Below are 118,437 nucleotides of genomic sequence, written 5' to 3' on the forward strand. Positions count from 1 at the left end.
GGGTGCCACGTAGCGATGAGCGCTATGCTCATCAGTTAAAATACGGAGGGCTCTATAAGAGAGTTTGTACGTTCTTCCCGTGAGAGCGTGCATTTCCTCCGGATGGTCCAGTTTCCAAGTACGTACAGTACCAGTTGGTAGGTTAATTGGTCATTGTGAATTGTCCTGTGACTGGGCGGTGTGGCTCGTTGGGCCAGAAGGGCCTGTTCTGCACTGTATCTCTGAAATACATGAAATAGACAACGGCAGGGGGAAGGAGCACAAGCTGGCAGGTCATTCAAAGGAGGCTGACAAGGATGCTACCAAGATTCGAGGGACTGAGTCATGGAGAGAGGTTGGGACTTTATTCACTGGAACGTAGGAGACTGAGGAGTGATCTTACAGAGGTGTATAAAATCACGAGGGGCACAGATAGGGTGAATACATTCAGTCTGTTCCCCAGGGTTGGGGACTTAGTGACAAGAGGGCACAGGCTTAATGTGAAAGGGGGGAGAGATTTAATCGGAACCTGAGGGACATCTTCTTCACCCAGAGGCTGGTGCATATGTGGAACGAGCTGCCAGAGGAAGTGGCTGAGGCAGGTACATTAACAACATTTTTAAAACACTTAATCAGGTATGTGGATAGGTAAAGTTTAGAAGGACGTGGGGCAAATGGGGGCAAATGAAAAGCTTGGATGGATGTGTCGCTGGGCATGGAGAGTTGTGCTGAAGAGTGTGGTGTGACTTGTCTGTGGAGTTAAAGTCCATTTAGGGTCCAGCCATTATAGCCCTCCAGGTCATTGAGGCACACAAGCCTTCAAACCCAACAACAAGCTCTTGGGAGGATCAACTTAAGACCATAAGACAGGAGCTGAACAAGATTTGGCCATTGAATCTGCTCCACCATTTAATCATGGCTGAATCCTTTTGTTCCCTCCTTAGCCCCACTCCCTGGTCTTCTCTCCATACCCTTTGATGCCATGTCCAATCAAGAACCTATCACTCTCTGCCTTAAATACGCCCAATGGCCTGGCTTCCACAACTGCCTGTAGTAAGAAATTCCACAAATTCACCACCCTCTGGCTAAACGAATTTCTCTGCATCTCTGCTTGAAATGGCTTTGTCAAGGGCAGGTCATACCTTACGAGCCTGTTTGAATTTTTTGAGGATGTGACTAAACACACCGATGAAGGAAGAGCAGTAGATGTAGTGTGTATGGATTTCAGCAAGGCATTTGATAAGGTACCCCATGCAAGGCTTATTGAGAAAGTAAGGAGGCATGGGATCCAAGGGGATATTGCTTTGTGGATCCAGAACTGGCTTGCCTACAGAAGGCAAAGAGTGGTTGTAGATGGGTCATATTCTGCATGGAGGTCGTTCACCAGTGGGGTGCCTCAGAGATCTGGTCTGGGACCCTTGCTCTTCGTGATTTTTATAAATGACCCGGATGAGGAAGTGGAGCGATGGGTAGGTAAATTTGCTGATGACACAAAGGTTGGAGGTGTTGTGGATAGTGTGGAGGGCTGTCAGAGGTTAAAGTGGGACATTGATTGGATGGAAAACTGGGCTGAAAAGTGGCAGATGGTGTTCAACCCACTTAAGTGTGAGGTGGTTCATTTTGGTAGGTCAAGTATGATGGCAGTATTAATGGTAAGACTCTTGGCAGTGTGGAGGATCAGAGGGATCTTGGGGTGTGAGTCCATAGGACATTCAAAGCTGCTGTGCAGGTTGTCTCTGTGGTTAAGAAGGCATAAGGTGCATTGGCCATCATCAATCATGGGATTGAGTTTAAGAGCCAAGAGATAATGTTGCAGCTATATAAGATCCTGGTCAGACCCCACTTGGAGAACTGCGCTCAGTTCTGGTCGCCTCACTACAGGAAGGCTGTGGAAACCATAGAAAGGGTGCAGAGGAGATTTACAAAGATGTTTCCTGGATCGGGGAGCATGTCTTATGAGAATAGGTTGAGTGAACTCAGCCTTTTCTCCTTGGAGTGACGAAGGATGAGCGGTGACCTGATGGAGATGTATAAGATGATGAGAGGCATTGATCATGTGGACAGTCAGAGGCTTTGCCCTGGGGCTGAAGTGGCTAGCATGAGAGGGCACAAGTTTAAGGTGCTGGGGAGTAGGTACAGAGGAGAGGTCAGGGCTAAGCCTTTTATTCAGAAAGTGGTGAATGCGTGGAATGGACTGCCAGCCATGGTGGTGGAGGCAGATTCGATAGAGACTCCTGGATCGGTACATGGAGCTTAGAAAAATGGAGGGCTATGGGTAACCCTAGGTAATTTCTAAGGAAAGGACATTTTCAGCACAGCTTTGTGGGCTGAAAGGTCTGTAATGTGCTGTAGGTTTTCTCTGTTTCTGTGTGTCTAAATAAGCAGTAAGACAGCGTCGACTGTTCTTCTCCCTTCAGGGGCGTCAAACTCATTTTAGGTCACGGGCCGGATTGAGCAAAATGCAGCTTCATGCGGGCCGGATCAGTCGGACGCGTGCGAACGCAGCTTTCGTTGCCTCCGTTTTTTCAGCCTGCTCTCATGTGTCTCAGTCTCTGCTATAACTACAAAGTGTTTCACTTTACAAATTCCGTTTCTTATGAAGAAGACTGCCGAATAAACACTAAAAACCCTGAAAACCTGGTACCTGAATAAACTCAGCATTAGCCATATCATACGCCATAGGCGCTTCGATTACTGGGGCCAGCTTTAGTAGTAATTAGATATTATCTCGCGGGCCAAAGATAATTCCACCACGGGCCGGATTTGGCCTGCGGGCCTTGAGTTTGACTTATATGCTGATGCTGCCTGGCCTGCTGCATTCCACCAGCATTTTGTGTGTGTTGCTTGAATTTCCAGCATTTGCAGATTTCCTCGAGTTTGCATTTTTAAAAAGACAACTTGGAACCGTTTTGCTCACTGCAGTTTCAAGCATTCAGACTTGGAGATGTCAGAAACGGCCAGAAGTGGAAATGAAAGGGTTTCACTACTTCTACAAATTAGGAACTACAATGAATTTGAAGGTATTGATGATCATCTTGAATATTCTAATGAGAATAAAGATATGGAGGATGCAGTTATTGAGCATGTTGTATAAAGTCGGTCCGTTATCTGTGCTTGGAGTCTGAGCTGATTTTGTTATTTACAGTCAATCAAAAGAACACGGCAGTGTACGCTGGACAAATTCCTCCATCAATAACTATTAGGAAATAATGGGTAGTTTTATAGTTCTGTATTGGTAGTGCTCTAATTTGTTCTGTGTTTCATTTAAATACATAATTGGTCACTCAGTTAAATAGTTTGTCTTATTTATACATATTAAACTATTTCCATGAAGCTTTGGCTAATTGGGGCAGTGGCTTATTGAGACTTGAATATCACCTCAATTCAGCACAGTACAGGCCTTTCAGCCCACGATATCGTGGCAACCTGTTAACCTACTCTAAGATCAACCTAAGCCTTCCCTCTCCTAGCCCTCCATTTTTTTTATCGTCCACATGCCTGTCTAAGAGTCTCTTAAATGTCCCTGGTGTATCCGTTGATACCCCTGCCCCCCCCCCCTTACCCCATCCCTATCTATAATTTTAGTCTGGTTCTCTTTCTCTCTCTTTTTCCCCCCTCACTATAATCTCCCCCCAGCCCTACCTTTCTTTCTCTTTTATTTCCCATAATTCTCCACCTTCCCCCTAGCCCATTTCCATTCAGCCTATCACTTCCCAGCTCTCTACTTCATCCCTCCCCCCACTTCTTATCCCTCCTCGACCATCCCATGTTATTTCACTCCTGATGAAGGGTTTCGGCCTGAAACGTCATCACTACCTCCTCTCATAGATACTGTCTGGCCTCCTGAGTTCTGCCAGCATTTTGTGTTTTTATTTCTGTCTAAATGTCTGACTCTTTTAACTTTTACAACTGCAGTACTATTTGTCAGCAAAATATATATATATATATTTACAAACAGGTTGAGCCGAAATTCCAAAATCCGAAATCTGAAATATTTTAGCACCGGCGTGATGTCATAAATGGAAAATTCCAGAAGACACTGGGAATGTTACCGAACGATGCACAGGTCTCTGTGCACCACAGACAGTGTAGTGACCTGATATGTAATGAATAGAAGTGAATGAAAAACACTGATAAATGTGAAAAATGAAGTTCCCGATTGTGGATTGAAAGAGTGGATGTGTTGGCCAGAACATTTGCTGCCTAGTGGTAGACTGATCATGAAGCAAGCAAAGATCTGTCATGGCGAACTGAAAATCGAAGGTAATTGTTTCAAGTATTCATCATGCAACAGTTTGAGGGACCGTGACTATGTCGGCAACGAACTCTACGTGGTAAAACAGCCTTTGTATTCAACAACCTGTCCAACTTTTCAACTTCTTGTCTTCCCTTCAGAAGTAAAACTCTTCAGCTGTTCAAGTTCTGTGAACAGAACTATGGAAATTGAAAATACTTTTTCTTAAACGTCATAAGCTCTTGGAAAGATTTCAGGTGAAAAATGCATGTGATATGACTATTCTTTCATATTATAGTTCTTTTAAAAGGCCTTCCCCCTGAAATTGAAGCAACACACACTAAATGCTAGAGGAACTCAGCAGGCCAGGCAGCATTGATGGAAACGAGTATAGTCAACTTTGAGGCGTGTCCCTGTTGACCCAATTTTTATCTGTCAGTTATTTTTTTAGAGGCACAATATGGAACTGGCCTTTCCTTCCCAACAACCCGCACTGCTCAGCAACACACCTATTTAACAAGACGATTTACAATGACCAGTTAACCTGCTGACTGGTACGTCTTTGCACTGTGGGAGGGAACCCACGCGGTCATGGGGAGCACATGCAAACTCCTTACAGACAGTGCTGGAATTGAACTCGGAACCCTGGAATGCCCCGAGCTGTAATAGCATTGTGGCTACCGTGACACCTCATCCATTCATACAGCTGGGTGCAACAACTGCTCTGCCCATGACTGTGAGAAACTGCATAGAGTCATGGGCGCAGCTCAGCATATCACGGAAACCAGCCTGCCCTGCATGGACTCTGTCTATGCTTCTCACTCTCTCAGTAAAGCAGCCGGAAACTACCTGCCCTGGATATTCTCTCTTCTCCCCTCTCCCGTCGGGCAGAAGATACAAAAGCCTGAAAGCTCGTCCTGCCAGGCTCAAGGACAGCTTCTACCCCACTGTTATAAGAATATTGAACCTTGACATGATAAGATCAACTCTTGACCTCACAATCTACTTTGTTAGATATACAAAACTCTGAGGGGTATAGACGGTGAATGCAAGCAGACTTTTTCCACTGAGGTTGGGTGGGAGGACAACTAGAGGTCACGGGTTAAGGGTGAAAGGTGAAAAGTTTAAGGGGAAATGAGAGGGGAAGCTTTTGATGGCCGTGCAAGTATGGAATGAGCTTGGGTCTCAAAATTTAACAGAAGTTTTGATAGGTATATGGATGGTAGGGGTATGGAGGGCTGTGGTCCCGGCACAAGTCAATGGGAGTAGGCAGTTTGAATGGCTCATCAGGGACTAGATGGGCCTAAGGGTTTGTTTTTGTGCTGTACTTTTCCGTGACTCCATGACCTTGCACCTTATTAGTCTGCCTGCTGTGCATTTTCTCTGTAACGCTCTATTCTACATTCTGTTATTGTTTTACCTGCTCCATACAGTCTGAGAACCCCTTGTCCAAAGGCCTCTGCAATCGGAGCTTTCTTTTTAGCACAAACGTAGTGTCACAAATGGAAAATACCACGCGGCACTGGGAAGGCTCCCAGGCAATGCGCAGATCTCTGCACACCGCAGACGGCGTAGTGACCTCACGTATGTAATAAACACAAGTTAATGAGAAACAGCAGGGCAGAGCATGGGCTAGTGTTCTGCCAGCGTTTGACCGATCTTCCACTACCTCTCGCTAGCTGCTGAGGGTTCCACATTGCAAGGATTGATTGGCGAGACTCGAGGTTTTGGGGGCTTTGAGGTGAATGGTGCATGTGTTACTGGATTCTGTTTGCCTTTTTTTTTGCTATTTTTGAGCAGTTTGACCAGGGTGATTGGTGAGGACTGGGGTGCTTCGGTGAAGACTGGCTCAGTAGCCTGCAGCCAGCTAGCGGCACAGCACTGAACTGAACGAAACGGAGTCCTCCTGGACCCCAGGTTTGACATTCCGTGTCTTGTTTGCTTGCTTTTTGCTGTTTGCGCCTTCTGTTCTTTTTCTCGCGTGCTGAGTGTTTCATGGTGTTCCTTTGTTTTGTGGCTGCCCGCAGGAGGACGAATCTCAGAGTTGATATATGTATCTGTACTTTGAACTTTTCTACCTCAATGCACTGTGTAATGATTTTATCTGTCTGAACAGCATGCAAGACAACCTTTTCACTGTATCTCTGTACATGTGACAATAATCAACCAATTCCAGTTCCAATTCCAAAGGTGTATTCAGCCTGAGGTGAGTTTAACACCCTGTTTCTGCAGTGATATTTATGCCTCTCGGAGCTGAATTTCTTCTTTATTGGACCTTTTGATTTTATTTGCTCTTTTCTTTACCCTGGAGAAAAACAAAACACTTGTTATTCAGTGATTAGAAACTGCTTGTTTGTCGCGTCTTCACCTTCTCTAACACAGTGACCGTCCTTCAGGTGAGAGCCCTGAGAAAGGATCTACCAAAGCAAAGTCCCTTTCTCTCCAGACACCCAAAGAGCCATTTCCCTTCTACCTCCGAGCCAATTTTGAATCCACGTTACCAGCTCTCTTTGGACTCCATGGGACCTCACCTTCCAGGCCAGCCTACCGTGCTGGACTGTTGACCACTGGTTTAGAATATGTGGAAGTCTGTTCCCTTGTTTCAACATGAATCCCAACCCAATGCCTCAAGAAGGGTGGTGTCCATCATGAAGAAACACGCCCTCTTCTCATTACCACCATCAGGGAGGAGGTACAGGAGCCTGAAGACACACACTCAATGATTTGGGAATAGCTTCCTCCCCACCGCTATCAGTTTTCTGAAGAGTCTATGAACATTACCTCACTACTTTCTTGAAGGGTTTATGAACATTATCTCACTACTTTCTGAAAGGCCCATGAACTCTATCTCACTATTTTGGTATCGTTTTTCCCTATTTATTTTTCACTATTTCTGATTGCAGCTTCTAATCTTTAAAAGCACATAATTTATAGAATGTCTTACTGCACTGCTGCAGCAAAACAACAGATTTCACCACATGCAGTATTGTGTGCAAGTCTTAGTCACATACAGTATAGACATAGCCAGGGTGCCTAAGATTTCTGCACAGCACTGTACAGGTCAACATGGAGCGGGCAGCGGGTTTGTAAATTTGGCGGGAGCAAAGGATGTTGGGAATAGTGAGGGTGGTGTGCTACAGGAGGTGTGAGGGATCGGGCAGGGAAGGGGAGGAATGCCAGGAGTAAGGACTGGCGCTGGTGCAGTCTTGCCCAGTCCTGAGACACCAAGGTCATTCGATTCCAAACAATTGATCATTGCAGACTGTCTCTCTGGTGCTTCCCGCTCCCTCCCCTCTCCCTTCCCCTTTTCCCAACCATGATTCCCCTCTCTCTGCCCCCTTCCCACTCTCAATCCACAGCTGCTCTCATGGCGATACGTTCCCAATACCAACCTGCGTTCCACTTCCTCAATGGTGTCCGGTAAAGGAACGTTCCGTGTCTCCAGCAGGGTAAAGGCCACGATCCCAGACATTATTGCCATTCCACCATACAGGGTCATTGTAAAGAATGGTATGTAGTCATCGATCAGCCTTACAATGGGTGAAATGATAGCTCCTACCCGTGCCATTGTGAGCGCTAATCCCATTCCTGTCTGCCTGCAAGGGTGAGACAAAGTAAATTTACCAGCAGATATTTAAAGAATTCATTGAACTGTACGGCAAGGAAACAGGCCATTCAGCCCTACTCATTCATGCTAACCCTTCCACGTTAATCCAGTGATCAACTTTATTTACCATATACAGTGGCTACTTTATTCTGTATATCTACACACCTGATGTTGGAAAGCAGCAACCATCATCAAAAATCCTCACTACCCAGGATATGCTCTTCATCAGGTAGAAGGTACGAGTACCTCAGGACTTGCACCACCAGGTTCAAGAACAGTTACTACCCTTCAACCATCAGGCTCTTGAACAAAAGGGATAACTACACTCACTTGCCCATCCATTGAGATGTTCCCACAACCAGTGGCCTCACTTTATCTCATTATCTCATGTTCTTGTTACTTATTGCTATTTATTGATATTTGGATTTGCAGTTTGTTGTCTTCTGCACTCTGGTTGATCCTGCATCAATTCTGTTATAGTTACTATTCTATTACGTATTCATTGAGTACGCCCGCAGGAAAATTTATCTCGGAGTTACATTTGGGTGACGTATATGTACTCTGATAATAAAATTTACTTTGAGCTTTGATCTTTGATGAAACATCAACTACCTGACCAGCAGAGTTCTTCTCGCATTTTGTGTGAGTAGCATCGGATTTCCAGCATCTGCAGAAACTGTTGCGTTTAGTATTATTACCTCTCAGCCTTCAGGCTCTTGAACTGATGGGGATAGCTTCACTCACACCAACAACTGATTTGATTCCACAACCTGTGGACTCACTTTAAAGGTTTCTACAACTCGTGTTCTCGATACTTGTTGCTTATTTGTTTACTCTGAAAGACGCCCCTTCCCTCTGCTGGCCTGCAGGTCATTCTTGGGTACGGTTAGCCCCCTGATCAGGGTCATGTGAAACCATGGAAACAGGTAGTGGATGGTCGTATGTCACATGGTGCGAGCAGAATCATCTGCAGCTTACTGTGAAAAAGACTAAGGAGCTGGTGGTGGACCTGAGGAGGGCTAAGGCACCGGTGACCCCTGTTTCCATCCAAGGGGTCAGTGTGGACATGGTGGAGGATTACAAATACCTGGGGATACGAATGGACAATAAACTGGACTGGTCAAAGAAAACTGAGGCTGTCTACAAGAAGGGTCAGAGCCGTCTCTATTTCCTGAGGAGATTGAGGTCCTTTAACATCTGCCGGATGATGCTGAGGATGTTCTACGAGGCTGTGGTGGCCAGTGCTATCATGTTTGCTGTTATGTGCTGGGGTAGCAGGCTGAGGGTAGCAGACACCAACAGAATCAACAAACTTATTCGTAAGGCCAGTGATGTTGTGGGGGTGGAATTGGACTCTCTGACGGTGGTGTCTGAAAAGAGGATGCTGTCCAAGTTGCATGCCATCTTGGACAATGACTCCCATCCACTCCATAATGTACTGGTTAGGCACAGGAGTACGTTCAGCCAGAGACTCATTCCACTGAGATGTAACACTGAGCATCATAGGAAGTTATGCCATAGGCCATCAAACTTTACAACTCCTCCCTTGGAGTGTCAGACACCCTGTGCCAATAGGCTGGTCCTGGACTTATTTCCACTTGGCATGATTAACATTATTTATGGTTTTATATTGCTTTATTTCTTCACTATTCTTGGTTGGTGCGGCTGTAAGAAAATCTGATTTCCCTCAGGATCAATAAAGTACCGTATGTCTGTCTGTCTGTATGAGCAGCCGGTGCAGATCGCAAGTCCTGGTTATGTGACCAGTGACACCAGGCAGACAGTCTCGGAAGAGTGTTGATAATGGCTGGGGTAAAGACATTGCCCAGAAGAAGGCAATGGCAAACCAGTTCTGTAGAATTTGCCAAGAACTTAATTGGTCATATAAAGACTGTGATCGCCCACGTCGTACAAAACGGCAAAGTTTGTTGTCTTTTGTACCTTGGCTGTTTGCCAATCTCTGCTGTGCAGTTTTTCATTGAGTCCATTGTGCTTCTTTGGACTTATTTACTGTGAATGCCAGCAAGAAAATGAATCTCAGGGTTACTGTATATATGGCGACATAAGTGTACTTTGAGAATAAATTCTTTGAACCTTATCTGCCACTCTTCCTATTGCATTAAGCATGCTGAGGAAGGGGACATTCCGAGTTATGTCACCGGGACTCGTTTATAGAATGTAACGGGTACCTACCTGATGACCGTTGGAAAGAGTTCAGGCGTGTGGAGGAACAAACAGCAGAACGCTGCCGAGATGCTGCCCGTACCAACTGCAGTGAGTAGAGAGCGTAAGGTCTGCATCTCTGTAACAGAGGCCGCGCTGTAGACATTACTCTTATTAGAACAGGAAGCTTCAAGAGCCTTAGTCCATTGTATGTTGTATGTTGTATGTTGTATGTTGTATCAGCGGCATCAAGCGTGTCTCACCAACAAGAATCCCTCGCAGGTCGGTGGCGGTTATTTAAAAAGGAAGCTTTGAGAGTGTTAGTCCATTGTACGTGGCCTAACAGTGGCCATAACCAGAGCACCAGTTGTGACTTAAATAGCAGGGAAGATTCAGGCATAAAAGGGAGACACTGCCGAGTGGTGTGGTCATCAAAGGAGCGATCTGAGGCAGAGTGTAGGGCTTAGGCTCATTCGGGCTTCAACGAAAACGGGTCGAGGCGAGGTAAGTTACTTGTGAGGAATAGAAACAGGAAGTATGTGTATGAGGCCAGTGTTCTGTACTGGCTGTCAGATGTGGGAAGTCCAGGGGACTCCCAGCCTCCTGGACAGCAACATCTGCGCCAGGTGCGTCGAGCTGCAGCTTCTTAGGGACCGTGTAAGGGAACGCAGCTTGATAACCTTCATCTGGTCAGGGAGAGTGAGGAGGTGATAGAGAGGAGCTAGAAGCTAGTAGTTACACTGGGGCCTCGGCAGACAGGTAAGTAGGTAGGAGTCAGGTGGGAAGGGCAGGAGTCAGATACTGCAGAGTACCCTGTAGCTGTCCCCCTTAACAATAAGTACTCCTGTTTGAGTACTGTTGGGGGTGACGGCCTACCTGGGGGAAGCAACAGTGGCTGCACCTGTGACACAGAGTCTGGCCCTGTGGCTCAGAAGGGTAGGGAAAGGAAGAAGGCAGCAGTAATAGGGGACTATAGTTAGAGGGTCAGACAGGCAATTCTGTGAACACAAGAAAGACATATGGATGGCAGTTTGCCTCCCGGGTACCAGGGTCTGGGATGTTTCTGATTGCGTCCACGATATCCTAAAGTGGGAAGGTTAACAGCCAGAGGTCTTGGTACATATTGGTACCAATGACTTAGGTTGGAAAAGGAGGAGGTCCCAAAAACAGAGTAGAGGAAGTTAGAGGAAAGTTTTTTACTCAGAGAGTGGTTGGTGTGTGGAATGCACTGCCTGAGTCAGTGGTGGAGGCAGATACACTAGAGAAATTTAATAGACTACTATATAGGTATATGGAGGAATTTAGGGTGAGGGGTTATATGGGAGACAGGGTTTAAGGGTCGACACAACATTGTGGGCCAAAGGGCCTGTACTGTGCTGAACTATTCTATGTTCTGTGTTAAGGCATACTGTCCTTTGGCCTTCATCAACCGTGGGTTTGAGTTCAAGAGCTGAGAGGTAATGCTACAGTTACATAGGACCCTGGTCAGACCCCACTTGGAGTACTGTGCTCAGTTCTGGTTACCTCACTATAGGAAGGATGTGGAAACCATAGAAAGGGTGCAGAGGAGATTTACAAGGATGTTGCCTGGATTGGGGAGCATGCCTTATGAGAATTGGTTGAGTGAACTCGGCCTTTTCTCCTTGGAGCAACAGAGGATGAAAGGTGACCTGATAGAGGTGCATAAGATGATGAGAGGCGTTGATCATGTGGTTAGTCAGAGGCTTTTTCCCAGGGTTGAAATGGCTAAAAGAAGAGGGCACAGTTGTAAGGTGCTTGGAAGTAGGTATAGAGGAGATGACAGGTGTAAGTTTTTACAGACTTTCTTACAGAATTGAATTCTGACACTCTGAGCTGCAATAGCATCATGCTAACCGCAACACTATCGTATTGGACAAGTTAAAAACAAGTGTAAGTTTTATTCCTTACCTGTGGGGATGAAGATATTTATGAATATAATGCTCCCGGCCAGGATGAGGGAGACGCATTCTGTGAAGCATCGGCCAACATATCTCATGAGGATGTAAGTGATGGAGATTGCGGGGATGTCAATGGCTGAAAAGATGACCTGGATGAGGTAGATGTTCATCCCATACCGTTGCAGGTCAACTGCCAAGCCGTAGTACGAGAAGCTAATTGAAAACCTGCCGAGAAAAGAAGTTCAATTCCGAGTTTAGTTGTTGTTTCCTCAGAATTTTTTTTTTGTTTATGATAGACTGCTTGAAACTGAATGCAAAAATACTTTCAGACTATTTGTATCACATAGGAATTTGGAGAAACAAGAAATTAACTTATTGACTATAATGCTTTGAAATAGATCATGGTGCTGACACTTTACAATAGTTAACTAGACTAAAAATGTTTTGTTGATGATTTTCATTTGTACTCAGTGTCTGTGGCTTCTCGCTTATGTGACCAGCAATATTCAGCCATCGTTGATGGATTCCAGTTGCCCTGATAATGTCCCGGTGAAACCTTTCACCATGCTCGTCACTGACAGTGCCAAGATTTGCAGGGAAGGAGTCTAAATGGGAATGCAGAAAATGAATCTTTAGTGACATGTTGGGCTTCATGGTTTTGTATGCTTGAAGCATGTTGTCAACAGCTGCATGTAGTTTGGTGCTCTGTAGTTGCCAAGAAAAATTTCAACAACATCCTTGAATGCCTCCCATGTGATTTTCTCCGGTCCCACCAGACGTTCTTCAAATTGCCCGTCATTGATGACCTGTTTGATTTGTGGACCATCAAAAATGCCTTCCTTAATCTTGGCATGGTTATTCTGACTTGAATTGTGAATTCAAATAACCAATGTAGGCAATTTTTAAAAAATGGTGTGTGATAGGGAACTTCCATGGCGATTTTCAGTATCGACAGCCCAAAATCCATAAGATACACCGATTCAGGAACAGCTCATTCACCTCTGCCATCCGATTTCTGAATGGACATTGAACCCACGAACACCTCCTTACTACTTTTTCTATTTCTGCATTACTTATTTAACTATTTAATATACTTGACAGTAATTCACTTTTTTTTCTCTATTATTATGTACTGCATTGTGTTGCTGCCTCAAAGACGACGAATGTCATCACGAAATATGCCGGCGATGTTAAACCTGGTTCTGATTCACATGCATATGGAAACATTAAAGTATACCATAGAGTTAAGTGCAATGACTGACACAGTGTGCTGAGGGCAGCCCGCAACTCACCAGCCCTAACCTGTACGTCTTCGGAACGCGGCAGAAAACTGGGCACTTAATAAAGTTTCAATAACTAGCAGCTTACCAGACAAACATGATACAGCAGGATATCTTACACAGTCCAGGAGTCCGGAATAGATCAAGCACGCTGTAGGAATCTTTGCTGTTTGTCAGGTCTTCTTCCATAGTTGATATGAGAAGCTGCAAATTACAGTGAGTTCATACATCTGAGCTTCACGGGCCTTTTACTGACGTGCCCTCAATAACATCCAGGAGCAAAAATCAAAGTGCAGCAGGATCTCCAGAAGGTGCTTGGAAGTAGGTACAAGGGGGATGTCAGGGGATGTCAGTGGTGGGTGCCAGCAGTGGTAGAGTTGGATACAGTAGACTCTTAGATAGGTACATGGAGCTTAGAAAAATAGAGAGCTATGCGGTCGGGAGGTTCTAGAGTAAGTTACATGGTCAGCACAATATTGTGGGCTGAGGGGCTGTAGATTTCTTTGTTTTTATGTTTCTAAGTAATGCAGCGGTTCAGGGCAGCCTCTGTGGGCAGGGAGCTTATGGTGGAGGGCCGTGCGTGTTGGTTGGGGAATAAACTGTCAACACCTGGAGATTTTAAGAATTAAGATTAGCTTTAAATATCACTTGTACATTACTGAGGTACGGAAGTGCTGGACTATGAACCATAGTTCATGATGGGCTCTTGACTGAGATCTCCTCGGGGGAGGCTTTTGCTATTGCTTGCAATGTGGGGGGTGATGCTTTTGTCATTGCAGGTGGTGTGGGGAAGGGGGAAGGGAGGGTTAATGTTTCTGCCACTGCTTGTGCACAGGAGGGGGACGGTGGGGGCAGTTGGGTTCTGGTGTTTCTATCATTCTTTCTTTGAAGTTTCTTGTTTTGTGGATGTCTGTGAAGAATAAGAATTTCAGGTGCTGTACTGTATACATTCTCAATATTAGACCAAACCATTTAACCATCGGACCATCAAAACATACAGTGAAATGCATCGTTTACATCCGTAGCCAACACAGTCCAGAGACGTGCAAGGGGCAGCCCACAAGGGTCACCGTGCATTGGAGCTAGCTGGTATGCAATGATGCCACCCCAAAGAAGTAGGAGAGGCAACGTCTTCATCCTCTGTATATGGAGCAGGCGCCAGAGGGAGTGGTTAAGGCAGGCCCATTAGCAACATTTAACAGCTACACAGATAGAAAATGTTTATGGGGATACCAGACGAACATGGGCAAATGGGGCTGACTGAGATGGGAATTGATGAGCACGAGCCTGTTGGGCCGAAGAGTCTTTTTCTGCTCTGTATGCCTGTATGACTCTGTAGCGTATGAAAAATTAATTTTGAAACTGTGGGTGCCAGAGGTGTGGAAGGATAACAGAAAATGCTGAGATACTCCTCATCAGGACCAGGCCCATCAAGCCTCAGGATTGCCTGTTGCGGCTTCTGGCGAAGGAGACACCGGAGCTGTCTGTGTCGCTGAATTCTGTACTGGAGGATTGGGATGGTTGGGGGGGGGGGGGGGGGGGGGGGAGGGGTGGTGTGGTCTCCTGTCAGTGCTGCCCTCCAGTGTCCAGTCCGAGGAAGACAAGCTGGATTGTGTACACCTGTGGCTGACCCAGCGGGAGATGAGGTACTGCCACAGCTTTGCTCTTGCAGAAATGTGGCTCCAGGACATCATCCCACAAGGCATCAATCTACAGGCCAGGATGCTCAAGGTACTGGGCTATATATTTTTTGTGACTATGTTTATCTGCTCTTGTAACAGTGTGTGACTCTTGGTTCTGTGTTTTGCACTTTGCCCCCGGAGGGATGCTTTATGTTTGGCTGTTGGAGGACAATTGAACTTGAACTCTCTCTAAATAAACTTTTCTTATCCATACAAGTATCCTTCCAAAGATTTTGTCTGTATGTGGCCCATGTATTGGGGTTCATAACCTGCTCAGAGTTATGAACCCTAAATTAGGGTCCACAGCTCCTCGGTTAATTGTGAGGCTCCATGGCATAAAAAAAATTGGGAACCCCTGTCCAAGTGTCTTTCGAAAGGTTGTAAATGTACACACTTCCTCTGGCAGCTCGTTCCATAAGCTCACCACCCTCTGTGTGGAAAGCCAGCTCCTTGGGTCCCCTTTCAGTCGTTCCCCTCTCACCTTAAGCCTGCGCCCTTTAGTTTTGGACTCCCCTAACGTGCGGAAAAGACTGCGACCGTTCACCCTATCTTCACTCGTAATGAAGAAGGATTAACGTTTTGCACTCCCGGGAAAGAGACATCGTGCGAAATGGACCTGTCACTTAGCTGGATGTCAATAAACCTTAAGCTTGTCATAGCCGAGTGGGGGTAGTGGGGACAAGCTCCCACAACCTATTAAATGTTCCCAATGGAGTGCATCTCAAATAACCTCTGACAACAGCATCCACCATCCACAATCCACACCACCCAGCCAAGCACTTTTGCCATCATGTAGAAGGTGCGAGTCCCAATGGCAGCAGTGAGAAAGGAGCGTGGCTGGGTGTGTGGATCGTGGATGCTGTTGTCATCTATTGAGATGTTCCCACAACCAATGATCTCACTTTAAGGGCTGTTTATCTTGTTCTCTTTATTTAGTGCTATTTATTCATATTTGCATTTGCACAGTTTATTGTTTTCTGTGCTCGACTTGTTCTATCATTGATCCTGTTTATAGTTATTATTCTGGAAACTGGGAGATTGGGAAAACAAAGAGCCACTAAGCAAGCAATTAAAAAGGGAAGATAGATTATGAAAATAAACGGGCGCAAAATGTAAAAACGGATAGCAAAGTTTTTATAATTATATAAAGTGGAAAAGGGTGGATAAAGTGAATGTAGGACAAGAAGGGGGACATTGATATTGGGTAATGAGGCTTTGAATAACCATGTTGTTATGGTCTTTGTAGTGGAGGACACATCTAACATGCCAAAAAGAGATGTTATGGATACGATGGGAGGTGAGGACCTTGATACAATAGCCATCACTAATGAGGTGGTGCTGAGCAAACTTGTGGGCCTACAGATAGACAAGTCTCCCTAGTCCTGATGGAATGCATCCCAGGGAACTGAAATAAATGTCAAAAGTTATAGTAGAGGCTTTAGTAAACATTTACCAAAATTCTCTGGATTCTGCACAGGTCCCGGCAGATTGGAAGAAGGCCAATGTCATGCCACTTTTCAAAAAAGGATGTAGGCAAAAGGCAGGTAGCTATAGGCCAGTTAATTTAGCATCTGTATTTGGGAAAATGCTTGAAGCTATCATCAAAGAAGAAATGGCAAGGCATCTGGAAAGAAATGGATCCATCAGGCAGATGCAGCAAAGGCAGGTCCTGTTTGACAAACTTACTGGAGTTCTTTGAGGATATAATGAGTGCAGTGGATAGAGGGGAACAGATGGACATTATATACTTGGATTTCTGGTAGGCATTTGATAAGGTGCCACATAAAAGACTTATCCATAAGATAAGGATGTATAGAGTCGGGGGTGATGTATCAGCATAGATAGAGGATTGGTTAACCAATAGAAAGCAGAGATTTGGGATACATGGGTAGTTCTCTGATTGGCAATCAGTGGTGAGCGGTGTGCCATAGGGGTCGGTGTTGGGCCCGCAACTATTGACGATATACACTAACGATCTGGAAGACGGGGCCTAGTGTAGTGTACCTCAGTTTGCTGATGTCACAAAATTGAGTGGAAAACCAAATTGTGCAGAGGCTGCAAGATATAGATAGGTTAAGTGAGTGGGCAAGGGTCTGGCAGATGAAGTACGATGTTAGTAAATGCGAGGTCATCCACTTTGGAAGGAAAATGGAAGATCAGATTATTATTTAAATAGTAAAAAATTGCAGCATGCTGCTGTGCAGAGGGACTTGGGAGTGCTTGTGCATGAATCGCAAAACGTTGGTTTGCAGGTGCAGCAGGCTATCAAGAAGGCAAATGGAATGTTGGCCTTCATTGCTAGAGGGATTGAATTTAACAGTAGGGAGGTATGCTGTAAATGTACAGAGTACTGGCCACATCTAGAGTACCGTGTGCAGTTCTGGTCTCCTTATTTGAGGAATAATATACTGGCTTTGGAGGCAGTGTAGAAGAGGTTCACCAGGTTGATTCCAGAGATGAGGGGGTTAGACAATGAGAAGAGATTGAGTCACCTAGGACTGTACTCACTGGAATTCAGACGAATAAGAGGAGATTTTATAGAAATGTAAAATTAGAGGCAGGAAAGTTGTTTCCACTGGTTGGTGAGAGTAGAACTAGGGGACGTAGCTTCAAGATTCAGGGTAATAAATTTAGGATGGAGATGAAGAGGAACTACTTTTCCTAAAGAGTAGTGAATCTGTTGAATTCTCTGCCCAATGAAGCATTGGAGGCTACCTCAATAAATATATTTAAGACAAGGTTGGATAGATTTTTGCATAGTAGGGGAATTAAGGTTTACAGGGAAAAGACAGGTGGATGGAGATGAGTCCATGATCTTATTGAATGGCGGAGCAGGCTTGATGGGCCATATGGTCTATTCCTGCTCCTATTTCTTATGTGTAGATTTGCTGAGAATTCCTGAAGGGAAAAGAATCTCAGTGTTATAAGTGGTGACATTTGTGTACTTTGAACCACCAAGTCCTGGTCCTGGCTTTTAAGTGAAGTCTTACAGATCACCTGGCCTTTCTTCAGAATGAGATCAAGGTACTCATCATATTCCCAAGTTGGGGAAACGTAGAGGGAACAAAGAATATCGTTGATGGGGTGGAGGCTTTGATATCCGGGTAGGATGACTGTGTTTGCTGTTGTCTATGAAGAGGGAAATGAATGGTTCTTAGAGACAACTGAACTGAATATTCAGTTATAGTGTCAAAAGATTAGTTTTATCCATCACGGGTAAAGCCCCACCACCAATCACATCTACACAGAGCACTGTCTCAGGAAAGCAGCATCCATCATCAGGGACTCCCACCAACCAGGCCATGCTCTGTTCATGGTGTTGCGATCAGGAGCCTCGGGACCCACACCAGCAGGTTCAGGAACAGTTATTACCCCTCAACCAGCATGGATAACTTCATTCACCCCATTACTGAACTGTTCCTACAACCTGTGGACTCACTTTCAAGGACTCTTCATTATCATGTTCTTGGTATTTATTGCTTGTTACAAAAGATAACTGGTTATTGCATTCTGAGCAAATTGAACAGTATTTTGAAGAAAATGAAATAGCCAATGAATCAGTGTTGCTGAGTAAGTGAGTGGAAGAGCATACAGTTTGTTTAGAAGTTTAAACTGCTGCAACCAAATCATACAAAATATGTTTTGATGATATCGTGAAAGAAATGCAGGAACATTTAGAACCAAAACCATCGCTGATTTCAGAATGCTTTCGGTTTCATAAGAAGAATCTAAAGGAAGGGGAGTCCATTTCAGTGTATGTGACTGAATTGATTGAGCATTGTCAGTTCGGTGATGGCCGTCATAATATACTAAGAGATTGTTTATTCTGTGGAATCTTACAAGAAAGCGTTCAAAAATGGCTCTTAACTGAAGCACAACTCACATTTTAAAGAGCAGTTGAAATTGCTGTGTCAATGGAAACAGTCGACAGAAACAAAATTGAGCTGGAACAGAAACCTGCCTGGTTGAACAGATTGTGTTACCATTGTGGCAGGGGCTCACATACACCGGACCAATGCAGGTTTAAAGGCGAAGCTTGCAGAAAATGCAACAAAATAGGACATATGCAAAGAGCATGTTGGTCAGACAAAAATAAATGGACTGCACAGAGAAGAGAAACAGATAGAAAGTCAAGTCATGCTGATGATGAAAAATCTGATAATGATGAGATTATGTATTGCATTGAACTGATAGATAGATAGATAGATAGATAGATAGATAGATAATTTATTCATCCCCATGGGGAAATTCAACTTTTTTCCAATGTCCCATACACTTGTTGTAGCAAAACTAATTACATACAATACTTAACTCAGTAAAGAATATGATATGCATCTAAATCACTATCTCAAAAAGCATTAATAATAGCTTTTAAAAAGTTCTTAAGTCCTGGCGGTAGAATTGTAAAGCCTAATGGCATTGGGGAGTATTGACCTCTTCATCCTGTCTGAGGAGCATTGCATCGATAGTAACCTGTCACTGAAACTGCTTCTCTGTCTCTGGATGGTGCTATGTAGAAGATGTTCAGAGTTATCCATAATTGACCGTAGCCTACTCAGCGCCCTTCGCTCAGCTACCGATGTTAAACTCTCCAGTACTTTGCCCACAACAGAGCCCGCCTTCCTTACCAGCTTATTAAGATGTGAGGCGTCACGACGTGTGCCGGTGATAATAAACCTGATTCTGAGTGACACAAGACTGGATAGCCTTGGGATTTACATGTGAAAACTAACAATGGACAAACTATATGGCTTACACCAGAAATAAACGTCAAATTAATTCAAATGGAATTGGACACTGGCTTAGCTGTTTCAGTCATTCCACAAAATGAGGTTGAATGGCTTTTCAAAGATACTGTCTGAAGCCTGCAGATATCCAACTGACAACTTATACTGGGGAAAAGGTAACTCCTGTAGGAGTGACAGTATTAACAGTGAAATACAACAACCAACAGGCCATATTGGGCTTGTAGGTGGTATAAAAACGGGAGGGTTGGCATGTGGGGAAATGATTGACTGGGACAACTACAACTTGCTTGGTGATCCATCCACCATTTGCACACCACATCCCCTGAAATAGAATCAACTGAAAGTGAATTAAGGAAGGTACTGGATGATGCCACAGCTGTGTTCAAGGATGGCATTGGAAAACTCAAACATATCAAGGGTAAACTAGTGTTAAATGAAAATGCCAGGCCCAAGTTTTACCAAGCTAGCCCTTTGTTCATTATGTGCAATCATACTCTTTCCGTGGCCATGTCTGTTCTTGGAAGTTATTCTCTGCAGAAATGGCTTGCCATTGCCTTCTTCAGCCATTGCTTGACATCAGTGGTCGCATAACCAGGACTTCAGATATGCACCAGCTGCTCATACGTCCATCTGCCACCTGCTCCCATGGCTTCTTATGACCCTGATCGAGGGCTAAGCAGATGCCACACCTTGCCCAAGGGTGACTTGCAGGCTAGCAGAGGGAAGGAGCACTTTACACCTCCTTTGGTAGAGAGGTATCTTCACCCTGCCACCCAAGTTCCATATATCATCTGTGATAAAGTAGCCAGTGAGCTAAATCACATGGAGGTTAGAGGAACTTACATTTGAGTGTTTGTCTTCGAGCTCCTGTACCTCCTCCTTGAGAAGAAGAAATTTGGCCTGTCCCCTAAAACCCTCACTAATTTTTATAGGTGCACCATAGAAAGCATTCTTCTAGGGTGCATCACAACCTGGTATGGAAGTTGTCCTGTCCAAGACCGGAAGAAGCTGCAGAAGATTGTGAACATAGCCCAGCACATCACACAAAACCAATCTTCCATCCTTGGACTCACTTTACACCGCACGCTGTCGGAGCAGTGCTGCCAGGATAATCAAGGACACGACCCACCCAACCAACACACTTTTTGTCCCTCTTCCCTCCAGGAGAAGGTTCAGGAGCTTGAAGACTCGTACAGCCAGATTTGGGAACAGCTTCTTTCCAACTGTAATACGACTGCTGAACAGATCCTAACCCGGATCTTCCAAATAGCTTCCGAATATCCGGACCTGACTCTCGGTTTTGTTTTTGCACTACCTTACTTTCCCTTTTCTATTTTCTAATTATGATTTATAATTTAAATTTTTATTATATTTACTTCGAATTGTACTCCAGGGAGCGCGAAGCGCAGAATCAAATATCACTGTGATGATTGTACGCTCTAGTATCAATTGTTTGGTGACAATAAAGTGAAGTAATTATTGGTTGATGGGGGTCCTTAATGATGAATGCCGCCCTTTTTGAGACATTGCTGTTTGGAGATGTCTTCGATGGTGGAGATGTCCATGATGGAGTTGGTTGCGTTTACAATTCTCTGCAGTTTATTCTGATCCTGTGCAGTGGCCCGTCCAGACCAGACGATGATGTAGCCAGTAGGGAAGCTCTCCATGGTACATCTGTATAAATTTGCTGACATACCAAGTGACAGATAACTCCGTGCTGCACAGGAGGGCAGAGTTTGTGTCGACCACTCGCCATCGCATGTCAATGGCTCTGCCGTGGAGAGAGTGAAGAGCACGAAGTTGCTTGGTGTGCACATGAAGGACAATCAAACCTGGACCCACAACACTGCCTGCTTAGTCAAGAAGGCACAGCAGTGTCTACACTTTGAGGAGATTGATCTGTGCATGGCTTCCTATACCCATTCTGTCTACAGAAGCACTGTTGAGTGTCCTGGCTGGCTGCATCACTGTGTGGTGCAGAAAAGCTGCAAGGCATCGGACGCAAGACCCTACAGTGAATAAGTAGCAACTGGGGTCTCCCACCTGTCTGTTTGTGACATTCACCGGGAGTGTTGTACACGAAGGGCCCAAAGCATTGTTCAGGATCCCTACCACCCATCCCACAATCTCTCTGACCCACTACCATCAGGGAGGAGGTACAGGAGCATCAGGACTGGCACTGTCAGATTGGGTAACAGCTTCTTTGCCCAGACTGTGAGACTATTCAAGTTCAGGTTCAAGTTACTTTTTATTGTCATTTGGACCATAACTGCTGGTACAGTACACAGTAGAAATGAGACGTTTTTCAGGACCATGGTGCTACATGAAACAATACAAAAACTACACTGAACTACGTAAACCAACACAAAAAACTACACTAGACTACAGACCTGCCCAGGACTGCAGAAAGTGCACAAAACAGTGCAGGCATTACAATAAATAATAAACAAGACAATAAGCACAGTAGAAGGCAGTAAGTTGGTGTCAGTCCAGACTCTGGGTGTTGAGGAATCTGATATCTTGGGGGAAGAAACTGTTATATAGTCTGGTCGTGAGAGCCCGAATGCTTCGGTGCCTTTTCCCAGATGGCAGGAGGGAGAAGAGTTTGTATGAGGGGTGCGCGGGGTCCTTTATAATACTGTTTGCTTTGTGGATGCAGCGTGTGGTGTAAATGTCCGTAATGGCGGGAAGAGAGACCCTGATGATCTTCTCAGCTGACCTCACTATCCGCTGCAGGGTTGAGTACCCTGCTACCACCGAGATCTCGTCACTAGGACAGCGAGCTGTTTACTGTTTACCTGTGCTGTGCACTGCAAGCACTTTGAATTATACTTCTTAACTTTTTTGTCTGATGTGCTGTGTGTGAAGTACTGTATATATTGTGAGTGCACCGTGGTCCGGAGGTTGTAGGCATACAGCCAGCTGGCGATAAACTTGAGCTTGAAATTGCGAAGGGAGGAGTTGCACCCATTATGTGCCAAGCGGGGCGGGCAGGTGGCGGGACACGTCCGTGGGTGCACTTACCTCAGTGGTGATCTTTTCCCCGTCTGCCTCCTTGCCGTTTAGTTTTGCCACCTTGCGCAGCTGTTTTGCGGCAGCGTTGGTCTTGTTGTTCATGAGGAGCCATCGAGCAGACTCGGGGAGCCACCTGCGTGGAGAAGTGTGATAATTCATCGATTCGGATTCACTTGGATGAGATTAGCTTCATCAGTCACAGTCTACGGTTCTGGTCGCCCCATTACAGGAAGGGTTGAAGGGTTGTTGGAATTAATGCAAGGCTAAAATTGTAGTTTTAATTGTACTTTATTTCTTGCTGACATGATTTGTATTTTTACCGATTTGTATCTTTAACAAACTCATGTATTTTTCATGGTATGTGGTGATTTGTCCCTATTTGCTGGTGAGAATGCAATATAGCAGTTACAGAATGGTATGTCACCTTTTCATTTTTAGTCAGCTAAGTGTTAGCACATTATGCATGTGTTATAATTGTGTAGCCTTTTGATTGGATTTTCTTACCAAAGGAATTTCTGTTACCTGAACTATAAAGGTCATAGATTTTTCAAAAGCGCAATCCTTATTAACACTTCTTTCGTGTGTTTCATCTGCGTTATATCGCGGTTCTTTTGTTTACTTAGTATCTGTTCCTTTGTGTAAACTTTAAAATAAACAATGGTGTAGAATCAAAGTTTCTCTCTCATTGAACTCCTGCAGGAACCTGAGGATTGAAAATTACTGAGAACCAACAGGGAGCAGTTGACGTAACAAAAAGATTTTTACTCCTCATTTCTATGAAGGATGTAATTAATAAAGTCAATTCAATTCAATTAAGTGAGGTTCATCAGGATGCTGTCTGGATTAGAGAGCATGTGCTGTAACAAGAGGCTGCGGGAAAATCTGACAGAGGTTTATAAGATCATGAGAGGCACATATAGAGGAGACAGGCAGTATATTTTTCCCAGGGCTGAAATGTCTCGTACCAGAGAGCATGCAGTTAAGGTGAGGGGGTGGTAGAAGCAGAAATCTCAGAGACTTTTAAGAGACGTTTAAATTGACACGTGAATGTGAGGAAAATGGAAGGATATAGACGTGTAGGCAGAAGGAATTAGTTTAGTTGGCCATTTGATTATTAATTTAATTGACAGTCAATTATTAATTTAATTGACTGTATATTGTAGGCCAAAGGGCTTGTTTGAGTACTGTACTCTTCCATGTTTATAAAAAATGAAAAATCACAATATACAGTTAAATGCATCGTTTGCATCAACGACCAACACCATCGAGGATGTGCTGGGGGCAGCCTGCAAGTGATCCCATGCTTCTGGCACCAGCATAGCACCTCCGCAACTTACTGACCCCGACCCGAATGACTTTTGACTGTGGGAGGAAACCGGAGCACCTGGAGGAAATGTACAAACTCCTTACAGACAGCAGGGTATCAACCCCTGATTTCTGGAGCTGGAAGGCACTGCACTATCCGCTACGCTATCGGGGCTTCCCAAGGTATTACACAGCACGGAAACAGGCCCTCGACCCAGCCAGACCTTGCCGACCCAAGATTTTCATCCAGACTAGTCTGACTTCTCGCACATCCCACTAATCTAAACCTTTACTGTCCACGTGAAAGTTTAAAATCGTTCAAGTATTATCAACCTACATAGACGCCACCATATACAACCCAGAAATTCATTTTCTTGCAGGCATTTGCATTAAGAAACGCAATGGAAGACCGCGCCTAACAGGATGTTCAAACAACCAGTGTGCAAAAGACAAGAAACTCTTCAAATACAAACCTGAGATAAAAGAAATGATATATAACCAATAAATCTCAAGAACATGAGTTGTAGAGTCTTTAAAAGCAAGTCCATGGGTTGTCTGTGGTTTGTGGGAACAGTTTGGTGATGGGGCAAGTGAAGTTGAGTTATGTTATCCCTTATGGTTCCAGGGCCTGATAGTTGAGGGGTAGTAACTGTTCCTGAACCTGGTGGAGTGGGACCTGAGGCTCCTGTACCTCCTTCCCGATGGAATCAGTTCAGAGTTGAGGTTATCCTCACTGGTTCAGGAGCCTGATGGTTGAGGGGTAATAACTGTTCCTGAACCTGGTGGAGTGGGACCTGAGGCTCCTGTACCTCCTTCCCGATGGAATCAGCTCAGAGTTGAGGTTATCCTCACTGGTTCAGGGGCCTGATGGTTGAGGGGTAATAACTGTTCCTGAACCTGGTGGTGTGGGACCTGAGGCTTCTGTACCTCCTTCCCGATGGAATCAGCTCAGAGTTGAGGTTATCCTCACTGGTTCAGGGGCCTGATGGTTGAGGGGTAGTAACTGTTCCTGAACCTGGTGGTGTGGGACCTGAGGCTCCTGTACCTCCTTCCCGATGGAATCAGTTCAGAGTTGAGGTTATCTTCACTGGTTCAGGGGCCTGATGGTTGAGGGGTAGTAACTGTTTCTGAACCTGGTGGTGTGGGACCTGAGGCTCTTGTACCTCCTTCCTGATGGAATCAGTTCAGAGTTGAGGTTATCCTCACTGGTTCAGGGGCCTGATGGTTGAGGGGTAGTAACTGTTTCTGAACCTGGTGGTGTGGGACCTGAGGCTCCTGTACCTCCTTCCTGATGGAATCAGTTCAGAGTTGAAGTTATCCTCACTGGTTCAGGGGCCTGATGGTTGAGGGGTAATAACTGTTCCTGAACCTGGTGGTGTGGGACCTGAGGCTCCTGTACCTCCTTCCCGATGGAATCAGTTCAGAGTTGAGGTTATCCTCACTGGTTCAGGAGCCTGATGGTTGAGGGGTAGTAACTATTTCTGAACCTGGTGGTGTGGGACCTGAGGCTCCTGTACCTCCTTCCCGATGGAATCAGTTCAGAGTTGAGGTTATCCTCACTGGTTCAGGAGCCTGATGGTTGAGGGGTAATAACTGTTCCTGAACCTGGTGGTGTGGGACCTGAGGCTCCTGTACCTCCTTCCCGATGGAATCAGTTCAGAGTTGAGGTTATGCTCACTGGTTCAGGAGCCTGATGGTTGAGGGGTAGTAACTGTTTCTGAACCTGGTGGTGTGCTACTGAAGGCCCCTGTACCTCCTTCCTGGTGGTAGCAGTGAGAAGAGGGCATGGATGTGCCTGTCCAAATGTCTTTTAAATGTTGTTAATGTACCTGCCCCAACCACTTCCTCTGCAACATCGTTCCACCTTCTGGGTGAAGTAAGTTGCCCTATAGTTTTCCTATGAAATACCACCTAGGGGTAATTCCTTCACCCTGAGGGTTATCTTCTTTATCTGAGGGTGGTTCCTCAGTTGAGTAAAGGGGTCAGTGTGCATGGATTCTTGATATCCGACATGGAGATGTTGAGCTGTGGGGATACAAGAACATGGTTTCCTTAAAGTGGACTCATTAGTGTAGAACTGAGGGACGTAAGGATACAGGTACATGGTTCCCTGAGCGTGGTAGACAGGGTGGTGAAGAGGATTTTTGGCACTTGCCTCCATCAGTCAGGGCAATCAGTGCAGGAGTTGTGACATTATGTTGCAGTTCTTGGCTCGAGCTTACCTGCAATTCAGGTTAGTGTGAGGTGTTGCAGTTTGGGAAGTCAAATCAGGGTCAGACCTTCACAGTGAACGGCAGAGTCCTGGGGACTGGTGACGTGGAGTAGAGGTAAATGGTCCTCTGAAAGCGGTGTCACACATAGACAGGGTGGTGAAGAAGCCGTTTGGCACGCTGGCTGGCCTACATCAGCAATCCTGCTGTTGGGGTATTACATTGCAGTTGTACAAGACGTTGGTGTCACAACCAGGAGTCATTTATAAAAAGAAAGATACGTTTTTCTGTTAGTGTGTGGACTGTATTTTCTCAGCGTCCCTTGGATGTGTAGTGTTTTTTGGACTGTTTAGCTTTATTTATCTTTGGGCTAGCTCTGGGTTTTCACTTAGTTTTGCATTTGTCTAATTTGTTAAACTTCTTTGTATTTGTCACTTTAATTCAATTTGGGATCATTTAATTAGCGCAGTATTTTCAGGATTTTGTATTGTAGCTGTCGTCTTTGGGGATTATTGCTTCATCTGGACAGCTACTGTATGGTCCTGAGCTCCTACGTGCTCCAGGGTGGATTTCCAGAGGTTATTCCAACCCTTCTTTGCTGGGTCACTGTGTTTCCTTGTCGAGTGAAATGTGTAATGTGAGTGATTTCACTTTGTCAGGATTCTGTATGGTTTGCCTGAGATCTTGTTAGTTTCTCTGGTTAATTTCTGTAATAAATCTTTAGTTCTGTTTGAATTGCTGAAGTCCCCGTGATTCCGGCACCTGAGTTTGCTTGTGACCCTTACAGTTGGCAAGGCCACTTTCTGAGTATGGTGTTCAGTTCTGGTCACCCTGCTATGTGGAAAGGTGGTATTGAGCTGGAAAGAGTTTCGATGTACATGTAACAAATCGATCTCATCTGTGGAATTCATTGCCGTAGATGGCCGTGGAGGCCAACTCATTGGGTGTATTTAAAGCAGAGGTTGATAGGTCGATGGTTAGCAGGGACGTCAGATTGGGGTTGAAAGGGATAATAAATCTGTCATGTTGGAATGACAGAGCAAGCTCGATGGACTGAATGGCCTGATTCTGCTCCAGTGTTCTATACCCTTCTGTATTTCTGATGTCTGAGTGGGTGGTGGGGTGGAGATGCATCTCTATCAAAGGATGGATGAGGCTCTTCTTCCCTCCGCTAGCCTGCAGGTCACCCTTGGGCAAGATGTAGCACCCACTTAGCCCCCGCCACCGATCAAGGTCACGTGAAGCCATGGGGGCAGGTGGTGGATGGTCACGGGAGCAGCCGGTACATATCACATGTCCTGGTCATGCGACCACTGACACCAAGCAGACAATCTCTGAAGAGTATCGATAATGGCTGGGTGTCAGCCATCTTGTAAATACACTGCCCAGAAGAAGGCAAGGGCAAAGTATTTCTGTAGAAAAAAAATTGCAAAGAACCGTGATTGCCCACGTCATACGACATGGAACATAGCGAACGAGCGAGTGGCGGAAGCCAGGATTGAACTGCGCGATGTCTGGGAAAGGAGGTCTGTTACCATGAGTAGAGGAAGATGACAATGAACGGGATGGAAACAACCAACTGAAGCCGGCGCCAGTCTTGGATCCAGAAGGCTGTGCCGGCCAGTAACATCATGCCCAGCGAATACACGTAATTCAAGGTTGTGACGACCACTGTGTTGATCCGCTTCGGGATCCATTCAATGGCTGCAGGAGAAAAGAAACAGCAATCAGAACTTCCAAAGAACTCCAGCATTGAACTTTCAAACGGATGTTGCTGGGCTTAGAGCCATAGTGTCATGAAACACAACAGTAAAGAAACAGGCCCTTCAGCCCTTCTAGTCTGTGCCAAGCTAGTATTCTGCATAGTCCCATCAACCTGATCCAACTTTCCTCTCAGCTCCGATCTCCTATCTCCTTGCATCTCTTCATGCCCTGACCAATCAAGAATCTATCAACCTTTGCCTTAAATATACATAAAGACTTGGCCTCCACAGCTGTCTGTAGCAATAAGTTCCACAGATTCACCACTCTCCGGTTAAAGAAATTCCTTCTCTTTGCTGTTCTAAAAGGACGCCTCTCTATTCTAATGCTGTGTCTTCTGGTCTTGGACTCTCCCACCATAGGAAATGTCCTCTCTATATCTACTCTTTTGGGACCTTTCACCATTCGAGAGGTTTCAATGAGGTCACCCTTTATCCTTCTGAATTCCAGCGAATACAGATCCAGAGCCATCAAATGCTCTTCGTACTACACACCATTCAATCTTGAAACCATTTTCATGAACCTCCTTTGAACCCTCTCCAGTTTCAGCACATCCTTTCTAAGATAAAGGGCGAAAACTGCACATAACACTCCAAGTGAAGCCTCACCAGTGATTTATATAGTCTCAACATTGCATCATTGATGTAATGTTTTGTAATTTGTAATGACTTGCGTCAGTAGACTGCACTATCTGGGGCTGCGTCGGGGTCAGCCTGTAAGTGTGGCCATGCTTCCGGTGCCCACGACTTACTGACCTTAGCCTGTACGAGGAATGATAAATCAGCTGCAGTAGAATGGCGGGCAGACTTGATGACCGAATGACTTGGGCCTTATGCGACATCTTTGGAATGTGAGAGGAAATCAGAGTGCCCAAAGAAATCCTGCATGATCCCGGAGAGAACGCACGACAGCAGCGGGAATTGAACCTGGGTCACTGCTGCTGTAAGGCGTAGTGCTTGTTCAGTTCATTGTTCATTGCAGCGGTTGGTTGGGCTGGAGGGGGATTGTGCGTGAGAAAATGGCAGCCCTTGTGTACTGAACGTGAACGCAGAAAGTAAGGTTATTTAAACAAATAAAACCCTTGTCTTTGTTGTTGATGTGTTATCAGTGGTAGCAGAGGATGGCTCCAATTATAGGATCCTGCCGGCTTTCGATGAGCGCAAGCCAAATGAAAGCTGGAAAAGTGAAACTGAAATATGGACTCGTGATACAGAGCTTGAGAAGGAGAAGTAGTAGAGGTGTTTCTTTCGGGAACAGTGAGAGAGACCGGCATGGGAATTTCGGTGGAAGACTTGACGGCATGACTATGCAAATAAATGCATTTGATTCCTTTTTTCTGAAGGAAGAAAAGGCTCAGATTTATAAAGCATATTCAGACTTTGACAACATTTCCAGAAACAGTTCTACAAATTTGGCTGATTATATTACTGATTTTGAACAAAAGTACAGTTGTATGCGTAAATACAAAATGGAGATTCCTGACCCATTAAAAGAGTTGGATACTGCGTATCAAACATAAGGGACAGACAGCTAGAGTTAACTGCATGTGCAGAATTTACATTTGTATATATGAGCAACAAGCATAAAATGCTGGAGGAACTCAGCAGGCCAGGCAGTTTCAGGCTGGAACGTCGATTGTATTTTTTTTGCCATAGACTCTGCCTGGCCTGCTGAGTTCTTCCAGCATTCTGTGTGTGTGGCTCAGATTTCCAGCGTCTGCAGATTTTCACTTGTTTGTGATTTGTATATATAAAATTGGCACCGAAGAGGATTTTTTGGGAAAAAAGGCCACCAAGATAACATTTGGAATTAGTTTGAGTCAGGAAACTGCATACTTCACTGAGCCAAAACATGAGTATAGCAAGCGTAGATCCCAGAGGGACCAGACAAGGGCACCATTACCTGGTACAAATCCAATAAGCAAGTACAGTAGGAGATCAAAATGTGCGATATGTCAAAGCATTTACCACTGAATAAGAAACTGTCCTTACAGAACCGAACAAATTAGGCGAACTGAAGAAAGTAACAAGTCTGAAGTGCAGAAACTGGTGAACGCAGATACACTCAGTTACAAAGCATTCAAATTTGGAGATGGAAAGATTGTACATTCTACCAAAAGAGCAAAAATTCCTGTAAAAATAGGGCAGACAACATGTTACATTGAAGCAGAGGTGGTAACAATGAACATTCCATTACTCCAGTAAAACTTCCCTAACGAAAGCAGGAGCAGTACTGGATATAGAGAACGATCAAGCAACGCTGTTTCAACAGCCAGTGTCTCTTAGGCTACGTCCACAGTAGACCAGATAATTTTGAAAATACTGGTTTCGTGTAAAAACGATAGGCGTCCACACTAGGTGTTTAAAAAAATATCTCTGTCCACATTAAAACGGATAATTCGGCAAATCTCCTCCTACTGCGCAAGCGCAGGACACATCTACTGAAAACAAGCGACATGTTTGGTGTCGAATCTCGCCATGAAAGACATGGTTCAGTTACAGACTAGAAGAACTTAAACAACGGGCAGCTGTTGGCTCTCACGCAGGAAGACTTAAAAGTAAAAAAAAACAAATGCTGGAGCGTACGGAGGCAACCGACAGGGAGTTCATGGACAGTCTGACCCGGCAGACGACGAACATTGAAAAATTGATGAACTCTTTTGCATTAATAAAGCCCCTTGTTAAATGTATAAGACATGTCTGCATCAGCATTATCTTGTATTTCCATACATTAGGCTGTTACACATCTATTGTCAGAGAAGTACTTGCATAAATAGGTAAACCACCTTCATATGAGCAAGGACAGAAAACAGGGCAAAGTGAGTATACTTATTTATTCAGTAGTTATAGGTCAAAGTATTTGGTGAGTACATTTCTAACTCTTCTGGCTTCAGTCTCGTTGCTGTCTGTTCTGAAATTGTTAGGTTGCATTCAAGAAAACAATGAAATGGTGCGCTGCTGTCACCATCTGTTCTGGTACGTCATGACAGTGTTTTTAGATTTCTCCGGTTACCCGGTCCACATTGCTCTGGCCAATCCGGCGTTTTCAAAATTGCACACTCTGGAGAGCGTTTCTGAAAGTCTCCGTTTTCGGGGAATGAAAATGCTGTTTTGGTGTGGACTAAGGGGGATTAGAAATGGGGATTGTGCCGGAGGATTGGCGTATTGCTCATGTGGTTCCATTGTTTAAAAAGGGTTCCAGAAGTAAGCCTAGCAATTATAGACCTGTCAGTTTGACATCAGTGGTGGGTAAATTAATGGAAAGTATTCTTAGAGATAGTATTTATAATTATCTGGATAGACAGGATCTGATTAGGAGTAGCCAGCATGGATTTGTGCGTGGAAGGTCATGTTTGACAAACCTTATTGAATTTTTTGAAGAAGTTACGAGGAATGTTGACGAGGGTAAGGCAGTGGATGTAGTCTATATGGACTTCAGCAAGGCCTTTGACAAAGTTCCACATGGAAGGTTAGTTAAGAAGGTTCAGTCGTTAGGTATTAATGCTGGAGTAATAAAATGGATTCAACAGTGGCTAGATGGGAGATGCCAGAGAGTAGTGGTGGATAATTGTTTATCGGGATGGAGGCCGGTGACTAGCGGGGTGCCTCAGGGATCTGTTTTGGGCCCAATGTTGTTTGTAATATACATAAATGATCTGGATGATGGGGTGGTAAATTGGATTAGTAAGTATGCCGATGATACTAAGGTAGGAGGTGTTGTGGATAATGAGGTGGGTTTTCAAAGCTTGCAGGGAGATTTATACCGGTTAGAAGAATGGGCTGAACGTTGGCAGATGGAGTTTAATGTTGAGAAGTGTGAGGTTCTACATTTTGGCAGGAATAATCCAAATAGAGCATGCAGGGTAAATGGTAGGGCATTGAGGAATGCAGTGGAACAGAGAGATCTAGGAATAACAGTGCATAGTTCCCTGAAGGTGGAGTCTCATGTGGATAGGGTGGTGAAGAAGGCTTTTGGAACGCTGGCCTTTATAAATCAGAGCATTGAGTACAGAAGTTGGGATGTAATGTTAAAATTGTACAAGGCATTGGTAAGGCCAAATTTGGAATATTGTGTACAGTTCTGGTCACCGAATTATAGGAAAGATATCAATAAATTAGAGAGAGTGCAGAGACGATTTACTAGGGTGTTACCTGGGTTTCAGCACTTAAGTTACAGAGAAAGGTTGAACAAGTTAGGTCTCTATTCATTGGAGCGTAGAAGGTTGAGGGGGGATTTGATCGAGGTATTTAAAATTTTGAGAGGGATAGATAGAGTTGACGTGAATAGGCTGTTTCCATTGAGAGTAGGGGAGATTCAAACGAGAGGACATGATTTGAGAGTTAGGGGGCAAAAGTTTAAGGGAAACACGAGGGGGTATTTCTTTACTCAGAGAGTGATAGCTGTGTGGAATGAGCTTCCTGTAGAAGTAGTAGAGGCCAGTTCAGTTGTGTCATTTAAGGTAAAATTGGATAGGTATATGGACAGGAAAGGAGTGGAGGGTTATGGGCTGAGTGCGGGTAGGTGGGACTAGGTGAGATTAAGAGTTCGGCACGGACTAGGAGGGCCGGAATGGTCTGTTTCCGTGCTGTGATTGTTATATGGTTATATGGTTAAGGGTAAAAAGGAAGAGAAAAAGCTTCGGTTACGGATTTATCCAGTGTAGTATGGACGCACCCTTAAGCTCACCAGCTCTGGACGTTACTGTGTGCACATTCTCGATAAAGACATTACTGAGAATCAACATGCGAATGAAGTACTAATTGTCACAGAGAACGTGACCCCAGATGAGAAATGCAAAGTGTTGCTCAAACTTCTCAAGCAGTTTGGACATGATAGACTTCAGGGACTGCTCAGAGGTTCAGAAAACAAAGAAGCAGATTATTTTTTCCATTCTAAAGCAGATAGTTCACAGCTGTGAGACATGCCAAAGATTTGGAAAACCCAAGCCCAAGCCCGCGGTTGGTCTGCCACTAGCATCTGAATGCAATGGAACCGTAGCTGTAGACCTACGTCAACTGGAGCAAGGAGTGTGGTATTTTCACATCATTGATAAGTTCACACGTTTCAGTGCTGGTAGCATCGTAAATACAAAGAGACCCCCAGAGATAGTAAAAAAACTTTATCCATTCCTGGATAAGTCTGCATGGCCCACCTCAGAAAGTATCCAGTGGTGAATTTTATAATGATGAATTCAGAGATACAGCAGAGAACTTTAACATTGAAACAAAGACAACTCTGGTATACAGACCTTGGAGTAATGGACTTCTGGAGCAACGCAATCAAACACTTACTGAAATAATGTTGAAGGTAAAGAAAAGCAATGGCTGTGATTGGAACACAGCTCTTGACTGGGCCCTTATGGTGAAGAATGCCATGCACAATGTACATGGCTATAGCCCTTATCAGCTTGTGATCGGCCAGAATCCAAACCTTCCTTCGGTGCTGGTCGACGGACCACCTCTCTAGAGGGCACTAGAAACATATTTCAGCATTGCATGCGTCAAGGAAGGCTCTCACTGAAGCGGAGTGTTCAGAGAGAATTTGAAGAGCACTGAGGGCACAGGTCTGTCCTACAATGATAAATACGACACAGGGGACAAAGTCCATTACAAAAGAGCAGACTGCACAAAATGAAGAGGTCCTGGAGTTGTCATTGGTCAGGATGGAGATGCGGTATTTGTGAGACATGGAGGTACATGTGTGAGAGAGCAACATTCCAGACTACGTAAAGCACAAACTGAAGGCCATCTGAACTCCATGGAGAATGACACAAAGAATGAAAAGCGCTTACTGAACAGGAATGGAGAAAGTAAACTTGTTAAAACAAAAGAAAATATTGCTTTTGTTGCTGTTGGCCAGAAAGAACTGCTGTTGACAAATCAGTGAATTTGAATGAACCAAGGACGTGGAAGCAGGCAGACCAATTGTCTTTGTTCTCAGCATGAGGCCGAAGGAGATGGAGGCTGCCATTTTGTGAAGACACTCTGTTCTCCATTTTGTGAGCTTAAACTGATTGGCTTAATCAGTGTTTTCAAGAAGACACAATGATGCTTCAGGTATTCTGCTGGACTACAGATCATTTCCATATAAGAAGCTATCTGTGAGGTGATCTTTAGTTGGATATAACATGCAGGTTTTTGACTGTTGGAGTCTGTATCTGCCCTGTGTGATTCAAGCTGGTTGCTGACTTTGAGAACAGAGAGCCATAAATTACCGATTATCACCTGCTGGGAAGAGGGCAATAATGGATGCCTGGAGCAGAGCCAATAAAAAGGTGTTAAAGGTCAGACACATGACTGACTCCCAATGACACAAGAATGCAATATTTCAATTGGTAAGGAATGCGTATAAATTCAAATGTGCTGGTGGTGGTAACTCTGTAGGAGTACAAGAATGGTAGCTGTGAGGTGTCCCATGGAACGTGGAGATTCGAAACGGGACTACGAGGAACATGTGGCAGAAACTCCTTTTTAATTGGTAATATATTTTCTGTTCTTGACTGTTCATGGAGGGTCAGGAGAACGTAGCTCATTGTGTAAGTTCACATGTTCTTCTGTTGAGACAATAAAGATACTTGTCGGGAATTACAGATTCTCCCTGATCACTACTACAAGAGGTGATTCTTGTAACAGCGTTAACAATGCTAACTACTCTGCTATTGGAACTGCTTGTATCTTATTATTCCTCTGTCAAGTCACTCCTCAATCTCCTCATTCAAGTGAACAAAATCTTAGTCTATGCAGCCACTCTTTGTAACTCACGCTCCCAAGTCCAGACAATGTCTTGGTAAGTCATAAACACAAGAGATTCTACAGATGCTGGATATCCAGAGGAACACACACAAAATGCCGGAGGACCTCAGCAGGTCAGGCAGCATCTATGGAAATGAATAAGCAGTTGATGTTTTGGGCTGAGACCTTTCTTCAAGACTGGGAAGGAAGGGGGAAGATGCCAGAATACAAAGGTGGGGAAGAGGGGAAGGAGGATAGCTTGAGGTGATAGGTGAGTCCAAGGGCAGGAGAGGAAGGAATCTGATGTCAGGCTGCACTTGGAATATTGTCAACAGTTTTGGGCCTCATATCTCAGAATGGATGTGTTGTCATTGGAGAGTCCAGAGGAGGTGCACAAGGATGATTCCGCGAATGAAGGGGTTAATATATAAGGTTTGGTCGCTTTGGGCCTGTACTCACTGGAATTTAGAAGAATACGGGGGTGAGTGGGAATCCCATTGAAACTTATTGAATGTTGAAAGAACTAGATAGAGTGGATGTGTAGAGAATGTTTCCTATGGTGGGGGTATCCAGAACTAGAGGACACAGCCTCAAAATTGAGGGGCAACCTTTTAGAACAGAGAAAAGGAGGACTTTTTTTCATCCAGAGTGTAGTGGATCTGTGGAATGCTTTGCCACAGACTGCAGTGGAGACCAAGTCTGTGGGTATATTTAACGTGGAAGCTGATCATTTCCAGATCAGTCAGGGCATCAAAGGATGTGACGAGAAAGCAGGTGAATGAGGTTAAGTGGGATCTGGGATCAGCCATGATGGAGTGGTGGAGCAGACTCAATGGGCTGAATGGCCTAATTCTGCTCCTATGTCATATGGTCTTACGGTAGGAGAGGACTGTGGACCATGGAAGAAAGGGAAGGAGGAGAGGATCCAGGGGGAGGTGATAGGCAGACAGGAAGAGATAAGAGGCCAGAATGGGGATTAGAAGAAGAGAGGAGGGGGAGGGAATTTTATTTATCAAAAGGAGAAGTTGATATTCATGCCATCAGGTTGGAGGCCACCCAGACGGGATTTAAGGTGTTGTTCCTCTACCCTGAGGGTAGCTTCATCTTGGCACAAGAGGAGGCCATGGATCAACATTGGAAAGGGAATGGGAATTGGAATTAGATAGATAGATAGATAGACAGATAGATACTTTATTCATCCCCATGGGGAAATTCAACCTTTTTTCCAATGTCCCATACACTTGTTGTAGCAAAACTAATTACATACAATACTTAACTCAGTAAAAATATGATATGCATCTAAATCACTATCTCAAAAAACATTAATAATAGCTTTAATTAAATTAAATTAATTAATTAAAGTGTTTGACCACGGGGAAGTTCTGCTTTTGGCAGATCGAGAGGAGGTGCTCAACGAAGCAGTCCCCCAGTTTACGATGGGTCTCACCAGTGTAGAGGAGATGGCATTGGGAGCGCCGGACACAATAGGCGACCCCAGCAGATTTGCAGGTGAAGTGTGGCTTCGCCCGGTAGGACTGTTTGGGGCCCTGAACGGAGGTGAAGGAGGAGGTGAATGAGCAGGTGTAGCCTCGGCCTGTTGCTGTGACCCCCACCAAATCCTCAGCCTGTTGCCTTGACCCTCACCAAAGCCTCAGCTTGTCCGCTTGACCCTCACCAATCAGATTCGCTGTACTTGCCACGTGTACTGTATATCAAACATTGAAACATTTTGGGAAATCCACAAGTGTCTGCACGCTTCCAGCACCAACAGAGCAGCCCACAACTCACTGACGCTAACCTGTACATCTTTGCGATGTGGGAGGAATCCCACACAATGACAGGGAGAATGAACAAATTCCGTACAGACAGCGGCGAGAATTGAACCCCAATCAGCGGTTGCTGGCGTTAGGCTAACATGCGTCCCTGTCTTTATCGACACACCACAGAAAGCATCCTGTCTGGCTGGGTACGGCTCTGCCCGTGACCACGAGAAACCGCAGGGAGTTGTGGACACAGCTCAGCACGTCACGGAAACCAGCCTCCCCTCCACGGACTCTGTCTACACCTCCCGCTGCCTTGGTAAGGTAGTCAGCGTAACCAAAAACCCACCCACCTTAGACATTCTCTGTTCTCACCTCTCCCATCGGGCAGGAGATACAAAACTGAAAGCACATCCCACCAGGCCCAAGAACAGTTATACCCCGCTGTTATCAGACTATTAAACTGATGAGGTGGTGGGGTGGAGATACGTCTTTATCAAAGGAGGTGTAAGGTGCTCCTTCTCTCTGCTAGACTTCAGGTCACCCTTGGGCAAGGTGTAGCACCTGCTTAGCTCCCAGTCAGGGTCGCGCAAAGCCGTGTGATCACAAGCCCTGGTTATGTGACCACTGATGCCGGACAGACAATCTCTGAAGGGTATTGACAATGGCTGGGGTCATCCGTCTTGTAAAGACACTGCCCAGAAGGAGGCAATGGCAAACCACTTCTGTAGAAAAATTTACCAAGAACAGTCATGGTCATGTGACCACGATCCCCCAAGGTACATGATGAAGATGTCATACGTCACAGCACACAATGATGAATTGGATTCTTCATCTCACAATCTACCTCATTTTAATCCTGCACCTTATTGTTTGCCTGCACTGCACTTTCTCTGTAACTGTGACACTCCATTATTCCTATACTGGCTTCTCCGCCTTTCCTTCTGGTAATGGCCAGGAATGCCTGTTTATTCCATTTCATAGTCTTTGCCTGACCTGCTGAGTTCCTCCAACATTTTGTGTGTGTTGCTTAAGGACAGTTTCTACCCTGCTATTGATGGATCTCTTGTAAAATAATCTTCTCTGGACTCCTAAAGGATTAGTGAGCTTCCTTCTGCTGTCTATGTGATTAGATCAGGGCAGGCTACATGGGACAACAAGTTTTTTGGAGGTGTTGCTTCCTCAGGAAGTTGTTTTGTTTCTGATAGACTGTTTAAAGCTGAACACAAATATAATTTGAGACCACTTGTATCACATGGGAATTTGGAGAAACAAGAAATTAACTGTAATTAAATACAATGCATTGAATTGCAGAATGGTGCTGATGCTTTGCAATAGTTGAACTGAGCTAATAATGTTTAGTTGCTGATTTTCATTTGTACTCAATGTCTGGGGCTTCTCGCTCTAGTGTCTGACAATAATCAGCCAGCATTGATGGATTCCAGTTGCCCTGATACCGTTTCTGCATGATTGCAATGTCCCGGTGAAACCTTTCACCATGCTCGTCACTGACAACGCCAAGATGTGCAGGGAAGAAGTCTAAATGGGAATGCAGAAAATAAATCTTTAGTGACATGTTGTGCTTCATGATTTGTACGCTTGATGCATCTTATTAACCAGCTGCACGTAGTTTGGTGCTCTGCAGTTGCCAAGAAAAATTTCAGCAACATTCCTAAAAGCCTTCCATGTGATTTTCTCTGGTCCCACTAGAAGTTATTCGAATTGCCCATCATTGATGACCTGTTTGGTTTGTGGACCAAAAAAGATTTAATCTTGGCATCAGTTATTCTTCAGAAAAAAACTCTGTCTCAAACATCAAAATCCTTCATGGAAATTTTTAGCTTCCTAAAACCTGTCCTGCCATGCAGCATCCACCCTGCCTAAGAATGCGTAAGCATGCCTGGACAAGATAGAAAACTTCAGCTTACATCATGGGCAACATTTTAATTGACTTGAATTATGAATTGAGATAACAAATGGAGGCGATCTCAAAAAAATTGGTGCTTGATAGGCAAATTTCATGATGATCTTCATGATCAGCAGCCCAAAATCAATCAAACGCACCCAAAAATATTCAGGAAATCAAAATCGTTGTTCAGTGTTGTCGGTGATGTTCACACCTAGGAGGTTGAGCTCTCAACCCTTTCAACCTCAACAGGGACGGTACGGACTTTTAACATTGTAAACCAGTGAGTTGTTTGTAATGTCTCCCTGCTCATTGAAAATGTAGTCACCTCTTCCTCCCTTATTAGGAGAGAGAGAACCTGCAGCATGTTGAATTATCGGGTGAACAATGTAGTCTTTGGGGTAACTGCAAGTCTGTCTTTGCTATTGTTTTGCTCATGCTTGAGTGCTGGTAGCGGGTGCGCTTTATTTTTGCCGGTGGGAGGGGGGATTGTTGCTCGCTGCCGCTTACTTGCGGAAGGGGGGAGCTGGGGGGGACTTTGGGGTTCTAACATTTAAGTGTCGTTCATTCTTGGAGCACGCCTCTGTTTTTGTGGATGGTTGTGAGGAAAAAGCATTTCAGGATGTATATTGTATACATTATTCTGGCATTAAATTGAACCTTTCAACACCGTTGATTCAGGAGTGAGTGTTCCATATGCACCATTCCTCTTCCCAAAGTCAAGGGTCAACGTTCTGCAGTTTCTTGGGGTCACGGGCAAAGCAGCTGCTGTACTAAGCACTGACATGATGCGAATAAATTCCAGAAGATTTACTTACTGAAGAAGTAAGTGTTACTTATGATGCCTGCCATTGCCGTGCCACAGAGAAATCTCCAGAAGCAGAAGAGGGTTAAGGACGGGGACAACATCCCACATGTCCCACAGACAGCCAGCTGGAAGCTCGACCAAAGCAATATTGTCCGCCGCCCATACCTGCCAATAGAGAAAACAATATGAAGGTTGAAAGAGTACAGAGGACCTGAGTTGTAAGGAAAGATTAAATAGTTTTGGACTTTATTCCTTAGAACATAAGAGACTGAAAGGAGATTTGATAGAGGCATTCAAAATTATGAGGGGTTTAGATCGGTTAGTGCAAGCAAGCTTTGTGGGAATACAACCAGAGGTCATGGGTTAAGGGTGAAAGGTGAAAAGTTTAAGGGGATCATGAGGGGAAACTTCTTCACTCAGAGGGTGGTGAGAGTGTGGAACGAGCTGCCAGTACAAGTGGTGCATGCAAGCTCGTTTAAGAGAAATTTGGATAGGTGCATGGATGGGAGGGGTATGGAGGGCTTTGGTCCCAGTGCAGGTCGATGGCATTAGGCAGTTTAAGTGGTTTACATGGACTAGATGGGCCAAAGGTCCACTTTCTGAGCTGCACTTTTCTATGACTTTTTGTCTCATAGATAGCAAAACTTCAAAACATACAACAAAATGCGTCGTTTGCGTCAGCAGCCAGCCCGGTTCAAGGATGGACTGGGGGCATCTTCCAAGTGTCGCCATGTTTCTGGCATCGACAGAGCACGCCCCCAATTTACTAACCCTGACCCCAACATCTTTGGAATGCCCGGGGCTGGAGGAAACCCGCGTTGTCGCAGATGGAATATACAATATCCTTACAGACCCCAAGCAGCTCCACCCACTAACCTACCCCCACCCCACTGCTTTATCATTTCCTGTCAGAGTTACTTTATGTACAGACACTCCTGTGCTTAGTACAGCACAGAGTGGTGACCTCATCGAGTTCATTGCTTTAGACTGTGGAGATCAAGTTATTGGATAAGATGATATTGCTGGGTCTGAACAACCTTAGTTCTTAGGAAATATTGAACATGTCAGGACTTTATTCCTTGGAATGTAATAGAAATTTGACAGAGGTATTTAAAATTATGAGGGGTATAGATAGGGTAAATACAAGCAGGCTTTTCCCACTGAGGTTAGGTGGGCCTACAACCAGAGGTCATGGGTTAAGGGTGAAAGGTGAAAAGTTTAAGGGGAACATGAGGGGAAACTTCTTCACTCAGAGGTGGGGAAGAGTGTGAAACAAGCTGACAGCACAAGTGGTGCATACAAGCTCGATATCAATATTTAAGGGAAGTTTTGTTAGGTAATGTGGATGGTAGGAATATGGAGGCCTATGGTCCCAGTGCAGCTCAATAAGTGTAGGCAGTTTAAATGGCTCAGTAGATGAGCTGAAGGGTTTGTTTCTGTACTTTTCTGTGACTCTATATTTAAAGTAAAGGTTGTTGATTAGTCAGGGCATCAAAGGTTACGGGGAGAAGGCAGGAGATGGGTTTGAGAGGGTTGGTACATCAGCCATGATGGAATGAGGAACAGACTTGATGGGCTGAATGACCTAATTGTACTCCTCTGTCTTATGGTCTTTAAATCTTTTTTCTCTATTGATACATTTTCAATATCTGCACTTTATTTACTTTTCAGTTACAATCAGAATGGTGGGGACCTAGTAAGGGTTCTCTACAGTATTTAGTGAGTCCTTACTGTTGAGGCACCATGGTAATGTGGAGGTCAGTGTGATGCTCCAGATCACTGGCACCAGCCTACCCACCAGCAAGAATATGTACACAGAAAGGTGCTGGAAGGACCCCATCTGTGATGTGTGGGGCAATTTTGACTACCCATTGTGGAGACTTCCTGCCCATCGCACACACAGCTTCTGTACTGAACGATGGTGCAGCTTGTCAGGATGCTCTCTGCGTCTCGTCTGCCATCCCTCAGCCCACAGACCCAGCCTGCAATTGAGTCTGGTGGTCCTGGCGTGCATGCTGTGTAGCAGATGCTCTGTGCCTTTGATATTGCTGCAAGTAATATTTTCATCGCATCTACGCACGCATGCACTGTGTGACAATCAATTCGACTCAACTTACTTGTCCGCCATCCTGCCCATGACACTGGCCCCGATCATCAGTCCCATCATGTAAATGGACTGCACCATCCTCTTCAGAGACTTCCACTCACACACGAGGTCCCACTGCCAAAAAAAAAAACAAGTGGTCGTCACTGAGGACACCCTGAGAAAGGGGCAAAATTAGAAGCGGAAAATCAAAAGATTCTGCAGGCGCTGGAAATCCAGAGCAACTCACACAAAATGCTGGAGGAACTCAGCAAGTCAGATGAGATTCGGAATCAGAGTCATAGTACTGGAACACAAAAATTTTGCTTCCTTAATACTTCTGGGTGGATCTGTTGGATTTTGGGCCACTGGTCGTGAAAGTCACCATGAAATTTCCGTATCACATAGCAAGGTGAGGGAAGAAGCTGTTCCTGAATCGTTGAGTGTGTGTGCCATCAGGTTTGTGTACCTCCTTCCTGACAGTAACAATGAGAAGAAGGCATGTCCTGGGTGGTGGTGCTCCTTATAATGGATGTTGCCGCCTTCCTGAGACATCACTCCTTGAAGATGTCTTGGAAACTCTGGAGGCTGCTAGTGCCCAAGCAGAGACGACTGATTTTACAACCTTCTGAAGCTTCTTTTGATCCTGTGCAGTAGCCCCCCACCCCCACCCCATACCGGATGGTGATGTGGCCTGTCAGAATGCTCTCCATGGTTCTTCTCTAGAAGTTTTTGAGTGTTTTAGTTGACAAAGCAAATCTGTTCAAACTCCTAATGAAGTATAGTTGCTGTCTTGCCTTCTTTATAACTGCATCAATATGTTGGGGCCAGGTTAGGTCCTGAGAGATATTGACATCCAGAAACTTGAAATTGCTTACTCTCTCCTCTTCTGATTCCTCTATGAGGATTGGTTGTCTTGTCTTACCCTTCTTGAAGTCCACAATCAGCTCTTTCATCTTACTGACATTGAGTACAAAGTTGTTGCTGCGACACCACTCAACTAGCTGGTGTATCCCACTCCTGTACGTCCTCTCATCTCCCTCTGAGATTCTACAAACAATGCATCAGCAAATTTATAGATGTGAACTATACCATGGGTATAGAGAGAGTAGCGCAGAGGGCTTAGCACCCAGCCCTGAGGTGTACCAGTGTTGATTGTCAGCGAGGAGGAGATGTTATCACCAATCCGCACAGATTGTGGTCTTCTGATTAGGAAGTTGAGGATCCAATTGCAGAGGGAAATACAAAGGCTCAAGTTCTGTAACTTAACAGTTGTGGGAACGATGGGGTTGAATGCTGAGCGATAGTCAACAAACAGTTTGTATCGTCCAGGTGATCTAAGATCATGTGAAGATATCAGTAAAAATACTATATCAATAAGATTGAAAGAGTACAGAGAAAATTTACAAGAATGTTGCTGGGAATTGAGGACCTGAGTTATAAGGAAAGACTAAGTAGTTCAGGACTTTATTCCTTAGAACATAGAAGGAATTTGATAGAGGTATACAAAACTATGAGGGGTATAGATAGGGTAAATACAAGCAGGTTTTTACTACTAAAGTTGTGTAAGATTACAACCACAGGTCATGGGTTAAGGGTGAAAGGTGAAGTGTTTAAGAGAAACTTGAGAAATCTTCACTCGGTGTGGAACGAGCTGCTAGCGGAAGTTGTGGATGCAGGTTCTATTGCAATATTTAAGGGAAATTCGGATGGGAGGGGTATGGCGGGCTATGGGACAGGTGAAGGTCAATGTAACTAGGCAGAATAATTGCATGGACTAGATGGGCTGAAGGATGCGTGTGTGCTGTAGTGCTTTTTGACTCTATGACTCTACCTTTGCACAGTCCAGACAGAGGAAGATTTAAAGATAAAAATTTACAGATCGGCTTTATTTGTGAAATGTGACATTCACATCAATGACCCAACACAGTCCAAGGATGTGCTGGGAGCAGCCTGAAAGTGTCACCATGCTTCCTGCGCCAACAGAGCGTGCCCTCAACGTACTAACCCTAAAACTAATGTGGGAGCTGTTTATGTAGAAAATGTATCAGGAATATTTGAGTAATATTGTGAATATATTGCTCGATTAAGCATTTCTTGATTTTTCCATAATCTATAACGGGTTATATGTAAAAGTACATGAATGGTATACGTCATCATGCCACCACGTCATCCTTGCGCACAAAAACAAAGTTTATACACATTTCTCGGAGTCGATTAGTTTTATGTCTTTAGACTGTGGGAGGAAACCAGAGCACCCAGAGGAAACCCACGCAGTTACAAACTCCTTATAGACGGCGACGGGAATTGGCAGTGTAATAGAGTTATGCTAACCACCAAAATACCATGCCACCCTCCTTTCTGCGCTCCTTTTCCAACCCAATACTGGAGAGGGTTCAAAGGAGGTTCAGGAAAATGATTCCAGGATTGAATAGCTTGGCACATAAAGAGTGTTTGACTGCTCTAAGCCTGTACTCACTGGAATCCAGAAGAAACATCAAATGTTGAAAGCTTTGATAGGATGTGGAGAGGTAGTTTCCTAAGCTGGGAGAATCTAAGACCAGAGGACACAGCCTCAGAATAGAGGGGCATCCTTTTAGAACAGAGATGAGGAGGAATTTCTTTAGTCAGAGAGTGGTGAATCTGTGGAATTCATTGCTACAGGTGGCTGTGGAGGCCAAGTCATTGGGTATATTTAAAGCAGAGGTTGATAGATTCTTAACTGGTCAGGGTATGAAAGGATATGGGGAGAAGGCAGGAGACTGGGGCTGAGAGGGAAAATGGATTAGCCATGATGAAATGGTGGAGCAGATTCGATGGGCCAAGTGGCCTAATTCTGCTCCTATATCTTATGGTCTTTTCTACACTAATATCTGACAGGGTTGATCCAGAGCAGGTGTGGTGAACCTATAGCTTGTGTGCCCAAGATGGCATGCACAATAATTCTGTCAGCACACTTCATGCAGTGCTGTCCCTCGACTCTTTACATAATATTAATACGACGCACAATAGTTATCTTTACTGCCAAGTGACGCAGTGAATGAATTCTTATAACCAGACAGAAGTGAGATGGTTGCAAGAACACATGACATTGGATGATGCATATTCAAATTCATTTCATTTAGGTTGAAAAATGTACTCAGAATACAGCCTGAAATTCATACTCTTCACAGACACCCAACAAACAAGAGACCCCATAGAATGAATGATAGCACATCGACACCCTGATAAACCCCTCCCCCATCTTTGCAGCAGTCGTGGCAAAAGCATCAGCCCACCCCCCCCCCCATTCCTCCCCACTTGCACCCGGAGAATCACCGAATCTTCAGGACTGGAACGGAAGGGGGAAGAAGCTGGAATAAGAAGAGGGGGAGAGGTTGGCGGATAGCTGGAAGATGAGAGGTGAAGCTAGGTGGTAAATGGTTGGAGATGAAGGAAGCTGATAGGAGGGGAGAGTGGACCATAGGAGAAAGGGAAAGAGGAGGGCACCCGAGGGGGAGGGGTGATAGACTGATGAGAAGAAGTAAGAGGCCAGAGTAGGGAATAGAAGGAGGGAAATGGATGTTCATACCATCAGGTTGGCAGCTACACAGATGGAATATAAGGACTTGCTCCCTCCTCCCTGAGGGTGGCCCCATCTAGGCACACAGACTGACATGCCGTAATGGAAATGGGAATCAGAATTAAAATGCTTGGCCACCAGGAAATTCCACTTTCCGGGGGTGCTCGAGGAAGCGGACCCCCAATTTACATCGGGTCTCACCAATGTAGAGGAGGCCGTATCGGGAACACTCAGCACAATAGACGACCACAGCAGATACACAGGTGATGTGTTGCCTCACCTGGAAGGACTGTTTGGGGCCCTGAATGGACAGGTGTGGCATTTTTGTTGCTTCCAGGGATACGTGCTGGGAGCACTGTTTTCTCTGCTCTCTCTCAAAAGTCGTTCTGGATGAAACTGGAGGCGTGAGCTCCAATGTATTAAAATATTATGTGCACAGACTGATAACCTGTATCTGTTTCACTAAGAAATAACTATAAAGTTGTAATTATTTACTCGCCTTTGGCGTATTGTCTGGTATTTGTGTTGCGAGCGTGTACCGGGGGGCATTACACCGTTTTTACACCGAAGTATTGCACTGTTGGCAGGGCGACGGCGGTTCACCCTAGACGAACGGGTAAATTGGGGGTACGTCTGCTATATATATAGTAATTTATAGATTTTATTGTGATTGCGTTGTACTGATAACAAATTTCACAACATATGCTGGTGATATTAAACCCGATTCTGGCTATAGTAATATTACTATTTAGGAATGACGCTATTTTTCAAACGGCTTTTTAAAGTACTAACTCCGCCATTGATGGTCCCGAGCCCGGCTGTGAAAGAGGAGAGTTGGACAGGGAACTAGCAACCTCATCTCATAAAAGCCCAGAGCTACAGAAACAGCAGCACTGAGGACCTCATCCCTGGGAGAGGAAGGGTGTTCGAAGACAGGCTGCACCCGGGAAAACTCGAAAGACTGGCCCAGGACAGAGGACTCTGGAGAGCAGCTTTCGGCAACCTATGTCTCGGTAGGAGAGATGGTAATTAAGTTTTTAAAAGATTAATATTGATTATTTATCAAATAGGCTTTCTAAAATGCGTCATTGTTTCTATCTGTCTCTTAATGGACTGTTTGCCCCACTCCCATCAGGGAGGAAGCTACTTAGCATCCACGCCAGGACCACCAGACCCAAAGACAGTTTCTTTTCCCAAGCAGTGAGGCTGATCAACACCTCCACCCCCTAGTCCACCCCTCCACACCCCCAACCACCCCTACTCTGTCATTTTCTGTCAGTCACCTTATGTACTGACAGTCCTGTGCATAGTGTCACTTTATGGCTGTACAATCAGTCTATGTCTATAAGCTATCTTGTGTATTTATATTTATTGAGTATTGTGTATTTTAATGAAACATCGGATGCAGAGTAACAATCATTTTATTCTCCTTTACACTTGTGTACCGATGAATGACAATAAATAGTCTTCAGTCAAAGGTCAAAGTTCAAAGTACATTTGTTGTCAAAGTATGTATACATTATACAGTCTTGAGATCCATCTTCTTACAGACAGCCACAAACAACAAACATTAAAAGAAGGAAGGACAAGCACCCAATGTGGGGAGGGAGAGAGAGAAAATGACAATTCATGCAAACAATAAAAGCAAGCGTTTCAAACTAAAGTAAGTCCTTAGCCACAAAGCCTGGAGCAGGCCCACAGCCCCAGCCGCGGCTCAGCACATAGGAATAAGACGTTGGGGAGCCCGCAGACACGAAGCCCGATTGGCCAGAGCAGGCCACAGCCTCAGCCGCAGTTCAATAGACAATAGACAATAGGTGCAGAAGTAGACCATTCGACCCTTCGAACCTGCACCGCCATTTTGAGATCATAGCTGATCAATTACTATCAATACCCGGTTCCTGCCTTGTCCCCATATCCCTTGATTCCCCTATCCATAAGATACCTATCTAGCTCCTTCTTGAAAGCATCCAGAGAATTGGCCTCCACTACCTTCCGAGGCAGTGCATTCCAGACCCCCACAACTCTCTGGGAGAAGAAATTTTTCCTTAACTCTGTCCTAAATGACCTACCCCTTATTCTCAAACCATGCCCTCTGGTACTGGACTCTCCCAGCATCTGGAACATATTTCCTGCCTCCATCTTGTCCAATCCCTTAATAATCTTATATGTTTCAATCAGATCCCCTCTCAATCTCCTTAATTCCAGCGTGAACAAGCCCAGTCTCTCTAACCTCTCTGCGTAAGACAGTCCAGACATCCCAGGAATTAACCTCGTGAATCTATGCTGCACTTCCTCTACAGCCAGGATGTCCTTCCTTAACCCTGGAGACCAAAACTGTACACAATACTCCAGGTGTGGTCTCACCAGGGCTCTGTACAAATGCAAGAGGATTTCCTTGCTCTTGTACTTAATTCCCTTTGTAATAAAGGCCAACATTCCATTAGCCTTCTTCACTGCCTGCTGCACTTGCTCATTCAGCGAAGGGCAGAGTAAACACTGAGGAGCAGTGAGCAGGACCCAGTCTTTTCAATCCATCCGGCCCGGAGTTTAAATCATCCGAACATCGGGTCATTCCTTGTTCTAAGACCAGGGCCCTGTTGCTTCGATACGCTCTGGCCTGGACCCCACTGCCACATTTCGCACCGTTCGTTATCTTTCTAAATCAGCTTGGTGCTGAGATCAATCAAACCTCACTCTCGGTTTAGGTGGACAACCCCCAAACCTGCATCTCCTTCACTCCAACATTCCTCCTCTCCGTTCCCCTGACTTTGTCTCAAATATGCCTCCACTTTGCTCCGACCTCTGCTCGAATATGCACTGACCTCGCTGCGACTTCGCCTTGTACCGCACGTCTCCTCACTCCGCTCAGCCTCAACCACTCAATCTTCATTGTTTGCAGTGATCATTTACCATAATATTTTTACAGGAAAAAATGTTATTAATGAAGCATTTAGTTGTATTTTTTTGCTTTAAAAACTGCCAGCAAGTTACCACTCGCCCTCAGCAGCGCCATCTTCAACATGAGGTCAAATTTACAATTAACCAGTCTTGTGCTTTAATTAATAGTGGAATAATAGCAAGGTACAGGCCAGTAAGCAACAGAAATCATCACGTTTTCCTTTAAGAAGTCCATAATTACTGATATTAGTTTATTACTCAGTGCATGCCCGCAACGTACTAACTCAGAGCACCAAACACAAAACGCTGGGAGAACTCGAACAGGTCAGGCAGCGTTGATGGAAGAGGATGAACAGTCAACGTTTCATCAGGAGAGGAAAGGAAGGGGGAGAAGAAGCCTGAATAAAAAGATGCTGGGGGTGGGGGGAAGGAGAATAGCTGGAAGGTAATGGGTGAAGCCAGGTGGGTGGGAAAGGTAAAGGACTGGAGAGGAAGGAATCTGATAGGAGAGGAGAGTGGACCATAGGAGAAAGGGAAGGAGGAGGGGTCCCAGTGGGGAGGTGATAAGCAGGTGAGAAGAGGTTAAAGGCCAGAGTGGGGAACAGAGAAAGAGGGTAGGAGGAGGAGGGTTTTTTTTTACCGGAAGGAGAAAGTGATATTCATGCCATCAGGTTGGAGGCTACCCAGATGGAATATAGGGTGTTGCTCCTCCACCCTGAGGGTGGCCTCATCCTGGCACAAGAGGAGGCCGTGGACCAACACATTGGGACGGGTTTGGGCTTCGGAATTAAAATATTTGGCCACCGGGAAGTCCCACTTGTGGCAGATGGAACAGAGGAGCCCGATGAAACAGTCCTCAATTTACGACGGGTTGCAGAAATGTAGAGGAGGCCATATCGAGTGCACCGGACACAATAGACAACCCCAGCAGGTTCATAGGTGAAGTGTTACCTCACCCTGCTTACGCTAATCTGTAAGTCTTTGGAAAGTGGGCAGAAACCGGAGCACCAGGAGGAAGCCCCCATGGTCACGGGGAGAACATACACACTCCTTACAGACAGTGGCAGGAAGCGAACCTGGGTAGCTAGCTCTACAAAGAGATACGTTACTGTCCCTCACACCTTGCATGTTATGGTCGCACGTCATTGAACACATTAATAAAATGGACATTTGCAGACGTACCTCTGTCACGATCGTTGACCTGAACTGGGCGTTGTCGTACACCCACCCATCGGTGCATGCCTGTGTCTCAGGTTGGCTCCCGTTGCCCTGCGTCTCGTTGGTGCCCAGGAGGTGCCACTGCGGGGAGGTGTACATGCGGCACTTGTCCGGCCTCCCTTCCCGGTCCATGGGCAGGAACACCCGGAGAAACTCCTCCCTCAGTGGCTCCTCCGTCACATTGAGATACCTCAAGCCCTCACCTCCTAGCTGCACCCTGCACCGGTGGTCGGGGACAATGGCTATGAAGTTCTGGAGGAGGTTTAGGCAGGGCATGAATAATGTCGGGAATGTCATCAGGAAAATCTGGATGGCTTGGAACTTCCCTTGACTTCCAACAATCTCCAAGATATCGGCGAACCCCATGGTTGCTGATGACTTCTGGAGAGATGGTTAATGAAAGGGACACTGTGTCTAATGAGGCTGGTCACTTACAGTGTACCTTTGACCATCCTGAATATCGCTGATTAACTACGGTCTAGTATAGGTGATGGATAAATTCCCTTTGAACTCTGACGTCCAAACCATCGAGGAATTTCTTGGTCAAAGGTGTAACCAACACTTAAGTTGTTTATCCATTTGGAAGACGCCCATTTCAATTATCTACCTGAACTATTTGCCTCAAAGCATAGGTGATTTTTAAAAATTTGTTACCTTTTGCCATGATTCTTTTTTGACATTAAGATTCAAGTTTACTTATCAAAATTCAAAGTAAAATTTATTATTAAAGTACATATATATTACCATATACAACCCTGAGATTCATTTTCTTGTGGGCGTACTTAATAAATCTCTAGAGTAACCGTAACAGAATCACACTGAGCATTCAACCAGTGTGCAAAAACAAAATGAAAGAAATAATACTAAATAAGCAATAAATATCGAGAACATGAGAAGAGTCATTGAAAGTGAGACTACATCCATACTAGACCGGATAATTTAATTTTGAAAACGCCGGTTTCGCGTAAAAACGATAGGCGTCCACACTATGTGTTTTTGAAAATATCTCTATCCACACTGAAACGGAGATTTTGGCGACTCTCCTCCTACTGGGCATGCGCAGGACACATCTACCAAAAACAAGCGACATGTTTGGTGTCGAATCTCGCCATAAAAGTGCACGTTTGTGTAGTTACAGACTAGAAAAACTTAAAACGATGGACAGCTGTTGGCTCTCATGCAGGAGCATTTAAAAGTAAAAAAAAACAAATACTGGAGCATACGGAGGCAACCGACAGGGAGTTCACAGACAGTATGACCCGGCTGATGACAAACATTGAAAAACTGACTAACTGTTGCATTAATAAAGCACCTTGTTAAATGTGTAAAACATGTCTGCATCAGTGTTATCTTGTATCTCCATACAATGTTACATTAGGCTGTTACACATCTATTGTCAGAGAAGTACTTGCATAAATAGGTAAACCACCTTCATACGAGCAAGGACAGAAAATAGGGCAAAGTGAGTGTACTTATTTATTCAGTAAGTTATGAGTCAAAGTATTTGGTGAGTACATTTCTAATTCTTCTGGCTTCAGTCTCGTTGCCGTCTGCTCTGAAATGGTTAGGTTGCGTTCAAGAAAACAATGAAATGGTGCACTGCCGTCTGACAGCGTTTTCAGATTTCTCCGGTTACCCCGTCCACACTGATCTGCCCGAGCAGCGTTTTCAAAAATACCCACCCTGGAAAGCGTTTCTGAAAAGCTCCAGTTTCGGGGAACGAAAATGCCGTTTTAGTGTGGACGGAGGGTAAAAACGAAGAGAAAAAGCTTCGGTTACGGATTTATCCAGCATAGTGTGGACGAAGCCTGAGTCCATCAGTTGTAGGAACGTTTCAATAACAGGGTAAGTGTTATTGAGTGAAGTTATCCCCTTTAGTTCAAGAGCCTGGTGTTAGAGGGGTAATAACTGTTCCTGAACCTTGTGCTATTATGAGGATCCTGTACCTTCTTCCTGATGGCAGCAGTGAGAAGAGACTCGTGGGGTTTCCTCGTGACAGACACTGTTTCAATGCTCCACATAGGTGTGCTCAATGGGAGGGATTGGGAGGGATTTACCTGTGATGGACTGGGCCGTTTCCACTACTTTTTGTAGGACGTTCCATTCAAAGTCATTGCTGTTTCAATAAGATTGAAAGAGTGCAAAGAAAATTTACAAGGATGTTGCTGGGACTTGAGGACCTGAGTTACAGGGAAAGGTTGAATAGGGTAGGACTTTATTTTGTAGAGAACGCGGGGAGCTTTGATCGAGGTATACAAAATTATGCAAGCAAGCCTTTTACACTGTGACTCCACATTTCACTGCATGTTTTGATATTCGTGACAAATGAATCTTATCTTGTGTTTCTTCTGAAACTTGTGTTTTGGAGCAGTGTGTCATTGTCCCTGTACATAAACATACTTGTGGATGTGACAATGAACTTGACTTTGACTTTGAGTGGAAGGGTGTAACCTGAGTGAGATTAAGATGCCATGCCTCAGGGAAGTAAAGCAAGGGATGGGACTGATGACATTGCCCCAAAGTTCAAAGTGCATTTATTATCAATCTATGTAAACCTTATACAACCTTGAGATTCGCCTTCTTGCAGGCCTCCACAAAATAAAGAAACACACCAGAACCCATGAAGACCGTCAAACGTCCGATGTGCGATTAAAACAACAAATCGTGTAAACAGCTTTTAAAAAGTAAGTGAATAGTACACAGAACATGAACTGTACAGCCAGAGTCAGTTCAGGGCTGAGGTGAGAGATGGTCGTTGCAGGCTACAACCATGGAGTAGGGTCAGGGCTGATGTGAGCTGAACACTGGTTCGTCCTTCTCCCTCAGCTCCAGTAGGGGGCTAGCACAGAGCTGAGGAGCAGAATGGCCTGACAGGGAGGAACACGGCTCCCTTCCTGTCCAAGGACGGTGCTTGCGAGGTCATTTATTTCGGAATTTCACTGAACCAACTGAGGTGTGACAACTGATGCTGAGTCAGCAGAGAAGGGAGGGTAATCTATCACCCTCCCAGTTCAACACTTTTCAGGTGATAACGTTTTCTATTAAGGGAGAAGTTAACCCTGGTTAAAATTCACAAACAAATGCAAAACCAGGTTAGGTATATGTTTTCTCACTCTGCGCATTCCCCACAAAGGGTCCTGCGAGAGAGAGAGTGAGTGTGTGTGTGTGTGTGTGTGTGTGTGTGTGTGTGTGTGTGTGTGTGTGTGTGTGTGTGTGTGTGTGTGTGTCTGCGTTTCTGTGAGTGTGTGTCTTTGTGTAAGTGTGTGTGTGTCTGTGTGTGTGTGTCTTTCTCTGTGTGAGTGTGTGTGTGTGTGCTCACATAGCAGGTAAGGTTGTAGGGAGGGAGGGAGGAACGGGGCTTATTCTTTGTTTTGTGTTCGACTGGACATTGTAGACATGCTATGTTGTTACCAGAATGTATGGCAACACTTGGGGCTGCCCCCACCTCACCCCCTCCAGAACATTCCTTGGGCATGTTGGTTATTAACACAGTATATGTTCCAATGAACACATGATCAATAAACTCAATTCTCAAATCACTTCTCAGTTCCTGTCAGCTACTCCTGTGTCTAGCGTCACTTTATCGACATACGTGTAACCAGATGACCGCTGAATATCACTTTTTATTGTTAATGTGCACTTGAGTATTCGCCTTGGTAATGCCGAAATAGCTGCCGAGCCTTTAAGAGAAAATGGTAATGTCGTTTTGTATGGGTGGAGTAGAACAATAGAGTTGCCATGTTCTAGAAAGGACGATGTTTGATTGCTTTTCCCAGGTTTGCTGAGGAAAGATTTTCGGGAGTAAAATTGATCGACACTGGAATACCGAGATTGCAAAATTCCTTAATCGGCCTACCAGCGTGAGTGAGGACACTGGTCCTCAGTTCTGGTTGCCTCACTACAGGAAGGATGTGGAAGCCATAGAAAGGGTGCAGAGGAGATTTACAAGGTTGTTTCCTGGATTGGGGAGCATGCCTTATGAGAATAGGTTGAGTGAACTCAGCCTTGATTGTGTGGATCGTCTGTGGCTTTTTCCCAGGGCTGAAATGGCTACCACAAGAGGGCATAGGTTTAAGGTGCTTGGGAGTAGGTACAGAGGAAATTATATAGGGTTACCCATAGCTCTCTATTTTTCTGAGCTCCATGTATCTGTCCAGGAGTCTCTGAAAAGACCCTACTATATCTGCCTCCATCACCGTCTCCGACAGCCCATTACACACACTCACCACTCTCTGCGTAAAAATCTTACCCCTAACATCTCCTCTGTACCTACTTCCAAGCACCTTAAAATAGTGCCGTCTCGTGTTAGCCATTTCAGCCCTGGGGAAAAGCCTCTGACTAACCACATGATCAATGCCTCTCATCATCTTATACACCTGAGCATATAGACATTAAGAAAGAGGATGTGCTGGAGCTTTTGGAAAGAGTCAAGTTAGATAAGTCACCGGAATCGGGCGAGATGTACCCCAGGCTACTGTGGGAGGTGAGGGAGGAGATTGCTGAGCCTGTGGCGATGATCTTTGCATCATCAATGTGGACTGGAGAGGTTCCGGAGGATCGGAGGGTTGTGGATGTTATTCCTTATTCAAGAAAGGGAGTAGGGATAGCCCAGAAAATTATAGACCAGTGAGTCTTACTTCAATGGTTGGCAAGTTGATAGAAAAGATCCTGAAAGGCAGGATTTATGAACATTTGGAGAGGCATAATATGATTAGGAATAGTCAGCATGGCTTTGTCAAAGGCAGGTCGTGCCTTACGAGCCTGATTGAATTTTTTGAGGATGCAACTAAACACGGTGATGAAGGAAGAGCAGTAGATGTAGTTTATATGGATTTCAGCAAAGCATTTGATAAGGTACCCCATGCAAGGCTTATTGAGAAATTAAGGAGGCATGAGCTTCAAGGGGACATTGCTTTGTGGATCCACAATTGGCTTGCCCACTGAAGGTTATAGACGGGTCATTTTCTGCATGCTCTTGGAATCCAGTGGAGTGCCTCAACAATATGTCCTGGGACCCCTTATCTTCGTGATTTTTATAAGTGACCCGGATAAGTAAGTGGAGGGATGGGTTAGTGAATTTGTTGATGACATAAAGATTGGGGGTGTTGTGGATAATGTGGAGGGCGGTCAGAGGTTACAGCGGGACATCGATAGGATCAAAAGAGAAGTGTGAGGTGGTTTATTTTGGTAGGTCAAATATGATGGCAGAATATAGCATTAATGGTAAGACTCTTGGCAGTGTGGAGGATCAGAAGGATCAGGGTCTGAGTCCATAGGACATTCAAAGCTGCTGCGCAGGTTGACTGTGTGGTTAAGAAGGCATACAATGTATTGGCCTTCATCAACCATGGGACTGAGTTTAAGAGCTGAGAGGTAATGTTACAGCTGTATAGGACCCCTGTCAGACCCCACTTGGAGTACTGTGCTCAGTTCTGGTCACCTCACTACAGGAAGGATGTGGAAACTATAGAAAGGGTGCAGTGGAGATTTATAAGGATGTTGCCTGGATTGGGGAGCATGCCTTATGAGAATAGGTTGAGGAAACTCGGTCTTTTCTCCTTGGAGCGACGGAGGATGAGAGGTGACTTGATAAAGGTGTATAAAATGATAAGAGGCATTGATTGTGTGGATAGTCAGAGGCTTTTTCCCAGGGCTGAAATGGCTAACACAAGAGGGCACAGTTTTAAGGTGCTGGGGAGTAGGTACAGAGGAGATGTCAGGGGTAAGTTTTTTATGCAGTGAGTGGTGAGTGTGTGGATGGGCTGCTGGTGACAGTGGTGGAGGCAGATAGGATAGGGTCTTTTAAAAGACTCCTGGATAGGTGTTATGTTACTGCTGTTTAAACGTACCATGGGTTAACAGTGAAGAATCTTATTCTGGAAGAATTAGAGAACTTTTATTTACCGTAATAAACAAACACGTCTTAACCCAGCCACGTGCTGGAACATTCTAGCAATCCTGCGCACACTCAGTGCTGTGTCCAATCATACTGGCACATCATTGCACGAGAGTGATATCACCACATCTTCCTTTCCTTAAAAGAAAAACAATTAACAACATTAATCAAAGCAAATACATAATTCAACAAGTCTCTCCTCTGTGGGTTTATGAACACGGGTAGACCTTCTAAGTGGTACACACAGTTCTTGTGTCTCCTTGTTATTATTTACATGTTTTGTCTCGTCATCAATCTCTGAAGTTGGCTCTTTCTTGAGTTCTTTGCGATTTCTTCTTAACACTGCTCCCTCCTCTGTTTGGACCATGTATGATCTGGGTTGTACTTCTTCAAGTACTGTAGCTTTCTTTGACCATGTGTTCACTTTGTCTTGTATTCTTACTTCATCTCCTTGGTGCAGTTCAGGTGATGGACAAGAACCTCTATCAAAGTGTATTTTCTGCTTTGCTTTCTGTTCATCTTTCCATCTTTTCATTTGTTCTTTTTTCCAATATTTTTATTAGTTTCTACATAGAGGAATACAGAGAAAAATAAAGAGTATATAAGAGGTCAGAAAAGATTTTTAAAAACCACCAGCTGCGTTATAACTGTTCACCTTCCTCTGTTCTCAGAAGGCTCTCATCTATTGGCAGATTAGATCTCAAATGTCGTCCCATCAAGAGCTGAGCAGGTGAAAATCCACATTCAAGTGGAGTACTGCGATAGGCTAACAGGGCTTTATAAAAATAACCTCCACTTTCTTTTGCTTTGTGCATCAATTTCTTGACAATTGCTACCGATTTCTCAACTAATCCATTGGACTGAGGGAAAAATGGACTAGATGTTGTATGAACAAAGCCCCATTCACGAACAAAATGTTTCATGCATTCACTACTGAAAACTTTATTGTGAAAACTTCATCAGGTACACCATGTCTTGAAAAAACTGATTTCATTCATGTAATTACATTTTCTGCAGTTGTTCTGCCCAAACAACACACTTCAGGATACGATGAGTAGTAATCTGTTATTAATAGATAATCTTTATTGCCAGTTACAAAAAGATCAATGCCTAACTTCTGATAAGGTCTCTGAGGATTCGGATGTGGATACAGTGGCTCCTTAGGGTTGCTAGGTTGGTATTTAAAGCATATTTGACAAGAAGACACCAATTCAACAATTTCTTGATTCATCCTGGGCCAAAACATCACTTCCCGTGCCCTTCTCTTACACTTTTCAATACCTAGGTGGCCTTCATGAATTTTATCAAGCATTTCTTTACGGAGACTTTTAGGAAATACAATTCTGTCACCTTTTTACAGTATCCCATCCACAACAGAAAGTTCTGATCTGTGGTTCCAGGCCTCTTGTTCTTCTGAGGTACAGTCATGTTTATTATCTGGCCATCCATCCATCACTTCTTGTAATACCTGACCGAGGATTTTGTCCTCTGTCTCAAGACGCAGCAGTTCCAACTTTTTGGGAGCAGCAGGTACCGTTTCTGTGACCATATCAATAAATACCTGAACATCAATAACGTTCCTGTGACTGTCTTTTGTTGTTGGATCCACAGCTCTGGAAAGTGTGTCATGAATTTTCCAGGTGTGTGTGACACATTCAACGCATATCTTTGCAATTTGATCATCATTCGCTGAATTTGCAAAGGACAGTTGCTTAAAGGTTTATTAAACAATGCAATCAAAGGCTTATGATCGGTTTCAACATCAGTAGATTGCCCTGACACAAACTGATGAAATCTCTCACAAGCAAACATAATGCTGAGCAATTCTTTTTCAATTTGGGCATACCTTGTTTCTGGACCAGCTAAAGAACGAGATGATACGCCACAGGTAGCCACTCCTCATCACATTTCTGGGGCAATACTGCCCCTAAACCTACTTGAGATGCATCACATGAGATTTTGATGGGTCTCTCAGCATCATAAAATTTCAACACAGGTTCTTTTGTGAGTACTTCCTTGAGATTTTCCTGTTGATGGTTCCAGCTCCATTCATTTCTCTTTTCTGTTAGCTGCCTCAATGGAGCAAGTTGTTCCGAGAGATTGGGTATAAATTTTCCCATGTAGTTAACCATTCCCATAAACCTCTGAACATTCCTTTTTACATTGTGGTCTTGGCATGTTTTCAATTGCAGAAACATTCAATGGATCAGGATGCACACCCTCTTTGCCCACAAAGGTAAGTTCAGTCACTCCTAGCTGACATTTGTCTTTGTTCAATTTCAGGTTAGCCTTGCATGTCGCCTCAATGACTTGTCTGAGCCTGTCATCATGCTCTTGTTTAGTCAATCCCCAAATAATGATATCATCCATGGATGTATCTACGCCCTCAATGTGTTCATATAACATGTGAATGGTTTATGGTACACTTCAGGAGCTGATGCAATTCCAAACGGAAGCCTAAGGGAACAGTATCTGGCAAAAGGAGTGTTAAAGGTGCACAATTTTGAACTCAGTTCATCTAATTTAAGTTGCCAGAATCCAGAGGATGCATCTAATTTATTAAAATACTTTGCATTAGCAAACTGTGACATAATTTCTTCATAATCGATCACCAATAAGTACTGTTCAAACTGTTGCTTGAAGATCCTCCAATTCTCAGCTACATTGCCAGTCAGCTGAAGTTTCGATGGGGATCATAAACCTTCATTTTACCGTTTACAGTTCAAACTTTTTTCTTCTTTTTTTTCGATTATCTTCAATTCTTCCGTATTATTCTTCCAGAACCACTTCTGACACCATGTTATGTTACTTCTGTTTAAACGTACCATGGGTTAACAGTGAAGAATCATACTTTGGAAGAATTAGAGAAATTTTAATTACAGTAATAGACAAACACGTCTTAACCTGGAACATTCTAGCAATTCTGCGCATGCTCTGTGCTCTGTCCAATCATACTGGCACATCATTGCATGGGATATCACCACAATAGGTACATGGAGCTTAGAAAGATAGAGGGCTATGAGTAACCCTAAGTAATTTCTAAAGTAAGTACATGTTCGGCACAGCATTGTGGGCCAAAGGGCCTGTATTGTGCCATGGGCTTTCTATGTTTCTAATAACAATGTGGCACTCAGAGATAAATTTATTGAGGGCATCAGAGATCCTTCCCTTAGAAGGGAACTCTACAGATTTGTGCAGAACACCCAAGTCCTCAATGATAGAAGTGTGAAAGGAGGCTTGTCTGTGGTTTTCAGAAGAGTCCTCAGGAAATGCAAAGACTGTAAATTCAAAGTGTAGTAGTAGCCAGACACAGTGCTCAACTCTCAAAGCTCAGGAATATATACGTCTGTCACTCTAGACGATGCCCTCAAAGTAGTTGCAGAACAGGGCAAAGCCATTAGAGAGTTGATTTAAATAATGAAGGATCTTGCTGTAGACAGAGATATTGCACATCTAGCAGTAGATTTAAGTTACAGCCTAGGTTCACAGAGGACGGGCAACCAATATGTTTCAAGTGTCAGGTGGGAGGGCATGTAGCCAAGAATTGCCCACAGAGGCAAAGTGCAAGGGATGTAGAGACTGAACCCTCCAGCCCTCAGGTGGTTGTGAGTCGGGCATTTTGAGGGAACCTCACAGACTCAGATAATGTACAGCCATCCTGTGACCAGGTGCTGCAGCATGCCACAGGGACATGTCCTGTTGTTGAGTTTAAGATATCAGGTGTCTCTGTCCGTTGTCTGTTAGACACAGGTAGTCAAGTGACTGTGCAGTTCTTTCAAGAACACTTGAATGGAGAGGATGGGGTTATGTTGTCCACTGCTGGCTGGCTTCGGTTAGCAGCTGCTAACGGTCTTGATATTCCTTACCTTGTGTATTTTGAGCTAGAGGTTCAAGCGATGGGCATGCAGATTCCCAATTGTGCCTTTCTAGTAGTCAGGGATCCTGTTAGCACTGAGCAACCCGTCCCGTGCATTGTAGGCACGAACGTTATAAGCCAATGTAGACAACTTGTCTGCAAAGTACTTGAATGAAAAGCCCTAGAATGAAAGTTGGATTCTGATTGGAGAGGTGCTTTCCAGAAAGTGCAGATGCACCCTACTGAAAAGAAAGCCGTAGTCCAGATATCAGGAAAACATATTGAGCACATACCTGCAGAATCTGTAGGCTAGGAAGGCCACTGGAGATGCTGGTACTGACCGTAAGATGTTATCTGAGCCACTTTACTGGGAAGTCTTGTAGTTATTCCCATGCTTGTTGACTCTCGTAGTCAAGCAGTACCAGTACAGGTTTTAAACCTCTCTTGAGAGGATGCATGCCGTCTTGGACAATGACTCCCATCCACTCCATAATGTACTGGTTAGGCACAGGAGTACATTCAGCCAGAGACTCATTCCACCGAGATGTAACACTGAGCTTCATAGGAAGTCATTCCTGCCTGTGGCCATCAAACTTTACAACTCCTCCCTCGGAGTGTCAGACACCCTGAGCCAATAGGCTGGTCCTGGACTTATTTCCACTTGGCATGATTAACTTATTATTATTTAATAATAAGACGCCACTCTACCGGGAGGTCTTGTAGTTATTCCCATACTTGTTGACTCTCGTAGTCAAAAGGTCCCAGTACAGGTTTTAAACCTCTCTTGAGAGGATGTATGGCTCTCACTGAGGACCTGGCTGGGTATCCTGACAAAGATAGAATACATAGGCAGCGATCAGCAAGGAGCTGTAGGACCTCAGCTGGCATTGAACAAGTGACAGTCGGTGCAAAGGAGGAAGGTAGTAGCTACAGGCTAAAGTCAACTCCAGACAAACTCGACATTGGGGGCAGTGAAGAACAACAAGCTCAGCTAACAGCTTTGCTGGCTAAGTACCTGGACATCTTTGCAGCTGAAGCTGAAGACCTTGGGTACACTGACCAGGTCAAGCATGACGTTCACTTGATTGATATTGAGCCAGTTTCACAGCCATGCTGCCGTGTTCCGCCCAATCAGTACAGTGAAGTGAAGGAGCGCATTTCAAAGTTATTGAAGAAGGGTGTGATCGAGGAGAGCAGTAGTGCGTATGCCTCACCTGTAGTGTCGGTCCAGAAGGCTGATGGTAGCATAAGACTGTGTGTAGATTATCGGAGGCTGAATCTTAAGACTAAAAAGGATGCGTTCCTGCGCCCACCTATTGATGAGAGTTTTGATGCTCGGCCGGGACCGCAATTTTTCTTGACAATAGACCTCATGAGTGGTTACCGCCGAGAGGCCAGAGCATCTACCCGAGTCAGTGTACGCATACAATGTGATACCTCACGCAGCCACCGGCTATTCCCCTTATTACCTAGGGTTGGTGTTGATCCCCCCCTTGCCAGTGGATGCTCTGCTGGGGTGAGAATGGTCTGTAGACAGGAAATATGACTGGTTAGCCATACACCAGATATGACTGAGTGATGCTCGTGCCGGACTGAAAGAGTGCTCTGAACAGAAGCCTGCAGAACACAGAAGGATAAAATTCATTGTCCCAAGATTGACATAAATGCATTAGTTTACCCCAGAAACAGACCATTAGGTCGTAATAAGATCCAGGATGCTTGAAAATCAGCTGTCTACAGGGTGGTAGAGGTGCTAGACAACACATACATGACTGTACTTTTGGAGGGAGGGCCTATCAAGGGGGTGAACAGGGCGGACATGAGGCCCTGTGAGGACATTCCTAACCCAGTTCCTCGAAAGAGACTGCAAACTCCTGTAATTCAGGATTGCCCTCCCCGTCACGTGAATCAGATTCTGAGGATTCAGAGAATGGTGTGATATTGGGAGAAGATGTGTCGGAACAGGGTGAATAGAATCACGACCCTAGCCTTGACAGCAAAACTCCTGGAACTGAGACTATAGTGCCTGTGACTGCTGATACAGGGGTCAGATGTTGGTAGTCTCCCTGTTGCAGCACCCCGCTGGACAGAACTCTAACCCACATCACCAACCGAGGTCAGTTTTAGATGTGGCCTCCATAAGTCCTGCAGCAGTGTCACAGATACTGGCCGGTCTAAGTTCAGTTCCATTCAGAGAAGCCGTTAAAGAGGATGGGGAGAGAATTCAAAATGCAGAGATGCATTGGGATCCCTTGTGCAGGATACCCTAAAGTTAACCTCCGGGTTGATATGGAGGCTCTATGAGGCAATTGTGAGACCACACTTGGAGTATTGTGTGCAGTTTTGGGCTCCTTGTTTTAGAAAGGATGTGCTGGCATTAGAGAGAGTTCAAAGAAGATTCACAAGAATGATTCCAGGAATGAAAGGGTTACCGTATGAGGAATGTCTGTCAGCTCTTGGGCTGTATTCCCTGGAGCTCAGGAGAATGAGGAGGGGATCTCATACGAACATTCCAAATGTTAAAAGGCCTGAACAGATTAGGTATGGCAAAGTTATTTTCCATGGCAGGGGAGTCCAGGCCAAGAGAGCACAATTTCAGGATCGAAGGATGTCCATTTAGAACAGAGATGCGGAGAAATTACTTTAGTCAGAGGGTGGTAAATCTGTGGAATTTGTTGCCATGAGTGGTTGTGGAGGATCAGTCATTGTGTGTATTTAAGGCAGAGATAGATAGGTTCTTGATTAGCCAGGGCATCAAAGGGTATGAGGAGAAGGCAGGGGAGTGGGGACGACTGGAAGAATTGGATCAACCAATACAGTAGTGGTAAATCTAAAAGAAAATACAAACAATGTTAAAATCCCATCAACCCATACCTTTCACACTTTGAAAATATGAATAAATACATCTCATCTTAACTGAGAGATGTACTCACTTCAGCACACACGTGCTTAACTTCATCGGCTGGGCCTTGACCTTCTCCTTGCTCCTGCTAGTATCTCACATATTTATTGGGTGTCAGGGTGGAGATACGTCTCTACCAAAGGAGGTGTAAGGTGCTGGCCTGCAGGTCACCCTTGAGCAAGGTGTAGCACCCGCGTAGCCCCCTGATCAGGGTCACGTGAAGCCATGGGAGCAGGAGGTGGTTGGTCGTATTAACAGCCGGTGCAGATCACAAGTCCTGGTTGTGTGACCACTGAAGCCAGGAAGACAATCTCTGAAGAGTATTGACAATGGATGGCCTACTAGCGTCACCCGTCTTGTAAAGACACTGTCCAGAAGATGGCAATGGCAAACCACTTCTGTGGAAAAATTTTGCCAAGAACAATCATCGCCATGCAAAGACCATGATCGCCCATGCCTTATGACACGGCGTGTAATGATGATGACACATGACGCGGCACATAATGATGATAATATATTTATATTCATCGTTTTTTTAAATCATTGTGTTCCTTTCTGGACAAATGTACACAGAGGCTTTATTTCATTAAGGAGTTTTGGGATGTCACCAAAGACAGTCTCAAATTTCAACAGATGTACCATGGAAGCATTCTAACTGGCTGCATCACCATCTGGTATGGGATGGGGGGTGGTTGGTCTATGGCACAGGATTGAAATAAGCTGCAGAGGTTTGTAAACTCAGTCAGCTCCATCATGGGCACCAGACTCCGTAGTATCCAGGGCATCTTCAAGGAGCGATGCCTCAGAAAGGCACCGTCCATTATTAAGGACCCCCCTCACCCAGGACATGCCCTCTTCTCATTGCTACCATCAGGGAGGAGGTACAGGAGCCTGAAGACACACACTCAGCGATTCAGGAACAGCTTCTTCCCCTCTGCCATCAGGGAGGAGGTACAGGAGCCTGAAGACACACACTCAGCAATTCAGGAACAGCTTCTTCCCCTCTGCCATCAGGGAGGAGGTACAGGAGCCTGAAGACACACACTCAGCGATTCAGGAACAGCTTCTTCCCCTCCGCCATCAGGGAGGAGGTACAGGAGCCTGAAGACACACACTCAACGATTCAGGAACAGCTTCTTCCCCTCCGCCATCAGGGAGGAGGTACAGGAGCCTGAAGACACACACTCAACGATTCAGGAACAGCTTCTTCCCCTCTGCCATCAGGGAGGAGGTACAGGAGCCTGAAGACACACACTCAACGATTCAGGAACAGCTTCTTCCTCTGCACCATCTGATCTCTGTATCAATTCTAAACCCATGAACACTACCTCACTACTTTTTAAATTTCTGTTTTGGCACTGCTTATTTAATTTAATCTTTGTATATATATTTACTGTAATTTACAATTTCTCTATTATTATGTATTGCAATGCACTGCTGCCACAAAGAGAACAAATTTCACAACCTGATTCTGATTCTCACTTGCCTTATTGTGTGCTTTTTTCCCTGTGGTGCATCAGGTTCCGAGTAACAATTGGAATTCAGAAGAATGAGAGGAGATCTTTTAGAAACCTATAAAATTATGAAAGGGATAGCTAAGATAGAGGCTGGAAAGTTGTTTCCACTGGTAGGAGAACTAAAGGACATTGCCTCAAGATTCAGGGGAGAAGATTTAGGACGGAGACAAGGAGAAACTGCTTTTCCCTGTTGTCAGATACAACAGAGGCGTTTTAAAGGGTGTTAAGCACATGGATGGAGTATTCTAATAAGGTAGCCCCTTAACACCATGATCTTCCTCACCCCATTGACTTCCTCTGCATTTGTGCCACTATATTCTGCACTCTGTTGTCTCTGTATTTGCCTCCATAGATGCTGCCTGACCTGCTGAGTTCCTCTGTCATCTGCAGAATCTCTTGCATTCAAGATTCTGCATCCTGTTACTGTTTTCCCTTGCACTGTCTCAATCCGCTGTTGTTATGGTTTGGGTTACCTGCAACCAATGAACAACAACAGCGCTAAATTGAACTTCTCTAGACTGTTTCAATGACTTTGTGGTTTGATATTTTATATTTTGTGTTTTTCACTCGTTTTTTGCCGTTTGCGCAAGTTGTTCCTTTCTTGCGCATTGGGTGTCTGACGTTTTTCTTTGAACTGGTTTCCATGGTGTTTCTTTGTTTCATGGCTGTCTGTGAGAAGGTGAAACTCAGGGTTGTGTACCACATACGTACTTTGTTAACACAGGACAACAACTTTTTTCAAAAGTGTTGCATCTTCAGAACTTTTTCTTTATGATAGATCACTTGAATCTGAACACAAATGTAAGTTCAGACTACTTGTAGGAATTTGGAGAAACAGGAAATGAACTATTATTAAATATAATGCACTGAATTGCGTAACGGTGCTGATGCTTTGCAATTGTTTAGCTGAGCTAAAAATGGTTATTCTGACTTGAATTACGAACTGATACAACAAATATAGGCGATTTCTGAATATTGGTGCACGCTGTAGAAATTTAATGGTGATTTTCACGATCAGCAGCCCAAAATCCATACTACACCCAGGAGTATTCAGGAAGCAAAATTGTTGTTGTTCGGTGCGGTAAATATGCTTTGACTTTGAATTAATGAAATGACCTTTATGGACGGTGGCAACAACATCTTCGATGTACTTGAGTGTGAGTAACAATCACAAACCCATTTTCCAATGTCCGTGTTGTGTAGGCAGAAGGGATTTGTTTAGTTTGATGTTTAATTACTAGTTTTTTAAAAAAAATTCTTCAATCAGACAGTAGTGAATCTGTGGAATTCATTGCCACAGACAGCTGTGGAGGCCGCGTCATTGGGTACGTTTAAAGTGGAGCTTGAAAGGTTCTTGATGAGTCAGGGTGTCAAAAGTTACAAAGAGAAGGCAGGAGATTGGAATGCTATATCAGCCATGATGGGATGGAGCAGACATGATGGGCTGAATGGCCTACTTCTGCTCCTTTGTCTTATGGCCTGATGGAAAGTTACCCTGAATGTAGAAGGACAGCAAAAGAATCGGTGGTCAGGGGAGGGGACACGAGAGAGAATGCTTCAGGGAAGGACGGGGGATAGGACTGATGGGATTGCTCCAGTAGGGAGCTAGCACTAAGCCGAGGCAGAACGGCTTCCAGTGAAGGTGGAACTGACAGGTGGGAAAAGCATCTCATCCCCCGTCTGAGAATGGTATGCATGAGGACATAGTTTTTGGAATTGCTCCGATCAACTGGGGCATGACAGCTGGTGCCATTATTGAGGGTCATTGAGTCAGCAGGGAGCGAAAGATGAACTTTGACCCTCCCACTTCAAAGCCACTCAGTTCAGAGTGTTTTCTATTAACAGAGAGGTTAATCCTTGTTACAACTCACAGAGATGAAAACCCCAAGTCCAGAAACAGCCTGCCCTGGGGTCGGAGGGCCCTGTGTGCGCGTGAATGTGTGGGTGGGTGTGACGGAGGAACGGGGTTTGTTTTGCCCTTGTTTTGTTGCTTATTGTGTTCTGCGTTTGCGGTGTTTTGCTGAGCACGGTGGTGCCAGAAAGCATGGCGATACTCACGAGCTGCCCTGGCCACATCCTTGTGTTGGCCGTTAATGTAAACGTTGCATTTCACTGGATGTTTTGATGTACACCTGACAAATTAATAAATCTGAATCTGAACACAAGAGAATCTACAGATGCTGGAGATCCAGAGAAACACACACAAAATGCTGGAGAGACTCAGCATCAATGGGAACGACTGTTGTTTAGGGCTGAGACCCTTCTTCAGGACCGGGAAGGAAAGGGAGAAATAAACAGTAGATGTTTTGGTCTGAGACCCTTCAACCATTTATTCCTCTCCATTGATGCTGACGGACCTGCGTCATCACAGGCACAAACCTCCCCACCATCGAGTCCATCTTCAAGACACAGTGCCTCAAGAAGACGGCATCAAGAACCTCATCACCGTGAGCATGCATTCTTCCCTGTACTACCATCAGGGATGAGGTACAGGAGCCTGAACCCCCCCCACCCCACTTCCCCAATCAACACTTTAGAAGCAGCTTCTTCCCCTCCACTATCAGATTTCCAAACAGACTATGAACCCATGGACACCACCTCACCATCATTTATACAGGGTGGAGTCGGCTCCTCCTGTCCTTTGTCCAATTTCACCCTAGCCTAATCACAGGGCAATTTACCAATGATCAATTAACCTACCAATCTTTAACCCTTCGGACTGTGGGAAGAAACCAGAGCACCGGGAGGAAACCCACACGATTACAGAGAGTGCTTGCAAACTTACAGACAGCGTTTGGAATTGTTCCGGGTCACCTGTACTGTAAAGTGTTGTGCTAACCACCAAGCTACCGTGCCACCCTATGCAAACACAAGAGATTCTGCAGATGCTGGAAATCCAAAGTAACACACACAGAATGCTGGAGGAACTCAAGCATTTGGAGAGGAATAAAGAGTCAATATTTTTGGCCAAGACTCTTCTTCAGGACTCTCAGCCTGAAACATTGACTGTTCATTCTCCTTCATAGATGCTGTCTGACCTGCAGATTTCCTCCATCATTTTGTGTGTGAATATGATCTGACCTGAATCTGGTCTGGAATAGAGACCAAAGTTAGGCTTCTCTGCCTTTTTACATTTCCATGAAAATCTCAAATTCAACGTCACTTCAGAGAAATTAGAGCTTCTGTTCACTTTATTGATTGTTTTGTGAGAGAGTCACTGTGCACATCCACATCACAACACCAGAAACTGAAGGAGGAACTGTCCATTCGGCCCGTCCAGCCTGTCCTGTCAATACCATCATGGCCGACCTGTCTTCAAGTGGCCACAGGGTGCGGCGGGTCTTGATGGGGCATCGGTTGTGCTTAAACCGTCTGTTTCATGAGTGATGCTTGAACGTCCTGCAGTGGGACATCTTCATTCTGTAATTTGCTGACCCTTTTAGAGCTCTTCATGCTAAACAGAAAAAAATACCCTGCTGATTACAACTGTCACATCTCCCATCCATCATGAAGGTCCCTCATCACCCGGGACATGCCCTCTTCTCATTGCTACCATCAGAGAGGAGGTACAGGAGTCTGCAGGCACACACTGTACGTTTTAGGAACGGCTTCTTCCCCTCTGCCATCCAATTTCTGAGTGGACGTAGAACTCATGAACACTACCTCACTATTTTGCTCTTGTTTGTACTTTGGATGTAAAGACTCCCCTCCACCCAACTGTTCTCACCTCATAACCGAACCTCTCCATCCGAGGGAATATCTTGCTGAATCTCCTCTGCACCCGCTCTAGTCTCTCGTCATACCAAACCTCTCCACCACAGGGAATATCTTGCTGAATCTCCTCTGCACCCGCTCTAGTCTCTCGTCATACCAAACCTCTCCACCACAGGGAATATCTTGCTGAATCTCCTCTGCACCCGCTCTAGTCTCTCGTCATACCAAACCTCTCCACCACAGGGAATATCTTGCTGAATCTCCTCTGCACCCGCTCTAGTCTCTCGTCATACCAAACCTCTCCACCACAGGGAATATCTTGCTGAATCTCCTCTGCACCCGCTCTAGTCTCTCGTCATACCAAACCTCTCCACCACAGGGAATATCTTGCTGAATCAACTCTGCACCCGCTCTAGTCTCTCGTCATACCAAACCTCTCCACCACAGGGAATATCTTGCTGAATCTCCTCTGCACCCGCTCTAGTCTCTCGTCATACCAAACCTCTCCACCACAGGGAATATCTTGCTGAATCTCCTCTGCACCCGCTCTAGTCTCTCGTCATACCAAACCTCTCCACCACAGGGAATATCTTGCTGAATCTCCTCTGCACCCGCTCTAGTCTCTCGTCATACCAAACCTCTCCACCACAGGGAATATCTTGCTGAATCTCCTCTGCACCCGCTCTAGTCTCTCGTCATACCAAACCTCTCCACCACAGGGAATATCTTGGTGAATCTCTCTTGTACCCTCTCCGGCTCCATCACATCTCTCCCACCCAGCAGAGACACAGAAATGCACCGTTTCTGTTGGCTTTGGTGTTTTGGGAACCCCAGTCAGCACGCGACAGATACAAACCAGTTCTCCACGTCGTTGATCGTTTCCGGTAACGGCATGTTCCGTGTCTCCAGAAGCCAGAAGGCAGTTAATCCTGTGATTACAGTCACTCCGCCATATATCAGAGATGGCAAAAAGGGGATGTAATCGCCAGTCATTCTTACAATGGGCGCCACCATTGCGCCCAACCGGGCCATGGTACCTATGAGCCCAATTCCCGTCTGCCTGTTGGAGGGGACACAGAGAAACAGAATGAATTATCAGTTATGGCAGATCTTAAGGCAGGAGCTCTGTGGTACATGGCAACCCGCATAGAGAGGCAGGTCCTTTGGCCCATCTCGGACATGGACTCAAAACAAAGTTTTCCATCTGACTTTGACCTATTACCCTGATTTGGCCCATGTCCCTCTGGAGCTGGGCTTCTCAACCTTGTCCATGCTGTGCACCAATATCATTAAGCAATGGGTCCATGGACCCCAGGTTGAGAACCCCTGCTCTAAAGGGAAAAGGGGGAAAACTGTCTTAGGAGCTTTGTAAGTTATAGTCATTTCTGTGATGCACTGTCCTGCCACTACCAGACAACAGACTTCACAACGTCCACAGTCTGTAAGGAGTTTGTCCGCTCCCCTGCTAGCCACATGGTTTCCCTCTGGTGCTCCCACATTCTGAAGACCTACGGGCTAGTAGGTCAATTGGTGACGTGTGTGTCACTGGTCGGCAAGGGCTCGTTGGGCTGGAATGGCCTGTATCTCTAAATGAAAATTATGTTTGAGTCTAGCCCTCCGGATGGTGGTCGGGGACCCACCCCATCCGGGATGTGAGTTCAGCTCCAGACCCGGGTAGACCGCAGGGTGTCCGGGGTACTCACCGGACCACCGTTGGGTAAAGTTCACTGGCATAAAGGAAGCAGCAGGTGAAGGCGGCTGAGAGACATCCCTTACCAAAGGCAGCGAGCGAAGTCCGGACAGTCTGCAGCTCTGGAAGGGAAAGAGAGGCGGCGGGCGGTTACTCACCTTGCAGACGGGAGGAGCCTCACTTAAGGCACCGAAACACTTAAAACAGTCAGAGAAGCAGTCAATGTAAGACCGTAAGAAATAGGATCAGAATTAGGCTATTCAGCCCATCGAATCTCTCTCTGTTATTTCATCATGGCTGATCCCAGATCCCACCTAACCCCAAACACCATTTCCTTTGATGCCCTGACCGATTAGGAAACTATCAACTTCAGTCTTAAATATACCCATGGACTTGGCCTTCACTGCAGTCTGTGGCACAGCATTCCTCAGGTTTACTGCTCTCTGGCTAAAAGCAATTCCACCTTACCTCTGTTCTGAAAGGTCACCCCTCAATTTTGAGGCCATGCCCTCTAGTTCTGGACACTCCTACCATAGGAAACATTCACTCCACATCCGCCCTATTTAGTCCTTTCAACATTCGGTAGGGTTCAATAAAATCCCTTTGCATTCTTCTAAATTCCAGTGAGTACAGGCCCAAAGCTGCCAAACGCTCCTCGTATGTTAACCCCTTCATTTCCAGCATCATCCTTACAAACCTCCTCTGGACTCTTGATGTTTTTTAATCCAGGGTTCTTTCAGAAGTCAGGAATCAGGCACAAAATGTGTGGCTTTGTGACTGTTCTGTTAAGTGCTGATAGAACAAAGAGAGCTGGAAACGGAGCGTGGTGGAGGTCCAGAGGGAGAGGCAAAAGAAAGAAAAAGAAGATGCCGCTGCCTCATGGTTTTTCATACGCATCGAACAGAAACATTTCATTCTGATTTGCAGATAGGTCAACCAATCAGAAACCCCATATTCAAATTACACAACACCAGGAGAAGCTTCCAGACCCTTCCAGAATCATACAAACATAACCTCTAGGAGACATATTAAATAGTTGCACATACAGTACTGCGCAAAAGACTTTTGCACAGTCCTGTTCCGTATTTGTCAACGTGGAGCGGTTATCAAGTCTGTGAGCCTGGCGGGAGCAAAGGATGCTGGGAATGGTGAGAGTGGCGCGCCACGGGAGGGGTGTGGGACAGGTGGCAGGGGAGGATAGCCAGGGATGGGTGGTCGTGGCACAGGAGAAGACACACCCGTCCCTGAAGCACCGGGCAAGGTTGTTTGATTCCAAACGATGGTTTATGATCACTACAGATCAAAACCATCCCTACAAAAGTAAAAAAAAACAACTAATTCAGAGCCACAATCTCGCTGGGGATTGATAAGGAAACATTCAGTTACCAGTAGAGCCCTCTGCATCTGGATTGCCACAGGTCTCTGTTGACAGATCTCAGGGCTTTAGGACTCCACTGGCGAACTCCTACCTTTTGGAAGAATGGCGTTTGCCAGCAGTGTGGACCCGGCCAGGGCAAGTGAGGTGACCTGTGTGAACCTTCTCCCGATCAGGCTCAGCATCAAGAAGGCCACGATCTTTGCCGGAAAATCAACGGCTCCAAAGATGAGCTGGATGAGGTAGATGTTGACTCCGAACCCTTGCAGGTCGATTGACAGCCCATAGTAGGCAAAGCTCGTTGAAAACCTGTTCACACAAAAACAAAACACAAAATGTGCGGAGTGGAAAGTTACCAGGATGCTGCCTGGATTCGCGAGCGTGTCTTGTGAGGATAGGTTGAGTGAACTCAGGCTTTTCTCTTTAGGAGGATGAGAGGTGATTTGATAGGTGTGTTCAAGATGATAAGAGGCACAGATCAAGTGGACAGCCAATTTTTCCTTGGGTGGAAATGGGTAATACAAGGGGGCTGGATTTTAATGCGATTGGAATTTAGAATTTACTTAAAATCTTACATCCATCCCACAACATGAGGCAGTAAAAATCTTTCTGTTCTGGCTCTATCGCGATATATGTACATGTGAATTTACAAGTCTAAAGGCTTGTAGGAAGAAGCTGTCCCGTAACCTGTTGGTCCCGGCTTTAATCCTGCGTATGATACCACTTGCCAGAAGGAAGCAGCTGAAACAGCTTATGGTCGGGGTAACTGGTGTCCCCGATGATCCTTCAGGCCTTCTTTATGCACCTGCTGTTATAAATGTCCTCAATGGATAGTATCGTGGCTATAGAAAGGGAGGACGGAGTCAGTCTGGGTGGAAGTCAGAAATAGGAAGGGATCAGTCACTGCGCTGAGAGTAGTCTATAGGCCCCCAAATAGCCCTCGGGACACCAAGGAGCAGATAAGCAGGCAGATTTTAGAATGGAGCAGGAAATACAGGGTAGTAGTTATGGGTGATTTCAACTTCCCTCATATTGACTGGCACCTGGTGAGTGTCAGTGTGGATGATAGAGTAGTTAAGAAGGCCTATGGGATGCTCGGCTTTATTAACAGGTGGATTGAGTTCAAAAGTAGAGAGGTCATGTTGCAACTCTACAAATCTCTGGTGAGACCACACTTAGAGTATTGTGTTCAGTTCTGGTCACCTCATTATAGGAAGGATGTGGAAGGTATGGAGAGGGTGCAGAGGAGATTTACCAGGATGTTGCCTGGTTTGGAGAACAAGTCATATGAAGCAAGGTTAGCAGAGCTGGGACTTTTCTCTTTGGAGCATAGAAGAATGAGAGGGGACTTGATAGAGGTCTACAAAGATTATGAGAGGCATAGATAGGGTGGATAGTCAGTACCTGTTTCCCAGGGCACCAATAGCAAACACAAGAGGGCATATGTACAAAATTAAGGGAGGGAAGTTTAGGGGAGACATCAGGGGTAAGTTTTTTACACAGAGGGATGTGCTGGGCTATCCGTACCACTCTGCTGTGCCCAGCGATCAAGGTTGGTCCAGTTCCGGCACCAGGCTGTGGTGCAGCCAGTCAGGATGCTCTCAATGGTGCCCCTGTGGAACCTCTTGAGGATTTGGAGGCTCATGCTGAACTTCTTTAGTCATCTGAGGTGGAAGAGACGCTGTTGTGCTTTTTTTCTGCCACACAGCCGGTGTGTACAGTCCAGGTGGGATCTTCAGTGATGAGTACACCGAGGAACTTGAAACCACTCACCCTCTCAGCTGCAGTCCCGTTGACGTTGACTGGGGCGAGCCTGTCTCTGTTCCTCCTGTCATCCACAATCAGCTCTTTTATTTTTTTGGACATCGAGGGATAGATTGTTATCTTGGCACAACTGTGTTAGGGTGCCAACCTCTCCTCTGACGGCTGACTTGTATTCGCTGGAAATGAGGCCCATCAATGCGAGTTTGATCAGCAGGTTGTTGCTGTGTGCGGCAGCGCAGTGGCGGGTGTAAAGGGAGCAGAAGTCAGAGAGTAGTGGGTGTGTGGAACAGCCTGCCAGAGGTAGTGGTGGAGACAGGTACATTAGCAGCATTTAAGAAACTCTTAGACAGACACATGGATGATAGAAAAATGAAGTTGGGGAAGAGGAGTTAACCGGTCACTCTGGCTGTGAAGGGAAAACTGCTGGGCTTGTCCTGTGGAAAATTGCCCAAGAGAAGCTGTCGGGCAGGAAGTTCAAACAATTACACAAAACAACTGCAGTTGCCTATTTAATTGTGGATTTGATAGAATTACGACAGAATGCCAAGGCAGAACGACGCAGACCAGAAACAGAAAACAGATGTTGGCAGAAAGCTGAAGCTGAGCGAGATATGTTAGAAGGGGACACAGAAGCCTCCAAAAGGAAGTAGAAACCTGTAGATGTGCTGGCCAGATGTTACCGGAGGAGACATGAACATCCACTGCATTTGTATTCCATTATGACTGTGTTCCAGGGGGTTTATGGAACAGCATTAGAGTGGGCCAATTTAGGACCAGAGGGCTCAAGTAGATGGTTGAGGACACTGGTGTCTCACTGTACCGATGAATCTAAAAAGGCATTGGAAATGTTTCATCTTTCTGAACCGACACACACTGAGGCACGGGTACTGAGGAAAATGAGTAGAGAGTGAGAAACAGAGATACAAAGACCCATCAAAATTCTTCAATGGGAAGGTGATAATTATTTAAAGTCAGGAGAAATGAGGATAGGGGACCCACGCTGAGAGCCTCCCTGCTGTACTTTCAAGGGGCAAGGAAAGGCAGAGGGAATATCGGTATAGAATATGCACAATGGGTGAAATGTGGATAAAACTGGAGGAGATGAGCAATGATCAGAAAGTCCAGCAAATCATTGCACAGAGCTCAGGGACGTGAGTATGCATGCAAGTGTGTGTATCTGAGTGTGTGCAAGTGTGCGTGACTGTGTGTATTGGGAATGTTTGCGCGTGTGAACTTGTGTGCACGTGTGCGTGCTTGAGTGTGTGTGAGCGTGTGCATATGAGTATGTGTGCCTGTGAATGTGTAAGCCTCATTTCTGCCTCGACAGTATGGAGCCAAGTTGTCTTTAGCCTCACACATACCTTCCACCGTTTGAGGCTCCAGTGAAGAGCTGTCTTGGTGGTGGAGTTGGTCTCTCTTCTCATCACGTGCCCAATCCACCTCCAGCGTTTCCTCATCATGATGGTGGCCATGTCCTCTTGTTTGGAGATCTTTCTTGGCCAGAAAATACGGAGGGTCTTCCAGAGGCTTGTGGTGTGGGATGACGACAGCTTGGCAGGGTCGTTCTCTGTCTTGCACCAGCATACTGACCCGTACAAGAGTGTGGACAGAGCATAGCTCTGGTACAGCTTCACTTTGCATGCATGTGTGTTTGAAACTTGTTACCGAGAGCCAGTGAAAAGCCTGTCTTGCATACTGTCCATACTGATCAAATCATTACAGTGCACCGATAAAGAGAAAAATTACACCCAGATTGACAGAGAGGCCTTGAGTCTGGTTTGGGGTGTAAAACATTTCAACCAGTACTTGCATGGGAGACAGTTTACCCTTGTTACTGATCATCAACCACCGGTGTCTATTTTCAACCCACAGAAGGGTGTTCCAGTAACAACAGTAGCACTAATGCAGAGATGGGCTCTGTTTCTTAAAGGGCAAGATCAAATTCACAAGGACAACTAACCATGGAAATGCTGACGGATTGTCCCGTTTACCCTTGGAAAAGGAAATACCTGAAACATTTATAAAAGCGGACACTCCTCATGACATATTCTCCCTCATGCGAATTGGAAGTCTCCCTATTACAGCAGAGACAGTTCAAAGGGGAAGCGGAAAAGACCCCCCCACTGTCTCCTGTCCCAGGGTATCCACAATGGCTGGAATGTGTAACAGGAATTCCAGATCCCCTGTTTTTACCAGAGCCAGGATGAACTTGCCCTTGCTGTGTGTTGCCTTGTGTGGGGACAGAGACTTGTTGTACCATGCAAGCTGAGAGCTGAAGTCTGAATGGAGCTACATGCCAGTCATCTAAGTGTGGTCAAAATGGAGGCATTGGCTCGAAGCTTTGTCCGGTGGCCTGGGACAGATCACCAGATCGAACAGCTTGCCGTGCGCTGTTCAGGATGCCAACATGTCTAGACGATGCCAAGAGCTCACCTCCCCGTCCCTGGGAAAGGCCTGCATTGCCCTGACAGAGGATTCATGTGGATTTTGCCAGACCATTCTTAGGAACAAATTTCTGGGGAGGAGTGGATGCAGCTACAGAGTGGCCTGAAGTGTTCCCAACAGCCTCACACGCTGATGTGTTGAGAAACCTCTTCTCAATGACTGCTGCTCCAGAACACTTAGTCAGTGACAACGGACCACAGATTGTTGCAGAACAGTTTCAACCATCCCTGAATATCAAAGGACTAAGACATATTACATCTGTACCGTACCTCCCAGCTACAAATGTCTTGGCAGAAAGGTTTGTCCAGCGTCTAAAGAAGGCACTGCGAGCAACGTCAGCAGATCTCACTGCACTGACACTGAACCAGAATGAATCTCCTCCCCCTTGTGAGGAAAGATGTTATCCCACAAGAGTAAGAAATTCTCCACAGTGATTAAGTCTTTAGCCGTGAATGGGACAATTTAAAATTTACTATGCTGTGGATGTCTATGTAGTATTTTGACTATATTCTATGGTATACTCTCTCTATATATATATGGGTAGCCTCCAATCTGACAGCATAAACATAGATTTCTCAATTTTAAGATAACTTCTCCCCCTCACACCATCTGTCTTTTTCCATTCCTCATTCTGGTTCCTCCCTCAACCCTTGTCTTCTCCTCACCCACCCATCACCTCTCCTCCTTCCCTTTCTTCCATGGCTGACTCTCCACTCCTATCAGATTCCTTCTTCTTCAGCCCTTTAACTCTTCCACCAATCACCACCCAGCTTCTTACAGTTTCTACACCCCTACCATCTTATTCGGGCTTCTTCCCGCGTCCTTTCCAGTCTTGATGAAGTGCCTCGGCCTGAAACACAGAATGTTTATTCCACTCCATAGCTGCTGCCTGGCCTGCTGAGCGCCCCTAGCATTTTGTGTGTGTGTTGCTCTGGATTTCCAGCATTTACTGAATCTCTTGTGTTTGTGGTCACTGTCCAGGTCCAAGGATAAAGAAGCTCACTCACCAAACCACCATCATACAACAGGTGATCTGTCGCATCACTGGTGTCCGGAACAGATCCAACACACTCTGCTTCTTGTCAGTGAGCTGGTCATTCTCCACACTTGCCTTCAGAATCTGTGGAACACATGGTGTCGGTCAGAATGAAAAATGCAAACGTAGTCATCGCAGTACACAAAATGCTGGAGGAAATCTGCAGGTCAGGCAGCAGCTATGGACGGAGTTTCCTCCAGGTGCTCCGGTTTCCTCCCACATTCCAGAGCAGTGTGGGTTAGGGTTAGTCAGTTGTGGGCATGTTATGTTGGCACGGGAAGCGTGGTGACACTCGCTTTGATTGTGTTGGTCATTGACGCAAACGGCGCCTTTCACAGAACCGACGTCAACATTAACCTACCCACAATGCACCTGTACGTCATTGGGATGTGGGAAGAAACTGGAGCTCTTGGAGGAAGCCCACAGAGTTACAGGGAGAGCTCTTTACAGACAGTGGCGTGAATCAAACCCGAATCGCCGTCTCTGTAAAACGTTGGACAAACCGCTGAACTATCCAGCCATCAAACAGCGGCTGTGTGCCGGAGCTAAGGTGCCGTGGAGGCCAGATCGGGTACGCCAGTTGGATCCGTTTCCGGGAATGGTGCTTACTTCAATGGTGAGCCTCTCCCCTTCTGCCTCCCGGCCATTCACCTTCGCCACCCTCTTCAGCTGCTTCAGAGCAACGTGTTCCTTGCCGTTCACGATGAGCCATCGGGCCGACTCCGAGAGCCACCTGTGACAGCAAGGGTGATAACTCATTGCAGGTTGATTGAAAGAACGCAGGACTTGAGTTATAGGGGAAGTCTGAGGGGGTTAGGACTTTATTTCCTGGAGCGTGGCAGAATGATGGGAGATCTCATAGAGGATGGTATGCAAAATTATGAGGGGCATTGATAGGTTAAATGCAAGCAGGCTTTATCCACTGAGGTTGGGTGGGACTACAACCAGAGATCATGGGTTAAGGGTGAAAGGTGATATATTTAAGGAGAATTTCTTCACTCAGAAGGTGGGAAACGGGGTCCCAGTAATTAAAGAGAGTGTGGGAAATTGGGCTCTGGTATTTAAATTGAACACAATGAGACAGGATTTTTGATTATCAGCGGTTCTGTGGAATCTCACTGTGGACTGATAAAGCCCTGATGTTATTGTTCCTTGTTTAATTGACCATTTTCATTATTGCCCCTGAAACTCTCCCTTTGTCCCCGCTCCCAGTGGACTGAGATAGTAGTGGTTGGCTCTCAGCGACCCGGGGTTCAATTCCCGCCACTGTCCGTAAGGATTTGTACGTGCCATTCTCCTTGTGGCACATGGGTTTCATCCGGGTGATCTGGTTTCCTCCCAAGTTAGTAGGTGAATTTGTGACATGCATATAATTGAGCTTCGTGTCCCATTGGCCCGGAAGGGGCTGTTACTCTGATGTAGCTCTAAATGAAATAAATATGGCAGACTCACAGTGGTGACTTTTGATTCGAGTAATCAAGAGACGAGTGGCGTTGGACTTTACCAGGAATAAAGGAAGAAGACAAAGAATGGGACGGAGACCGAGAGCTGGATCCAACACCAATCTTTGATGCCGTAGGCGATCCCGGGCAGTAAGACCTGACCAAACGTGTAACAGAAGGAACCACACATGGCAACAGGAGGTCGAAATCTGGTCGGAGTCCATTCAACCTCTAAGTGGAAAGTGGGGAGAGACAGCAAATAAATCAAAAGTCCGAGCCTCTTCCCCCACCTCCGCGATTCCTCTCCTACGGTAGAGAGGGCGGACTCTCTACCGGCCCATCTTTCCACTAGGTCTCCTCCCCACACCGTCGACATCTGCCATCCTCAACCCCCTCCCCTTTACGTCTCACTCCACCCTCCTCTCCTATCGATATTCTTCAGAGATTGTCTGCCTGGCATCAGTGGTCGCATAACCAGGACTTGTGATCTGCACCAGCTGCTCATACGACCATCCACCACCTGATCCCATGGCTTCACGTGACCCTGATCGGGGGGTAAAGTAGGTGCCACACCTTGCCCAAGGGTGACCTACAGGCTAGTCAAAGGAACACCTCCTTTGGCAGAGATGTATTTGCACCCCTCCACCCTAATTTTAAGAATGGCAGGGGCAAAAGTGCCGGTTGAGAGTGTTATGGCTGCTGTCCACCTACACTGGCCATAATCCTGAGGGAGCTACAGTAAGGCAAGAGTTAACATAATATCCAGACAAGGATAGAGTGCAGAGAGCCCGGGAAAGAAAGGTCTTGCAGGGCATCGCTTCCCTGTGCACAGCAGGGGACTGGAGACATTTCACAGGAGATGAGATCAGGGTGTGAAACACACACACCAAGGAAAGGACAATTGCCTTACAAACTTCAGGTTACCATCAGTCGTCAATTTGTAGTTTCTATTGACTTTAACAGCTCTATTGTGAACGACAATTGATCTTGCAAGGAAGGAACCTGACGATACACAGTTTACCAAATGGTCTGTATCCATGACTGCGAGTCAATTCTGCATAACAATGGCATTTTCTGTTCTGACGTGACAACACTTTGGTGACAGGGACCGGGGCTGTTGTCCTTGTGCATGGGTAAAGAAAGTCTGATTGAGGAACGAGAGAGTTTACAGAGTCTAGTTATCGGTGACGGCACGCTCAAAGCGGAGACTGATTAATTTCTGTGGGAATTGAAGAACAGCGTGATATCGCTGGAAGTGGCTGGTCAGTCATGAAGGTTCAGAGGGAGAAATTTCTTCCCTTAAACCCCTCTACGTCACAGAGGGTCCCATCCCTGTGAGTGAGTCATTAGACCATTGGTTATATCAGGTTGTGGGAGGAGCTAAAGATGGCGCCAGCGGTGTTTGCGGACCGGGGCGACAACTTGCAGCCTGGCGCTTCCGCCTGAAAGACGTGCGTCTCTGGGGTGCGGCCCCGTGGACCCGATTCCTCGCTGCTCTCGCTGACTGAAGCGTCGCAGGAGGTCGAAATATCGAGACAGCCAGGAGGTGGTGTACGCTACTGTCGAAAGAAAGCCTCCGCACGCAAGCCAGCACTGTCTCCATCTTGATTCTGAGTGAGGGACGGCAACTCCTTGAGTCGGGGAGCTCGGACAAGAGACACAGCAGATTGTAACATAGAGGGAAATAGAGAGCTGTTGGTCTGTCATCTCACTGTGGTAGGTGCCATATCTCCCTCCTTCGCGAGTGACAGGGAGCCTGCCTGAGATTTCAAAGTGTTGGGATGGACGGAAGTTTGTGGTCACTGATGGTGGGAGGGGGTTGATGCTTTTGTTGGAGCAAACAGGGGGAGAAGGAGGCGGAAGGGTTGATGCTTTTGCTGCTGATTATGCCTGGGAGGAGGGAGGGGCGAGCTTTGTTGCTCTAACTTTTCCCTGTCATTCATTCTTTGGAAGTTTTCTCTCTGTTTCATGGGTGTCTGTGAAGAGTAAGAATTTCAGGCTGTACACTGTATACATACTTGAATCATTAAACCACTAAATGAGACCATTTGGCCCATCAAGTCTGTTCCACCATTCAGTGAAGGCTGATTTTTCCCTCCATCCCATTCTCCCAACTTCTCGCCGTAATCTTTAATCCCCTGTTTAATGAAAAACCTATCATACTCTGCTTTAAATAACCCAACAACTTGGCACGCACATCTGACTGTGATAAGGAATTCCACAGATTCTCCACCCTCTCCTAAAGAAATTCCTCCTTATCTCTGTTTTAAAGGGACGTCCCTCTGTTCTGAGGCAGTTCCCTCTGGTCCGAGACTCTCACTCTATTGGGAACATCCTCTTCATGTCCACTCTATCTCGGCCTTTCAATATCCGATCGGATTCAGTGAGATCCCCCCATTCTTCTAACCTCAAGTGATTACAGGCCCAAAGGCACCAAACACCCCTCATACATTAACCCTTTTATTCCTGGGATCATTCTCCTGTACATCATCTGGAACCTCTCCAATGTCAGCACATCTTATCTTAGTTAAGGTCCCAAAATTCTTGCAACACTCCAAGTGCGGTCTGACCAATGCTTTATAAATTCTCAGGATTTTAACCTTCCTTTTATATTCTAGCCCTCTGAAAGTGAACGCTAATGTTGTATTTTCAATGAATTCCACAGATTCACCACCCTCTGGCTGAAGAAATCCCTGTTCATCTCTGTCTTAAGGGAATATCCTTCTATTCCGAGGCGACTGTTTACTCACTGAGAGATACGCTGTTGATGATGATGCCCGACAAACTGACCCCCGACAGAAATCTCCAGAAGCAGAAGAGTGGGAAGGAGGAGGAGAACGCTGCACATGTCCCCGACACGGCAAGCAGCAAGTACGACCATTGCAGCAGGATTCGACGGCCAAACCTGACGGGCGAGAAGCATTGGGTAAACACCGGAGACCAGGAGCCCACGCTGACATGACAGGAGAGCGTCGGTAAGTGGCTCTCTGGTCCTGGTGATGCGGTTAATGTCTGAACGACTGTGTGACGTTCGACTGATATTATCCAGGAGTCTGAACGGTTCCAGAACTGTCATAGAAAACAGAACATTACAGCACAGTACAGACCCATCGGCCCATCCTGTTGTACTGACCCTCAACCCAGTCCAAGATCAATCTAACCCTTCCCTCCCACATAGCCCTCCAGATTTTCTATCATCCATGTCCCTATCAAAGAGTTTCTGAAACTTCCTGAATGTATCTCCCTGTACCCCCAACCCAGGCCATGTATTCCACACACCCTCCATTTGGTGTAAAAAAATCTTACCTCAGACATTCACCGTCCTTGCCTATCATCACCGTCATTTTGTGCCGTGCCGTGTGAAGTGGGCCGTCATGACCTTTGCCCATCATTGTTCTTGGCAAATTTTTCTGCAGGAGTGGTTTGCCATTGTCTTCTTCTTGGCGGTGTCTTCACAAGACGGGTGACCCCAGCCGTTACCAATACTCTTCAGAGAGTCAGTAGCTGCATAACCAGGACTTGTGAGGCGTACAACCATCCACCACTGTTTCCAGGGCTTCAAGTGACCCTGATCGATGCTGGGGAGGGGTGGGTGTTGCTAAGCTTTCTATATCCCCCTATACTTTCCACTAATCACCCTAAAAGCGTGACCTCCAGTATTAGCCATTTCCCCCACGTCTAGTTTCCTCAAAGTTGCCGCACATGTTCATATGGTGGTTAAGAAGGCTTTTGGTGTGTTGTGTTCATCAGTCAGGGGATTGAGTTCAAGAGTCTCGAGGTAATGTTACAGCTCAATAAAACTCTGGTTAGACCACACAGCAGTTTAAACACTCTCATTCAGCAGTTGCTTCCCCTCCCCCCAAATGCTGTTCGCCCCACTGAGTTTATCCAGAGATTAAACCGTCTCCACGTTGCCCTTTGAGTGATTTGGATGTGTGACTGTCGCTGTGCTGTGGGGTTTTAATGTGGATTCTATTGTGCTTCTTGTGTTCTGTGGCTCCCAGCAAGAAGATGAATCTCACCATTGTTTGTGGCATCCATATTTTGATCATAAATAGACTTGGAACTTTGAACTTACTTGTCGGACAGTCTGCCCAGGACACAGGCTCCAATCAGCAGTCCGGCCATGTAGATCGACTGCACCATCCGCTTCAGAGACTTCCGATCACACACGAGGTCCCACTGCCGAAACAAGGGCACAACCGATCGTCACTGAGGACACGGACCCTGCGCTGCCCAATTACACCCGCGTGACAATTACCCTACTAACCCACACGTCTTTGCATTGTGGCAGGAAACCCACGCGGTCACGGGGAGAACGGACAAACTCCTTACAGACCGTGGCGGGAATTGAACCCGGGTCTCTGGCGCTGTAAAGCGTTGTGTCACCGCGCATTCTGTTCACTCCGTCCAGCCACCCCCTTCAGTACACCATCCCCCAGAGGTGAGGGGGGCATTTCCAGACGTACCTCTGTCACGATCGTCGACGTGAACTGGGAGCGGTCGTACACCCACCCATCGGTGCACGCCTGTGTGTCAGGTTGGCTCCCGTTGCCCTGCGTCTCGTTGGTGCCCAGGAGATGCCACTGCGGGGAGGTGTACATGCGGCACTTGTCCGGCCTCCCTTCCTCGTCCAGGGGCATGAACACCCGGAGAAGCTCCTCCCTCAGCGGCTCCTCCGTCACATTGAGGTACCGCGAGCCTTCGTCTCCCAGCCGCACCCGGCACCGGTGGTCGGGGACGGCGGCTACGAAGTTCTGGAGCAGATTGTGACAGGCTGTGAACATGGCTGGAAATGACAGTAGGACAATGTGGATGGCTTGGAACTTCCCCAGACCTCCAACCATCTCCAAGAGGTCCCCAAAAGCCATGCCTGTGCAGCAGAAGGGCTGACCAGATGTACTGAGGCAGACTCTGCTGGCAATCGATGCCTAAACCCGCACTCAGTCTTTTGTATGTGATGTCCGGTAATGTTTAACATGCTGATAACAAGATTTAATTAATCATTCTGGGCTGTTAATCTGAGTTTGATGACCACTGTTACTGTGAAATCATGTTCTAGGGAGCACAGGGTAAAGGAATTGGAAACACAGGGGATTCTGCAGATGCTGGAAATCCAGAGCAACACACACAAAATGCTGGAGGAACTCAGCAGGTCAGGCAGCATTTGCGGAAATGAATAAACTGTCAATGTGTTGGGCAGAGATCCTTCTTCAGGATTGGAAAGGAAGGTGTTAAATGCCAGAAGAAGAATTTAAAGGAGCCGTTGAGAACGGAGTGATAGAATTCACCCTGCGGTTTGAGAGGTTGCAGACACACTCAGTGGCCACTTTATTAGGAACCTCTTAACCGTAATAAAGTGGACACTGAGTGTATATCTGTGACCTTCTGCTGATGTAGCCCATTCATTTCCATAATTTGACGTGTTGTGCGTTCAGAGATGCTCTCCTGCACACCTCTGTTGTAACGTGTGGTCATTTGAGTTACTGTTACCTTCCTGTCAGCTTGAACCAGTCTGGCCGTTCTCCTCTGACCCCTCTCATTAACAAGGCGTTTTCACCCACAGAACAGCTGCTCACTGGATGTTTTTTTTTTGTTTTTCGCACCGTTCTCTGTAAATTCTGGAGACTGCTGTGTGTGAAAATCCCAAGAGATCAAAATAAAGAGAAAATCTGCAGATGCTGGAGACCCAGGCAACAAACAAACAAGGCTACAGGAACCAAAACATTGACTGTACTCTTGCATCGATGCTGCCTGGACGTTGAGTTCCTCCAGCATTTTTCTTGTGGAGCTCAGGAGATCAATAGTAGATTTCAGACGGAGATGAGGAGGAACTGCTTTTCCCAGAGAGTGGTGAATCTGTGGAATTCTTTGCCCAGTGAAACAGTGGAGGCTACTTCAGTAAATATATTTAAGACAAGGTTGGATAGATTTTTGCGTGGTTGGAGAAATAAGAGTTATGGGGAAAAGGCAGGTAGGTGGAGAAGAATCCATGGTCCAATCAGCTATGAGCTTATTGAATTGTGAGGCAGGCTCGACGGGCCAGATGGCCAACTCCTACTGATATTGCTTATGTTCTGACATATTCAAACCACTCATCATTCCATGGTCAAAGTCACTTAGATCACATTTCTTCCCCAGTCTGATGTTTGGGTGAACAATAACTGATCCTCTTGGCCATGTCTGCAAGCTTTTATTCATTGAGGTGCGGCCACGTGATTGGCTACTGAGATACTGATATTAACAAACTCGTTTACAGGCGTACCTAATAAAGTGGCCGCTGAGTGTAAAAGTGAAGTTTACTGAGTCTGGTCCCTATTGTCGGGGTGGTGGGGGGACATGTAGTTTCTGGTTTGTAGGTGAGGTTGTGAGAAAGACTCATTCAGTACAACATCAGACATAGAACAGAGGACCGGACCATCGAGGGATTTCACTCATCTGTAGATATAAAGGTTTTGCTTGTGTCAGAACGATGCACAGTAGGGACACAGGCCCTTCAGCCCAATCAGTCCGTGCTATCCAGATGCCGCACTCATTGGCCCATGTTTGACCTTTACACCAGCGGTTCCCAGCCATTTTTAAACCCTGGCCCCCTGCCATTAACCGAGCGTTCCGTGGACCCCAGGAAGGGAACCCGTGACCTAATCCTTGTACCTGACTGCATGATGCCAATGTCCCTGCCTCACACACTTCCTCTGACACATTGTTCCATCTATGGGCCAGCGTCTGTGCGGAAATGTTGTCCCTATTAAATCTCTCCCTCTCACCTTAAACCTGTGTCCTCTGGTCCTGATCCCCAGCCCTGCACATTCACCCTGCACTCTCCTCCTGCTGCTGCTGCCATTGGCCAGAGGAAGTACAGGAGCCTCAGGACCCCCACCATCAAGTTCAGAAGCAGTTATGATCTCTCAACCATCAGGCTCCTGAACCAACGTGGAGACCTTCCCTCATCTAAGCACTGAACTGATTCCACAGCCTATGGACTCACTTTCAGGGACTCTACAACTGATGTTCTCAAAGGTACTTATTGAGACCATAAAACCATAAGATATAGGAGCAGAATTTGGCAATTTGGCTCATCGAGTCTGCCCCGCCGTTCCATCATGGCTGATGCATTTCCCTCTCAGCCCCAATTCCCATATCCCTTATGCCCTGACTAATCAAGAATTTGTCAACCTTTGCACTTCAGATTTTTGAATTTTATCTCTATTTAGAATTTATTTCTTTACTTATTAATTTTGTATTTGTGCAGTTTGTCTTCTTTTGCCCATTGACCATAAGAAATAGGAGCAGGAGTAGGCCATCTGGCCCATTGATCTGGCCATGGACTCATCTCCACCTACCTGCCTTTTCCCCATAATCCTTAATTCCCGTACTACGCAAAAATCTATCCAACCTTGTCTTAAATATATTTACAGAGGTAGCCTCCACTGTTTCATTGGGCAGAGAATTCCACAGATTGACCACTCTCTGGGAAAAAGTAGTTCCTCTTCACCTCCGCCTTAAATCTACTCCCCCGAATCTTGAGGCTGTGCCCGTAGTTCTAGTTCCACCAACCGGTGGAACAACTTCCCTGCATCTATCTTATCTAACCCTTTCATAATTTTATATGTTTCTGTAAGATCTCCTCTCATCTTTCTGAATTCCAGCGAGTTCAGTCCCAGACGACTGATTCTCTTGGAGAAGTGGGTTTGCATTCATGGGAAATTGGCACCAGTATTGGGAAAACAGGAAGCTGTACCAATGGCACGGGCTCCTCCTGAACCGTGATGGGATCTGGATCCTAGCGAATCACATGACTAGGGCTGTGGATAGGGCTTTAATCTAAACAGTAGGGGGTGGTTTCAACAGATTGGAGAAGAATAGATAAAGTAAAGGCAAAAGATAAAAAAGAAAAAAGTAATGCTTGAGCCATATATTTAACTCTAATCTTCTTGACGCTATTTGCACGTGGTTCAGGTAGTAATCCAGAGATTACCATGTTTTTTGTTCTGCGTTTTAATTTAGTCCCTAGCTGCTCAAATTCTCTCGGCAGAACCCCTTTCCTTGTTCTAACTATGTCGGTGGTACCCGCGTGGTCCACAACAGGATCTTCCCACTCCCACTGCAAATTCCTCTGCAGGTCAGATAATATGTCCTGAATCCCTGCAGCAGATAGGCGACGCAGCCTTCAGGACGCTCTTTAAAATTTTTTTTAAATGCTGGAGGAATTCAGCAGGACAGGGAGCATCTATGGAAAGGAACAAAGAGTCAATGTTTCCTGCCTGAAACACTGACTGTTCGTTCCCCTTCATAGATGCTTTGATCGAGCCACGACTGCGCAGGCACGTGGACGTCAGCGAGTTAGACCAGCAGGAAGAATTCACAAGGAGAGAGTTTTAGAGCTTCAGAGAAATTAGAGCTTTTGTTCACTTTATTGATCGGTTTGTGAGAGAATCTCCGTGCACACATCCACATCACAACATCTGAAACGGAAGGAGGAACTGTCCATTCGGCCTGTCCAGCCTGTCCTGTCAATACTATCATGGCCGACCTGCCTTTAAATAGCTACAGGGTGCGGCGGCGTCTGGATGGGGCGTCGGATGTGCTTAAACCGTCTGTTTCATGAGCGACGTATGAACTTCCTGCAGTGGGACATCTTCATTCCGTAATTTGTTGACCCTTTTAGAGCTCTTCTTGGCTCTAAACAGAAAAAATACTCTGCTGATTACAACTGTCACATCTCCCATCCATCATGAAGGTCCTGCACCACCCAGGACACGGCCTCTTCTCATTGCTACCATCAGGGAGGAGGTACAGGAGCCTGAAGATACACACTGAACGTTTTAGGAATAGCTTCTTCCCCTCCATCATCGGATTTCTGAATGGACAATGAACTATTTTGCTCTCGGTTGCATTTTTGATATAAATACACAGAACTCCTGCCTCCTCAACTGCTCTTTCCTTATAACTGAACCTCCCCATCCCAGAGAATACCTTGGTGAATCTCCTCTGCACCCTCTCTGGTCTCTCATCATTACTGAACCTCTCCATCCCAGGGAATACCTTAGTGAATCTCTCTTGTACCCTCTCCAGTCTCTCATCTCATGACCAAAACTCTCCATCCCAGGGAATATCGTGGTGCATCTCCTCTGCACCCTCTCCAGACTCTCATCATACTAAACCTCTTTATCCCAGGGAGTACCTTGCTGAATCTGGCTCTGGCTCTATCACATCTCTCCCACCAAGTGGGGACCTAGAAATACATCGTTCCTGTCGGCCTTGGTGTTTTGAGAACCCCAGTCAGCACACGACAGATACAAACCTGTTCTCTACATTTTCGATTGTTTCTGGTAACGGGATGTTCCGTGTCTCCAGAAGCAAGAAGGCAGTTAATCCTGCGATTACAGCCATTCCGCCATATGTCGTAGATGGCAAAAAGGGGATGTAATCGCCACTCATTCTTACGATGGGCGCCACCATTGCGCCCACCCGGGCCATGGTACCTACGAACCCCATTCCTGTCTGCCTGTTGGAGGGGACACAGAGAAACAGAACGAGTTATCCGTGGAGTTATCCTTTTCCCTACTCTAAAGGGAAAAGGGGAGAATCAGTTTTAGGAGCTTTGTAAATTATAGTCATTTCCGACTTGCACTGTCCTGCTGCCACTGGACAACAGACTTCACAACGTCCACAGTCTGTAAGGAGTTTGTCCGCTCCCCTGCTAGCCACATGGTTTCCCTCTGGTGCTCCGGTTTCCTCCCACATTCTGAAGACCCTCGGGCTAGTAGGTCAATTGGTGACGTGTGTGTCACTGGTCGGCAAGGGCTCATTGGGCTGGAATGGCCTGTATCTCTAAATGAAAATTATGTTTGAGTGTAGCCCTCCGGATGGTGGTCGGGGACCCACCCCATCTGGGATGTGAGTTCAGTTCCAGACCCGGGTAGACCGCAGGGTGTCCGGGGTACTCACCGGACCACCGTTGGGTAAAGTTCACTGGCATAAAGGTAGCAGCAGCTGAAGGCGGCTGAGAGACATCCCTTACCAAAGGCAGCGAGCGAAGTCCGGACAGTCTGCAGCTCTGGAAGGGAAAGAGAGGCAGCGGGCGGTTACTCACCTTGCAGACGGGAGGAGCCTCACTTAAGGCACCAAAACACATAAACAGCCAGAGAATAATCCCAAGGTGTTGTTGGATTTGAGTCAAAATTGTTGCCTCTGATGCAGTTACAAAGAAGGCACAACAATATATTTCTTTTTTTTATTATTAGTTTTTTAATACATTTTCTACATAGCTACAGATAAAAAAGACCCCGGATCAAAATGAAGAACATTGATACAGTGCAAAAATAAACATACAATAATAATATGATACAAAGAAAGATAATTGAGAAAGCACCCAAATTGAAGACATGTAAAATTAGTATCCTCCCCAAGCCCCGCAACAAACAAAAAAGCTCCAGACCAACCACAACACAATATAGAGAATATAAATCAGGACAATCAAAGCCCCCAAAACTGTAAATACACTTAGCAACAGAAGATATTAATGCCTACTACAAAAAAAAAGGAGCTGAAAGCAAGGGACCGAAAAAAAACCTTAGTTAAGAGGAAGGTTATGAAAGTACTCAATAAAAGGTCCCCAGACCTACAACAATATATTTCAATAGATTTCATTAGAAGTTTCAGGAGATTTGGGATATCACCAAAAACTCTCGGCAGTTTCTACAGATGTACCATGGAGATCATTCCATGGTACCATGGCAGGGTCACTGAGCATCTCTTCTGCAGAAGTTACAACCTGTACCAAAGAGACCGTTACACCTGGGCCTGAGGACAACCAGTATCCAGGCAGGTTTGCTAGAGTTGTTGGAGGGTTTAAAGTAGTTTGGTAGGGGGATGGGGATGGGAGTGAAAGGGGTGAGGATGAGGAAGACAGTTCACAAATAGAGGCAGTGTCAAGTGAGACTGCCAGCAAGGAGAGGCTGATGATGGGGCAAAATTGCAGTCAACAGTCACCATCCTTCAAACAACAACACAAACCCCGTCCCTCACTCCCACCGTCCGTCAAACAACAACACAAACCCCGTCCCTCACTCCCACCGTCCATCAAACAACAAAACAAGCCCCGTCCCTCATTCCCACCGTCCATCAAACAACAAAACTAACCCCGTCCATCAAACAACAAAACAAACCCCGTCCTTCATCCCACCGTCCATCAAACAACAAAACAAACCCCGTCCTTCACTCCCACCGTCCGTCAAACAACAAAATAAAGCCCCGTCCTTCACTCCCACCGTCCATCAAACAACAAAACAAACCCCGTCCTTCATTCCCACCGTCCATCAAACAACAAAACAAACCCCGTCCTTCATTCCCACCGTCCATCAAACAACAAAACAAACCCCGTCCTTCACTCCCACCGTCCATCAAACAACAACACAAACCCCGTCCTTCACTCCCACCGTCCATCAAACAACAACACAAACCCCGTCCCTCACTCCCACCGTCCATCAAACAACAAAACAAACCCCGTCCTTCATTCCCACCGTCCATCAAACAACAAAACAAACCCCGTCCTTCACTCCCACCGTCCATCAAACAACAACACAAACCCCGTCCTTCACTCCCACCGTCCATCAAACAACAACACAAACCCCGTCCTTCACTCCCACCGTCCGTCAAACAACAAAACAAACCCCGTCCTTCATCCCACCGTCCGTCAAACAACAAAACAAACCCCGTCCTTCATTCCCACCGTCCATCAAACAACAAAACAAACCCCGTCCTTCATTCCCACCGTCCGTCAAACAACAAAACAAACCCCGTCCTTCATTCCCACCGTCCATCAAACAACAAAACAAACCCCGTCCTTCATTCCCACCGTCCGTCAAAAAACAAAACAAACCCCGTCCTTCACTCCCACCGTCCATCAAACAACAAAACAAACCCCGTCCTTCATCCCACCGTCCATCAAACAACAAAACAAACCCCGTCCTTCACTCCCACTGTCCGTCAAACAACAAAACAAACCCCGTCCTTCATTCCCACTGTCCGTCAAACAACAAAACAAACCCCGTCCTTCATCCCACCGTCCGTCAAACAACAACACAAACCCCGTCCTTCACTCCCACCGTCCATCAAACAACAAAACAAACCCCGTCCTTCACTCCCACCGTCCTTCAAACAACAAAACAAACCCCGTCCTTCATTCCCACTGTCCGTCAAACAACAAAACAAACCCCGTCCTTCACTCCCACTGTCCGTCAAACAACAAAACAAACCCCGTCCCTCACTCCCACCGTCCATCAAACAACAACACAAACCCCGTCCTTCACTCCCACCGTCCATCAAACAACAAAACAAACCCCGTCCTTCACTCCCACCGTCCATCAAACAACAAAACAAACCCCGTCCTTCACTCCCACCGTCCTTCAAACAACAAAACAAACCCCGTCCTTCACTCCCACCGTCCTTCAAACAACAAAACAAACCCCGTCCCTCACTCCCACCGTCCGTCAAACAACAAAATAAAGCCCCGTCCTTCACTCCCACCGTCCATCAAACAACAAAACAAACCCCGTCCCTCACTCCCACCATCCATCAAACAACAAAACAAACCCCGTCCTTCACTCCCACTGTCCATCAAACAACAAAACAAACCCCATCCCTCACTCCCACCGTCCATCAAACAACAAAACAAACCCCGTCCTTCATTCCCACCGTCCATCAAACAACAAAACAAACCCCGTCCTTCACTCCCACCGACCGTCAAACAACAAAACAAACCCCGTCCTTCATTCCCACCGTCCATCAAACAACAAAACAAACCCCGTCCCTCACTCCCACCGTCCGTCAAACAACAAAACAAACCCCGTCCTTCATTCCCACCGTCCATCAAACAACAAAACAAACCCCGTCCCTCACTCCCACCGTCCGTCAAACAACAAAACAAACCCCGTCCTTCATTCCCACCGTCCATCAAACAACAAAACAAACCCCGTCCCTCACTCCCACTGTCCGTCAAACAACAAAACAAACCCCGTCCGTCACTCCCACCGACCGTCAAACAACAAAACAAACCCCGTCCTTCATTCCCACCGTCCATCAAACAACAAAACAAACCCCGTCCCTCACTCCCACTGTCCGTCAAACAACAAAACAAACCCCGTCCTTCATTCCCACTGTCCATCAAACAACAAAACAAACCCCGTCCTTCATCCCACCGTCCGTCAAACAACAAAACAAACCCCGTCCTTCATCCCACCGTCCGTCAAATAACAACACAAACCCCGTCCTTCACTCCCACCGTCCATCAAACAACAAAACAAACCCCGTCCTTCATCCCACCGTCCATCAAACAACAAAACAAACCCCGTCCTTCACTCCCACCGTCCATCAAACAACAAAACAAACCCCGTCCTTCACTCCCACCGTCCATCAAACAACAAAACAAACCCCGTCCTTCATTCCCACCGTCCATCAAACAACAAAACAAACCCCGTCCTTCATCCCACCGTCCATCAAACAACAAAACAAACCCCGTCCTTCACTCCCACCGTCCATCAAACAACAAAACAAACCCCGTCCTTCACTCCCACCGTCCATCAAACAACAAAACAAACCCCGTCCTTCACTCCCACCGTCCATCAAACAACAAAACAAACCCCGTCCTTCACTCTCACCGTCCATCAAACAACAAAACAAACCCCGTCCTTCATTCCCACCGTCCATCAAACAACAAAACAAACCCCGTCCTTCACTCCCACCGTCCGTCAAACAACAAAACAAACCCCGTCCCTCACTCCCACCGTCCGTCAAACAACAAAACAAACCCCGTCCTTCACTCCCACTGTCCGTCAAACAACAAAACAAACCCCGTCCTTCATTCCCACCGTCCATCAAACAACAAAACAAACCCCGTCCTTCATTCCCACCGTCCATCAAACAACAAAACAAACCCCGTCCTTCATTCCCACCGTCCATCAAACAACAAAACAAACCCCGTCCTTCATTCCCACCGTCCATCAAACAACAAAACAAACCCCGTCCTTCACTCCCACCGTCCGTCAAACAACAAAACAAACCCCGTCCCTCACTCCCACCGTCCATCAAACAACAAAACAAACCCCGTCCTTCACTCCCACCGTCCATCAAACAACAAAACAAACCCCGTCCTTCATCCCACCGTCCATCAAACAACAAAACAAACCCCGTCCTTCATCCCACCGTCCGTCAAATAACAAAATAAAGCCCTGTTCTTCACTCCCGTCCGTCAAGATACGAACACATACACATACAGGCAGAGACACAGACACATGCACACAAGCAAACAGACACATACACACACACTCACACACTCACACACATACACATACACTCACACGCACACCCGCATACACACACACTCACATGCACACTCACAGACAGATGCACACACATTCAGACACTCGCTCACACACACTCACACCACACACACACACACACGCACACACTCGCACTCATAGAAACACACTTCCATTCTGAAAGCTATGACTTTTATTGTTTGCACAATTTGTTTTTCTCTCTGCACTTTGGGTGTTTGTTAGTCTTTTTTTCAAATTGGGTTCTGTCAGGTTCCTCGCTCGGTGGCTGCCTGTAAGCAGGTGAATCTCAAGGCTGCATAATTTTTCCATACCTTGATAATAAATGCACTTCAAACTTTGAACACAATAACAGCTCCCAACTTTGTGCAGTGTGAACACTCCTGTCTGTTCGATCTCGCTCTCTCTCTCTCTCTCCCTCTCTCTCTTCTCCCCCTCCCTCTCTCTCTTTCCCCTCCCCTCTGTCTCCCTCTCTCCCCCTCCCTCCCTCTCTCTCTCTTTCCCCCTCCCCCCTCTCTCTCCCTCTCTCTCTCTCCCCCTCCCTCTCCCTCTCCCTCCCACACAGACCGTTCCAGCCCATTTATTCAGCACCGGGACACACATCTTTAAATACCCTTTGAGTTAACTGAAGGCCTCACATGAATCAGAATTTGAGGCACCTCACAATGTAGTTACAATCACATTACAAAATAAATGGGTATAGAGTATACAGACAACAAATACACACTTACACATCCTCATTACTAAAGAAACGGAATATTACACCATGTACGGCGGGAAAGGCTTCCTGTAGGATCATTATGAGAAGGTGGAAGACAGTGAAGTGTGCACGCTCAACACAACGACAAGCCAATGTTTATCTGTGTGTACAGACTGCATTTACCAAACTGGATTCCCATGAGCACTAATGTTCTCATCCTTCCTGTTGAGAGAATATACTGATGAACTCCTACCTTTGGGAATAATGGCGTTTGCCAGCAGTGTGGACCCTGCCAGGGTAAGGGAGGTGACCTGTGTGAACCTTCTCCCGATCAGGCTCAGCGTCAGGAAGGCCACGATCTTTGCTGGAATGTCTACGGCTCCAAAGATGAGTTGGATGAGGTAGATGTCGACTCCGAACCCTTGCAGGTCGATCGACAGCCCATAATAGGCGAAGCTCGTTGAAAACCTGTTCACACAAAAACAAAACACAAAATGTGCGGAGTGGAGATTCACCAGGATGCTGTCTGATTAGAGAGCGTGTCTTGTGAGGAAAGGTTGTGTGAGCTTTTCTCTTTGGAGTGAAGGAGGATGAGAGGTGACAATAGAGGTGTACAAGATGATAAGAGGCACAGATCGAGTGGACAGCCAGAGACTCTCTCCCAGGGTGGAAATGACTAATACAGGGGGCATAATTTTAAGGTGATTGGAGGAAAGTATAGGGAGGAAGTTAAGGTTAGGTTTAGCACATACAGACTGGTGGGTATGTGGAATGCTCTGCCAGGGCAGAGTGATGGCAGAGGCAAATCCATTAGGGACATTTAAAAGACTCTTAGATAAGACACATGGAGGATAGAAAACTGGAGGGCAATGGGGGAGGGAAGGTTAGATTGATCTTGGAGTGGGTTAAAGGGTCAGCACAGCATTGTGGGCCAAAGGGCCTGTACTGTGCTGTGATTCTCCATGTACTAAATGGAGCATGATCAGGTCGGGATGATTTCTGCAGAGGCATCTTGGTTGTAAAGAGGCAAACTGAGTGCCGCAGGGATCAGTGCTGGGGTCACAACTGTCTATAGTCTATAGTAATGACAGGTGGCACCACGGTGTAGTGGCTAGTGACGCTGTCTCCCAGCTCCAGAGTCGTGGGTTCGATCCTGAGCTCTGGCATTGGGTGTGTGTGAGTGTGAGAGTGGGCATGTGTGCGCGCGTGTGTACGTGTGGAGTGTGCGCATATGAGTGTGTGTACGTAATAGTAGTAGTAGTAATTTTGCTACTGCCTGTTATGCCACCCGTGTTGATTGGAGGAGTGCACAGGCGCAGTGGAAGTGTTACCGCACAAGTCCAGCCAAGAGCTTTAAAAACCTAGTCTCTATAAAAGACCATCAGACTTAGGAGCAGAAGTAGGCTATTCGGCCTGTTGAGTCTGCCCCACCATTCAATCATGGGCTGATCCAATTCTTCCAGTCATCCCCACTCCCCTGCTTTCTCCCCATACCTTTTGATGCCCTGGCTAATCAAGAACCTATCTACCTCTGCCTTAAATGCACCCAATAACTTGGCATTTATTTCAGTGGGAATAGAATATAAAAGCAAGGGGATAATGCTGAGGCTTCAAAAGACACAAATCAGGCTGCACTGGGAGCATTGTCAACAGTTTTGGGCCCCGTATCTCAGAAAGGATGTGTTGTGATTGGAGAGAGTCCAGAGGAGGCTCACAAGGATGATTGTGCAGATGAAAGAGTTAACATATGAGGAACATTTGGCAGCTTTGGGCCTGTACTCACTGGAATTTAGAAGAATGTGAAGGGATCTCATTGAAACCTACTGAACGCTGAAAGGACTATATAGGGTGGATGTGGAGAGGATGTTTCCTATGGTAGGAGAGTCCAGAACTAGAGGGCACAGGCTCAGAATTGAGGGGCAACCTTTTAGAACAGAAGTAAGGAGTATTTTTTCTAGCGAGAGAGTGGTGGAATGCTCTGTGAGGAATGGAGGTCGTCGGTGGGTATATTTAAGACAGAAGTTGATAGTTTCCTGATCGGTCAGGGCATCAAAGGAAATGTCGAGAAGGTGTATGGGGTTGGAGGGATCCGAGATCAACCATGACGGGATTGCGAAGCAGACTCGATGGGCTGAATGGCCTAATTCAGATCCTATGCATTATGGTTATAGTCTAGTGGTCAATAGGGCAGCAATGAAGGTCCTCTGTCTCTGTCTGTCCTTGGCTATCTTCTCTGTTGTGCTCCAGGTGTGGTTCAGGGTCATCACTTCTGGCTCAAGTTGTCTTTGGTCTCCTGCATTTCCTCCACCCTTCAGGGATCCAGTGAAGTGCTGTGTTGGTGGTGGAGTTGGCCTCTCTTCTCATCATGTGCCCAATCCATTACCAACGTTTCCTCATGATGATGATGGCCATGTCCTCTTGGTGACACTGAAAGAGTAGAGCGTGGTTGGAGATCTTTCTTGGCCAGAAAATATGGAGGCTCGTGGTGTGGAATGACAACTGCTTGGCAAGGTCGTTCTCTGTCATACGCCAGCACTCTGACCCGTGTAGGAGTGTGGACAGAGCACAGCTCTGGTACAGCTTCACTTTGCATGCATGTGTGTTTGAAACTTGTTACCGAGAGCCAGTGAAAAGCCTGTCTTGCATACTGTCCATACTGATCAAATCATTACAGTGTACTGATAAAGAGAAAAATTACACCCAGATTGACAGAGAGGCCTTGAGTCTGGTTTGGGGTGTAAAACATTTCAACCAGTACTTGTATGGGAGAGAGTTTACCCTCGTTACTGATCATCAACCACTGGTGTCCATTTTCAACCCACAGAAGGGTGTCCCAGTAACAACAGCAGCACTAATGCAGAGATGGGCTCTGTTTCTTAAAGGGCAAGATCAAATTCACAAGGACAACTAACCATGGAAATGCTGACGGATTGTCCCGTTTATCTTTGTAAAAGGAAATAACTGAAAAATTTACAAGAGGACACTCCTCGACATATTCTCCCTCATGCAAATTGAGTCTCTCTATTACGACAGGGATGATTCAAAGGGGAAGCGGAAAAGACCCCACACGGTCTCAGGTCTACATAGGTGTCCAAAATGGCTGGAATCAGCAGCAGGAAGTGTTGGCTCGAGGCTTTGTGTGGTGAGTGGCCTCAGATCGAGCAGCTTGCCTTGCACTGCCAACACGAGCTCACCTCCCCGTCCCTGGGAGTTGCCTGCATTGCCCTGACAGAGGATTCATGTGGATTTTGCCAGAACATTTGATGTTAGTCGTGCATGCAGCTACAGAGTGGCCTGAAGTGTTCCCAACAGCCTCACACGCTGATGTGTTGAGAAACCTCTTCTCAATGACTGCTGCTCCAGAACACTTAGTGACAACGGACCACAGATTGTTGCAGAAGAGTTTCAATCGTTCCTGAACATCAGTGAACTAAGACATATTACATCTGTACCGTACCTCCCAGCTACAAATGTCTTGGCAGAAAGGTTTGTCCAGAGTCTAAAGAAGGCACTGCGAGCAATGTCAGCAGATCTCACTGCACTGACACTGAACCAGGAGCTCGCAAATTTCCTGCTTACATGTCTCATTGCAGCACACTCCACAACCAACAGCTCTCCAGCTGTGCTGTTCCTGAGTCACTCTTGGATTTCCTCAAACCCGTTCTCAGAAGCAGTGTCCAAACAGCTGAGACAAGCCGAGGGCTCCTCAAACAAGGAGATTCAATGTTTCACTCCTGGACAAGCTGTCCTGGTGGGCGACTACAGAGGTGATCAAATGTGGGTACTTAGAGAGACTAAGGACAGACCTGAACCACTCTCCTACACAGTGGAGATTACGTCTGATGTCATCTGGATCCGATTCATCGATCAATTGAGGAGAGCAGTGACGATCATTGGAGAAGAAAGGTGTCTAGAGCTGTCAGAACCACTTTGTGCAGTCCCAGAGTCAACTCCTACAACCACCCGAGCCTGAGATACATATATATATGTTGACTAGAGAGCAGAGACCGTGGGGGGATTATTTCTTAAACACAGGGCCACACCACCCCCTCTGCCTACTAACCTATCTTTCTGATACACCGTATGTCCTTGGTATGGGGTGGGTGACAGTGGGGTATGTTAGTAGGCAGAGGGGGTAGTGTGGCCCTGTTTATAAGAAATAACACTAAAGCATTAGAAAGGGATGACTTAGGGTCAGAAGGTGTAGAGTCTCTATGGGCTGAGTTAAGAAATAGCAAGAGTAAAAAGATCCTAATGGCAGTTGTATACAGGCCTCCAAACAGCAGCCAGGATGTGGATTGCAAATTACAGCCGGAGATTGAAAAGGTGTGTCAGAAAAGCAATGTCATGATAATTGTTGGGAATTTTAACATGAAAGTGGATTGGGAAAATGAGAGAGAATTTGAAGAATGTCCAAGGGATGGCTTTTTAGAACAGCTTGTTGTTGAGCCCACTAGGGATGGGCTGTGCTGGACTGGGTGTTGTGCAATGATCCAGAGGTGATAAGCGAGCTTAGGTTTAAGGAACCCTTAGGGAATAGTGATCATAATATGATCGAGTTCACTTTGAAACTAAATTCCAATGTGTCAGTATTTCAGTGGAATAAAGGAATTTACAATGGCATGAGAGGGGAACTGGCCAAGGTTGGAGAGGGACATTTGCAGGAAGGACAGCAGAGCAGCAATGGCTGGAGATTCTGTGAAAAATGGGGGAAGTGCAAGACAGATATATTCCAAATAAGCAGAAATTTTCAAAGGGAAGAAGGACACTACCATGGCTGACAAGTGAAGTCAGAGCCAAAGTAAAAGTAAAAGAGAGGGCATTCAAGGAAGCCAGAACTAGTGGGAAGATAGAGGATTGGGAAGCTTTTAAAAACCTGCAGAAGGAAACTAAGAAGGTCATTAGGAAGAAAAAGATGGATTATGAAAGGAAGCTGGTGACTAATATCAAGGAAGATACTAAAAGCTTTTTTAACCTATATACTGTAAAGGGTAACAGAGAGCTGAGGGTAGATATAGGACCAATAGAAAATGGCACTGGAGATATTGTAATGAGAGGTGCAGAAATGGCAGAGGAACTGAATGTGTATTTTGCATCAGTCTTCACAGTGGAAGACATCTGCAGTATACCAGACATTCGAGAGTGTCAGGGAAATGAAGTTTGTGCGGTGACAATTACAACTGAGAAGGTGCTCAGGAAGCTTAATGGTCTGAGGGTGGATAAATCTCCTGGATCTGATGGAATACACCCTCGGGTTCTGAATGTGATAGCTGGAGTGATTGCGGAGGCATTAACAATGATCTTTCAAGAATCAATAGATTGTACCGGGTGACTAGAAAATTGCAAATGTTACTCTGCTATTTAAGGAGGGTGGAAGGCAGCAGAGAGGAAACTATAGACCTGTTAGTATTGGAGAACAAAGTTGCATTGTTTGCTGTGTAACCAAAACTATGTAACCAGCCTTGTATTTACTATGTATCCAACTTATTAGCCAGAATGAAATCTCTGTATTGTCTCTGTACTATTGAACGCATCAGTGCCTTGAGAATGTAGCAACAGTGAAAGTAAGCATGTAGAGATAACGGTGGTAGACGGGATCGTGGAGTGGTGTGATGGTATGGGGACCAGTCAAGGCCGGAAAGGGGGACACGTGTTCCAGGGAGTAGACTAGAGCAAGTATGGGCTACTGAGCAGAAATACTGGTGGCGAATCGAGAAGCTAATGTGCTGCTGATAAGCGTTGCAAGCGGATAGGGTAACTGAGATAGGAGATGAGGGTATGCTAATGCAACTAAGATAAGAACTAGGGCTTGGCGGACAATTAGTGACACGCTCATTAATTGTCTCAGCTTTTGTTTGCAAATAAAGGCTTAAACTTCTCAAAGAACCTTCTGCATCTCCTGATAATTTCAAGAAACCACGACATTAACCTGACAGCAGTGGTTGGGAAGTTGTTGAAATTCATTGTTAGGGATGAGATTACGGAGTACCTGGAGGCACATGACCAGATAGGCCAAAGCCAGCATGGTTTCCTGAAAGGAAAATCTTGCCTGACTAACCTACTGCAATTCTTTGAGGAAATTACAAGCAGGGTAGACAAAGGAGATGCAGTAGACGTGGTGTACTTGGATTTTCAGAAGGCCTTTGACAAGGTGCCACACATGAGGCTGCTTAGCAAGGTAAGATTGCATGCAATTACAGAGGAGTTACGAGCATGAGTGGAGCATTGGCTGATTGGCAGAAACGAGAGAATGGGAATAAAGGGATCTTATTCTGGTTGGCTGCCGGTTACCAGTGGAGTTCCACAGAGGTCGGTGTTGGGACCACTGCTTTTTACGATGTATGCCAATGATTTGGACTGTGGTATTAATGGATTTGTGGTTAAATTTGTCGATGATACAAAGATAGGTGGAGGAGCGAGTGGTGTTGAGGAAACAGGGAGCCTGCAGAGAGACTTAGATAGTTCAGGGGAATGGGCAAAGACGTGGCAAATGAAATACAATGTTGGAAGGTGTATGGTCATGCACTTTCGTGGAAGAAATAAATGGGCATCTTATTATGTAGATGGGGAGAGAATTCAAAATGCAGAGATGCAAAGGGACTTGGAAGTCCTTGTGCAAGATACCCTAAAGTTTAACCTCCAGGTGGTGAAGAAGGCGAATGCAATGTTGGCATTCATTTCTAGAGGTATAGAATATAAGAGCAGGGATGTGATGTTGAGGCTTTATAAGGCACTTGTGAGACCGCACTTGGAATATTGTGTGCAGTTTTGGGCTCCTTATCTTAGAAAGGATGTGCTGACATTAGAGAGGGTTCAGAGAAGATTCATGAAAATGATTCCAGGAATGAAAGGGTTACCGTATGAGGAACGTCTGGCAGCTCTTGGGCTGTATTCCCTGGAGTTCAAGAGAATGAGGGGGGATCTCATAGAAACATTCCGAAGGTTAAAGGCCTGAACAGATTAGATATGGCAAAGTTATTTCCCATGGTAGGGGAGCCTAGGACAAGAGGGCACAACTTCAGTGTTAAGGATGTCCATTTAGAACAGAGATGTGGAGAAATTACTTTAGTCAGAGGGTGGTAAATCTGTTGAATTTGTTGCCACAAGTGGCTATGGAGGCCAATTCACTGGGTGTATTTAAGGCAGAGATAGATAGGTTCTTAATTAGCCAGGACATCAAAGGGTATGGGGTGAAAGCAGGGGAGTGGGGATAAATTGAAGAATTGGATCAGCCCATGATTGAATGGCAGAGCAGACTCGATGGGCCAAATAGCCTACTTCTGCTCTTATATCGTCTCATGGTCTTAATGAGCCATGAAGAATACCTCACTACTTTCTTTGCACTGATTTCACAACCTATGCTAGTGACATTGAACCTGATTCTGATCTGAGAATCACCCACCTTCCACCTCATCTGGTCCCACCTATCATCTCCCAGTGTCACACTTCATCCCCCCCTCCCCCACCCACCCACCTTCCCCCTCACCTGGTCTCACCTATCACCTCCCAGTGTCTCACTTCATCCTCCCTCTCCCCCACCCACCCACCTTCCCCCTCACCTGGTCTCACCTATCACCTCCCAGTGTCTCACTTCATCCCCCTCTCCCCCACTCACCCACCTTCCCCCTCACCTGGTCTCACCTATCAACTCCCAGTGTCTCACTTCATCCCCCCTCTCCCCCACCCACCCACCTTCCCCCTCACCTGGTCTCACCGATCACCTCCCAGTGTCTCACTTCACCCCCCCTCCCCCACCTACCCACCTTCCCCCTCACTTGGTCTCACCTATCACCTCCCAGTGTCACAATTCATCCCCCCTCTCCCCCACCCACCCACCTTCCCCCTCACCTGGTCTCACCGATCACCTCCCAGTGTCTCACTTCACCCCCCCTCCCCCACCTACCCACCTTCCCCCTCACTTGGTCTCACCCATCACCTCCCAGTGTCTCACTTCATCCCCCCTCTCCCCCACCCACCCACCTTCCCCCTCACCTGGTCTCACCTGTCACCTCCCAGTGTCTCACTTCACCCACCCACCTTCCCCCTCACCTGGTCTCACCTGTCACCTCCCAGTGTCTCACTTCATCCCCCCTCTCCCCCACCCACCCACCTTCCCCCTCCCCCACCCACCCACCTTCCCCCTCACCTGGTCTCACCCATCACCTCCCAGTGTCTCACTTCATCCCCCCTCTCCCCCACCCACCCACCTTCCCCATCACCTGGTCTCACCTATCACCTCCCAGTGTCTCACTTCATCCCTCTCTCCCCCACCCACCCACCATCCCCCTCACCTGGTCTCACCTTTCACCTCCCAGTGTCTCACTTCATCCCCCTCTCCCCCACCCACCCACCTTCCCCCACGCCTGGTCTCACCCATCACCTCCCAGTGTCTCACTTCATCCCCCCTCTCTCCCACCCACCCACCTTCCCCCTTACCTGGTCTCACCTATCACCTCCCAGTGTCTCACTTCACGTCCCCTCTCCCCCACCCACCCACCTTCCCCCTCACCTGGTCTCACCTGTCACCTCCCAGTGTCTCACTTCATCCCCCCTCTCTCCCACCCACCCACCTTCCCCCTTACCTGGTCTCACCTATCACCTCCCAGTGTCTCACTTCACGTCCCCTCTCCCCCACCCACCCACCTTCCCCCTCATCTGGTCTCACCTGTCACCTCCCAGTGTCTCACTTCATCCTCCCTCTCCCCACCCACCCACCTTCCCCATCACCTGGTCTCACCTATCACCTCCCAGTGTCTCACTTCATCCCCCCTCTCCCCCACCCACCCACCTTCCCCCTCACCTGGTCTCACCTGTCACCTCCCAGTGTCTCACTTCATCCTCCCTCTCCCCACCCACCCACCTTCCCCCTCACCTGGTCTCACCTCTCACCTCCCAGTGTCTCACTTCATCCCCCCCTCTCCCCCACCCACCCACCTTCCCCCTCACCTGGTCTCACCTGTCACCTCCCAGTGTCTCACTTCATCCTCCCTCTCCCCACCCACCCACCTTCCCCCTCACCTGGTCTCACCTCTCACCTCCCATTGTCTCACTTCATCCCCCCCTCTCCCCCACCCACCCACCCACCTTCCCCCTCACCGGTCTCACCTATCACCTCCCAGTATCTCACTTCATCCCCCCCTCTCCCCCACCCACCCACCTTCCCCCTCACCTGGTCTCACCCATCACCTCCCAGTGTCTCACTTCATCCCCCCTCTCTCCCACCCACCCACCTTCCCCCTTACCTGGTCTCACCTATCACCTCCCAGTGTCTCACTTCACGTCCCCTCTCCCCCACCCACCCACCTTCCCCCTCACCTGGTCTCACCTGTCACCTCCCAGTGTCTCACTTCATCCCCCCTCTCTCCCACCCACCCACCTTCCCCCTTACCTGGTCTCACCTATCACCTCCCAGTGTCTCACTTCACGTCCCCTCTCCCCCACCCACCCACCTTCCCCCTCACCTGGTCTCACCTGTCACCTCCCAGTGTCTCACTTCATCCTCCCTCTCCCCACCCACCCACCTTCCCCATCACCTGGTCTCACCTATCACCTCCCAGTGTCTCACTTCATCCCCCCTCTCCCCCACCCACCCACCTTCCCCCTCACCTGGTCTCACCTGTCACCTCCCAGTGTCTCACTTCATCCTCCCTCTCCCCACCCACCCACCTTCCCCCTCACCTGGTCTCACCTCTCACCTCCCAGTGTCTCACTTCATCCCCCCCTCTCCCCCACCCACCCACCTTCCCCCTCACCTGGTCTCACCTGTCACCTCCCAGTGTCTCACTTCATCCTCCCTCTCCCCACCCACCCACCTTCCCCCTCACCTGGTCTCACCTCTCACCTCCCAGTGTCTCACTTCATCCCCCCCTCTCCCCCACCCACCCACCCACCTTCCCCCTCACCAGTCTCACCTATCACCTCCCAGTATCTCACTTCATCCCCCCCTCTCCCCCACCCACCCACCTTCCCCCTCACCTGGTCTCACCTATCACCTCCCAGTGTCTCACTTCATCCCCCTCTCCCCCATCCACCCACCTTCCCCCTCACCTGGTCTCACCTATCACCTCCCAGTGTCTCACTTCATCCCTCTCTCCCTACCTCGCCTTTTGCTCTGGAAACCAATTCCTCGATCATACTCTCTTTTACTCAAAAACAGGGAGAACTCAGACGCAAAATCCGGTTTAATATCACTGACATAATGCTGTGAAACCTGTCTTTGCAGCAGCATTACAATGCCATACATAATAACAGAAAAAAACTGTGTATTTATGTTTGTTTATTTATTTGTTTGTTTGTTTGTTAAATTCAATAAGTAGTGCAAAAGTAGAAATTAAAAAAGTAGTGAGGCACTTTTCGTGGGTCCAGGTCTGATGGGAAAGAATCTCACTCACCAAACAACCATCGAACAACAGGTGATCCGTCGCATCATTGGTGTCCGGAACAGATCCAACGCACTCTGCTTCTTGGCAGTGAGCTGGTCATTCTCCACACTTGCCTTCAGAATCTGTGGAACACATGGTGTCGGTCAGAATGAAAAATGCAAACGTAGTCATCTCTGTACACAAAATGCTGGAGGAAATCTGCAGGTCAGGCAGCAGCTATGGATGGAGTTTCCTCCGGGTGCTCCGGTTTCCTCCCACATTCCAGAGCAGTCTGGGTTATGGTTAGTCAGTTGTGGGCATGTTATGTTGGCACGGGAAGCGTGGTGGCACTCGCTTTGATTGTGTTGGTCATTGACGCAAACGGCGCCTTTCACAGAACCGACGCCAACATTAACCTACCCACAATGCACCTGTACGTCGTTGGGATGTGGGAAGAAACTGGAGCTCCTGGAGGAAACCCACAGAGTTACAGAGAGAACTCTTTACAGACAGTGGCGTGAATCAAACCTGAATCGCCGTCTCTGTAAAACGTTGGACAAACCGCTGAACTATCCAGCCATCAAACAGCGGCTGTGTGCCGGAGCTAAGGTGCCATGGAGGCCAGATCGGGTACGCCAGTAGGATCCGTTTCCGGGAATGGTGCTTACTTCAACGGTGAGCTTCTCCCCTTCTGCCTCCCGGCCATTCACCTTCGCCACCCTCTTCAGCTGCTTCAGAGCAACGTGCTCCTTGCCGTTCACGATGAGCCATCGGGCCGACTCCGAGAGCCACCTGTGACAGCAAGGATGATAACTCATTGCAGGTTGATTGAAAGAATGCAGGACTTAAGTTATAGGGGAAGTCTGAGGGGGTTAGGACTTTATTTCCTGGAGCGTGGCAGAATGATGGGAGATCGGATAGAGCTATGCAAAATTGTGAGGGGTATAGATAGGGTAAATGCCAGCAGGCTTTCTCCACTGTATTTAGGTGGGACCACAACCAAAAATCATGGGTTAAGTATGAAAGGTGAAATATTTAAGGGCAACCTGAGGAGGAACTTCTTCACTCATAGGGTGGAACAAGCTGCCAGCAGAAGTGGTGGACAGGTTTGATTGCAACATTTAAGAGAAGTTTGGATGGGAGGTGTATGGAGTGTTATAGTCCAGGTGTAGGTTGATGGGACCAGGAAGAATAATAGGTCAGTGCAGGATAGATGGGCTGAAGAGCCTGTTTCTTTATTGTACTGTTCTCTGACTCTGACACCACTGAGCACTGTGACAAGTAGGCAGCATCCGTCAGCAAAGACGCCAGCTGTCCAGGCCGTGCCCTCTTTTCACTACTACCATTGGTTGGGAGGTACAGGAGCCTCAGGTCCCACACTACCAGGTTCAGGAACAGTTATTACCCCTCAACCATCCGGCTCCTGATCCATCCTGGAGAACTTCACTTCACCTGGAGAACACTGAAGTGCGTCTGCACACAATGGACTCACTTCCCAGACTCTGCAACTCCTGTTCTCAACGTTATTGATTTTATTTGCACCACTTGTCTTCTTTTGGACATGGGTTGTGTGTCAATCTTTGTAATGTAAAGTTTTTCATAATTTCTATTGTAAATGCCTTCAAAGAAATGATTCTCAGGGTAGTGCCTGGTGACGGACTGTATACTTACTTGGATAATATGTTTAGCCTGAACTCTGAACTAACAGGACATCAAAGCTGGTTGAGAACAGCTTTAGAGTGTTAATTCCCAATTCCACTCCCCCCCCCACCCCCCCCTTCTGAGGTACAGTACCTTCTGAGACTTTTCTCTTCTCTGAGAGCTCCGAGCTGGAATAACGTGTGCAGAAGATCACAGATGTATGATCCGGGAATCCAGCTTGGAATTGGGGTGGATTGGTGCAGTGGTGGACAGTGTTGAAGGTTATCGTAGGTTACAATGGGATATTGTCAGGTTGCAGGGCTGGGCTGGAGAAGTGGCTGATGGAGTTCGGTCCAGAAAAGTGTGAAGAACCAGAAGAACCTGAAACGTTGACTGCTCCTTTCAACGGATGCTGCCCGACCTGCTGAGTACATCCAGCTTTTTTTGTACGTCTTGATTTGACCACAGCATCTGCAGTGTACTTTGTGTTTACCATTAATACTATTTTCTGCCATCATATTTGACCTACTAAAATGAACCACATCACACTTATCCAGGTTGAACTCCATCTGCCACTTCTCAGCCCAGTTTTGCATCCTATCAATGTCCCACTGTAACCTCTGACAGCCCTCCACACTATCCACAACACCCCCAACCTTTGTGTCATCAGCAAATTTACTGACCCATCCCTCCACTTTCTCACCCAGGTCTTTTATAAAAATCACGAAGAGCAGGGGTTCCAGAACAGATCTCTGAGGAACTCCACTGGTGACCAACCATGCAGAATATGACCCTTCTACAACCACTCTTTGCCTTCTGTGGACAAGCCAGTTCTGGATCCACAAAGCAATGTCCCCTTGGATTCCATGCCTCCTTACTTTCTCAATAAACCTTGCATGGGGTACCTTATCAAATGCCTTGCTGAAATCTATATACACTACATCTACTGCTCTTCCTTCATCAATGTGTTTAGTCACTTCCTCAAAAAAATTCAATCGGGTTCTTAAGGCACGACCTGCTTTTGACAAAGCCATGCTGACTATTCCTCATCATATTATGCCTCTCCAAATGTTCATAAATCCTGCCTCTCAGGATCTTCTCCATCAACTTACCACCCACTGAAGTAAGACTCACTCCTCTATAATTTCCTGTGTTATCTCTACTCCCTTTCTTGAATAAGGGAACAACATCCGCAAACCTCCAATCCTCCGGAACTTCTCCCGTCCCCATTGATGATGCAAAGATCATCACCAGAGGCTCAGCAATCTCCTCCCTCACTTCCCACAGTAGCCTGGGGTACATCTCGTTCGGTCACGATGACTTATCCAACTTGATGCTTTCCAAAAGCTCCAGCACATCCTCTTCACTAATATCTACATGCTCAAGCTTTTCAGTCTACTGTAAGTCATCTCTACAATCACTAAGATCCTTTTCCGTAGTGAATACTGAGGCAAAATATTCATTAAGTACATCTGCTATCTCCTCTAGTTCCATACACACTTTTCCACTGTCACACTTGATGGGCCCTATTCTCTCACATCTTATCCTCTTGCTCTTCACATACTTGTAGAATGCCTTGGGGTTTTCCTTAATCCTGCCCACCAAGGCCTTGTCATGGCCGATTCTGGCTCTCCTAATTTCATTCTTAAGCTTCTTCCTGCTAGCCTTATAATCTTCTAGATCTCTATCATTACCTAGTTTTTTGAACCTTCGTAAGCTCTTCTTTTCTTCTTGACTACATTTACAACAGCCTTTGTACACCACGGTTCCTGTACCCTACCATCCTTTCCCTGTCTGATTTGAATGTACCTATACAGAACGCCACACAAATATCCCCTGGACATATGCTATATTTCTTCCATACCTTTCCTTGAGAACATCTGTTCCCAATTTATGCTTCCAAGTTCTTGCCTGATAGCTTCAGTTTTCTCCTTCTCCGATTAAATGCTTTCCTAACTTGTCTGTTCCTATCCCTCTCCAATGCTATGGTAAAGGAGATAGAATTGTGATCACTATCTCCAAAATGCTCTCCCATTGAGAGATCTGACACCTGACCAGGTTCATTTCCCAAAACCAGATCAAGTACAGCCTCTCCTCTTGTGGGCTTATCTACATATTGTGTCAAGAAACCTTCCTGAACACACCTAAAAACTCCATCCCATCTAAACCCCTTGCTCTAGGGAGATGCCAATCCATATTTGGGAAAATAATATCTCCCACACAACAACCCTGTTATTATTACACCTTTCCAGGATCTGTCTCCCTATCTGCTCCTCAATGTCCCTGTTACTATTGGGTGGTCTATAAAAAACACCCAGTAGAGTTATTGACTCCTTCCTATTCCTAACTTCCACTCACAGAGACTCCGTAGACAATCCCTCCATGACTTTCTCCTTTTCTGCAGCCGTGACACTATCTCTGATCAACAGTGCCACACCCCCACCTCCTTTGTCTACCTCCCTGTCCTTTCTGAAACATCTAAAGCCTGGCACTTGAAGTAACCATTCTTGCCCCTGAAACATAGAAAACAGTCCCTTTGGCCCAGAAAGTTGTGCAGAACATGTCCATACCTTAGAAATTACTGGGGTTACACATAGCCTTCTATTTTTCTAAGCTCCATGTACCTATCCAAAAGTCTCTTAAAAGGCCCTATCATATCCTCCTCCACCACTGTTGCCAGCAACATACTCACCACTCTCTGCGTAAAAAAACTTACCCCTGACATCTCCTCTGTACCTACTCCCAAGCACCTTAAACCGATGCCCTCTTGTGGCAGCCATTTCAGCCCTGGGAAAAAGCCTCTGACTATCCACAAGATCAATGCCTCTCATCATCTTATACAGCTCTATAAGGTCCCCTCTCATATTCCGTCACTCCAAGGAGAAAAGGCCGAGTTCGCTCAACCTATTTTTAATAAGGCATGCTCCCCAATCCAGGCACCATCCTTGTAAATCTCCTCTGAACCCTTTCTGTGGTTTCCACATCCTTCCTGTAGTGAGGCGACCAGAACTGAACACAGTACTCCAAGTGGGGTCTGATGAGCCATCCAAGTTTCTGTAATGGCCACAACATCATAGCTCCAAGTACTGATCCACTCTCTAAGCTCATCCGCTTTGTTCATAATACTCATAATAGACACATCTCAAACCATTGGTCTGAATGCATCCCTTCTCTATCACCTGCCCATCCTTCCTCTTGCACTGTCTCCAAGCTTTCTCTATTTGTGAGCCAACCACCTCTTCCTCCGTCTCTTCAATTCGGTTCCCACCCCCCAGCAATCCTAGTTTAAACTCGCCCTAATAGCCTTAGCAAACCTCCCCACCAGGATATTGGTCCCCCTGGGATTCAAGTGCAACCTGTCCATTTTGTACAAGTAACACCTGCCCCAATAGAGGTCCCAATGATCCAGAAATCTGAATCCCTGCCCCCTGCTCCAAACCCTCAGCCGCGCATTTATCCTCCACTTCACTCTATTCCTATACTCACTGTCACGTGGCACAGGCAGTAATCCCGAGATTACTACCTTTGCAGTCCTGCTTCTCAACTTCCTTCCTAACTCCCTGTAGTCTGTTTTCAGGACCTCCTCCCTTTTCCTACCTATGTCATTGATACCAATATGTACCATGACCTCTGGCTGTTCTCCTTCCCACTTCAGGATATCCTGGACGTGATCAGAAACATCCCAGACCCTGGCACCTGGGAGGCAAACTACCATCTGAGTTTCTTTCCTGCGTCCACAGAATTGCCTGTCTGACCCTCTAACTATAGTTCCCTATCACTACTGCCTTCCTCTTCCTTTCCCTACCCTTCTGAGCCACCGGGCCAGACTCTGTACCAGAGATGCGACCAGGTAGGCTGTTCTTCCCAACAGTACTCAAACAAGAGTACTTATTGTTAACTGGGACAGCCACAGGTGTACTCTCTACCATCTGCCTGTTGCCTTTCCTCTCCTGACTATTACGCACTTTCACGAGGCCCTGCTGTGGCTCCTATCTATCACCTCCTGAATTTCCCTGACCAGACGAAGGTCATCGAGCTGCATCTCCAGTTCCCTAACGCGGTCCCTAAGGGGCTGCAGCTCGACACATCTGGCCCAGACCTCCCACATCCGACCCCAAGCACAGAACACTGGCCTCACACACATTCTTCCTGTCTGTATTCTACTCAAGTAACCTTCCTAACAGTGACACGGGGTTTCTGATTACCCACGGTTCCATGGAGCCTCACTGTCGATTGATAAAGCCCTGACATCATTGTTCCTTATTTAATTGACCGTTTTCATTATCGTTACCCCTGAAACTCTCCCTTTGCCCCGATCCCGGCGGGCCGAGATAGTAGTGGTTGGCGTCACGCTGTTACACTACCAGTGACCGGGGTTCAATTCCCGCCGCGGTCTGTGCATTCTCCCGGTGGCCGCATGGATTTCCTCCAGGTGATCCTGTTTCCTCCAAAGTTAGTAGGAGAATTATCATGTGAGTGTAATTGGGCCTTGTGGGCTGTCAGCGTGTCACAGCTCTAAATGAAATAAATATGGCAGACTCACAGTGGTGACTTTTGATTCGAGTAAGTAAGAGACGAGTGGCGTTGGACTTTACCAGGAACAAAGGACGAAGGCAAAGAATGGGGCGGAGACTGAGAGCTGGAGCGAACGCCAGTCCTTGAGACCGTAAGCGATCCCGGGCAGGAGGAGCTGGCCGTACGTGTAAGTGAAGTTAAGGGTCATCAAAGCGGGAGTTCGAACTCTGGTCGGAATCCATTCGACCACTAGGTGGAAAGCAGAGAGAGACGATGTGTTAATCAAAGTGGCTTCTTTCCCCTCCTCCACCCTCTCTATCATCCCTCTAGGTCCCCTCCCCCCAACTGTCAACATCCGCCCTCCTCAACCCCCTCCCATTTACCTCTCACCCCACTCTCCTTTCCTATCTCATTCCACCAACTTCAGCCCTTCGTTATCCCCAACCTTTCAGTCCAGTTCAAAGGCCTCTGCCTGAAACATTAACTGTCCATCTCTCCCCATAGATTCCGTCTGTCCGGTGCTTTGTGTGTTCATTCTGAATTGGCTACTTATCGCCAGGACCAGTCTGCGGGGAGATTATATGAGGTTGTCTGGGTAAGAACAGGCATATTCTAAGAATCGTTCATTTGTTAGTGTCATATGATGTGAGTGATCACGGTCTTTCCGTGACCATGAATGTTCTTGGCAAATTTTTCCGCAGAAGTTGTTTTTTTGTCTCCTGGGTAGTGTCTTCACAAGATGGGTGACTGCAGCCATTACCAATACTCTTCCTGACGTCAGTGGTCACATAACCAGGACTTGTTCCACCGCCTGATCCCATGGCTTCACGTGACCCTGATCGGGGGGTAAAGTAGGTGCCACACCTTGCCCAAGGGTGACCTACAGGCTGGTGGAAGGAACACCTCCTTTGGTAGAGATGTATCTCCACCCCTCCACCTTAATTTCAAGAATATCAGGGGCAAAAGTGCTGGTTGAGATTGTTATGGCTGCTGCCCACCTACAATGAGGGAGTTATGGGAAGGCAAGGGTTAACATAATATCCAGACAAGGATAGAGTGCAGAGAGCCCGGGAAAGAAAGGTCTTGCAGAGCATCGCTTCCCTGTGCACAGCAGGGGACTGGAGACATTTCACAGGAGATGAGATCAGGGTGTGAAACACACACACCAAGGAAAGGACAATTGCCTTACAAACTTCAGGTTACCATCAGTCGTCAATTTGTAGTTTCTATTGACTTTAACAGCTCTATTGTGAATGGCAATTGATCTTGCAAGGAAGGAACCTGACGATACACAGTTTACCAAACGGTCTGTATCCGTGACTGTGAGTCAATTCTGCATAACAATGGCATTTTCTGTTCTGACACGACACTTTGGTGACAGGGACTGGGGCTGTTCTCCTTGTGCATGGGTAAAGAAAGTCTGATGGAGGAACGAGAGAGTTTACAGAGTCTAGATGTTGGTCTCTGGGGATTTGCGACTGCTTGCACGGTGGGGGTGTTGTTTTTTTTTGCTGGGGCAAGGAGTGGGAGGGGAGGGTTAATGTTTTTCCTGCCTCTGTGTGCGGGAGGGAGGGGGAGCTTTGAGGTTCTGGCGTTCCCTCTCATTCATTCTTTGGGATTTTTCTCTGTTTGGTGGGTGTCTGTGAAGAGTAAGAATTTCAGGTTGTATACTGTATACATGCGCTGATATTAAATTGAACCATTGAATCAGGCCATTTGGCCCATCGAGTCTGTTCCCCATTCAGTGAAGGCTGATTTTTCACTCCAACCGATTTTTCTGACTTCTCGCCGTAACCTTTAACCCCTGCCTAATGAAAAACCTATCAAACACTGATTTAAATAACCCAACAACTTGGCACGCACATCTGGCTGTGATAAGGAATTCCACAGATTCTCCACCCTCTCCTAAAGAAATTCCTCCTTATCCCTGTTTTAAAGGGACATCCCTCTGTTCTGAGGCAGTTCCCTCTGGTCCGAGACTCTCACACTATTGGGAACATCCTCTTCATGTCCACTCTATCTCGGCCTTTCAATATCCGATCGGATTCAGTGAGATCCCCCCATTCTTCTAACCTCAAGTGATTACAGGCCCAAAGGCACCAAACACCCCTCATACATTAACCCTTTTATTCCTGGGATCATTCTCCTGTACATCATCTGGAACCTCTCCAATGTCAGCACATCTTATTTTAGTTAAGGTCCCAAAATTCTTGCAACACTCCAAGTGCGGTCTGACCAATGCCTTATAAATTCTCAGGATTTTAACCTTCCTTTTATATTCTAGCCCTCTGGAAGTGAACACTAATGTTGTATTTTCAATGAATTCCACAGATTCACCACCCTCTGGCTGAAGAAATCCCTGCTCATCTCTGTCTTAAGGGAATATCCTTCTATTCCGAGGCGACTGTTTACTCACAGAGAGATACGCTGTTGATGACGATGCCTGACAAGCCGACCCCCGACAGAAATCTCCAGAAGCAGAAGAGCGGGAAGGAGGAGGAGAATGCTCCACACGTCCCTGACATGGCGACCAGGAAGTGGGACCATAGCAGCAGGGTCCGACGGCCAAACCTGACGGGCGAGAAGCATTGGGTAAATACTGGAGACCAGGAGCCCACGCTGACATGACAGGAGAGCGTCGGTAAGTGGCTCTCTGGTCCTGGTGATGCGGTTAATGTCTGAACGGCTGTGTGATGTTCGACTGATATTATCCAGGAGTCTGAACTGTTCCAGAACTGTCATAGAAAACAGAACATTACAGCACAGTACAGACCCATCGGCCCATCCTGTTGTACTGACCCTCAACCCAGTCCAAGATCAATCTAACCCTTCCCTCCCACATAGCCCTCCAGATTTTCTATCATCCATGTCCCTGTCAAAGAGTTTCTGAAACTTCCTGAATGTATCTCCCTGTACCCCCAACCCAGGCCGTGTATTCCACACACCCTCCATTTGGTGTAAAAAAAATCTTACCTCAGACATTCACCGTCCTTGCCTATCATCACCGTCATTTTGTGCCGTGCCGTGTGAAGTGGGCCTTCGTGTCCTTTGCCCATCATTGTTCTTGGCAAATTTTTCTGCAGGAGTGGTTTGCCACTGTCTTCTTCTTGGCGGTGTCTTCACAAGACGGGTGACCTCAGCCGTTACCAATACTCTTCAGAGAGTCAGTAGCCGCATAACCAGGACTTGTGAGGCATCAGCTGCTCGTACGACCATCCACCACTGTTTCCAGGGCTTCAAGTGACCCTGATCGATGCTGGGGAGGGGTGGGTGTTGCTAAGCAGTCGCTACACTTTGCCTAAATTTATACTTCCTATATCTCACTATACTTTTCAAAATCACCCTAAAAGTGTGACCTCTGGTATTAGCCATTTCCCCCACGTCCATAGTTTCCTCAAAGTTGCCGCACGAGTTGATAGGGTGGTTGAGAAGGCGTTTGGTGTGGTGGCCTTCTCCAGTCAAGGGATTGAGTTCAAGCACCGTGAGGTAATGTTGCAGCTCGGTAAAACCCTGGTCAGGCCACACTGTATAGTGTTCAGTTCTGATCGCCATTATGGGAAGGATGAGGAGGCTTGCGAGAGGGTGCAGAGGAGATTCACCAGGATGGATTAGAGAGGGTGCAGAGGAGATTCACCAGGATGGATTAGAGAGGGTGCAGAGGAGATTCACCAGGATGGATTAGAGAGGGTGCAGAGGAGATTCACCAGGATGGATTAGAGAGGGTGCAGAGGAGATTCACCAGGATGGATTAGAGAGGGTGCAGAGGAGATTCACCAGGATGGATTAGAGAGGGTGCAGAGGAGATTCACCAGGACGCTGCCTGGATTAGAGAGGGTGCAGAGGAGATTCACCAGGATGCTGTCTGGATTAGAGAGGATGCAGAGGAGATTCACCAGCATGCTGCCTGGATTAGAGAGGATGCAGAGGAGATTCATCAGGATGCTGCCTGGATTAGAGAGGGTACAGAGGAGATTTACCAGGATGCTGTCTGGATTAGAGAGGGTGCAGAGGAGATTCACCAGGATGCTGCCTGGATTAGAGAGGGTGCAGAGGAGATTCACCAGGATGCTGCCTGGATTAGAGAGGGTGCAGAGGAGATTTACCAGGATGTTGCCTGGATTAGAGAGGGTGCAGAGGAGATTCACCAGGATGCTGCCTGGATTAGAGAGGGTGCAGAGGAGATTTACCAGGATGCTGTCTGGATTAGAGAGGGTACAGAGGAGATTTATCAGGATGCTGTCTGGATTAGAGAGGGTGCAGAGGAGATTCACCAGGATGCTGCCTGGATTAAAGAGGGTGCAGAGGAGATTCACCAGGACGCTGCCTGGATTAGAGAGGGTGCAGAGGAGATTCACCAGGACGCTGCCTGGATTAGAGAGGGTGCAGAGGAGATTCACCAGGACGCTGCCTGGATTAGAGAGGGTGCAGAGGGAGATTCACCGGGACACTGCCTGGATAAGAGAGGGTGCAGAGGAGATTCACCAGGATGGATTAGAGAGCAGGTCTTGTGAGGAGAGGCTGAGCGAGCTAGAGCTTTTCATCACTCCTGATGAAGGGTTTCGGCCCGAAACGTCGTCACTACCTCCTCCCATAGATGCTGTCTGGCCTGCTGAGTTCTGCCAGCATTTTGTGTTTTTTATTCATTTCCAGCATCTGCAGATTCACTCGTGTTGAGGATGAGAGGTGACTTGATAGAGGTCTACAGGATGGTAAGAGGCACAGATCTAGTGATAGACAAAAGCTTTTTCCCAGGGTGGAAATGGCTAATATGAGAGGGCATGATTTTAAGGTGATTGGAGGCAAGTATAGGGGGGACATCAGAGGTATCACCTCTTTATCACAGAGAGTGGTGGGTCTGTGGATCGCCCTGCCTGGGCTGGTGGTAGAGGCAGATACATTAGGAACATTTTAAGAGACTTAGGTAGGTATGTGGGGTCCACATCCAGAGATCCCTCGAAGTTGATAGGGTGGTTAAGAAGATGCAGTGAATTTCGGCCTTCAGCAGTTCTGAATATACAGATCAAGAGACTCGAGGTAATGTTTAAGCTCGATAAAACTCTGGTTAGACCACACAGCAGCTTAAACACTCTCATTCAGCAGTTGCTTCCCCTCCCCCCAGATGCTGTTTGCCCCACTGAGTTTATCCAAAGATTAAACCGTCTCCACGTTGCCCTTTGAGTGATTTGGATGTGTGACTGTCGTTGTGCTGTGGGGTTTTATCGTGGATTCTATTGTGCTTCTTGTGTTCTGTGGCTCCCAGCAAGAAGACAAATCTCACCGTTGTACGTGGCATCCATATTTTGATCATAAATAGACTTGGAACTTTGAACTTACTTGTCGGACAGTCTGCCCAGGACACAGGCTCCGATCAGCAGTCCGGCCATGTAGATCGACTGCGCCATCCGCTTCAGAGACTTCCGATCACACACGAGGTCCCACTGCCGAAACAAGGGCACAACCGATCGTCACTGAGGACACGGACCCTGCGCTGCCCAATTACACCCGCGTGACAATTACCCTACTAACCCACACGTCTTTGCATTGTGGCAGGAAACCCACGCGGTCACGGGGAGAACGGACAAACTCCTCACAGACCGTGGCGGGAATTGAACCCGGGTCTCTGGCGCTGTAAAGCGTTGTGTCACCGCGCATTCTGTTCACTCCGTCCAGCCACCCCCTTCAGTACACCATCCCCCAGAGGTGAGGGGGGCATTTCCAGACGTACCTCTGTCACGATCGTCGACGTGAACTGGGAGCGGTCGTACACCCACCCATCGGTGCACGCCTGTGTGTCAGGTTGGCTCCCGTTACCCTGTGTCTCGTTGGTCCCCAGGAGATGCCACTGCGGGGAGGTGTACATGCGGCACTTGTCCGGCCTCCCTTCCTCGTCCAGGGGCAGAAACACCCGGAGAAACTCCTCCCTCAGCGGCTCCTCCGTCACATTGAGGTACCGCGAGCCCTTGGCTTCCAGCCGCACCTGGCACCGGTGGTCGGGAACAGCAGCCACGAAGTTCTGGAGCAGATTGTGGCAGGACATGAGCAAGGGTGGTAATGACAGCAGGAGGATGTGGATGGCTTGGAACTTCCCGAGGTCTCCAACCATCTCCAAGAGGTCCCCAAAAGCCATGGTCTGCGTAGCAGAAGGGCTGACCAGATGTACTGAGGCAGACTCTGCTGGCAATCGATGCCTAAACCCGCACTCAGTCTTTTGTATGTGATGTCCGGTAATGTGTAACATACTGATAACAAGATTTAATTATTAATTCTGAACTATTAAACTAAGTTTAATCACCACACTCACTGTGAAATCAAGATCTAGGGAGCACAGGGTAAAGGAATTGTAATCACTGGAGACTCTGCGGATGCTGGAAATCCAGAGCAGCACACACAGAACGCCGGAGGAACTCAGCAGGCCAGGCAGCATCTATGGAAATGAATAAAGACTCAACTTTTCAGACAGAGATCCTTCATCAGGACTGGGAATATCTCTAAACCTTTCCAATCCATGTCCCTGTCTAGATCCCTCTAAACCTTTCCTATCCGTGTACCTGTCTAGATCCCTCTAAACCTTTCTTATCCATGTGCGTATCGAAGTGTCTTTTAAATGTTGTGAATGTTCCTGCCTCAATCACTTCCTCTGGCAGCTCGTTCCATATACCGACCCCGCTCTGGGTGAAGAATTTGCCCCTCAGGTTGCCACTAAATCTTCACCATCAGAAAGGCTGCAAAGAAATCATTGACGCTGGAGAGGTGGTGACGCTGTGACGGGGACAAAGAAACGGTCAATGAATTGAATAAGGATTTTGCAGCAGTCTTCTCTCTGGAAGATACTAACAGTTCGCCATATATTTGAGCGTGTCAGGGGGTAGAAACGAGTGCACTTGCTATTCCCAAGGAGAAGGCGTGTGAGAAGCTCAGGGGTTGTAAGTAGATAGGTCACTATTTTCCAGGGTTCTGAAAGAGGTGGCTGAAGAGATTGTGGAGGCATTAGTCGTGATCTTTGAAGATCACCCTGACCTTCAGTGACTCCATCTATCCACACTCATATGCCTCCCCAGTGACCCACCCAACGCATTCTCCCTTGTGCTGCGGTCGTGACACAGTTGGTGTGGTGGCTAGAGAGCTGTCCTCAAAGCCCTAGAGACCCGGGGGGTTGAGTGTGTGTGTGTGTGTGTGTGTGTGTGTGTGTGTGTGTGTGTGTGTGTGTGTGTGTGTGTGTGTGTGTGTGTGTGTGTGTGTGTGTGTGTGTGTGTGTGTGTGTGTGTGTGTGTGTGTGTGTGTTTGTTTTTGGAAGAAAGGGTGTGCTGACATTGGAGTGGATCCAGAGGAGTTGCCTGAGAATGACAGGGTTAATGCATGAGAACCACTCGATGGCGCTGGGCCTGTGCTCACTGGAGTTTAGAAGAATGAGGGGAAGGGATCTCACTGAAGATTGAAAGGCCTCGATAGTGTAGACGAGAAGAGGATGTTTCCTATAGTGGGGGACTTTAGGACCAGAGGGCACAGCCAGCCTCAGGATAGAGGGATGTCATTTGGAACAGCGATGAGGAGAATTTCTTTAGCCAGAGGGCGGTGAATCTGTGGAATTCGTTGCCACAGACGGCTTGTGGAGGCCAAGGCATTGGGTATATTTAAAGCAGAGGTTGGTAGGTTCGTGATTAGTCAGGGGGTCAAAGGTTATGGAGAGAAGGCAGGGGAATGGGGTTGAGAGGGATAATATATCAGCCATGATGGAATGGTGGAGCAGACTCGATGGGCTGAATAGCCTAATTTGGCCTCTATGTCTCGTGGTCTTACGAGGCTCTGTGGGTGTGTGTATATATACAGTGCCTATAAAAAGTATTCCCCCCCCCCCTTGGAAGTTTTCATGTTTTATTGTTTTACAACATTGAATCACAGTGGATCTAATTTGACTTTTTTTGACACTGATCAACAGAAAAAGATTCTTTCGTGACAAAGTGAAAATAAATCTCTACAAAGTGATCTAAATTAACTACAAGTATAAAACACAAAATAATTAATTGCATAAGTAAACACCCCTTTTAATACGACACATCAAATCATCACTGCTGGGCCAATTGGTTTTAGAAGTCACATAATTAGTTAAATAGAGGTATCTGGAAGGTCCAAATGCTGGTGAGTCAGTGTCCTGGCAAAAACTCCACCATGAAGACAAAAGAACACTCCAAGCAAAAGTTATTGAAAAGCACAAGTCAGGAGATGGATACAAGAAAATTTCCAAGCCACTGAATATCCCTGGAATGCAGTTCAGTCAATCAGCAAGAAATGGAAAGAATATGGCACAGCTGTAAATCTGCCCAGAGCAGGCCGTCCTCAAAAACTGAGTGACTGTGCAAGAAGGGGACCAGTGAGGGAGGTCGACAGCTCTGGAGGAGTTGCAAACCTCAGTGGCTGAGATGGGAGAGACTGCGCATACAACAACTGTTGCCTGGGTGCTTCACCAGTCACAGCTTGTGGCAAAGAGAAAGCCACTTGAAAAAACTCACATGGAATCTCAGCTAGAGTTGGACAAAATAATGTTGGAAACTCTGAAGTTGGCTGGAAGAAGGTTCTATGGTCTGATCAAACAAATATCGAGCTTTTTGGCCATCAGACTAAACATTATGTTTGACGTGAGCCAAACACCACACATCATCAAAAACACACCATCCCTACCGTGAAGCACGGTGGTGGCTACATCATGCTGTGGGGATACTTCACTGCAGCAGGTCCTGGAAGGCTTGTGAAGGTAGAAGGTAAAATGAATGCAGCAAAATACAGGGAAATCCTGGAGGAAAACCTGATGCAGTCTGCAGGAGAACTGTGCTTGGGAGAAGATCTGTTTTCCAGCAAAACAATGACCCCAAGCACAAAGCCAAAGCTTTGTTGTCTCTAAAAACAACAAAGTTAATGTCCTGGAGTGGCCAAGTCAGAGACCGGACCTCAATCCAACTGAGAATTTGTGGCTGGACTTGAAAAGGTCTGATCACTCACGATCCCCATGCAATCTGACAGAGCTTGAGCAGTTTGTAAAGAAGAATGGGGGAAATAGCAGTGTCCAGATGTGCAAAGCTGATAGAGACCTATCCACACAGACTCAAGGCTGTAATTACTGCCCAAGGTGCATCTACTGAAAGGGGTGAGTAATTATGCAATCAATTATTTTGTGTTCGGTATTTGTAATTAATTGAAACCAATTTGTAGAAATTTGTTTTCAATTTGACACAAAAGAGTCTTTTCTGTTGATCAGTGTCAAATTGAATCCACTGTGATTCACTGTAAAACAATAAAAAGTGAAAACTTCCAGGTCGGAGGGTGAATACTTCTTATAGGCACTGTATGTATGGAAGACGTGCAGGGTCAGTAGGTCAATTAACCCCTTTTTGCCCAGAAGTAGCAAAAAATATTATAGCTGGAGGCGGGACTGGGGGGTGGAGTGAGTCAATGGGAATGTGAGTGGGAATAAGATGCTCGTTCACAGGGAGACGAGGGAAAGGGGAGAGATTGCATGTCTGTGTGTGTGAGAGAGAGACATACAGCCGGTGGCCACTTCATTAGGTACACCAGCCAATATCTAACCAGCCAATCACGTGGCAGCAACTCAATGCATAAAAACATGCAGACGTGGTCAAGAGGTTCAGTTGTTCAGACCAAACATCAGAATGTTTGTATGGTCGTGTACTTTGGTCGTAGAAACAAATGTGCAGACTGCTTTCTAAATGGGGAGGAAGTCCAAAAATCTGAGATGCGAAGGAACTTGCAGAACATTCTGAAGGTTAACTTGTAGAATGAGTCAGTGGTGAGGAAGGCAAATGCCATGTTAGCATTCATTTCAAGAGGTCTAGAATATAAGAGTAGGGATGTGATGCTGAGGTTTTATAAGACACTGGTGAAGCCTCACCTTGAGTATTGTGAACAGTTTTAGGCCCCTCATCTTGAAAAAGATGTGCTGGCATTGGAGAGGTTCCAGAGGAGGTTCACAAGGGTGATTCCAAGAATGAAAGGGTTATCATTTGAGGTACGTTTGATAGCTCTGTACTCGCTGGAATTTAGAAGGATGAAAAGGGATCTTATTCAAATGTTGAAAGGCCTAGACGGAGTTGATGTGGAAAGGATGTATCCCATGGTCAGGGAGTCAGACAGACAGGCATACTTTATTGATCCTGAGGGAAATTGGGTCAATTGTCCAGGACAAGATGGCACAGCCTCAGGATAGAGAGGCATCTATTCAAAACAGAGAAGCAAAAAAATTTCTTTAGCCAGAGGGTGGTGAATTTGTGGAATTTATTGCCACAAGCAGCTGTGGAGGCCGGGTCGTTGGGTGCATTTAAGGCAGAGCTTGATGGGTTCTTGATTGGACATGGCATCAAAG

General features: G+C 46.4%; 3 protein-coding genes across 5 annotated transcripts; all 3 read right to left on the bottom strand.

Moving 5' to 3' along the window:
- Nucleotides 1-6,383: 6,383 nt before the first annotated feature.
- On the bottom strand, nt 6,384-49,320 carry LOC140717706 (solute carrier family 22 member 6-A-like). 2 transcript variants are annotated; one of them, XM_073031379.1, is made up of 10 exons: nt 48,837-49,320; nt 41,226-41,329; nt 39,119-39,273; nt 27,678-27,846; nt 22,637-22,760; nt 13,271-13,386; nt 11,913-12,127; nt 10,014-10,089; nt 7,606-7,809; nt 6,384-6,518 (listed from the first exon to the last, which is right to left on the bottom strand). In XM_073031379.1, exons 1-10 carry the CDS (start codon nt 49,236-49,238, stop codon nt 6,452-6,454), a joined length of 1,632 nt encoding a protein of 543 aa, XP_072887480.1. In that variant the 5' UTR covers nt 49,239-49,320; the 3' UTR covers nt 6,384-6,451. The 2 variants fall into 2 exon arrangements, with proteins under 2 accessions (XP_072887480.1, XP_072887478.1); XM_073031377.1 differs by having other exon boundaries at nt 10,014-10,122.
- A 16,896-nt stretch (nt 49,321-66,216) lies between these two features.
- LOC140717709 (solute carrier family 22 member 6-A-like) lies at nt 66,217-82,338 on the bottom strand. Its single transcript, XM_073031383.1, has 10 exons — nt 80,979-82,338; nt 80,588-80,691; nt 79,260-79,414; nt 76,572-76,740; nt 75,677-75,800; nt 75,039-75,151; nt 69,917-70,131; nt 68,461-68,569; nt 67,614-67,817; nt 66,217-66,497 (listed from the first exon to the last, which is right to left on the bottom strand). The coding sequence occupies exons 1-10, from the start codon at nt 81,378-81,380 to the stop codon at nt 66,407-66,409; spliced, it is 1,686 nt and encodes a 561-aa protein (XP_072887484.1). The 5' UTR covers nt 81,381-82,338; the 3' UTR covers nt 66,217-66,406.
- Nucleotides 80,592-114,287, bottom strand: LOC140717708 (solute carrier family 22 member 6-A-like). 2 transcript variants are annotated; one of them, XM_073031382.1, is made up of 10 exons: nt 113,791-114,287; nt 113,400-113,503; nt 110,482-110,636; nt 108,146-108,314; nt 102,578-102,701; nt 101,940-102,052; nt 91,802-92,016; nt 86,461-86,569; nt 85,814-86,017; nt 80,592-80,691 (listed from the first exon to the last, which is right to left on the bottom strand). In XM_073031382.1, exons 1-10 carry the CDS (start codon nt 114,190-114,192, stop codon nt 80,661-80,663), a joined length of 1,626 nt encoding a protein of 541 aa, XP_072887483.1. In that variant the 5' UTR covers nt 114,193-114,287; the 3' UTR covers nt 80,592-80,660. The 2 variants fall into 2 exon arrangements, with proteins under 2 accessions (XP_072887483.1, XP_072887482.1); XM_073031381.1 differs by lacking the exon at nt 80,592-80,691 and adding an exon at nt 84,886-85,191 and having other exon boundaries at nt 113,791-114,283.
- Nucleotides 114,288-118,437: the final 4,150 nt, after the last annotated feature.

Source organism: Hemitrygon akajei, chromosome 28, assembly GCF_048418815.1.
Source record: "Hemitrygon akajei chromosome 28, sHemAka1.3, whole genome shotgun sequence".
Lineage (NCBI taxonomy): Eukaryota > Metazoa > Chordata > Chondrichthyes > Myliobatiformes > Dasyatidae > Hemitrygon > Hemitrygon akajei.

Bases quoted from the DNA above. Each gene is read 5' to 3' on its own strand.
- LOC140717706 (XM_073031377.1), bottom strand. From the start codon at position 49,238: ATGGGGTTCGCCGATATCTTGGAGATTGTTGGAAGTCAAGGGAAGTTC. The intron at 41,330-48,836 runs GTACGTCTGCAA...TTTTTTTGGCAG, and splicing joins GGTCAACGATCGTGACAGAG to TGGGACCTCGTGTGTGAGTG. The intron at 7,810-10,013 runs GTAGGTACCCGT...TCACCCTTGCAG, and splicing joins CTCTTTCCAACGGTCATCAG to GCAGACAGGAATGGGATTAG.
- LOC140717709 (XM_073031383.1), bottom strand. From the start codon at position 81,380: ATGGCTTTTGGGGACCTCTTGGAGATGGTTGGAGGTCTGGGGAAGTTC. The intron at 75,801-76,571 runs GTAAAGTCCAAC...TTGCTGTCACAG, and splicing joins GTCTTCTTCCTTTATTCCTG to GTGGCTCTCGGAGTCGGCCC. The intron at 68,570-69,916 runs GTAGGAGTTCGC...TTTCCCTTCCAG, and splicing joins AAACGCCATTCTTCCAAAAG to AGCTGCAGACTGTCCGGACT.
- LOC140717708 (XM_073031381.1), bottom strand. From the start codon at position 114,192: ATGGCTTTTGGGGACCTCTTGGAGATGGTTGGAGACCTCGGGAAGTTC. The intron at 108,315-110,481 runs GTGAGTAAACAG...CTTTCCACCTAG, and splicing joins CATCAACAGCGTATCTCTCT to TGGTCGAATGGATTCCGACC. The intron at 102,702-108,145 runs GTAAAGTCCAAC...TTGCTGTCACAG, and splicing joins GCCTTCGTCCTTTGTTCCTG to GTGGCTCTCGGAGTCGGCCC.